Below are 108,071 nucleotides of genomic sequence, written 5' to 3' on the forward strand. Positions count from 1 at the left end.
TAAGTAATGGTAGAATATGTTTGTAATCTGAATTGAAAAGATATAGGCTTTATAATGCAGTCATAAATACATCTGAGGATCAGGACTACAAGAGGTGAAAATTCATCTTGGGAAACAATAACTCCAAAAAGGATACAGTGTAACCCAAATTGAGTCTGACACCTTTTCAGGTTGACCTTTTCCAGATCTTCCTGACTCCAGGAATTTGTGTCTTTAATGTGACTAAAATGCAAGCCAGCTGTATTGTGCTTTTTATTTCCTATCTAACAAGTATTTTCCAGAGACCACTGCACCATGCCAACTGATACTGTTTTAAGACTTAGTTTTTTACCTACTTATGCCTCCTCAATGAGAGAAGAGGGACATCATAACATCCTATTACCTGATTCCTTACAGTCTGTTATTTCTGTCTTCTAGAACACAGTTTATCTTAACACATTGCAATGGACTAACTTAGTGAAAGCTAGAGAGTGTCAGCTGCCCAAGTGTTCATGCCTAAGGCGTGCAGAGATGCTGCAGCGCTTTTTCATAACTATTGTGATTAAGACACACCTGAAGCAAAGTACCAGAGTGCATGTCTGTCTTGCATTCAGGGCACATGGAAATAGAATTCTATGAAAACCTGATGAAATTAGTCATTGCCAACCCAGTCAATTCAAGTAGCAAACTGTTACTTCTTAGCAGGTTGAACAAGACCATAGTGGTATATTCACACTGTTTTGTGATTATGGAATAACCAGCAGAAGCTCCAGAAACACTGTATAATCTCTCCATTACCAAGGAAATTGGTTCAGTCTTCCAGAATTAAAGCATGCTGATAGAAGACCACAAACTGGTATGAAGGTGGAATGCTACTGTAATAACAACATCAAGCAGCATGGTAGACTCCTCGTATAAAAAATAAACACATTAATAAGAGAACACTCTGGAGGATCCTTTGATGGGTTATTTAGGATGTTGTATCCATTACAGTATGGAATTATGTTAGGATACCATCACAAAACCAAATCCCATGTATGTACAATTACTGAACAATATTTGCAAAGCTAGTGGCAGGTGGTTTTCCTTATAGAAGGGCTGGAACACAACTGGATTCAACAACTATTCCTCCATTCAGTGGATATATGAATCTTTACTGAGGCTGAGGAAACTAGGGGTATCACATATATTTACAATGCCAGCACATTTACTGAGTCATGATATGCCAGAGCATGTGCTTGATATCACCATACAGGTTTCTAATGAGACTGAGATTTGCTTTGTAATCCTTTAAGGAGCCACTGTTCATTAAAAGCACATGCTTGATTGTACTTGAGTTGCTAGCAGAGCAATGCTGTTGGCTCATGGGCAGGCTTTGCATGACAATTTTATCTTTCAGTAAATTCCTGTGGCTTCTGTAAAAAGAGTGAAACTCAAGAGTTTTATTGGTTTGCCAGAGCAAAAAACTCATGGCTGAGCTTTGTAGAAATCCTCAGACTGAGTTGGACCTGTCATAAATTTACATAGTGATAGTTTTTGCTGCTTTTTAGTCCATGAGGTTGGGTAGACTCAGAAGGTGCTGTGACAGGTGCATATCTTAAATTTGTGGCTTCAGTTTACTCCATGAAAACCTGCATATTGTCAATTTTGTTGTAAAGATGAGATGGATAAACAACAAAGCAAAAAGGTGTGTACACGGGCCTCTCTGACACTGGAATAGGCATTCTGCCTTTCTAGACAGTAACTTACAGTGGTCAACAGAAGTTACCAAAGTGCAAGATAGCAGGCAGACAAGCTGACGAACTCCCCAAAGGTAAGGGATAAAGATTGTCCCAAGGACCAGTAGCAACAGTCAATGACTAGAAGTTACAGGAAAAAATAGATGCAAAGAAACCATATTATGTATTTTAACTCCAGGAATGCCATATAATGTTGCTCAATTGTCCAGCAGGATCACTGAAAGGGTCACAGTAGGCAAATTTCTTTTGTGACTTCAGATTGATTTTTTCCAACCAGCACAGCTAGATTTCCTTGTATTTGGAGAGTGATCTTGTGTGATTTAGTGTCCTCATTTAGGAAGAAACCTAGCAAAGAAAGGTATTGTTTCTATCTTTCTCCATCTTAGTGATATCTAAAATTTGCTCTCAAAAACCCTAAATGTATTAATAGGCCAAAGCTGCACTGACCAGCCTCACCTGAGACACTTCTACCTTCGCATTCTCTGTCCCTGGATCTAGGGACTCCCTTTAAATTGGGGCCTGGGCCTTCTGTCCCTGTGTGATCTATGGTATAGATGTACTTGCCTTAAGTTCCATCACAGCTTTGCTTCACCATGAGCTTCGTTATCCAGAGCCTGGCCTGCTTGTCTCACTTGGGCACTGTGGAACCAGTGGCTGGAGAATCTTGCACTGTACTAGCTTTTGTTACTGAGGTTTGGCTTCTCTCCCAAAGGGTGCAGACAGGCCCGAGTGTTCCTTGATGTTCTTCTGAATGAGGCCCTGAATAACTTGCTCTACCCTTGAAGTTCATCCTTAGTGTAAGAGGCTGCACTAAATGACCTCCAAAGGGTCTTCACACACTACTTCTTTCTGATTTTGTAAAAATGCCACCACTAGCCCACCACCAACTAGGTACAACAGAAGTTGCTTTTTAACAAAGAAGAAAAATAGAAGGAAACTAGAAAGCTTGGTAAAATAACTGTTGCCTCCAGCCTCTACTGCTCTCTCTTTTCTAATTTTGCCTCACTGTGTCAGTATTGTGTGGTATGGGGACATCATGAAACCTAGCTCCTGTAGTTTGCCATGTGATATAGGAAACATTAATAGAATATTAATAAAAACAGGTTCTAATTTTCCTGGTGATAAAACAGAATGAAAGTCATCTCTCGCTATGAAAAAGGCTAAGCCTGTGTTATGGTGCCTATAACAGCACTGCTGTCTTAGAACTCTGTGAGCTCTTATTTCTGCTCATTCCTGTTGCATTGTTCAAAATCACTTGCAGAATTTACTTTTCCATCCTTTCCCTCACTGTCCATTTGACATACCATTTCACTTACTCCTTGAGCTGAGAGGTTGTTGTGTGGAAAAGATGCCAAAACTGTGGAAATGCACCAAGTACACATAGTTGATTTTTCTGACTTGCACAGTCTGTGCCAGCTGGAGGAAATTTTATTAGTTACAGAAATTATAAAATAAACCACTTTTACTGACGAAAAAAGACTGGAAGGAAAACCTCTCTACACGCTGAAGCAGGGAAAAAAAATGTTTGCTTACACCAGCATGATTCACATACACCTGTTATCCTTCATCCTTGCTGAACCACGACTCTGAGGGAGGAAAAACTGAGGGAGGGAAAACATAATGAAAGTATTTAAAACAGTTGTATCTCTTGAAGTTGTTCTCTGACAAAATGAATGCTCTCTCCTCCTCTCAATGGCATCTGCTAGCAGACACAATTGAGATGACTTGCAACACAAGCACTGTCAGTTAATCATTGCCAAGATTTAAATGAATTGTGAAACTAGTTTCATAACACCAAATAAGTGAGGAAAACATAGAATCATATTAACAGAATGTAAAGAGTTCCTTAAAGAACAATACTTTGTCAAATGAGTGGCAGGTAAAAACACAAAGATGATACAATAGAAGTTAATATTATTTTTACTTTAATATGACTTTGCTTTAACTGTGTTTTATTATTCTGCTGACACAGAGTACTTGGCAGAAAAAAACCCAGCATAATCCAATTACAATGCTTTTCTTCCAAAGGGAAATTATACTCAACTCAATGCTAGTCCCTCTGCCCTGTGAGAGCCCACATCACTGAGCAGCCACACTGATATGCACTCCTTGGAAGAACGAGTTCTTTGCTGGACAGTATTATGTTTTCAGTAGAAAGGGTTGTTATTTTGGGACATGGCAGATAGCACAGTTGAATCCCTTTAAGTAATAAATATTTAGAATCTTCCTGGAGTATTCCAAATAGCATGTTATTATGCTAAAACTAGGCACTGCACCTTCTGTTTTTAATTAACTGACTGGTGACTGTTAATTCACATATTCTTTAATATGCCTGCTGAATGAGGACCCTCAGAGGACATGGGACAAACTAGGACCTTCTTTGCTTTATCTGAAGTGAAGTGAGTCTACACAAACAAGCTGATTCTGACCAATTACTTCTTAATAAAGAGAGCAAATATATTTCATGTATCAGGGAAGCTAGCCAACATAATGATATTGCAAACCAATAGAAAATTGCTAATCTTTCTGTAAACTATAATAGCTACAGTTACAGCTTCAAATCTGAATATTGACTAAAATTATGATATACTTTGTTATGCTGAAATACTAACTAGCATAACTTTATTGTCTTTGTAGAATTGTGTTCAACTAAGTAAGTATAAGAACTTGTATTAGATTTACTGTTTATTAAAAATCATAATTTTCACAATATTTGGGAATACATAATCTCCATGGATTTTTTTTTAAAATCATGCCTCAGTGTCTCCATACTGTTGTATACTATCACCCAGTAGAATATACTTGGACAGTACCTCTCAGAATAACCTGAGGAAGTAAAGCATGCTTAAATAGCAGCTTTCCAACTAAGAACCAAGGGAAACTTTTCACCCAGGTTTCAAGTAGTGAAGCAGCTGGTGGGGAAATGGCATCTTTTGGTGACCAAAGAACATAGGAACAAGAGCCAGATTTTAGATTTTTTTTTTTTTTAATTTAACTGTCTTTCAGTTAGACTCTACTGTGATGGATCCCAGGAAAACAGGTTAGATTGTGCCTGTTACATGGACTTTGATCACACTTACCTAAAGACTGTGTGCTGCAAGCTAACTGACTAAGAAATGCTAATTGATTTTAGAAAAAACTATCTACTATCTCTACAACAGCCTGTTCTCAGCTTTTCTTTAGAGATAAGCTCTCAACATCAGCTAGTTTTGCCTTATATAAATAAAGATTATGCTGTAATGCATAAGAAAGTCCTGATTTGAGTTGTAGCATCCTTAAAAGCATTACACTTTGAGCTGTCTTCTAAATGGAAATTTGGGAAACTGTATGAAAAGGCTGTGGGCTAAGAAAAGCCTTGTAACTCTTTGTGAAATATGACCTGGTTTGGAGCCAAGAAAATGGCCCCAGTCAAAAAAATGATGCATAATTTTGAACTAGGATGTGCTAACTTTCAGCTCATCACTCTGCTACATAAAAACACATACATCTGGAGAGAAAAAAAGTCTTAAGTCAATCCCACTCTAGATATTTTGTTGCCTGTAAGAATACATTTTTCCTTTCAATATTAAGGGCTTAAATATATAAAATTACTGTTACTGTAGACTTCATTACCTGATATATATGTATATAATTTATAAAGTGTGTAAAATATGTATATACATACTCTGATACATTAATCTAGCTATAATTCCTATAGGATTTGAATCAGGAGACTGGAATACCTCTTTAGTCAGAGACCATTGTTCATCCTGTCAAACCCAGGGAAACAAGCAAGTCGTATCAGAGAAAGGAGTCAGAAATTGCACAATTAGCTCAGAAATCCCCGTTTAAACACAAACATTGTGAAGAAGACATAGCCTTACAATGAGATAAAAGAGCATAGGTGAAATAAACTGTCCACAAGAAAGATTACATAGATTTAGACTGGGAGGAACCAATTGTCACAATATTATAGCATGTATTTGGGCTTGAATGGACAGAAATGAGTGACTTTTTCTCTAGCTGAGAGACTGGGAAGCCTGGAAAATGTAGGATTGGTCCAACTGAGGACAGAGAAAAAAGGGAGAAGAGTTGCACCTATACCTTTGTTCTGGTATTCCTGAAATGTGTAGATTCCATCATTTTTTTTATGACACTTTTGTAAGACCTTTGTCTACAGATTTTACACTGTTAAATTAGTGTGATATTAGCAGTAATAATAGCAGTTTAGGAGATAGTTCCCCTAACCTTAAAAACGTATGGGAACAGTAGCAAGTTAGAACATGCAAGAGGACTATGCCCAGTCTTAGAAGACCACCTAGAAATCCCCAAGCAAGCTCTGCCCCATGCAAAGATGCTAGACCTGTGAGTCCGACCAAGAGACCCTGTGTACCCTGACCCAAGATGCCAGGATGACCATGGCACTTCCTGGGGCAGCAAAATACAGGCCACATTGCACACTAAAAGGGAAAAACAGAAGAAGAACGCCTAATTTGGGAGAATGTATAGGTGGGGACCATGGGCATTTTCGTGCTGACTAAGAAGTTTGCAAGTTTCTTAGCAGACTACAAGCTGGGGTAGAGAGGGGCAGAGGCAGGGCAAACAGCATCCTACTATGGTCCTGCTGCTAACACCATTGCAAAAGTATAATATGGAACATATATCCCACTTCTCTACATACACTTTATATCATTACAAACATAGCACCTTCCTGCCTCTAGTTTCTTTTAGCATTGGTATGAAAACGCATGTCTTGTGTGCTGCTTTGGCTGGGATAGACTTCACTTTTTTCACAGTGTCTGATATAGGACTATGTTTTAGTTTTATGCTGAATACAGTGATGATAATAGAGATGTTTTTGTTATTGCTTAGCAGTGTTTACACAGAGCCAAGGCCTTTTCTGCTTTTTGTACTGCCCTGCTGGCAAGGCAGTTGAAAGTGCCCAGGAAACTGGGAGGAGGCACAGCCAGAACAGGTGACCCAAACTACCAAAGATATATTCCAGACCATATGACATCATGCTTGTTATATAATGTAGGGGGAGAAGGAGGAGAAGGGGGTGTTTAGAGTGATGATATTTGTCTTCCCAAGTAACTGTTACGCATGATGGGACCCTGCTCTCAGAAGATGGCTGAACACCTGCCTGATCTTGGGAAGCAGTGAATCAATTACTTGTTTTGTTTTGCTTGCGTATGTGACTTTTGCTTTCCCTATTAAACTGTCTTTATGCAGTTTAATAGGGAAACCCTATTAACCCTATGCAACTGATGAGTTTTCTAGCTTTTACCTGTCCAGTTGTCTCCCTGATCTCACTGGTGGGGGAGTGAGCGAGTGGCTGTGTGGGGCTTGGTTTCTGGCTGGAGTTAAGCCACAACAGTCCTTTTTGGCACCCATTGTGGGGCACAAAGTGCTTAAGATAATGACAGATTTGACTGGGATGTGCTAAATTGAATTTATAGCTATTAGTGCTGTTTAGCTGGTAATCAGCAAGCTCCTGTACTTGCCATGGAGCTCCCTTCCATGACTGTGTATTAGTCCAGTGCTCATTAATGGTTGTTCTTTGCTTTTGCTGCTTGCTGTATTGCTGTACTGCTTATCATCTCCCTGTATTGTTCCTGGGAACATTTTGATAACAACCCTGGTGAAGGGTCTGGGCTGGCAGATGGCCAGGGTGTTGTTGCTGTTTCTGTATTGCTGTACCGGACAGGTGGAATTCCAGTGTAAACTTAAGCTGAATGGGCTCTGACATGAAAAGTCCATGATGGAGCAGAGACCCGCCTGCAGCCCCTGTAGGATCCAATGCCTGAGCAGATGAATTCCTGAAGAAGGCTGTATCCCATGAGATGCTGTGATTGGAGCAGGTTTGCCTTGTGACCTCATGGGGGGCCCTGCTGGAGCAGTTTGTGAAGAACTGGAGCCTGTGCAAAGGCCCCGCACTGGAGAATTTCGAGGACTGTCTCCCATGGGTGCAGCCCCACACTGGAGCAGGGGCAGCACAGATTCCCTCACAACCCACAATGAAGACCACGGTGAAGCAGCTATCTCCTGCAGCCCATGCAGGACTGTGATGTGGACTGCACTAACGGTGGACACCAGTGGAACCCTTTGCTGTTAGCCAGGCTGAGCACAAGGGGAGGAATTCATTACGATGTTAAAAACCATAACCTGTCCCAAAATGACTAGAGATGGAGATTGTAATGGATATACCTTTAAATTCTTGTAAACTATGATTTGAATTGTGTGGTACAGGAATTAGTACAGCAGAAACCACCTGAGGCAATGGGGAAGAAACCTTACAGGAAGCAGTGACATGACCTGAGCTGGCTTTGGTGCCCAATAACAAGCAGCAAGAAATACAGCCAAAGCAATGGACTAGATGAACTCAACAGACATTCTGAACATATTTTATAGATATTTTGCAGGGGTGGTCTACAGACTAAGGGAATATCTCTGTATTGTATCAAAGAGTGGGAAGGGGAAGGTGGTTAATGAGGCTGTATGGAATAGTGTGGGACCTGAGTATGATGTAAATGGTACTAAGGCTTGGAAGCCCCACTTTTCTGCATGCACTTTACATCATCAAAAACATAGCACTTCCCTGCCTCTTGTTTCTTTTGACACAGGAATGAAGCACAGGTTTTGTTTATGTGACAGATCTATCCATAACACTTTTCGCTCTTCTAGCCTTTTTATCTTTGATGTTTTCCATGCAAACTTTGCATTTCTCATGAAAAAATCACAGCCAAATTAATAGTTTGCTTTTTAATAGCCAGGGCCTTATGCTTCTGCAAACAGAAATCAGTCTGCAGGTTCAGCGAGTTACTTTCACATTCACATCAGTTGCAGAGTCATGTGATAAGCACAGCTGGCAATATGTCTTTATAGACAGTTACCACCTGTAATACAAATATAGCACAAAAATTTCCTGCCCTAAGTAACTTTCTGACATCCCTAACCCTGTGATAATTGTGACCATGTGAAAGGAGAAAGGAGGTCTTGGGAGATATACAGTAATTGTTTGGGTTAAAAATACCCAGCACTTTTCCCCCACTATGATATGACATGCAGTGGGTCTTCAGGCAAGGAGATCTCTTGCTATGCACAGACCACTCCAATTTGTGAGGCAGTTCTTTTGCACAAATTAAAATATATACATCAGATCTCTCACTTCTGTAAGTCATGTGAGATTCTCAGCAAAACAAGGGTTATTGTTACTATTATTTAGCTCAATTTAAAAGTACCTCTTTTTGTTATGGTCAAAGTGGCAGATGGACTACAGTTCTGCATCCTATACCTCCAACTACTTTTATAATAATAATAGCCAAGAGGAAAACCTGATCAAAACCACAACTCACTTACTCTGTAGGAGAGGTACTGGTGCAGTCTAATATTCTCTCTGCTTACATATTGCTTAAATTAGTAGTGGAAGAATATGGAGGATTGTACATGTTAACAGCTTCAAGATGAGGCTGAACATAATCATCATTTTGAACAGTTGGCATGAGTGGTTAAAACATTTCATGTAATTCCAATAATGATATCTAAATGATAGCCTAAATTCACAAATCTGTATTCTTCTACATATTACCTAGCTCCAAACACTTGGATGTGCCATTAGCATTGCTGCACATCCTCCATGGATGTCTCATTAGCATTGCTGCACTTCCTCCATGGATGTCTCCTGCTCTACCTCCTCTGCTATATTTGGGTTTAAGAGTAACATTGAGCTTTTCAATACACCCTCAGAACAAGTGTGTGCTGCCAGTGGCCTCTCCTGGCAGACACAGTCATTGTAAACTTGTTCACAATGGGTATAGCCCCCTGTTCTATAAGGTGAGCACAGTATCCAGGGTGTTCCTTCCAGAACTCCTTTCCTAGAAGGACACATGTCCACTGCCCAGCAGACTCAGAAAAGCAGTTTACACTTGTGGGACTTATAGTTGCCATAAACAGTCTCTTGCAAGATGCTGATTTTTTTTAGCCTTAACTAATGAGCAATCTTTGTTGTAACAGCATTATATATTTTGCTGGCCCAAGAGTATTTGCAACACCAGCATTTTTATGCATTCTACCTCCCCCATAGCAACCATGATCTTCAGCTCTGCAAAACCCAAACAAAAGATAGTGTATTCTTTTTGGCACCCTTGGTTTTTCAGCTGTAAATGTGGTCTCTAGACTGCAACCCAGAGCCTGGGTCTTGCTGCTTCCACAGTAATTATGCTGTGATAATTAGCAATTATGGTCTAAGTACAGTCTTTATTTCATTCTTAGTCTTCTGTTTTTCATTTGAAACATCAAACAAAATCACAAGCTTCCAGCACAACTATTATTAGTCCTACAAGTTGTCATCTCCCCCACAGCTTTGTGTAAAGGATGCTTCCCCACAACCAACATTCTCAGAATGAAACTTGAAATTCACTTCATGGCTTTGGCTCATGTGGCCTTTCATGAAAAGCCCTTTGGGCTCAGACTGCTCACTCGTATCTCTTAAGGACTTCTGTAAAACATACAGCTCTCCTTCTGTGCCAGTCTGGCTTTTCAGGCCCAAAATGGCCCAGACCACTGCTGTAGCTGTGTAACTGTACTACATGTTTACTCAGTTTGCTACTCATGGCAGCAAAACTAAAGAATTTCTTAGGATTGCTAATTGAGTGCAAATGTCTGTTCTCTCATTCCAGTACTAAGAGTGAGGAATTTGTCCTGGGGTTCCCCTCCCTGTGTATTCAAACAATACTACTTGTCTTCTTTTCTGTTGCCCTGCAAATATCACAAGTCCAGCCACAATTATACTGTGCTCCACAACAAATGGAAAGTCATTAGGGCAATACAAAACATGAGCAGTCTTTTGAATTTGTTAATTCTAGCATTGGGCTCATCTGCATTGAAAACGGCACAAGCTGTTGAGCAACCACTGTGCCTGGCCTTAGACCTTGAATCTTAATAGATTAAAATCACATGGGGTTTATCAATAGCCAAAATACTACGTTACTATCTTTTGTAAGCAACGTTCTATAACCACAGGAACATATGAATGAAGATGTTTAGTGAAAGAAACTATCTCACAGAGATAACAGAGGATCCATTTTGTCAGCTCTGTCTTCTCTGCAAGAATAGCATGGAATTTGTATCGACAGTGAGAGGACAACTGATAATCAACCAGAATTCACTGGTCCCCCTAATACTCATTGGGTCTTGAGGATAAACAAAATTTGCCCTCAAAATGACTAATTTATTTTTTTTTCTGTTTCTTGATAGGTTGTAACTCCATGCTATTACCTGATACACTGTCCACCTTAAAAAGCAGGAAGTCTTTTGGTACTTGATTCAAGAAGCACTCTGTGCTTCTTCTGCGATAATCTGTCAGAACTCAGAGCCCAGTGTGAAATGAACTTCTAAAATCCCCTAAATTGTTAGTGTATCACATTCCCATCCACTCCTCTGTGATTTAGCTTACACTTTAAAGCAGGCCAGACTCTGGTTGAGTGTCCACCTCACATTTGTCAAAGGAGGGAGGTCTCACCAATGGTACTCATCAAAGTGTAACAAATATCATGTAAAGAATCTGGAGAAATAGATCATCCCGATCTCTCCCCTCTTCCATTGTCTACCATGCCAAACTTCATCTTTGGTGCAATCATGAACTCTAAGCATAGCTCACCTATATTTCTCTATTCATCAAAGTCTTCAGTCATTAGCTCATGCTTGCCTAAATCTCCTACTCTTATTTCAAGCAATTTTGTCCCTCAGTGTGCCACCAGAATGTGCCACACTTTCTGTCCACACTTTCCAAATGCCTGGGCCAGCTTAATTTGTTTTTAAAATACATTGTTGGTTGCTGTCCTGGCTGCAATATGCTCAGGAATACTACTGACTATGCATCACTTTCCTCACTTTGTCCTGCTCTTTTCTCATCACTGTGAGACTATTTCCTCCCAGAAACAGAAAAGTCTGATTTTCTGCCCTTTTAGCAAAAAATGCCAGAGCAACATTTTCTACATTCCATGTTACTACCTTCTCTGATACCTCATGAACTCCTGGGCTTCTGGAATGACAATGCCTTTGTTCCTGAGAACATACTCTATCCCTCCTGCTTTCTTACTCCCTTATCTCAGCCAAAACTGCTTTTTCCTGGCCATTTTATACCCTTAGACATATTCTGGGGAAACTAAGCTCAACAGTACCATGCATATGACTCCAGACCAGTTTCCAGTCACTCATCTACAGTAGTAGAGATGTATACTTCCTTCCTTCCTACCTTCTTATCTTCAAGCATAAAGAAATCAATCATCCCCATACCCTTCCAGTATTCTCCATCTTTCTGACAATCTGTATGACAAAAAGACTGCCAGGTATAAAAAAATCTTCCAGGAATTCTGGAATTAAAACCACCAGTCATGGCCCAAGTTCATGTCTTTTTCACTCTCTTGCCCAATCTGTTTTTCTAAAACAACCCCTGTCACAGATTCATACAGGCCCATACTCCCATTCTGCACCTGCAATGGCCAAACTTCCCACCTAGTAACAATCAGGGGAGTCCAATACCTATAGCAGGTAAAGAACATTACTGACATTACTGGTGGACTGAATTTGAACTGGACAACCAAAGAAGAATCAGTATATGATTAGAGCCAGTGTGCTATGGAGGAATTCCAAAATTGCACTCTTCGGCTGTGACATTAGTAGAAAAAAAGGGAAAGTCTTAGCTCTAAATGAGCATAGTTCTAAAGTAGTTTTTATTGATAGTAATTTCTTGCACATAATTATATTTTCAATTTATAGACCTGGATAATGTTTTGAAAAATATTTTACGTGGGAGCAGTTTTTAGTTTATATCATGTGAAGAGGAAAACATCTGTCACTACACTAATTGAAAATCCTTTTGCTTTTGAAAACAAGCCTTTTTATAACTTTTTATATATATCTATATCAAAAGTTACAAAAGATGTCCATTCCACAGAATAAATTGACCTTGCTTCAGTAAGCTTTTAATGACAGAAACTATTTGGCCATTAAAAGTATGTTTTTATTAAGGAATTAAATATCAGCTAACACTTAAAAGAATGCTTTATAGATCTCAGAATACCAAGAGCTCTCTCTTCAAGCTGTGTTTCTAAATTACATTCTTTGGTGCAAAAGAAATGTTATGAAGCACTAAAATAAGTTTTTCATTCTCTTAGAATGAACAAATCTTAAAATTTGCTGCTCTTATCGCTATCCCTGGAATTAACATTTGAACTTAATCATAATAGTTGGAATCTACAAACACTGTAGCAACTGAAAAATTACAGCCTTATCGTAACTGAGTTACTGCATTGCATATACAGCTTAGAAGGTCCCAGGAAAATATAAAAAATTGATTTCCATTCATTCACTCCTTTCTGTTCTATGAGAAGATATTTTACCCATAAATGTGTAAAAACTACTGAATGGTAAACATTAGAAGAGTACAAAAGCTGTATCAGAATAAACAACAAAAAAAGATTAGGAGCTATCAAATTTGGAACAAAACAACTGTCAAGGATCTATTAGCACTGAAGACTTCAATGTGACTGCACAATTACCTCTTTTATCAATTAAAACCAATCACAATATTTTTGAAAAAGAAAAATGTAGCACAGGTATTAGCATATTAATAGAACTGCTAATAATTTTTGGAGACTGCATGCTGCATTCAAAAAGGTGAATAAAAAGACTATGATGATAAAGAGAATCAACAGCCTGTTCAAAAGGGAACTCAGGGAGATCAAGACAACCCAGCAAAGACATGGAGAGAACTTTATTAATGCATCTCTACACACACCTTTGACAACTAACATAGTATGTAGAAAAAGAACTGCTAAAACTCAAGGACAAAATTTGAGTCAAAAGCATAGTTTCTTTAGCTTGGCCATGAATTGTAGAATCCTATTGGTTGTAAGAGACTTCAGGGAGGTGATGTAGTTCAATTTCCTGCTCCAAGAATGTCCAGTTAAAGAAGGTTGTTCAGGATCTCATACAGTTGAGTTCTTAATGTCTTCACAGAAAACAATTCTGTAGTATGTCTGAGTAAACTCATCCTGTATTTTACAACATTCCTAGTGGAACTGTGTATCAAAAATGCCTAATAAATTATCAAAAATACACCTTATATAAAAATTAATGATTTGATATTTCAATCCAATACCTGCACTGCATACTCCCATAGAATATAATTAAAATTGCAGAAGAGTTTAATTGAAGCTGCTGAACTGTCTTTCTTAAGCAATCACACTTAACTAGAAACTCTGGCACCTATTTATTCGATACCAACATACTGAATTTAACCATCAACCTGTGTCAGTACTTACCCCGAGTTGCTGCACTGACTGAAGATTTTAATTAATACTTCCTGAAACAGCATTTTTTAATAAGAGGTATCTAACTTACTGTGATACCAGTAAATTCTGAAAATTCCTTGAATTGCTTGTTAAAAAAAAGTTAAGCTGTTTAGGTGCCTTGAATGGACAGGATGTTCTTTCCTGACTATACTGTTTGATAGGTGACTATCCAGCATCCAACAGTTTTCACCACAGCTTTTATTTCCTAGAACTTAAATTTATAAGTGACGCTTCCTAGTTAAACACGTTAATTTACCCTAAATACACATTTTGAAAGACAGCCTTTTGACTAGCATATAAAAAGTGTTCTATTAAGGTAAACTTTTCTTTATATTGATGTTTTTAGTTTAGTTTCTTACACCTCTTTACAGGTAAAGCCCTCTAGTTCTCTGACTAGAATACATTTTCTACACTTTAAGGGAATAAATGTGAATGTAGTAAGATGATTGGATGCTGGAGAAAGCACACATTAGATCTATCAGAAAACCGAACCATTTACTAGGAGGCAGTTCCTAAACATTTCACAGAAAGTAAAGTTGAGACGGGCAAGCATAGCAGAGCTCGACAAAACAGACATATTTTGCCCCTATCCCTTTCACCGAAAAGGGCTCCAAAGAAGGCAACAGTACCTCACAGAGGCACCTAAACTGGTAAAAGGATTGCCTGAAATACCAGAAAGGTGATTTGCTTTGATCTGTGCTCTTTTTAAGATTCTTCCAGTGGTAAAAATAACTTACTGTTTTGAAAGAGATGTGAATTTCCCATAGAAGCTTTAAATCAGACACCCTGACTTAAAAACATAATAAAAATACAGTGCTTGAAACAGCAGCTCAATGGATAATACTAAGATTCCTAGGATCCTTCTGGGACCTTGATTCTTGCAGGACAGTATCAACATGGTCTCTCCACCTGCTCAAGACACTGCACTATTTCCTTCAAAAATCTTGAGATGACAAAGGCTAAGAATACCTGGTCTAAAGCTCATGAGTGTCCAAAACACAGCCTCTCTACATAAATGGCTCTAATGTTCTGGTTTACAGTTAAGTAGTAAGTATATGGACATAAAAATTTGCGCATCAAACATCTTAGGAATTCAGCATTTTAGTAAAGGATGAGAACAGCATTTTTTAAATGTGAAGGCTTCTGCTGGGAATTCTATATCGACAAAGGTTAAAATACTTGAAACGCAACATCTGAACAATAGTAACTATCTAAGCCCATTTCCAAACGTGGTAAAGTGAACGGAAAGTAAAACTGATTGTCTCTTCTGCTGCCATTTGAACACACTGACAAGAAAGATGTATTCAATCTCCCTCTAGTCCATGACAAACGTAACTGAAGTGCAAGCGGTTTTTTCAGCCAGAGATTTCCAGTTAACGGGTTTTCCAGTGCTGTACGCTTTCAATACGTCATCCTCATCCTGCAAAAATATTGTGAAATGAAAGTCCAAACTTACAGGCAATTGAAGCAGCAAGACAAAAGGTTTTAATCTGTCTTTCAAGACTCTTCAATCTCAGATCACTTTCTGAATTTCTATGAGCCATCTTGCACTTGCATTTCTCTCTGAAATATCAGGCCAGGCTTTTGCTGAAAATGCATGGACCTGGGTTAAAAGTTTCAGGAGGAGCCAGTTCAAATTATTTCAAACTTCTGATTTTCAGACTACTTGCTTTTTGAGTCTACCCATCACTTACTGAACTGTGATAGCAAAGTTTTTACATCATCCCTCCACCCCCCATATATTATCCTGAATTTGTTATATCTAATGCCCACAGGACTTTAAAATTACATTAGTTCTCACCTCCCCTTCCCCCACCTGCCTTACAGTCACCATTACAACTTAATAGTGAACAAACAACAATGAAGGGACCATAAGTTAAAATCACATATTTTATTGTCAAATAGCATTTAGGCTGACATAATAAAGGGTTTTTCATATAACCAAAATGTACATTTGTATCCAGAATTATCTCTCTTGTAGTTCTGAATCCTACGAAGGCAACATAGTCTCCATTTTCTGGGGAGCCCTCTTGACTTGCTTCATTCTCCACACCGCATTAATTTAAACATCACTTCAAATCCAGGAAATCACATACTTTACTTAAAAATTTGTGGAAAAGGAACTTCCCAAATGTCCACTTTAATCTTTACTTTTGTTTCTCTGTGATGTCTCAGTCTTCCAACTCTTGAATACCAAGATGAAGTTTGCAAACAATTCCAAAGCACTGAACTTTAAACTTAGATTTATTTTGGGTTTATAAAGAAAGTAATTTTACATCAGTAACTTGACAAAATCAAGTTAAATATAAATTTTTCAACAAATAACAAGTGTTGTAAAAAAACTTAACTTTGCTCATTTCGAGGCAGATACTGTAAAACCTGCCACAGAAACAGTGATCTTGAAGTCTACTTACGTATCTTATACAATTTTAGGTTAAACCCAAATATCGAATATTCAGAGCACTTCAAATATGTTAAACTATAGAGACAGGCAACAGCACAGCCCAAATGCCAAACTATCTATTTTAAACACAATTTTAAAAGCACTTCATGAAGTTGCATGAATTCCAACTGGTATCACATAACTCATTTCAAAAGATGCTTACTGAAAAGTACTTTCTTCAAATATATTTACAGGAAACAATATTATTCTTAGGGCTGTGGAAAATTGCTAGCATACTGAAGCAGAAGTCATAAGTTACAGTGATGTCACCATGATTTTTGCCACTGACTTCACTGATGCAAAGATTTCTTTTATCTACTTACTTTTCTATTAGATAAAAGGTGTAAACTCCAGCTCAGATTTAAAAAATAGCTATTTGAAAAGTATTTCACAAGGCACACGTGCAATATGAAGCTAAGGTATCACATATATCAAAACTCCAGCCTTTATTACTATTCCATATGAAAGTCAATGATACATTGCAGCAAAAGCAAAACAAAACAGAGAGAACAGCACCACTGTTAGCCTTTGCTGAATTCCTTCTTAAGGCTATGTAGCTGAGCTCCAGGGGAAAATCACTTTCATGGGAAAACATATGGTATCATATTTTTAACCAAGTTACTAAAACTCATTTTAAAAAAAGGATTTGGTACTTGTGAATTGTTTCATAACTACAGGTATGGCTCCAATAGCCATGATTTAGAGATGTGTAATAAACATATCTATAAAAATGTTTTAACATTCGTATAGTTAAGAGGCAAGTGACAAGAAGTATGACTTCTCAATATGAACCAATTCGGTAATAATTATTAATTTTGGCTCGAGAAACTGAGATTACCTCCATTTTCTTATTACAAGCAGTGGCAACTTGACTGCTCAAGTGTGTCTCATCAAAGCTCTGATTTTTATGCTAATGCCATAATCTGATAAAAATTTCACTAAACAGAGCTGAAAATAATGCTAGGAAAACCTTTTAGGTTTTAAGTTTCGAATCAGAGGTGCAATTGTGATGATTTTGGCTATACTCATGTGGAAGTGTGAATAGTTAGCAGGCTTCAGCTTTATTCTATTTATTATCAACTAAACCACTTTGATTTTCTGTAATGTTAGGTCTGCCTATAGTAAACCGTGTGTGCTCCAGTACACGTGCATCTGACTCAGTTCACTAGACATGTGTGCCAGCTCCTGTCTAGAACTTACCTCTGCAGCATAACCATATACATTCTTCCTAGAGATCTTATTAGCTTTAAGTCAGTGCTATATTAACATAGCTCTGAGTTTCAAAACCAGGAACAGCCTTTGTTTGGCCACACTAAGTCAGCACTTGTCTGCAAGTACTGGTACAGATACAGTCCTCACAAGGAAGGGATTGAAGAAATACATTCCTGGAAGTAATTTGTTTCTTCAGCTGAACTCAGCAGTACGCCTTGCAGAATCCAACTATAATTTGCTGAAGAAATTAAGGGCAATATAGGACATATTGATTTTTTTTTAATTTCTGTTCAAAAAGTATTAGACAAAAAAAGTAAAACAAATTTAAGTCACTACATAGAAATTAAAAGCCTGAACACTCTTGAAGGTACCTGTTTTACCTGAAACACTTCAAATGTTTAGTAACATTTAAGACTGCATTTTTAAAAATGTGAAATAAACTCCTACAAAAATATACAATAATAGCGTGCATTTTAATTTTCAAAACATTTTGGAGCACAGATATGGTTTGTGAGTTTTCTACTTATTCTTTCATGTTTTGTGAGCTGTTCAATTGAAGTGTAGCCATGGAATGCTTCATAGTTAAGGCTCAGGGTCATATGGTAACTCTAAGTGAATCTAAGCATGAGTAAATGCCTTCCATTTTTTGGCAATAAATCTCGCACTGCAACATAGTGAGCCCGTTTTTTGCGTCAGCCTCTCATGCTGTACAGGGGACTCACCTCTAGTATTACATGTAGCAGCCACAAGGAACAAGAAACAGAGTGCATCAGTGTCAGAGCTCCTAAAGCTATTAATACAAAAAACTTTCTCCTCAGGAGAACAGATATTACTCAAATTCAGAGCTGTACCACCTCTTCTGATCAGACCTACTATCTCCTCTCCCAGAGAGCTACTCACCTATCTTAAATCAAGATTTGGAAACAATTCACCATCATGAGACCACACCAGTGTCTTTCAGTGTTTAAACTGTCATCCCATTCTGTTAATGGCACTTCCCATAATTAGGCAAATGGTCTTCTAAATTTTGCAAGTATTATTCCAAATCCATAACATACTTAAACCAAACTTCACACACTCATCTTAAGCTTGCACAGGACAGAAAAAAAATATTAACTGCAATAAAACCACGCACAGAGCACCAAAATAATATATAAAGTCTGATTTTGTTCAAGGTCTTGGATAAAAAAGTAGTAGTGGGAGTAATCTCATGTTGTGGGGGTTGGTTTTGTTGTTGTTTGGTTTGTGTTTTTTCCTTTGTTTTTGCTTGTTTTTCTTTTTAAATACATCAAATTTGAGATAACTTAGGGTAAGTTTTAATTCCCCACCTTCCCGAAATACTGGTTCTTCAGATTCCAAAGTCTGTGCTCTTAATAGGCATTTATGTATATATTTATACTTAAATTTTAAATTTCTTTCCATGTAGAAGAGTAACTCAAATTCTCAAATTTACCACGATAACACAAAAGTAAATTAATAAAACATGAAAATACTTTAAGAATATCCCAACCAGTGTTTTTATCACAATTATTTCTAGTCCATTTTCTGTGAGATATGTCAAAATAAGTATTTGAGATTTATTGTTCTTAATATTCCAAAAATATATTTGCTTACCACCAGTTCTCTTACTTCAAAATCATGAATGAAATTACATTATTCTGACAGCACATTAGATACAAAATTGCACCAAACCCAGATTTAAAAAGCCATACTACTATTAGATATTATGCAGTTACATAAACTGTTGAAATGCTTAATGTTTTAAATTAGCATATCACTCTAACTTCAGATGTTAAATTATGGATATGTTGAACAACTGATCATTTGACAGATATTCAAAAAGCACCTCACACAATAACTAAGTATTTTCACCTCTAAGCTTCTGTATCATAATCAATGCAATTCTGATTCATCTGAATGATTCTACATCGATCACTTCAGTCCTGGACATCAAAGTAGTCAATTACTGGCTCTTCCTTTAACGGTTTGGATAAACCACTGTTTCCACTACTCCTGAAATTGTAAGAATATTAGATATTACATGCATGAAAAACAAGATACAAACTAAATTGAATCACAAACTCCTGTAATGTGTCAGTGTGCACATACACACTAAATCAGTCAATAGCATGCACTTCTAAATTAAGTGTTATATGAAGTATCTTAATGCTCCAGAAAGCCTTTGTTAACTGAATTTTGACAAAAACATATACTAGATTAAATTAATGTACATCAACATGTGTCTGAATTGATAAAATTCCTTTTGGGGTTTTACAAGAAAATGTAATTTACCAGTAACATTTATTACAAAAATTATACTGTACTGAAGATTAAATGTTAAAAGTGCCTTTTTAAAAGAATCAGCAGAAGAAACACTGTTAAAGTGAGCAGATGATCAAATCCACTTGCTTTCAAAAGCAAGAGTAACAAAAAATGTGGTCATAGCAAATCCAAACACTAAAGATTTTTTTCAGTAAGACAGCACGAGATCATCCAAAAGATTTTGTAGAAAAAAATTCTAAAAAATCTTTAAAGTTTCTAAAGAAACTTTACTTCTAATAATGAAAAAATAAATGGCTAAAGCCCTTTATTTTATTTTGCTACTTAACTCCTTGGCATTAATTAGGGTCACTGAGGACAGCAATGCCACAGAAGTGGAAGCAAAGAGTAACAACCTATTAGAAACTGACATTGAGTTACACCTTAAGAAATCCTTTCAGAAATGTGTTTTACTCTAGATGCTTAGCTCTGAAACAATTTAAATTTTCTCAGAACAGCCTACTTTGTATGCCAGCAGTACCTACTAACAGTAGTTACAGCAACATTAAGCAGTCCCTTTCTGCAAAAGGTACTTGAACCTGATTTCAGATGCTTATCTGGGAAAAATTTGGGAGGAAAACACTTCTGAAAGGTAAACCCAACCAAACAATACACCATCCATTAAAAAAAAAAAATCATAACTATGAGATAACTACAAGCATCTGAAGGTCATACAATGTAAAGACTGTCCTTTTAAGATTTTAAGACCATTCATCAAGATGTCTTATATATCCCATCTTCAGTAATTCTCATTATCTGACAAAAATTGGAGTTCACCTTTAATCAACTGTGTAGCTGTATCTACACAAGAAAAATACATTTAGTACCTGTCCAAATAATTTTATGCCAGTAAGACATTACTCTTGGTTAAAGGTAAAAAAAAACCAACCCCCAAACCTCCAAAATAGCACTCTCTTCCCAACTATCTAATATTTATTAAAAAAAAAATAAACTTCATAATATTTGTTATACTACTACCTCTATATCACACAGCCAATCCTACATTTTCTTATCACTTCATTTCAGGCTTATTTCTATGGAAAGAACATCTTAGTGAATGCTGCAAGCTCTAAAGCTGTGTGTGGGTTGGGAAAAAAGAAAAAAACAGGGCATATGAAATTGAAGCTCAGGAATAGGTTCCTTGGGGAACTCAGCACAAAATTGAAGAATACAGTTTTAAACCCAAATTCCTTACTTATCTGTTTGTTTGTAATGAGGAAGAGGAGGTGCAGGCCTGCTCTGCATTTCTTTATCTAGCACAGAAGTTAAGGTATTGCTTGGACAAACGGATTTCCCTCTAAAGAAATAAAAGAAAGATTATTTAGTGCAATAGGAAATCATACTCATTAAGAAGTTGGGAACGAATAATATTTTTAAGTGGCAGTTTTGGTGTCAGAGTTCACACTTGTAGTCTTAAATAATCTATTTAAATATTTAATTTTCCAAACATGTAGACCAACACTGCAAAAAGTGCATTTTCATTACCAAGAATCCATCCAGTATTCTAAATGTCTCCTCACTGCTGTCTATATAAGATGCAGAAGCAGCTTAGTAGATTTGAGCACTGGTAGTCAGATGCCTTTTCTGTATGTGAGGTCCACAACTCCCTTCTACTATGAAGTGCACTAAATGATCAACTGTTAAAATAGATAAACTGGAATACTTTAGGGTAACATATCTGTTCTTTCAAAGAACAAGATATGTATCAGAAGGAACAATTCAATAGCTTAACTTAGAACCATGAGAACACAGTTCACTGAATCTTTGCAACATTATCTAAAATTTTGGAAGCACCTTCTCAAATGCTGTCAGTAAATTGTGTTAAAGTTGTTCACCACAGCACTCTGCTAAGAGGCACTCTCTCAACAACACTGCCTCTTCCTTGTAAGCAGTTCCAGGTTAATCAGATCAGAAAAAAAAAAAATATGCATTAGAGTGGGGAAATTAAAAAATCAGCTTCTTCTGTTCTCTACACAAATTACAATCTATAGTGTGACTGTCATCACACAATGAAACGTCACACTTGTGCCTGTCCCATCTGCAGTGTAAGGGTCACCCCACGGCTATGGTTAGAGAGCAGTAGGTTCTCCAGTACAGGAGGAAAACGTACTTCAGCATGTATACTTATATGTTTTAGGCTGTGAATCACACTCAACTTCAGTTGTCAGTCTGTGCCCAAAGGCTGCGTTGGCTGGAGAAAGAAGGAGGATATATATATAAAAAAAAAAATAAAAATCCGGAAACAACCCCCAACACCCAGGAAAAAAAAAGTCCTGGAAAGATCACAGATATCAAAAAGGGCATCTAACTAAAAAAAATAAAACAAAAACCAAACCAAAACAAACAAAAATAATTACTGAACACACTGCATCTCTAATAGGTTGTGGAGATGTCTTAAAATTTCCTCGAAATTCATGAGCCACTTTCAATAGTGAGTTTGTCTTATTTCACTTGGATGATTTAACTGTAAGACTGAAAGAACTTCCACTGTTAGCATCTTTCCCACTCACAGTTTCTTCTTCATCTTCTCTGGGGGCAGATAAGATCAATTTTTTACCCTTCCTGCACTTTCTTCCAAATCCATGCAACTGGCATTTTCAGACCAAACTACTTCTTGTACACTACATTAAATTGCATTCCTGAACAGCTTTTATTGGTTATTAGCAAAGGGTTCCGCACTCAAGAGAGTTGCCAAGCATTGTAACAGGCTGCCCAGGGAAGTGGTTGAGTCACCACCCCTGGAGGTATTTAAAAGATGTGTAGATATGGTATTTAGAGACTTGGTTTAATGGCAGACTTGATAGCACCACTGGACTCAATGATCTCAAGGGTCTTTTCCCAATCTACATGATTCTATGTCAAACACTAAATACAGATGTGTCCTCCTTATTTACTTTATTAATGCATTTTTAAATATACTCCTCCAGATAGCGAGATTCTCTGTGCTTGCTAATTGCATTAAATTCCGACTCAATGGATACCAACACACACATCTTGTTTCTTTCAAAATTACGTACTGAATAGCAACAATGCTGCAAAGCAAGGGGTAGCATATTGTTATAATTCCAGAAATGTGCACATGTTGAGTTCCATGCTTTGTCACATACTTGGTAATTCATACTTTCTGCCCATTTCCCCAAGAGCTCTAAGCAGGTGAAATCTCACATCAGTACACAGATGAACACTAGTTCTATATCAGAGCTTTAAAAAAAATTAAATTTGAAAATAATTTAATTAATTTAATTTTAAATTAAATTTTAAATTAAAAAAAATATGTATTTTTCTTATTTCCATTATCTTCATCTTTTTTATTTCATAATGTCTTGCTTCTATCAGTCTGTATTTAAGGAAAAATTTTTGTAATATTGTGGCAACACAGGTTAAAAACTCCACAACATTTTCAAGGTAAGTCAAAAGTCCACTAAAATATTAAGTGGTGATTCCTGAACCCCTTTCAGTATTGTTTTAAACTGAGTACTGACAGTCTATTCCAATGAACTACAAAATCTTACAAACATAAGTCACCAATTAAAAAAGCATTCTCCCCAACAGTGAAAGATTTCATTATTTGGAAAAAATGTTACTTGTCACTGGCCATAATTTTTTCAAGGTTATATTACATTTATATGTATACTCTAACAACAAGTATATTACCGTCCTATCAGTTGGGAACAGCTAATTTTCCTCTCCTGTCTAAAATGGTTAGAGTCCTCTCCCCCTAGCTGACATATAAAGTCAAATGTTCACACTGCCATTTCAGTTACAACTCAACTGCAGAGCGAGTTCTACCTGGAAAAAGACAACAGAGGTAGATGGGAGGGTATTTTGTTGTCTTCTTCCATTTTTATCAACTGTGATATGCAAAAATATGGAAAGCAAATTGCCAGGAAGTAATTAAGCAAAAAAAAGAGGCAGGTTACAAAGGCCTTCAAAAACTGCAGTAAAGTGTCCTTATTCTAGAATATCAGACTAAATCTCACTTGTATAGTAAAAAATAAGATAAATGAGAGCTCTGAAATGCCAGAAACAGAACACTTAGAATACACGTGAAGTAATCTCTACTAATTAGCTAAAAAAAAAAAAAAAAAAAAAGAAAAAAAAAATCCTACTGAAAAAAAGAGAATGTTCCTACACTTCAAGAAAGGAAATCAGCAGTTCTGCTCTAAAGTTAATGTTCCCAGGATGTAGAGGGTTAATATAGAGAACTTCTGAAAAATTAGGAAGAATCAAAGCCTTGTGAAGAATCAGAGGTGACCCTGGAACCAAATTTGCTTTAGTCACATCAAGGTTTAGACCTTTTTTACCCTTGACAAAATTTAGCATCCCTCAAAAAAGAGCAAAAACCATAAGACATACCAGCAAGATGGTATGCCATGAAACCACAGATTTAGAGAGCATGGGGATTTAGAGACAAAAATCTATAAACTTACACTCCAGCAAAATTAACACCACTTTCTGTATACATTGGTGGCATATTGATTGGTTAAAGAAAAAAAAAAAAAGAGATGAAACAGTCACTCACATTTAGCCCATGTGGAAAAACCCCAAACAGCTGAATTCAACTAAACAAATGTACAATGGGGAAAAAACCTTTGATTAATTAATTACCAGAAATAAGAAAGAAAGCAGACCCTATCTAACCAGCTATGATTATCTATCATCAGTTGTGAAAGAGCTGTTGATATGAAAACAAAAGACTCTGCAAGTATTTTGGACATTTTGATATGAAAACTGCCATTTGTAATTTCATTAACTTATTCTTGAAGTAAGGAAAAGAAAAGCCAAGTGCCTGCCTGAAGCAACAAAGCTGAGATGACGCATTTTTAACAGCAGTACAGGGAAAAGCATGAACATAAACTATCTGCTCATTTTAAGGCAGTGCTAGTGCTGTCCGTTGTATAAAACTGAAATGTGGAAATCATGACTCAATTGATCTTCTTCAAGACTTCAAGCTCAATTTTTATAACTACAGGACAGATCAGCATTAAACTGTTTTGGTATGAACTACTACAAAATTCTTTGTCCACCAATCTGTCCAGACCTACTCCATGTAGTCTTGCAATAATGCACCACCATCTTTCAGATAGAGAAGACTTTTGTGAAAAACGTCTCTAAAAACTGGTAACAGTTGAGGTGGAAAAACAAAGCAAATGGCTCTTTAACAATCTCTTGATTGTTTAAACTTCATATATTCTACATCATATTCTCAGGGTAAAAAAATGTCAGCGTTTAAGGAAAAAACAGTAAGAAAAAAATGCAGCTTTCTTCTGAAGCAGAACTATTTTTAAAACCACCTTGGCTGGTGACTTTATAGCAGCATTTGTAATTAAATTGCTTTAAAATTCTTAGGAGTTGCAGATATTGAGAGGTATTGCCTTGCAAGAGGCCTTTGTGATTGCAAAAGGAGGTGGGGAGAAAGTTAGTTTTTGCCTCTTGGCAAAAAAAGAAGATAAAATTCTTAGACAGTTAAGGATGGAATAAAAGCTCTTAAAGAAACAAGAGTACCTTCAGGTAGTCAATAATTAAATGTGAATTTATTTTAGATACCAGAAAGGCTGCAGAGACAGTTAAGTAAAATGGATTTGTACCTAGAGTTCAAGTACTGAAACGTGCCCAGAAAAACTTAAAGTAGTCAAAGGATAATTTTATTTCCTCAGAACATACACTTTGCTTTCAACCCTGCTACTGGGATGTGCAGTATTTTCTTTCTGTGATGCACTGTCATGATCTAATAAGGAGGTTCCTTGTGGTTACAGGGGTTTAATTTCTTTAAGTCTTTGATCCTGCTGATCTTGCATAGTCTACATCTAGGTAACCATTTCCAAACCATTTTCAGACTGACCTCATTGAAAGGAAATAAAATCCTGCGTGAAAAAAATTAACACAGGACAACTATGGCAGCATGTGGCTTCCTCAATGAACACCATGTAGGTCCTTGTCAACTTCTTGAGAAGCCACCTTATTCATGAGGAAAACCTGAGCCTAATGTTCTTCCTGGAAGTAACAGGACAAGGATGGGTCTTACGGGGATGAATGCCCTCAAAACCACTTCTAGCATGTCTCGAGTCCATACTCCATAAGCTACTTAAACACTGGCCTCTACATAAAAACAAGCAGATACACCTTTAACAGGCTCTGGAATTCAGAGTTATTTCAAGAAGGAGGAAATTTTTACTCATATGAGTAAAGAAGTTCAAAAAATGCGCTAAGTACAGTGAAATGCAAGTGTGACTTCGAAAGGAAAGCTTTACCCTTCTCATAATAATAGTCTGGCTGTTACCTCTGAACCTAGTTCAGAAAGAAATCTGGTATTGGAACTGTTCAAAAGATGGTGATTGCAAAGATGACCAACAGGTAAGCAAAGAGAAAGGCACTTACAAGGATTCACTACAGGCCTTACACTTCAAATGACACCAGAACTGTAATTCAGATCAAGCTTAACAGTCAATACTGGGAATGATCTTCTTTGTGGTTATATATGGGCAATGCTGTACAGGACTGATTCTAATGTACCTAAATATGACCAGCTTTGACTGACGGAGGCAGAGGCTGAGGGCAAAGTTTGCCCGCCCTCTCTGGAATAGGAAGAAGCCTGGTTGGAGGAAGCTTTCTTAGCACCAAGGAGACTTTCTCACCTTTCTAACAGACATGCATAAGGATGTTACCATTTGAATGACACAATGGTGAAGTGTGAAGAGAAGGAATGGTCTTTTTGCCGGAATGGTTTTCATTTATTTATACATGAAAGAGTCCACGATAGAATCGAAAGGCATTGCTGAGACAGAATGAAACAAAAACATTTTGACTTTCTGGTGATTACTAGCGCTGGGAGTTGAAGAAGCCATTGTGAAATACTCAAAAATATCATCCTGGAACTTGAGTTATTACTCATGTGAGGCTACAACATTTTTTATATCATGAAGAAGTGGCAAATAAAAATAAAATTCAAAGAAGCTTTGGAATAATTAATTAAATTAAGAAATACTGCTATGTAGCTGAAGAATAGTCTCAGCAGACCACTCAAGTGTCTTTTAATAGTGGTAGCAATGAACTAGAAGCATGTGCATTCTGCACAGCATGCTATTCCCTGCAAAACATAAGAGAAGGAGCAAGTGTGCAATCTATCCTAAAGCCATACAGAGGATGGCCTACCATTCTCAAGCTGCAAAATATCCCTTTGCTTTTAAAGCATAATCATCTGCTCTGCTCCTTTTATCATCTCCACTAATCTCTCATCTGCCCCCCTATTTATTTTTTTAAATAAGCTTTTTCAAATATTTGAAATATCTCTGTTCATCTTCCTTTACTTGAAACAAAAAATATCTTTCATTGTAAGATCAAAGTAATGTTCCATCTGTCTTGGAAGAAATCAAGACTGTAGATAAGCTACCAAATAATGAACAAGTTCAAGAATAGCTTGTGACACTCCAAGAGCACGGAAGGTGAAAGATTTCTTACTACTGCAGTCAATATTTACAATTAAAAATAACTGGTTGTCAACTAATCACAATTTGACAGTGTTAAACTAAATATGTTGCTGGGTAAGGAGCACAATCAATGAAGTCCTGATACCAGAAGCTTTCCCATACTACGTCTCTAGTGCAATCAGCTTGGTTTTTTTCCTAGCTATATTCCCTTCATTTTCTTCTCTACTATGAACTGCCCTCTGTGAGTGTTCTCCAAAACATTTCATTTTTGCTAACAAACCTCTTCCATTTGTAGTAATTCCAGCTCCCTCTTTGTCCATTAACTAAAGAGGGAGTATACTCTGCAATAGGTTCATATAGATAGAGAAACATGTTACAATAACCAGATTTTTTCAAAGGTGGTATAAATTTAAGTATGATTTCTCAACCCTGCAATTAGTTTTCATAAAATTTTATTACATATATTATTTTTGGTATCTCTATCAAATCTAGTTGATGACAAAAAGTTACTGTTAGATGAATGGAAAACAATCTTGCAAAGTATTTTCTTAGTTTTATTATTTCTAATGGTGTTTTCTTCTCTGAAGATTTACTTCAGTAAATGAGCCCATGAAACTATCAATTCAAAAAGAGCTTTAAAATTTTTTCTGCTGGAAATTACTGCATTTTGCAAATTGCATTGTAAATAAACTCCTTCTGGTAAGTGATAAAAACACATCCAATTATTTAAACTATACTGTAAAAATTTGAAAACAATGAATTACATACTTCACTGCAGTGATAACAACATTGCGCTTTGGTTCGTTGTCATAGCTCACACTTTCAATGCCATAAACCTGAGCTAATTCATGGATGATTCTGCGGTGATCTCTGTTCATTGGTGGGTAACAATGACTCTTCTTTGTATGCTTGCCCTGAATTCAACAGAAGAGGTTAAGAAAGAAGAAAAAAAAAAAGGTGAAGTTTTCCTTCAGGAGAGCCAGGGGGAAGAGAATAATTTTAAAAAGTGTTACTACATCTAAAATTTTTCTGCCATGACAAAATCAATACCACAAATTCCTAAGACCTCAGTATTGACAGATATCTTATCTGAAAATATTCATTTAACTCCCCAAAATTAAATTGTATGTTCTCCGTTGTTTCCATCACCTCAAAGTATACACACACCCACACAAGGGTATCTTTCAAGTTTGAAATACAAATCCTGATTACAGTCATTCTACTTAGATCCCAAAAAACAATGCAAAGTTATTTTTATCAGAATTTGTATTTTTCAAAATAATCTGCTAAATTCACATCAGATCCATTTTTATTTTGCAGATTGGCTTCACAATGCACATACTGCAGATAGCAACAAAGATGTCAAATTTATCAATCACTTCCCTCTACCAAAGAAGCTATTTATCTGCAAGTTCCTCATGTAATGGCATCAGTAGATTCTTTATTAAATAAAACCCCAAAGTTCTAATCCATTAACAAAGACTGATAATGTTTGATTCAATACTGATTTTTATATCAACAGTAAAAGAACAAAGAAAAAAGCAGGGCCCTATGAGCCCATGTCCTTAACAGGTTGGATCAATTTGTAACAACAAATGCATGTAAGAATGAGTCACTCAGTGCTTCAGTATGCTTTCATGGATTCAGGATACTGCTTCGGCTTTTGCTTTCATTATCACCAGAGAAGTCTTCTGGGTCTCTGGGTCAACAGAAAGGATTCAAAGGAAAAACAAACTGCCTGTAGTAGAATAAGTCAGGGACTCCTAGAGAAATCTCATCCTATATAAGTTCCTAGAACTGCAGGCAGTGCATTTAAGGTCCTGAGAGACCAGGATGATATCCCAGTTCTCCATCACCTCTGAAAGATTGTAAGAACAGGGTAGGAACCCAATGACTAGAGAAAGGTCATTGTTGCAACTGTATACATACAAACAAAAAACCAAACAAACAAACCCAAGAACTACTGGCTGATTAGCTAAAATTCAAGTCTGTTTTTAGCTACATGAAGGAGAAAAGTCCCTGGGAATAATCAGTGTGGATTTACAAAAGGTCAGCCACTAAAATTAATGTAAAAACCACCACATGTAATGGAACAAGTCACCAGGAATACATTGCAGCTATCCTGAAAACAGAGGGTTAATATCTTAGATTATGATTAGATTATGAAATTGCTAAATTACAAATAGTAACTGGACCAGAAACTGTGGTCAACCATTTCCATAAATCTTCAGTGTAATCACACGTTAACAGAATATTATCTTTACTTTGCAATTAACAGTAATAAACTTCCCAGCTATTACAACACTTCCAGCACAGACACAAGAATTTGAAGAACTCTATAGATTCTGTACCTATTTATGATTACTAGTATGCTTGCTTTAGAAGTGGTGATGGTTCCATGCTCTGAAAAACATCACAGTTCTTGTTCCTAGGAAGACAGAGCTGGATATACATATCCTCTGTCTTTTCTGCTTATATATACCAACCATGAAAACTCTGCTATGCTAGATAGAGTACATACTGGTGAGTGTAGGGCAAGAGATGCTTATGAAGCAAGTAAAGTCATACATAATAAACAGAGCCAAATCACATTAGGAGTAAAACGTTTTAGTATCAAAATCCTTTTTATTTATCATTTATCCAGTTAAGCTGAAGTGAGCATCTCCAAAGGTAAAATGCAAAATAAAAAATTAAAAAGCAGAAGCAAAATGTGTAAGCCTAAGTAACAGTAATCAGTATGAAAGACCTAGTACTGATACAGGCAGAGCCACATGAACACTTGATAGATTAGCATGCAAAGTACTTTTAACACAAGTAAAGTTCTACATATAGAAACAAAGAAAACAAGCCACATACTTAGTCAGAGAAGTTTAGGAATCATAATGAACAAATAACCAAACACAGACTCAAGCATAAAGAGGACTTTAGGATCATGGCAGAAGAACAACTAAAACCAGTCTCCCTGCATAATGAATGCTGTGTTACACATATTAACTCAATCTTTAGCTACATAAATCTGTGGGTTGCAAGATAAAATGTGACTCTCGTAAGAGAGAAAAGAAAGCCTCCGAGTCTTTCTCAGAAATAAAAGAAATAAAAAGAAAAGTTATGCAAGAAGAACGGAGTACAAGAGCATGTTAACTTAACAGTGCATGGGAAATATTCCCTTTTACAACTCTATGCCACAATTTTGAAGGAAAAGAGAGTTGGAGCATGGCTTCCACACATGCTGTCACTTTAGTTTCAAGACAGGGTAGGAGGACACATGGAGCTATAGTCTGGTCAGCCTGCCCTGGGGTGACTTTATGATGCTTGTATCCCAAATTACCTTGTTTATGTTACATATTAAGTTCTGCACCTTTAAGACTGGCTCTGAGAGCAAAGCTGGGGGAAGAAGCACACAGTTTGTGTTGAAGAAAAACACTCACTCCCCCGCATCCTGCTCCTGGACTGTGGTGTCTGCAGCACGGACAGACAGCGGGACAGAGCTCTCTTTTACTTTTAGTTAGTTTTTAGTTAGCTGAGGCAGAGAAGTTCCCTGGACTTTTTTTTCCCTTTTTCTTGGATCTGTTCAAACCTGCTCTGGACTGAAAAAAACAGCCAAACGCTGGGAGCTCAAGCCTGTGGCCCATCAGGGCCTGGGCCTTGGCACTTTCCAGCGCCGGAAGGACTGATAAGAACCTGAGTGAGCCAAGCAGACCCATATAAAAAAGATTTTTTCTGGATTTGCCATTTCGTTAAACAGCGAGAAGTTCTATTGTTTAATATTATTTAATTTCTGTTAAATAAAGTGTTTTTTCCACTTTTCTCCAAGGAAATCCTTTTTCCCAAACCAGTTGGGGGAGGGGCCGCTTGAATTTGCTTTTCTGGGGAGACCCCCATTTAGAAGTTCTCTCCCTAATTTGCCCTAAACCAAGACACAGCCTCACCTCAATCCCTGGGAAATCTCCTCCCTTTTGAAATACAACTTCATTTCTGGGAGCTTTCTGGGAAATTCTCATACCTTTATGGAATAGCAATTCCCTACAGCCTGATGGGTAGGATGATACAGAAGTCACCCTTGAGACACTCAACTGTCATGTGGCCCTAAATGATTCATCCTGATCATAAAAGCTGGGTACACTGAGTCATTCTCCCCTTAGGTTGGACAGGGAAAAGACTGAGATGCAGTTTGTTTTCCTATTTTCCTTCTCTTCTGCAAGGTAGATGCTTCTTACCAGTCACTATTTGTCTGCTTTGTAGGATTGTTATTTAACAAATAGCTGGTTTGCAATGAAAACTAAAACATTGGAGATGCCCTCGAGCTTTCTGGTACTCTTGTATATTTTATTTTACTTGGTACTCTTGCAAATTTGATGTCACTAATTGCAAATTCAAGACCTCTGGTTGCCCCTTTTTAAATATAATTACATAGCTTGGTTTGATATTAGTATAAGCATATATTTGGTATATGCAATTACATATAGAAAGATATATGTGTACACACTTGTGTACATATGTGTGTGCGATAAAGGAAATGTATAAAGGAATATGTAAAATAGATAACCACAGGCAACACAACACTAGGCAAATTATTCTTAGCTAAAACAATATAGATAACAACTATTCTATGCATCTACTTCCAAGTGCTGGAGGGACCTGAGTATAATTAGCATAATCTGTACCCCAATGAACAAGAAATTGAGCACAGAGATCAACAGACAAACTAGAACTCCTGTTAATACTCAAGCAGTAAATATACAGGAGACTCAAGCAGTGTCAGGCCACTTGGAATGAACATAAATAAGTTGTAAGAATAAGTAGGAATGAGACAATGAAGGCCAAGGCCCATCTGGAATTACATCTGGCCAATTATGACATGGACAGAAAGAAGGGCTTCAAATACGTAAACAATAATAAAAGGAAAACTAAAGGTAATGTGGACCTATTACCAAACAGAAGCGGGGACCCTAGTAAGAGGACACAGAGAAGATGAGAGTATGTGAACACCTTCTTTGCACCAGTCTTCACTGACAAATCCTCAGGAGATGACTCAGGAGACCAGGGTAAAGGAATGTTGGAAGGAAGAGTTTCTGTTGGTCAATGACTAGGGTTAGAGAACACCTAGGCAAATTTGATATCTGCAAGTCCATGGGCCCTGACAGGATGCATCCATGAGTGCTGAGGGAGCTGGTGGACATCACAGTGAGGCTGCTTACAATCATTGAAAGGTCATGGTGGTCAGGAGAGGTGCATGAAAACTGAAAGAAAGCCAACATCACTCCAGTCTTTCTTAAAGGGCAGGAAGTACTCTGAGGAACTACAGGCCAGTCAGTCTGCCATGGCTTGATACTGGCCAAAAGCCAGGCAACCAGGAAAAGCCACTCACTCACCTTCCCCTGCTACAGCTGGGCAGAGGAGAGAAAATTTAACAAAGGGTTCATGAGTTAAGAGCCGGAAGCAAACACTCCAAGGGCAGAACAGGCTGAACTTAAGAGACAGAAGTGAATTTACTAGTAAGAAAATCAGAGCAGGATAATGAGAAGTAAAATTGGTGGTTTTTAAGGGCTTTTTTCCCCAACCACTCCCTCCTTCCCACCAACAGCCCAAGGCGACAGGGGGGTGAGGGTTTTGATCAATTCATCACCCAAGATTTTCTTCTGCTTGGCTCAGGGAGAGAAGTCATTCCCCTGTAAGACTGTGCAGTCCCTTTCCATGGAAGACAGTTCTCCACAAACTTCTCCAGCATGGTTCCAATCTCACAAGCAGCAGTCCTCACTGAACTGTTGCAATGTAAATTCCTACCAAGGGCAAACAGTCCATCCAAAACTGAGGTCACTCTTCCATGGGGTGCAGTCCTCCAAAGAGAGTCTGCTCCAGCCTGGGAGCAGGGGCCCTCTTATCTCCACCAGGTCTCCCAATGGATCACAGCCTCCTACAGGCATCTACCTGCTCCAGTGTGGGCACCTCCCACACAGGTTGCAGATGGACCTCTGCATCCCCCATGGAACTCCACAGGGTACAGGGCTGCCTGCTTCATCATGGTCATCACCATGGCCTGCAGAGGAATCTCAGCACCTGGAGAAGCTTGGCTCCTGCCCTTCCTTCTCCACTGACCTTGGTGTCTCCATGTCACATTAGCTGGAATTAAAACTGCGCCACCATCTTTGTTTTGATTTCTTCTTAAATAAGTTATCACAGAGGTATTACATTATTTCTAATTGGCCCAGCCTTGGCCAGTGGCCTGTTCATCTTCAGAGTCATCAGGGATTGGCTTTGCCAGACATGGTGAAATTTTCTAGCACCTTCTCAAAGAAGCCACCTCTGTGGCCCCCACCCCACCACTACCAAAAATCAGGCCATGCAAAACAAACACACAGTCTCACATCAATTTCTGGAAAGGTGGTGGGAATGGTTCATCCTCAAGATCATCGTGGGATGACAAGAAGGTGATCAGGATTTGTCCGTATGGATTCACCAAAGGAAAATCATGCATAACCAATGTGACTGTATGATAAAATAACAATCTATCCCCTGGATAGGTAAGGCAAGAGCACTAAATATTGTCTACCTGGACTTCAGGAAGATTTTTGACACTGTGTCCTGTGACATCCTCATAGGTTAACTCAGGAAGTGCAACCTGGATGAGTGGACAGTGAGGTGTACTGAGAACTTGCTGAACAGCAGAACTCAGAGAGTTGTGATCAGTGGCAGAGAGTCAAGTTGGAGGCCTGTAACTAGCAGTGTTCCCCAGTGGTCAGTACTGGCTCTAATATTGTTTTAACTTACTCATCAATGACTTGGATGAAGGGGCAGATACCTCCTCAGCAAGCTCACTGATGACCCAAAGCTGGGAGGAGTGGCTGACACCCTGGAGGGCTGTGCAGCCCTTCAAAAGGATCACAACAGGCATGAGGGATGGGCAGAAAGGAACCTTCTGAAATTCTTTAAAGGCAAGTACAGAGACCTGCACTCAGGGAAGAAGAACCTCATACACCAGTATAGGCTGACCTGCTGGAAAGCAGATCATCAGACAAGGATCTGTAGGTGTTGGTAGGCAACAAGCTGTCATGAGACATCATTGTGCCCTTGTGGCACAAGGCCAATGGCATGGTACGCTAGGAAGAGTGTGACCAGGAGGTCATGAGTGGTGATACTGCTCCTCTACTCAGCCCTTGTGAGGCTTCACCTGGAATTCTGTGTCCAGGGCTGGACGAGCACAAGAGAGGAATGGAGCTCCTGGAGCAAGTCCAGCAGAGGGCTACAAAGATGATAGGGGACTGGACTATCTCAGAAGGATAGGCCGAGAGAGTTGGACTTACTGTGGCTCAAGAAGAGATGACAAATACGATTTTTTTTATTATTATTTCTTTTGTCAATGAGTATCTGAAGAAAGAGTGTCAGGAGGATGGGGCCAGGCAACTTAATAGCTGGCCACATGTGCCTACCAACATGACAAGAGGCATTAAGCAGAAACTGATGCACAGGAAGTTCCACACAAACATAAGAACTTCTTTACTGTGCAGGTCACTGAGAACTAAAACAGATTGCCCAGAGAGGTTGTGGAGTCTCTCCCACTGGAGATATTACAGAACTGCCTGGATGCAATCCCATGCAATGCGCTCTAGAATTACCCTGCTTGAGCTGGGAGCTTGGACTGGAAGACCCAAGTGGGGCCCCTCTGGTAACCAGACATAGACTGACTCATTTTAGTCTTTCATTCTAATGATGGAAACAACGGGCAAGAACATTAGACAGATAGACAAGCACCAAGACTGTTTAAGAAACATTATCCATAATTTTTTGAAGGAATAAAGTTAAGCAACTGTCCTTAGGGCCTAAGGGGATCAAAATGATGCTTTTTACAGAAGGTTAGCTACTTCCTGAGCTAAGGGCAACTGAGGATAGTATAGTTTACGTGGTACTTTGAACCACATATATTGGGTCTTTCACGGAGAAGCACCAAGCTAACCTGACAGACATGAAGGTGGTATCACTGAAAAATACATGATTGTGTCTGTGGTATCAACCTCTCTAAGTACACTGGAGTCTCACAAACCCTGTAGCTGAATCCAGGTTTCTCATAGAAAAAGGACAACCTCATGCACTGGCAAATGTACGAAGGCATCAAAAAAATTGTGAGCAAGTTCCACTACAAGAATTAGAAGTACCCAGGCTTTCCTTCTCAAAGTCTGAATGTTTAAAACTCATATTTGACAACATTTTATTAATGGAGATCCAAAATTTGATGATAATCTATTGATGCATTAAACCCTAGCACTACTTGAATCCTTCAGCAAGGTTTGGCATCAGAATGGTCCTGAACTACTAGGTCTCCTAAGAATTCTGGTTTTTTTTTTAAAAATTGTGCACTATATTGGAACCCAAACAGATCTAGTGTCAGCTCATAACTATGAGTATTAATAAGGTTTAGTAATATCAAACTCCCACCAAATGAAACAAATTCCTAGAATCCATACAGAATATATGAATACTGACCTTATTCACAGCTTCCACAAGCATTCTCATTTCCTTCTCAATGTCACTGACAAATTTTATATCCTTCCTGCAAGAACAGCATTCTAGGTTAACAAGGCAAGAGACTGTACAAAGTTAAAATATCTTCACATTTTGTAATATTTTTCAACAAGAACAAAATTAAGGAACACAATTGACTGAAGCAGAAGTTTCAGTCACATTAAAAGAGTGTATCACTATCACAAAAATAATTATTTCCTCTTCAACAATTGGAACTGAAAATAAAATTCTATTACATGGTTCTACTGTCTGACAATACAATTCTACATTTTCAAATTAATAATGTAGATTTTTCAGTTGCCATTTTGGTGTTTTACTCATCATTAATTTACTTAATTACAATATATAATGAGACACAAAAAGGGGAATAGGGTAAACAAAGAGGAGTTCTTTCCCAAGACAAAATTCACTGATTTTGGTCTTCAGCTCACCTAGCATAACAAATTATTAAGATTGCAAGAAGCACTATAAAGCTACTTGCAAGCAAAAAAAAACATTCTTAGTGTGAAATACTAAGGATTTGTTTGAAGTATTTTTTTTTAACTAGCTTCATCACAGAACTTCCAGTCTTTCACTTAAGGGCAAACTTTGTGCTCTGCTCTTAAATATGCAGGTAAACTAACTTTAAAAGTAAGGTTCCTATTTGTTAGGCCACCATCCCCATGGGGAAAAAATGCTACCTGAAGGTTTCATGTCTCAAAGCTGGTTAGTAGTAAATAATTCTTCAAAAACCAGGCTATTCCATGACTATTCCATGTCAACACACTACCACTTCATGAATGATGTCAGAATTTAGTCAGTCAAGAAGTCCCTACCACAGATAGTTATGCTTGCTTTGGTAGATGACCTACCAAAATTCTGGATGAAATGGATGTATCATCAAAAGACCAAACAAACGGTCACAAACAAATGTGCAAAATGACAACAGTGAATAGCTTAGCTATCAACATCACTTGATCAGATCCAATGGACTTAGCCTATCCCAAGCCTTCCAGATTTAGCAAGAGTACAGACACTGCATCTATCTATGAGAATTCCTTGGTCTTCACCAGGAAAACTGGAAAAATGACTTGAACTGGATAGAGTTTTAAAAAAAGGGACCTCCAGACACCTATGGTGTGAAATACCATCAGCTCATGTGGTATGAGGCTTTGGAAAAAATATTACAGCAATAATTTCAAGTTCAAAAAACCCCCAATCCCCAAACAAAAACCCCAACTCAACAACAGAAAACCCAACCAACCCACTGATACCTTCAGGATCCAGAGGGTTAGAAAGCACATACTACACAGAATGTCAACTATGAACACCTGAATTTCAAGGTGATGATGGCAGGTAAAAAAAATTATCAATAATCCAATGAGAGGGTCCAGAAGCATCTAATATTTAAATGCATACTAAGGAACCAGGTAACACACTGGGGGATCCACTAAAAAAAAAGCCCTTCAGGAGCCTACAGAAGCAGAGATTTTCATAGTCCATACAGTGGGGTCCTGCACAGCCAGTGACAAAGTAAGACAATTCTCTTCCGTGCAGCTCCAGGTGGCTAGATACTCCAGATGTTCTGTCTTTCTCCAGTAGTTTTAATTGATCAAATAGCATCCTCATCATCATCAATGTCTAACTGCACATTGATACTTGTGCTGGTCTACCCTCCAACTTCATGTCAACAAATCAACCTAAGCATTTTCTCACTTTCTGTGTGTATTTCTGAAGCTTCTTAGAAAGGTCAGTGCTGAGGTGTTCAGCCAGTGGATCTGTACCTCCTCAACTGTGCTCAGTTGGTAGTCATATCCATGCTAGAAGATGGCTTCCCCTTTGCAGCAGAGTATCTCCTCAAGTAAAGCTATATGGTGGAGAGACTTCCTTGGACTCCTCATCTAATCCTGACAAACACCAGCAAGATTAGCATGCAGCAGTATTATCATGCTTTTTGTGCTACCCCCTTCTCTTGTCGCTGTCCTATGAAGGAGAGCTATTATCTTGACATGCTTACTTATCTTCTTCCTGTTACCTGGAGTTGTACTGCATTTTGGGAGCTTTAGGGTTCTGTAATTAAAGATTACACCTCAAAATCAGGAGTTCTTACAGCTTTTTCAAATTTTCTTCATTTTTAGGTATACATTTCTTTCAGCTCTTGCCAATGTATCAGCTACACAGATCAATTAATCACCTAAAGAAGATAATATGGCATTCTAGTAATGACTTTGGCAACTGCTACCTTCTTGAGGCAGTGACTCTGAATGCACAGGGAGGCATCTGTCATGTTTCTCAATCATTCTCAGATCCCATTTGTAAGATACACTCTGCAGAAAGCCACAAGCCCTGAACTCCTGCATTACTGATGTGCTCAAGTAAGAATAAATTTATCTGCCAGAAATTATTCAGAATTCTGAGCCACCTGAAAAACATACTGTAACAGATACAGTTTCTGGATCTTGCCATCTTGATGGAAATTCAAATCTTTTGCTAGACTACTGAGACAAAATATCATCAGGAGCAGTCAAGGAAGCAAATTCATAAAGACATAAATTCACAAATTGTAGTTCGCTGCTCTTGTAAAGAGAGCTATGTTACTATAAAGGGAAACTCATTTATCTTTAAAACTAGATAAATGAAATCCAGTAATTCAAAGTACAAAGTAACTGATTTGAAGACTAACAAAAACTTTTGCTTTAGCTATGAATCATTAAGAATAGCCTTGGTGAATTAGTTTATTCTAAATTACCAGTGCAAAGTGGCTGCAAACGAAACACAAGTAAAATCACTGAAAGAATGGGAGTGTGGAAGCATTAAGGCTACTTTTCAATGTATCTGTTCAACCATCTGCAGAACAGTGCGTGACCCTGGTCAGTTCTGTACATGAAAGATGAACACTGCACTATGTATAGTGGCTGGCAGAAAGATGAGATAGAATTGTACTGCAAAAAAACACAGTAGACTACACGCACAATGCAAAATTCACTATCTTATTGTACTAAAAGTGTGTGCTGTGTTTTCTGAAAAAGATAAAGCAAAACATATTCTACACACAACCAAGAGAATAGTCCTTATAAAATAGCACTTTTAAGTGCAAATACTAGTAAAACAGTAGCTCCACAATGAAAACATTCAGCTCCTATTTTGCAGTAGACTGATCAGCTGGAAGTAAAGAAGACATAACTTACTTTTAAATTCTAAACGGTTGCTTATGTAAAATTTCCACCTAACATACCAGCAAATCAAATAAAGGATTTCCAAGTAGCAAACATACTTACAAAACCATGAAATTTATGCTGCATTAGAATACTGGAGCAAGAACAAAACATACTAAGCTGTTCTAAAAAACTTAGACCTGGTAAAAACTAACGTCATTCCTACAAACACATAAAAGAGTAAAAACTCTCAGATGACACATCATCTAAGCATCTTTGAAAAAATGTGTCTGATTCCTGATTTACTAAAATATCGATATTGATCTAGTATCAATATCAACCTGTTAACAGATTGTTAAAGGTCTCTCTAACAGTTTAAAGTTAGAAAGCATATGTTTAATATTGGCACTGGGCAAGCATGGGGGTCATCCCCTTAATACGCACTGCAAGTTGACAAAAGATTCCAGTGTCTATTTATTTACAAAACTCTTGAATATCCAAAATACTAATACATACCAATAATGCTAACGCTTCCCATTCCCTGCTTCGTATTAAAATGCATGGTAATGAGTTTAAAAAGTCATTACACCTGCATGGTTGGTTCCCTAATTTGAGGAGGGGGTTGTTTTGACGAGGAGGGGCCGTCAAGAGACGAAGGAAAACCGCTCTCACTCTGACCTTTCTACCTTTACAATGGTTGACACTACAAATGACACTTGGCAGAACTCCAGTTTCCTCCCTTCGCGACTTTTAAAGGGGTTTCCAGATGTAAGGTCTGTGTTCTTCCTAGGCCTATTTACCAGTTTCTCTTTTTCTCATTAGAAGCACAGCTAAACAAACATACAATGACAAGTAATTTGTTACCTAAGTCTGGGATTCATTATCTCAAATCCTGCTTCTAACCTAATCATTAACTCTAATTCCAGCAAAGTCTATCTCTAGCTAAAACCTTTAACTTTTCTAAAATTTTCTAAGAAGTATTTACTGGTGCTAAGTTTTTGATATTATCTTGATTCCACATTGCCTCATTTTAGGATGCTTCAGTCTAGCAACCCTCTACGCAGTCACATTGGCATAGCCTTTGCTCTGCATGCAACATTTGATTAATTACATTTCTTTATTTTTAAAATAAAAGCAGTAACGAAAAAAAATAAATGAGACTGGTGGAAAGAACTGCAGGCTATGAGAGCATATTTCATTATTTAGCCATTATTTTTGCCATTATTTTGAAATGTCTATAAGGAGCACTGAGGTGGAAGTTGGTTCTGAGTAAAAGCAGTAGAGATGCAAGAAGCACAAGTACTGATTCACTGTGAGAATGGTGTAAAATGATGTTGCCATTCTAAATCTAGTCTGATTATAGAAAAAAGCAAAACCTGTCAGACACTTCTTACTTTTCAGGTTGTCATTTGGAAGGTCTTGAGAAGTGCACATCAACTCTTTTGCCTCAACTACCATCTACTACCAAGACAGCTATTTTTAGAAGAGTAAATAGAACTGTTCTGCATTGCTCATCTTGCTGTCAACATTTTTGACTTATGACACCTGCCATCATTAAAACACATACCTTGCATCTTCTTTTAAAAGGTCACTGTACTTTGGTCCAGAAGAACGGATATTAAAAGGATCAGAATTATCATCTATTTCAAGAGCTTCAGCAAGGCGCCTAAATTTGATGGTAGGAGGAAAAAAACCCAAAATATAACAAAAGCATAAGTGAACAATAAAAACCCCGATATAAATCGCCCCAACCTTCCACACATGTCATGGGTTACTAATGAAACAAATGAACAGCTTGCAAAAGATAGGGTCTGTATATTTGAAACTCCTCATTTAGAACTAGAATATTCTAGCAAGATTTCTGATCACTCAATATAGATCTTTATAACAGGAACCATCTCCACACATTTATCTTTTCTCTAGGTCATGCAGAAAATTTCTTCTCCACATAGCATTAACTTTCCAAACCTACACTACTTCTGTTTAAAAGAAAAAGGTAAGTTAATTTCTCACCTGTTCCTCTGAAGAGCTAAGCATTCTTCATCACATTGCAACCTGAATTATGAAAGAAAAATACAATTAGAATCACTGCTGCTACTCATACTTTTCAACCTGTAGCTTGTTGGTGTCATCACAGTCTAAAGAAGTAACAAGAGTGTGTGAGAGTATTTTATTGTATTAGAACAGACAGAGCTAAAAATAAACAAACAAGCAACTATCAAAGACCTTTGAGCACCCAATTCCTTCTCTAGATCTTGAACAGGAGCAGCAATTACCAAAGTCATATAGGAACTGAGGAAAAAAGCCTCTGAACTAGATGTTATATTGGTAAATTTTGCTAAGAAGGACTGGAAATCAGCAATGTCACTCCTATGAATCAGAAAAAATTATCAGTCAGGAAAAAGAAGAAAGTTAGACATGTCTATGGATGATTACGATGAACCATAAACATCAGTATTTCAACTGAACCCCTAATTTCTAGTGTCAGCAGTTAAGAATTTCAGTTTTCTGTCACATCTTTGAAAGGTATTTCATAATTTTATTTTGAGGAATTAAAACGTTGGAGGAGAATCAGGAGTGGCCCAGAATTTCAGTGGCAGTTACAAACTTTTTCCCCAGACTGTGTAAGTTAATTAATTTTCTTGATAATCGTTCCTTACATTAAAACAAATAAACAAACAAACAAAACCAACCCCCAAAACTACAGGATAAACTGGTTCAAACTGGTTTATTCAGAGGCATGTACCATCTTTGTAGACAAATAGTTCCAGGTTCCAGAACTTCTGGTGGCTTTTTTGAACGAGACATTAGAAAGCTAACATACTTGCACTCTTAAGATCAACACAGTACTATCTAAAGTCTTTTGCTTGAACAATTATTCTCTCCTCTACTAAAAGAGGAATGTAGCCAATTTATAGAAGCTACTCTAGGTCTGATCAAATTTGTCAAGAAAAATCCAAAGTTCTAATAAGAAATCTAAGCTAAAGTATAAAATGTCTGCAGACAGGACAGGAGAGTGAAACAAAGAAAGAAAATCCCTGCAGCTTGCAGAAAACATTCTGTTATTGTAAATGAATGAAGCAGATTTGTACATTACCTTGAAAATACTGGAGTTTGACAATAAACTAAAAATTTCAGACTAAACATTTTATGTACCACCATCTCTTTTCTCCCTGCCCCAATATTCAGTAGACAAGAAGAGAGAAGGCACAATACTTCCTCTTTCAGTCTTCGAATAAAGGCTACCTACCACAGTTAGGAAAGACATGTATAAGGAAAAGTCATCTCTGGTAAATTCAACTGTTCAAGGAAAGGGCAGTTTCTGCCCACACAGAAAGTTATGTGTTAGTGACTACAACACAATATCAGAAGTTCTTAAGTATGTGGGCACTAGCTATTGATACAGGAAGTCATGAAGCAACTACACAGGAAATGTCATTACTTTGACTTTACACAATATAAAGGAACATTAGATTTTAACACACATAATAGACTGATTCTGAAATAATTAAATTCAATATAAAAAAGAAGATATGATAATAGAAATAAACTAAAACCAGAGACTAGGGACTTCAAAGGCAAAGACTTTTTAAGTCCTTTTGTAAGTCAAGTTTCTGACAGAAGGATGTTGGAGAAAGTTGACAACTTCATAAAGAAATGATACCAAAAGTAAAAGGAAAAGCTATTTCAATCCTGAGGAATGCCAAGAAAACTTATGTCACAAAATTAAAATCAGGTTTGTGGTGTCAGCCAAGATGACAACACAAAAGTACCAATCAAACTGAAATACAAACATGAAAAATTAAAAAAAGGGTAATACAAAAATATTGTAAATAGTAAAATGATGACTAATATATCAATAATAATCGATATCAATAATCCAGAAAGGAACACTGTATTGCTGAAACAGAAGATAAAGTCTGTTGTCCTGTCTAGAAATCTGAAAAGAAATCCAGAGGAACTCCAATGAGTTGGCCAACTAGAAAAAAAACTAAAACCACAACTGTATTGTTCCACACTTAATTATAACAACCAACCATACAATGACAGAAAACTCATCCAACATGAAAACAAAACCACAAACCACCATGAAACTGCAAAATACTCTTTTAGCAGTATTGCTGAAATAGAATCAGGATGCATAGGGAGACTGTAATTCTTCCTATTACAGCTGGCATTTTTATCACCATATTAAAGTATTTTGCATGTCACCTATGCTTCAGGTACACACAAAGGCTTCAAATACGTTACTACATGTATCTACTTACCTGGCCTGCTTCATTTCTTTTTTCGTAATAAGCCTACTGATTTCCACTGAATCCCCAAGCTGGAGATCTGTTAGCTTAGTAGCTATAGATATAGCAGCTATTCTGAAAAAGAGAGTGGTAGATTTCATTTGAGGCAACACATAAACTTCTGAAAAGGTATACAAAGGTGCAGATTTAGCCTCTACATGCAAGAAGACAGACTGACTGCTTTCTCATTAGATTACAGAATGGAACTCTAGTTCTACATCCCCAAGTTTTAGTAGTCTAATCTAGGTATGTAAATCAAGAGTTTACTCTCATCTCCCTCAACTAGGAGTAACACTAACAAATGGACATGCTTCTCATGCAAGTTGAGATTATGCAAGGCAAATATTCTCCTCACTTGCTAATTATTCAAACTACAGCTGACTATACAGTTTTAATGATAATTTTATCTGATTCTTTGTTAATCATGTGCAACTAAATTCTGTAAAGTGAATTTATAATTTACTTAGATATTTACTTGAAAAATATAGTTACCACAATTAACAAGGAAAGGACAAAATGCCTACTGAGATCATTACTATTTTCTTTATAAAGATTCTTCCTAATTCCCTTCAATAACAAGTCTTCCCAGCCTCCTTTGCTTGCTAAAATTTGTATAACTAAAATATAAAGGAATTTCTTATGGAAATATCCTACAGAATTTTCAAACTCCTAAAAATGAAACATTTTATCCTCTTGAACTATCTTTCCTGGTACAGTTCCCTGGGACATTCTTTCACAAACATTCATTGACAAAGCCCAAATCTGTTTCATCATTTCTCTAAAATTTCTGAGAAAACTTGGATACTCCCCTAATTTGCTGACCTATACTTTGTTGCAGTTTTTTTGTTTATGGTTTTTGCTGTTGTTGTTTTGGTTTGGTGATAGGCAGGAAAAAAAGGCAAACTTATCTCCACAAAATCAGAATAATCTTTCAAGCAACCTGAACTGCTGAAGTTATCAAACCTAGCTGGCACGTTACTATCAGAAGTCAAGAGTGATTTGTAAGCACATGTGAACACATTTTAACTGATACGAACACTTGCTTTAAACAGAACAGTTTCTTTCCCGTCCTCTTGATTTGAGCTCTGATTAGAGAAATACATACATATTCACCTTACGCATGCAAGAACACTCACTGACTTCAAAGAACCATTTTCCTTGCATGAATATTTTTGCACTGCCTGAGCTATAAAACAGCAGAGGAATAATAGCCTTCAAAAATCTGGACTTGTATGTTATTTTCTGAACTTATCATTAATGACAAGCATTTGTCAATTTAAACTGGTATTTCAACGTTGAGCCAGTCTTCTGATTTGTATTCATAATGGTGAAAACACCAAAAATACCAAACTTCTGTACATGTATCTTGCATTCAACTTAGTATTGACTACAACCGTTCTTGATTTGTTTCTAAATATCAAATTTTCCTCCTTGTTTTCATTAGGTAATAAGTACCTAAGCTAAGCTATCTTCTGTCACTACTTGAATACAGACAGTGTTCAGCAGAAACCAAGCAACATACCCTATGCTGGACTAGGATAAAAAAAAGGGTCCTCAGATACCAGTTCTAAATAAAACCATCATGAAGAAAGACAGGAAGAATCTCAGACTTTGTCACCTATCAACTAGGATACAGAGCAGAACTCTGATCACATACCAACTCTCTAGACTAACTTATTTACCTCCTCTCAATAGTAGCCTCAGAATAAGATTTTTAAATTATAATTATTACTGTTTTGCTATATTAGTTTCAAAAGTTCCAAAGCCCTACTTTTCTTCTTTTCATTGTCCATTCCTTGCTCTCTCTCCTATGAGAGAGAAAAGTAAGTTTAGAAATAGGATGGAGACTGTTGCAATAGAGTTGGGTTTGCATTTTAAAACCCAAGATTTAGACGCCAAAGCTCTCCTGCCTAAATTTAGTTATTTCAGTATTACTTTAAATCGCTCTTTAGCATCCATCACCTACTGACTAGGTTCAATCACACATGATTAGAAACTTGGACAGCAAGTCACACATAGACTGCAATCACCTACGTGCAGAAGCCTGAATCTGGAATTGACAAATTTGTCTGTACTTAACTGCTCTGTGTCTGTAGAATAAAGCTCCGCATATGGCAGAGTTGAGCTTTGACACACCACCACAGTGAGACAACAGTAAAGAAAATAAATATGTTCTAATACAGCATAGCTGGTATGAAAGCTCAGGGAAGGAAATACCAAAACCACCATATGTCAAGGTTCAAAAAGACATGAAAAAGTTTGTGAACTAAATATGTTTAGTCAAGTCTGCAATTTAATCAAACTGCGAAGCAGTAAGTCCAGTAAGGAATTGAAAGAACTATTACCGTACCAACCTTTGATATGTATTGGATGCTTCTGAGCAAATCATACTCTCCTTTCTTCTTCCACACTCACACTGAAGATCAACCTGCCATATCACACAAGTAAGCAGCTTTTTAAAGTTTTGTCTTTTTATGGTCATGGAGGGATGTGAAGGATACAAATTTATTCATTTCAGAAGTCCCATTTTAGTGGAATAATGTCTAACTAAAAGTGATGGATAGTTTTATTTTTAAAAAAATCAGTATTTTAAGTTTGCAGAAAAAATGGCATGCTATCAATATACAAATGTCACAACTGTTACTGGCTGATAATTAAACCCTACAATTCACCTGTGACTTGGCACTGAACTTTCTTTGGGTGTCTAACCTTTGCAGAGCAGGATGTTGTTGGGCAGGGTGAAGAAGGATGACATGGAGCCATACACGGATGATTACAATATAGCCTTGGAATTATACATGGCTGTTTACACTCTTCATCTATAAGACATTCTCCTTTATGACAGATTCTTTTACATTTGTGCATTCCACATTTCAACATTTGATTGCAGCGAAGTCCACAGGAAATGTCAGTGAGATGACAAGGAATATTACTTCGCAGCTGAGAGAGGAAAGGTAGAAGATGACAACAGTAATAATTATCAACGGAAATCTCAAAGTGCTGTTACTGTTCACACCTTCATTTGGCACTGTCCATGTAAGAATTCTATTACTAAAAGATCTTAGGTCAAAGAATGAGTTTTGTTTTATACTATAATCCAATACAGCAGCTGCTTTGAATGCATATGGAACAAAAGATCTACCTCTCCAATTTAATCACAATAAATTCCAACTCCAGTAACATATTCCATTTCGAAGAAGACACAAACATCTAAGCCTACAGTCCTAAAAGATTGTTTGGTATTCAAAAATATTAGTTGTCCAGACTTACTTCATGCTTGCCCATACACCATTTCTGAGTGAGATAGGTACAGGGGGGACATTTCTCCTCACTGTGACATGAATGGTACACTGCAGTCACAGAAATACAAAAGTCGTAACAGTTTTATTAGCATACTTCAGTTGAATACATTAAAGGAGACAGTAAAGACTATTAAACATGAGTGTGTATTTCAAAACTACACAATTTATGGGAAGGATGATGCATTATAAAAGAATAATGTGTTCTTTAAAGATTATGATTCCAAGTGTTTAGGTGAATGTTCTCTATATAAATTAAATAGCAGGCAATTTTCTAACTTATGAGTAGGGTTATACTCCCAGGCAAAATTTGTCAGAAACTGATTGACCCATGCTTTTTATTTTGTGATCAGCCAATGTAATTCCAAGGAACACACTGTTCACTAGATTATCTTACCACTTCAATAGAGCACTTGATCTTTGGAATATAGCATTTAATGTGCTGTGACTAATAAGAAAAAATGCCAGTGCTTTCACCAGTGAGAATTACCACTAGTAGTATTCATTGCCAGTTTTAAGCTGGTTGGCTTTTAAGTGTAGACCCTTGGACATATATTTTCATATAAACCTATATGCACTTTTCTTCATTTGGATTAAAAGAACTCCAAAGTAAAAAAAAAAAAAACACAAAACCGACCACACAACAAAACCAACCAACCAAAAAAACCAAACAACAAAAATAAACCCCCATCAAAACTAAATGGCTTGACTTACCTGGATGATCACAGTCATGTGGCCTGGTGCATGTCTTTTTACACTCTGGTGGCTGAGTGCCACAGGGAACAGGGGGGTAAATCACAGATTCACCACAATAACAAGTTAACTCATCAAAACCTGCAAAAAGAAAAGTCAAATGTATCCTAATGGCTACATCTATTTGCATGTTTCCTCTGTGAGAAATCTTTACATAACGTGCAAATGTTTTACTCCAGCAGTGTTTTTTTAATATTAAGCCCTAATACTTGAAATTAGTGAATTAATTAGCTCTTGTGACTCCTACAAGAAAATATCCTATGATGACTTGTTTAGGAATTACGCTTTGCTTATAGAGTGGTTCTTTCACATGAATGTTTGAACCAGAGCAAGCAAAATGCTCATGTCAAGTTGAAAGCTTTGCTGTTCTACCTTTGACTTTAAAAAGGGGAGGTATCTCTTGAATTCCCTTCCAGAAGGCCCACCATTGAAATTTTGTGTTCCAAATTTCCCAACATTACTTTTTCAGACCAGTGTTTAGATTTTGTCATTTTGCCAAGCCCTGAATATAGCACTGTGAAGATTCCAAAGAAAATTACCAAAAGACAGCAAGTCTTCTTTATGGTATTTATTATTACATGGATCCTCATAAGCATCTTATGAATCTGTCCAAATAGTTCAAACCCAATTTTGTATGTTTTGGAGGTTCTCTGTCTCAGGCAGTACCCATTTTATTCGGAGTTCATTTTTTTTTTATCTTCTATGTGTGGGAAACAAACACAGATCTTACAGGATCTAAATCCTAGTAATAAACAAAGTAATAGAAGTAAGAGAAGTACTTACATAATATCACCCCAATGCAAACACTGCACAAAAATTAATACAATTCACTGCTTTTTTTCAGACGATAAAAAAACTGGCAGATTGACTAGAATGCAAACTACAGTTCAAACACATAAATGCTTAGAAAAACAGAACACTAAGAAAACATTTGACATCATACAAAAGGAGACCTGAGAACAAAAAGAGAAAATGATGGGTCTACAAACAAAGAAAGAGGTAGTGGATCAGGGAAAACAGCAGAAAATGGTGGAGAAAGTAAGAGAATAAAGGGGCAACAAAAATACAAACCAACACAATTTTAACCTGAAAAGAAGATGAGTGTGTTAAGGGACCTTCTGAATTCAGCAAGTTCTCTAACTCTAACTCCGGAATCACAGGAATTTTCCTTCCTAGTCTCCCAAAGCAAAACCTGTTGAACTCTGAACATCCAAATGTTCCTACTGTCCCACTTCTGTAGATACTGATGGCTGGTAGATCAATATGCAAGTCCAGCCTAGGGCAGGACTGAACACACATTCCAGAGAGACGAGGCACACAAACATACGTAGCAATAACATGACCAGATACACAGACTAACACAAAGCAAACTGAATAACAAGACTTAAGTAAAGAGGAATAGCAATAGCTAAAGTCCTCTTCCTTCTATTCAGCTCATCAGAACCAAAGCCTATTAGTGAAGACACACCCACACACCCATATATATACACAATTCACTCCAAATTCACATGCACACAACATTAATGAATCTGAAATACTAGCCCAGGCTCTGTCTAATATCCATGCCTGGACAGACTCCTTTCCCTGGCTGAAACCTTGAGCATTTCCAGAGGAAGATCTTCTCCAACTAGCTGTTCAACCCAGCTTTGAAGCAAGCTTGTTTGAAAATGGCATGCAACCCTCATCCTTCCATGTGCTGCCACCCAGATCAAGGGGTCCTTATAAATTAAGATCCCATTCTCTAGCTGTTCATACACAGGATACATCAATCTGGTCTCTCAGTTGCTAGCATAAAGACTATGTGCTCCAACGATGTGCAGCCAAGCCTCCAGCTGCTGGCACTCAAGAACTCTCACACACTGAACATGGAATGAGACTACACTAAAAGATATTAAATCTTAACTATGACAGGATAGACAGCAGACATGAGGTGCACACATCTCTGTCTCTATCAGTGATATAAGTAAGCTGACCAACAGCTTCAATTATGAAAATGGTGTCTTTTTATTTTGCCTTCACTCCATTAGTCCATGCATCCACCTTGATTCCTCCCAGATAATCTAACAAAATAATTTTTTCCCCATTAAAGTGACTTGAATGTGGCTGGATGCCCTGCACCCACTAAAGCTGCTCTATCACTCCCTTCCACAGACAGGAGAAAGAAAATATAATGACTTAAGGACCAGAAGAGGTCAGTCACCAAATACCATCATAGGTAAAACAGACTCAGCTTGGGGATACTGAGTTTATTTCTAATAAAATCAGAGCAGCATACTGAGAAGTAAAATATATCTTAACAACACTTTCCCCCCACCCCTCCCTCTTTCCAAGGCTCCATCTCCTGCCTGCAGTGGTGCAGGGGCCAGAGAATGGGGCAGTCGATCACACATTGTTCCTATTGCTTCTCAGGGAGAAGAGTCCTTCCCTGCTCCAGAGCTAGGTCCCTCCCATGGGGAGCTCTCCATGAACTTCTCCAAGCTGAGTCTGTCCCTCATGCAACTGTCCTCCACAAACTGCTCCAGTATAGGTCACTGTTCCAAAGGGTGCTGTCCTTCAGTCAAAGCCTGCTCCAATGTGGGCTCCCCCAGAGAGTCACAGGTCCTACCAGGAAACCTGCTTTAGTGCAAGCTCATCTCTCCACAGGTCTGCAGGTCCCTGCCAGGAGCTTGTTCCAGCACAGGACTCCCACCAGTTCTCAGCCTCTTTCAGGCATCCACCTGCTCCAGTGTGGGGCTCCTCTGTGGGCTGCAGGTGGACCTCTGTATCCCTGTTGACCTCCATGGGCTGTAGGGGCACAGCTGCTTCACCATGGTCTTCCCCAACAGTTGCTTTGCTTCAGCACCTAAGCACCTCCTCCCCCTCCTTTTTTACCGATCTTAAGTGATCAGTGCATAGTTGCCCCCTCTCCTCTCTGGAAGCAATTACATCTGTTCATTAACTAATTTTACTTCTTAAATATGTCATCTCAGAGGTGTTACTGTTATTCCTGATTGGCTTAACCTTGGCCAGTGGTGGATCCATCTTAGAACCAGATGGCATTGACTCTGCTGGACATTGGGGAAGCTTCTAGCAGCTTCGCACAGAAGCCAAATCTGTAGCCCCTTACTTTCAAAACCTGGATACAAACCCAGTGCAGCCATTGGCCCCTGTTCAGCTACATCTGTACCCAAATCTGCTATTTCTGCTGTTATTAGTATGGTTATACCAGCATCACACAACTACCAGAGCTCTGTTGGCCTTGAGAAATTCCACTCCCAAAAACCTCCCTATACCTCACTCCTTCACAATTACTTGTGGAGCTCACACATCTCTCATCCTTATGGGTGAGGAACAGATGAGAAGTTTCCTATCTGAAACTTATTTCAGCTTTTCCATGTTTTTTGAAATGTTCAGAAATTTCTCGAGTCTGGTTATTTTTTATTATCCGTTCCATCAGTTAAATCTCAGGCCAGATCCTACTCACTTGCCCATGTATCTTCAAGTACAGCAGTTAGTAAAAAGAAATGCAATTTTTGTCTAAGGAGACTAAATTACAACAAATTACAGCAAATAAGAATGCTAGGGAGAACAAAATGTTATGGGTTAGAAGAAAGAAGTAGAAAGCAAAAGTAGAAAAGTAGAAAAGATTCCTTCCCATCCTATGCTTCAAAGCTACCAATCTTCCTTAGTGCAGGAAGATGAAAGACTAGATACTCTGGAAGACCTGAATGTTAGACAGCTACACCAGTTGGTTGCCATTGATGAGAAATTATAAGTGAAGAATCTCATAATAAGAAATCCCTCATTTGCACTAATCAGGATAATGGGGACAGAGTGCAGAGAGGTCTGATACAAAGGGTACAAATACAGTATCTCAAAGCCTTTTTTTTAATTATTATTTCTTAAATGCACTGTCTCTAATGCTGACATTGTTTATTTTCCTCAAGAGATATATTCCTGTCTTGAGCTAGACTGTGTATGCATAAAGAGACCCTGGCACAGAAAGGGACTACGGCTATCAGCACTGAGGAAATTACACTGGGAAAGTAAAGTACTTGAGAAGCACACAGAGGTGTACATGCACTCTAGTATTGCATCATGATGTCAGTCCTCACCATTCCTAGCAAAAACAGCAGTGGAGATGAAAGCAGTGGCAAGAAATCCAATCTAATGAGTAGGTGAATGACTTAAAGCTGACCATACCATGGCATTTGATACCATGGCTGATACAAACCAGCTGCAAAGTGCTGGTGAGACAGGTGAATCACAGTCAAGAGTGGCCTTCTGACTGCTGAGAAGGACTCACCATCAACTACAGAGTCAGAATCATATTGAATCATACAATGTATGCCTCTGAAATCTCAACAAGCAGCATGCATGAAAACCAGGTAAGAAGTCTTTGAAGATACTGCTTAGTTGATTTACTTCTGGACACATTCAGAATGGGAAACTTCAGGGACACAGAGGTTTTAAGACAAATTACCATAAAAATCTGGTTCCTGAAGTAGGTAACTGCTTGTCCTGTATTCAGAAAAAATTCAGCAGGGAACACTAACCTCTAGATTGTATCACATTCAACAGTGAAGCAATTTACAATGGAGGCATCCCATTCAACAATGGAGGCAATCCTTAAGTCTCCTTTAATCTGAGAGTGAAATACAATCCTCAAAAATATTACAGCAATGTAGAGAAGTTTAATGACCTTAAATAGTAAGCCCAGAATTTAGGGAAGAAAAACAACTGCTGTGAAAAATCCATGCATTCTGACTCAACTAGACCAGAAGGTACTAACAGGACTTCTGAGACATTAAGATTACTATTTCGTTTGGTCAAGAGAAGTGTCTGGACACAGAAGTATGTATTTTTCTCATGAGAGATACAGTCAACAGACTCATCATATTCATAGGCTATTAAGACAGACTACAATGCTGTTTCAAGCACAGTGAGCTTCAGAGGCTCTAACACCTCTTTTACAGGATGCTTCCACGAAAAGCTGGTCTCCATAAAATGGAGGTCTTTGACCAAGTGCATGTAATATAGGAGAGACACATGTACTACTGCAGCTAAGGCACTTGGAGCTGTAAACAGTATCCTTACAATCTACATCACCTTTCTTCTTTTATCAGTGTGAAACAGATCACATTAACTGGGGAGAGTCAGATAAAGACATTAATGTATTCCTAGAACAAAAACAATTACGCATTTTTGCACATAACTCACTTGTTTGCCAGCATGTTTGACAACTTCCCCGATGACAGGGTTCTTCACATCTGTGAAGGCCACAGTTGAGTTTACGACCACAAACCAAAGAGCACTTATGTTCTGTGTCCTAAGAGACAGAAAAAAAAAAGCAGAGTTGAACTATAAACCATATTTTTTTTCTTTTTCTCTTTGAGGTTCCAATCTACTTCTAACAATAGATTGACAAAACTGTATAGGGCAAAAAATAGCTTAGGCCAAATTTATACAGTTTTTCTATCACTGTATGGATACATAAATTTGGAAGCAGATTCTATTAGGACTTCTGCTACAGACACGGCTACAAGGTTTATGCTTCTTCTATTAAGTAACACGCTTTCCCTCTGCATTCTCCCTGGAATCACTGCATTGACAAAAAGCACCTTTACACTGACTTAACTGTATTTAGGCTGAAATGTGGTTTTACATTTATAATAATACCTATAAAACAAAATTTGCAAAATAAATGTGCAGACAAACTTTTTGAGCACGACCAACACAGCAAATAGAAAATGAAGATGCACAGAAATGGAAAGACACAGAAGAAAAAAAGACTGTTAACACCACAACCAAAATCAAACACACATCATATCAAACAATTTTATAAAACCACTGGTAGACTTACCACACAGCAAACTTCATTACATTTGTGTCGTCCACATGATCTCTTCTTGTTGCATCGCTTGTCACACATGAATGTAATAGCAGCTATTAAAAAAAAAGAACAAAGCCCCCCAAAGTTCTAACTTTTAGGTCTTTGCATATGCTGAGAATAAAACTTGCAATCACAGGATTATGCTAAGGGTGTTGCAGGGCACGGTCTAGGAGAAACTAACACAGGGAAATCCAGCAAGCAAACATTTAAAATACTTTTTCTCCCTCACAATTATCCCCATGTGGGCACTTGCCTCTCTTTAAAGAAATCCTTATTCAAAAGGATTTTGGAAAGCAGAATACATTAAGCTAATTTATTTTCCCTTAACCATCACACCATAAACTCCACACAATAGAACAAAGAAAACAGGATATTCTGATACAGTGAAGTAACATGAACATCCAGTTTAAGACTGCTTAAATTTGTGGGGCAGTAAAAGCCAGCTAAAAACAACTACTGCTATATCCTCATTAAACTACTGCTAGCAAAGAACATCCTTATTACCATACACAGCCAACAAAAGGGAATCACTTCTGGATTCCGTAAGAGCCAAGTCTTCATAGACAAAAGCTCATATTAAAAAAATATGCATATTACTTCCTTATATATCTTGTAAACAAATACCTCAGTAGACAGAGGTCTAGATTTCACTGAGGGGAATTTTGAGATGTTACATCCAGAATACCAAGAAGCATCAAATGGGAACTCTCTGCCATGGTCAGATGCAAAGACCAGCTGCAAAGATCAGCGCCATCCAATGTGAAGCAGAATCAAAGCTTGTATTTCACCAGAAACATAGGCAATCTCAGAGCAAAACTATTACACTGAATCTGAGCTGTGCAAGTTGACCAAAAGTTACGATGGGGGAGCAGAAGGGGGATGGCAACCTATTGAACAGGGCAAGTGGCATAAGAAACTGTTCAAAATAAATCAGACATTGTCTGAAATCTTTGAACTCAAACGTGAAGAAGTCTTTCTTTATATAAAAGATGAATGAAAACTGAAGATGTTTATTTTAAACCTTTTCCCAAACACAGCAGCATGACCGGTACCACAAATGAGCAGCTGAAATAACCAACTTGGCATAGAAGTACGGATAAAAGATGCAGTACAGATCAGCTGTTTGCCAACTTTGTCAATCAAACCCCAAATTACTATGAGCTTTAATAATTTTTAAACAATTTTACATTACATATGTATCATAACCTTGTACCTTTATTTCTGAGAAGAGCACATGGGATTTCCTAGGAAACAAACAGGGAGCCATTAGATTAAAAGAGATGAAACAACTGAAAGATACTTATCTAGAAAACACTTGGCCACATGAAAGCAGCACACTCACCTTCCATGCGTATAACACATATGTATACAAAAGTGAAATAAAAACTGGAAAAACATATCCTCAAATCTTTTAATACAATATTTGTTCCTTAAAAATTCAATACCAATTAAAAAAAAAAAAAAAAGCAATTTTGTATTCTCCACTTAATTCATCAGAATTAAGTGTCACTGTAAACTGAGAGAATCAGACTTGTCCCAAGAAACCAGAAATCTGTGTAATGGAAACAAATAGAGGTCTCCCAGAGAATAGTGACAAAAATGCATAAATCTGTGCTTTGACCAACTGTCCCGAAACCGCAAGTCTGATGTAAGAGAGGAAGAAAGGAAGAAGCCAAATGTTATGATCTACGAAGTGATACGTGAAGACTTCAACATGAAAATAAAATGCGATGGACAAAAATAATGTTGACGTTTGAACCATTCACCACAACTTTATATTCTGAACTGTCATTTCTCAGTATCACATTTTGCATAACTGATTTAAATTATCACTGTAGTTCACTCTTTTTAAAGAAGCATCTTTCTGGTGTGTGAGAAACTTCAAAACTAAACCAAACACCTCACTACTTTATTTCAGGATTCAAAATGCAATCTAAAGCCTTCTATCCCATAACTACCTTCAGCAAACTTGTGAGAGAAAACTGTTTCAACCTCTAGCAAACTCTCAGTCATTTCTTTGCACCTACAGACTTATATATTCAAAAGCCATCTCCTCCTTGCAAATGATGCATAAGAGGTCAGAAAAGTCATCAAAGCTTCTGTGATGGTAGCCAAAAATTTCAAAGCTATGATTACAGAAAGCAGCATAGCTTCAAAATATAATAATTATTAAATAACAGCTGAGGATCTGCAGGATCACTATACAAATGTACAAAGAACAGGAAGCAGTAACAACATAGTCTACATAAACTTCTGCAAGGAGACTACACCCATATACTATAAAGTTTTAACTAGGCTGTCTTTCTTCTCTCAGTTTACTCTCGGCAACTCTACCAATTCCTTATGCTAAAAAAATACTCCAGAATAATATATGATTTTGCAGATTGTTTACACTAATAGAACTCTGCTCAAACTCTGCCAAAATACTTTAAAAATTGCCTTAATGGTAAAAAGCATGTTACCACTTCACAGTGTAAACTAGATGTCATCTATCAGTTAGTATACAACATGGGTTCTTGCAACTAAGGAGCACAGCACTTCTTTATGCTTTTTCAGCTCCTTTTTCTCCACAGCTTTAAAAAGCAGCAAAGATTACCTGCCTCTGTGGTTACACACTCACCTTTTTTTTGAAGCCACACCTACAATAAATATTTGATGTGTGAGAACATGGTCTACAGTCTCCTTCATGGCAAAGGCTTTCACATGTATGAATGAACTCTAGAAAAATGAAAATACAAATATTAAGAATAAAAAAAATTCTATGACCTGGAACTTCACATTTATTAGGATAAATATGGTCAATGATAGTAAGCTTATGCACAGCTGGGTTTTATGTCCTTATTTTAAAGCATTATTATGAATAATAGAGCCAGACTGCAGGCTCTGCAGTGGTTTTTACACTCATTTTGGTTAAAACTCAAAATCGCTAATAAAATATTTATTTCTTGAAATTAAATATTTATAGGCCACGTTTTGTTTTGAAAACTATTGATATCAAAGGATTAATCTAAGAATAAAGACTGTGTCCATGTACTTTTAAGAAAGAAACAGATGTGCCCTGCTTCCAGAACAAGGGAAGATTAAGGGAAGATAAAGGGACTGGGTGAGTGTGTATCTCTGGCTTGTGAATGCAATCACAGCCAAAATAAGACCATAAAAAGACTGAACCAGGAGGAGAGTTTTATGGTAATGAGCCATTATAATATGTATAAGATTTCTGTGAACTGTGAAGCATATGTATGTAATTAAGGTATATAAGCAACGTGCTTGCAGAGAATCAGAATACACACTAGATGAAGCTATCCCCCCTGCAGCTGGTGCCGCAGTGAAGAATGCCTGCTTCTTAATGCTGCACTGGTGTTAAGGAGTTCTATTCACCTGACTTTCGGTGACACTATGAGGTGCTTCAAATACTCTGATACAGAAATTTCTAATTACCATAGCTACCACAAGAAAGAGGTTTGCCACATGTTTTTCCACACGATGGGATAGGATCTGTGCAAATTTTACGTTCAACACATCCTAGTTCCAGTAACTTGCTGAGAGGAGTCTGACCACAGGGACAACGATACACAACTTGTGGAAGTCGTGGACAGAGCTGGCAAGGCTGAGGATGGCATACTTGCTTACAGTTGTGCCTCCCACAATTTAATTTTCTGGAAAAAAATTCAAGAAACAAAAGAGAAAACAAGAAAAAAATTAAAAGGGGAATTATCTAAGAGTATCACAATAAGTCATTGTGAATAGAAAAAAACCCTCTCTTTTTAAAAGCCCAAGTTATAGTGACCTTACTTGCCACATATATTCTGACATGAGAAACTCCCAAAACCGTCAGAGAATTCTTCCTTTGACCCACACAACACTTCTTTAAAGTTGCTTCCACAGTAACACACTAAAAGAAAGCAATATTTCACAGAAGACAACATAAGAGAATATCATGACAAAATATCTCCAGCAAATATAAAAGGAGTGAAAAATTGTTGGTCAGTTTTTAGAAGGATAAAGAAGTTGCTCCTCTTTAGATTTATTTCACCAATGAAAGTTTTTTGTCCTACAGAAGTCAGAATTCCAGCATTATTTGTTTTGATAAAGTGGTACTATTTGCACAAGAAATTAATTTATTAAAGCAGTATACATTACCTTAAGTTAATTATTACCTTGAAAGTTTAGAAAATTAACTTGCAATTTTCTGTATAAACTGTTCTATAAAGTTATTTATATACTGGCATACCTACTCAGTCAATTTAATTTTCATTCAAGACTAAATTTAGAAAATTTTAATAGAAATCATGAGAAGCTTGTTGAAATGTGCTTTCCTATACCTTTTTCTATTTTCTTCCATGTACTATGTAATTAATTCTTATAATTAAAATAAAAAAGATTCAGTAGGATCAGAGGACAATTCAGGTAAGAAAGGATTAGTTAATCCAAACCCTTACCTAAAGCACAGTCAGCAATGAGATCAGACCACATAATTCAAGTGTTTTATTCAGTTGGTCTTGAAAACCCCAAGAAAAGAGGTTTCCCTTACAGCTAGTAAGACAATTTAAGCTGATTGTCTCTCATCCTTCACATATGCATAGCCTGTCTCTGTCTTCTTAAATTACTTGCTAGCTACTGAAAAGTAACTACACAGCCCTCTCAAGCTGAGGAAGTCCAGTATCACCAGCCTGTCCTAATAAGGCACATGCCCCAACAGCCTAATCATCGTGGCAGGATTCTAACAATAGATTCTGATTGTGTTAAATAAAAACTGGCACTTACCTCTTGGTACTGACCTTTCCCCCACTCTTGTTTTCATTGTATAGGGTGGATTTCTGTAAAGGACTTCAGTACTTACCTTGTTGTACTGTTAACTGGCAAGGTGAACATTTTCCTGCATGGCACACTTGAGTACAGCTGTGCTTTCCACAGTTTAAAGTATTTCCACATACATTAGAACAATGAATTTTTGTTGACTGGCCACAGCGAACTGAATGACTGTAGAGAAATGACACCACAGCCTGTCAGCTACCTTGATATCTATACAGTATTTAATAAAAAGAGAAATACATTTTCAATAAAATGCCAAAATCTTCAAAAGGCAGCATAATTTATTAATGCAAGTTTTAGGAAATAACACCCCTAGTTTTTCCCTTGCTTCCCCTCTTCCACCTCACTAAAGTAAAACACCTATGAGAGTAATTAGTCTACAGAATTTCTCCTGAAGAAAACGGGGGGAAACAATGCAAGGTGAGGTGACACTAAAACTTGAACCTAATCTATTAACTCATATATGCATTGTCAGAAAAGCAGATATTTCCAATATAGACATCTTTCTGAAGACTTAAACAATCCTAAATTCATTTAAGACAATGAAGACAAGGACAGGGCCTTAACAGTGGGTCAGATATCTACGAAAATAACTGAGTTTTTAATTAAACTGTCCAAAAATGGGACAAAATCAATTCTTCTATTTTTTTTCAACCCTGGGAGGCTCATACAATGGCTGTAAAACTCAAAATAGTAGTTTCAAAACATCCTAAAGCTGGTGATGCCATGCCATATACCCTGTATGCTTATACACTACATATGAGATGTACTGCTTCTTTTGAAGCAGGTTTTAAGTATCAAATGTGCTATTACAAAAAATCAGCAATCTGGTGAAGTAGCTGACATCTGGAAGAAAAAAAAAAGATGCTGCATCTATTACACTTTTAAATTAAAGGAGTCAGAAAACCAACAAAACAAAATCCTAACCAAAAAAAAACCAACCCCCGTAAACAATAAAAGGAGGTAATATTACTATGGAAGATAAAATTCAGTAATCTGCAAGCAACCCATTTTTCTGCTGAAGACAAAGTGCTTTTATCTACAAGTACCTTCACAGAAATTGCAGTACCTTCTTCTGAAAAATTAAGATTGTGCAGTATTAGATTCAAACTCTGAGAAATAATTGTAAAAATCTGAAAATGAAATCTTGCTCTGAAACACTGAAATCAGTTTATATTTGTTTTGGTTCTGTAAACAAGCTCAGGCAAACAATTTATTACACAGAATCAGTTGCAGGTAACTAGAAAAAGGGATTCTAAAAACTCAGGCCAACTGATTAGGAGAGACCATGCATAATATAGGCAGTACCATACTGCTACGGCAATGACACTATATGCACCAAACATGCAAGGAAAAGAGAGCTTTCAAGTCTGGAATACACTATAGACATCTCTGTACAGTTTGTGAGAAAAGTAGATTATTTTTGAATTATTATTTCTGAAATTAAGTAATTTAAGACCTCATTTCATTCATATACAAAAGATGTGAACCTACTTCTACCAAATTTTCTGAGTCTTCTAGCAAATAAAATGAATAAATACTAGTGTGAGATTTAAAAATCAAATCCGAATCAACTCACAGACTGCTCAGACAATTCAGCTACATGTATCATAAATTTACAAGTCTTTTTTGTTATTTTTAGTTTATTTCTTGAAAATTTTAAAGTAACTGCATTTTTTCAAAATATAAAATTCTCCAAATCATTTTAACCCTAAATAAAAGTTTCAGGTCAGATTAAACTTTGTTCAGCATATTTTTAATAAATTATAAGAAAGAAAAAAGTGAGTATATAAAATTTAAAACTGTTCTTTTCTTTATTTATAATAACTAAACTTTTGTTTGCATAGCAGAATCATTCTTACCTTGTCTGTCCACATTCACATGTTTTTGTCACAAAGGCTGGGCACGAAGGGCAAGGTCCTGGGTGGCACAGACTTAGAAGTAAGTCAAAAAAGCAAAGTTAACTTTACATTTATTACACTCCCAGAGGCACAATCCACCATGACCCAACCTCAGTGCATTATCAGAACATTATACAGGACTCCCACACTCACTCCTGCAAGGTGTGAAAGCAGTCTTAACACAAGCAAAAAGTATTTGATTATTACAATTGCATCAGTCTCAAAGACAACTAATGTTGAAGGAAAAACTGTACTCCTACTGCTGTCAAAACAACAGTACTACTAACAAATCAACTCTGCTACTGACACATTTGTTATTTTGCATTTCACCAGCAAACATGCATCAAATCAATTGTGTTCATCATTGGTAACACCCAAAACAATCATCTTATGTCCAAACCATTAACATATTTATTTCTTCAGTGATCTTAAACACAACAGAGATAGAAACTTCTCTATTAATTTCTTCTTTTGAGCTGGTGGTTTTATCTTTGAACACAGCATTTCTAGTGCCACCAGTAAGAGGTGTTGCTCCTCTTCCTGTAAGGTAACATATGGGAGACACAGCAAGTCTACCTCAGTTTTCTTCTTACCATCAATGGCGATTTCCTGTGAGTGTCATCAATTCCATCCTTTACATATCAGATCTTACCTCCTACTTCAAGAAACACTAGATGTTCCCTATCTGCATGTAAGACCTTAGTTGGGTACAGACAAGCCCAGGTTTGTGAAATTATACTTAATTATCTTGTCTACACTCTTCTGTAGCCAGCTCCCAGTTCCCTTCACTTGCAAAAACAGCAGCTCTCATTTGGAGCAATTATTGGCCAGGACTGACCAGCACACACATCCTAGCCGAAAGAAAAAGAAAAAACCAAAAAACATCAGAAAGTCCCATAAACACAGACTACCTAGTTACATGGTAACTACTAAATTCCTCAAGGATAGTAACCATACAAGTACTAACTCGTACACCAGTTACTAGTCATACTCAGTATAATTGAGTCACCCCTACAGCTTGTCAAGAGTGGTATGGCTTCCTTTCTTCCTCTACCACTCCTCCCAGTTGACAATAAGGCCTAATCTATTACTCAGTCTATGCCAGCCCTAACAGTAAAGCCAAGCAATTACACAATAAACCAATTCAAAACAATGAAAAATCCCCCATCACATAAAACAAATCCAAAAAACAAATAACCAAAACCACCATAGCCCTCTGCCTTTTGACAGGTCGGTTTTATGACACGGTGAAGAGTTGAAAAAGCACCAAAGCAGGCACAAGGAAAGGGAGAAAAAAAGAAAAACTGTATGGATACACAGTAAAGCAGGAAGAAAGCAAAACCACTGAATTAATTAAAACTGTACTGTGGAACTTCAGACAATGAGAATTAAAAAGCATTCTGCAACATACAAGAAAACCTATCGTAGAAGCAAACCTCTTGTAAAAGGACTGCACCATATATTTCACTGTCTTGACTTCAACTGACTTCAATTCTTATAGATCCATGTAGGATTCTAAAGGCTGCATGCTGACTTATGAATTTAGGAATCAGATTAAAGTAGACATAAATTCAAAATACAGGTCATAACCTGGAAAAGTGAGAAGACATCATCTTCAGAAGTCTTGTCATGTTAAGTTTTTTACCTGATGTATTGTTTCTCTCAACATTCTCATGTAGAAGCAATGCTAAGATTTCTTCCATAACCCCACTCCTAGAACACTTTCTGATGATACACATCACACATATGTGTGATACACATATCACACAACAACCATTTATATTGATCATAAATATTTTAAAGTTATAAATACCAGCAACAGTAGACTGCAGTTTTATAGTAAGTTTCCTTTTGTTAGAACAGTACCAACAGTTAATTTTCAGACATCTCAAAGTCTTGACAATGTGTGTTTCTGAGACCGCTTTCTGACTTCCTGTTAATACGAACAAGGAAATTCCAGTAATGCAAAAACTAATGTTTTGAAAGAAAACTTCTGACTTTTGAAATACGTATTCTTTATGCATCTCTACAGATACACATGCAAAAGTTTCTGGTACAATTTAATTTAGGCAGAAGCTACAATATGGCCACAGTTCTAGGATATACTTGATCCATACAACAACAATTGAAATTCAAATTTCATTCAGCACAGAGACGTGCACCGGAAGTGCAGAAAATTCTCCTTAGATGATAAAGATGGATGATACCTTTAGAGTTTTACTCCTGGTTTAGGGGATTAAGCAAAAAGCTAAGTTAAATGATTTGACAGTGTTGCAAACTAAACTCAAAAAGACAGGCTGAAATCATCAGTATTAACTTCTGTTTGGTGAATGCAGAAGTTTTTTTCAACTGAAACTTCATTATCTATCATTAGCATAGAAGATTATTCTGCAGTTTACTGCTGCTGCTCTAGAGAACTGGTGTGCAAGAAAAGTTGTGAAGATAGATACATCTAAACTGAAGAAAAATTAAACTTCCATTTGCTGGACAGTGAAAACACTAGATACTGTAACAGAGCAAAAAAGAGACTTCTACTGCTGAAGAAAAGATTACAGCACCAAAGATCTATGAAGGAAGTCCATCTACTAAAATTTAAATAGAAAATTGCATTTACTGTCTTTGTAAGACCTCTTTCAAATGCTCTCAAGGGCTTGCATAGTTCCAGTTGGCAGGGAGAATCTGAGAGTCTTAAAAGAAGTTTTGCTTTGTCATGAAGTTTATTATCAGGAACATTTTATTGAAGGTTAAGCTAAATGTTTCTTTGATGTAGAACCTAACACTGCAAAAGCAATTTCAGTGTTTTTAAACTAAAAATGTGAAGGGAACTCACCTTGAGAAGCGCTATACATGTCACAGCACAACATTCCCGTTTCAAACAGCTGCTTGCCTGTTCCTCAGCTCTGCCAAATTGGCTCTTTATATAAATGGTTACCATTTCAACAAATCTGAGTAAATACTAGATTTATTACTAAATCATTTTATGTGCTCAGACTTGAACAGCAGGCTTACTTCCAGATGGTTCCTTAGCACTGTGTGGCTAACACCATTAGTATTATTTAGCTAAAAATAGATGACTAAGAGCTTATGTTCACTGTTTAATACCAAACCACCTTCTTTAGAAACTTTCACATAATCTTGTGCAGTTGTCTGCAAGAAATGTATCATTTTAAGACATTTTCCCAACTGACATGAATAGAGGCTTGGTTGTAGGGTATTTTAGGGGAAAACCCGCCCAGCCAACCCTGGGCTCTGGCCAAGCCCTGGCCCTGGCTGGCCAGGAAGTGTGCCATCAGATTCAGATGTTTCTGTGCTAAAAACATAATCAAGTCACTCTGACTCGCTGATATGGGCCTATAAAAGCTGGACCCACTTTTAGGGCAAATTTGGAGACCTCACCTACAGGTGGACTCACCACGTAGGATTTTCCAAATCGTGGGGAAGGGCTCTCCAGGTCCTCACTGCAAAATGGGGCTTCCCAGCAATTGCAGACGCTGGATGATGGTAAAGTATTTAGGCAATTGGTGATGTGTTGATCCTTCTCAATCACTATCCTTTCTCACATATAGTAATGACTAGGTGCGCTACCTTGCTTATTTTTGCTTGTTGCTAAAACCAAGCATGTAGTTTTATTAAATGTATAATTTTACTTTTGTGTTACCTTAATATTCATTGTAAAATAAGAAGACCATTCTTCCCGTTGATGTCTATGTGCTTTAAATCACCCCCATCAATTGGCAGACCACCAGTGTAAATTACCTTTACTAATTTTCACCGAAGTGGGGTGTTGTGTTGAAAAGGAAAAACAAAACCATTTTTAAGATATCTGCAAACAGATATCAGGTATCAGAAACAGTTCTGGTTCAAACCTTATCACTTTATGGCAACATGTGAGAGGAGGGGAAAATGGCACACAGGAAATCCACAATCCAAATAAATAAATGCTTGCAAGAAAAAGTTCTGAGACCATCTAAACTTAAGCAAGAATCATGAAAAAAATTCCTGCCCCAAGTGGCGACATCTAACCTTGAGCACTCTCTTCAAGAAAATCTCTGCCCAGACATAGATGCTCAGATAATCCAGACTTATCATCTGCATTAAAATAATAAAGCTCTGCATTTTTAACTCCACCGCTGATACAGCAAGAGGGAACAAAGTTTCTACTTGCTTTTTGATACAGCAGATGATGGCTGCCTGTGTCCTCACAAACACCAAAGATTCCCATATGGGAGAAAGAAGTGTCCAAAATATACTGAGCCATGTCCAAAACTGAGTAACACTTATAATGAAAATGCATTCCCCTCCAGTTCACTATCATAAGTTGGAGACTGTCAAGAACATCTATTATCTTGATCTGCATGCCTACCGCTGCCTTACCTCCAGGCCCGGATGATCTCATCGTTCACATGAAACATAAAGATGAATGGTAACATTTTTAAATATGCTACAACTGGCCAAAAACTGGAACTCAATTTTCACAGCTTTTATGCAGATCAGACTTTAAGAGACTAAGAATTTGTAGTGCCCCCAACATCATAATATTAGTCACTACTCTTCAGAAAGAAGAAAGAAAAGAATTTCTCAGAAAAGAATGCCAAAGACTCAGCCTCTGCTGTAGACTAGAACAGGAAAGAAGAGAACAACATCTGCTTCCAAGCCCTCAAGGAAAGCTTTTCAGGCAACAAATTGCACTTAGGGAGTTCTCAAAGTGATTAAGAAGTCTGCTTATTTCTGACAAAAAACAAAAGACACGTCCACGAACACATGCCTCTCCTGAGATGGAGGCCTACAGCTGGTCTCAAAGAGAATCAGTGTTCTGTTCAGGGTTACAGCTACACCAAGTGTAGTCTGAAAGTTGATCGGATCTAGCATGATTCTATAAATTCAGAAAACAGCTATGATACTTACATGAAATAAAATGCAAATCTGTGTGCATAAATACATGATGCATAAATATAAATTAAATCTAATATCAAAAAGAAATCTAATATAACATTTTCATGTATGGGAAAGAAGTATTAAAGAATTATTCTGACATTCAATAAAATGTTGAAATATATTTCAAACAGAACACATTAAATACGAAGTTCAGAGTAAAGTTCTAGTAAAGTTCCAAGCTTTAGCAAATCTTGGAAAAAGTGCCAGACAACAATCTATTTGTTGGAATGGCTGAAGTTTTTGAGTCTGTACCAAGAGAAGAAATAACTGCTTCAATTAAAAATTTCCAAACCCAGAAATATGAATAAATGTTAAGGACCAACTTCCATGGGAATTGAAGCTAGATACAATAGGAACAACATATAATTTATGTTTCTGACTAACAAGCATATTTATACATTGAAAATGATCATATAATTAATTGTGTTAATCTTAGCAATGCTACTATGCTACTAAAAAAAAAATCCAATGTAAAACATCCAGAATTGAAAACAGAGGTGCTCTCCTTTGCATCTCTACTAATGCATTTATACTAATAAAATGGTAGCAAAATCAACCTGAATTACATATACTGATTAAAATCTTCAGAGGGATTCTGGTTAAACTATCTGATGGTCTCAACAAATAAATACAAATGCCCTTTTATCCTCAGCAGTTTACAAGCCAAAAAAAAAATGACACAAAGGTAAGAAGTGGTCTCTCAATTTAAGCAAGTAGCATGAATCTCAAATTAAGATATTCAAACACTTTTACATGAATAACAGCACCTAAAAAAATCTGGTGGACCACTGGACATGCTCAGAGTTACCTTCAGACACTACAATATATTTCTCTACTTCAATGAAAATTCTTGAAACTAAGTCAGACAGCTGGTTCAGTTCCTAAAACATGACAGAAATGTTGCTACAACTATTGTACACCTCCTGATCATGCTCTTGTGAGAACTCACTTTAGACATACCAACACAAATAGCCATCAGGCTTTTCATTTCTTTCAGGCTTCTGCCGAACTATAAACCTCTATAGGTTCCAAGTTTCTAAGCATATCCTGGAGTCAAAAAATAAGCAAATACAGTCTTCAGAAATTTTTTCTAAATAATTTCAATGTTTGTATAATAAACCTTTACTTACATGTTACAGAGATGTGGACAGTCCAAACATTGCCTCCTCTTTCCACAAAGTTCCCCACAGCTATGTGGGATTTCATTTCTATTCCATTCAGGATTGTGCACCTTACCTAAACCATGTGAAAGACAAAAAGGTATTTATTGCTTTGAATAGCAGACTGCCTTTGTGAAAAATATCATACCAAAGAGAAAATGTGGCATTTTAAATACTGGCAAGTAGTCTTCTTTGAAAAAAATTATTACAAAAACATTTATGTTTTTCTGTATTGATACATACTCAACCTCTTTAAAAGAATTTACCATTGGAATAGCAAGCTCCAGAATATTCTTTCCTCTGTACTCTCAATCAGAAGGCATACAGGTAGCTGATAAATTAAATTAAACTGATAAAATACATGAAAACTAAAAGCCCCCTGTAGTTGGTCAGGCTGCACAGTAGCTAAGAAAACTGAAGGGTGAAACTCCCTTGCTGTCTCAATGCAGCAGGGAGGAAAAAAAAAAAGTAACAAAGTAAAAAGATAACAATCCTTCAAAGAAGTAAGATCTACCAGGTATGGAGATGGAGAATAGGGAATTAAATGAGTGGGCAAGTTATGAAAGTCACTTCTATAAAAAGAAGCAGACTCTACATTAATCTAAATATTAAAGGTTCATGAATTTTGATGAATGAAGCAGAAGTCTTAAACAAGAAGTATGTTAGCTTCAGTTATTCTGTATTTCAGAGGAGCACTAAACCATATTTTTATTAATCTGAGATATTATCAACAGATCTTATAGCTCTAAGTGCATGAGATGGTCATCAGGGTTAAGGTTAATTGCCATCATGAACACTCTCTTGGCTCTCTACAAGAGAAGAATTAAATTAACAGTGAAGCAACTGAGCCAATGTTACAACTTTGAGTTGTGACAATCAAAAGCAGGAGGAAAATGTACTTTTGGCGACATAGTTACATAATTTTAATTTTTTTAATATACCTTTGTGTTGGAGTCTGAGATACAGACTGTGTGCCCTTGCTTTTAATATTTAGTTCCAGGATTCAAAGAAACACTGAATTTCATATAATATGAAATTCATGTGCATGTTTTCATGGTGATACATGAAAACAAATGTTAAAGTTAGATAGGAAATGTGTAAATGTGTAGATTAGAAAGTTTCTTAAATCACTGGGTGAAAAAGTAGTTTAGAGAGCCGAAGACAAGATGGAGGATTTAGGGTGTTGTCTCTTGTCCTTCTTCTTTCTTCTTCATGTTCTTCTCCTAGGGGTGTTTGGGTAGTAGTAGCTGATTGGGTAGAAAATGTCACAGTGCAGCACACAGGTGTTGGGTCATTGGGTCACTAAGAAAAATAGCTTAGTTGGCATCTGTTAATTGGGTAAATGGACATATAAAAGACCTTGAAGAAGATCTTTGTTAGCCATTTTACCCCTTTTCTATCATAGCGCACACAGCTCCTTGTACCTTGTAATGCTGATAAGAAAAAATAAACAACTGAGACCGAACAAGAGAAAAAACCGCCTCCCTCTCATCAATCTTCAGTTCAAAGGGAAAAAGAACCCAAATCAAAAAGTCCATAAACAGACACCTTTGTACATTCTACCAGTTTTAAGTCAGGAAAATATGAATAAATGCTACAGACAGCATTTATTCACCTGAGTTTCAATTAAACAAATTGAATACCTGGGAAAGTCCTAAAAATCTGAAGCTTCAGAAGAAAAATAAGCTAGGAATTTCCTCATGGGTGAAAGGATGGTAAAAAAATAAAAATCCTACTTAACCATTCTCAGCACATAGTTAGTACTTGGCATCAAATAGAAGGCATCTTTGCAAAAGTGACTGATGATGTCCAAATTACATCTAATTAATGTAAAATTATCTACAGAAGATTAAACTCTTATGTTACGACATGGTGCTCTTTGAGTAATAATTCTGCAGACAATTTAAGGTTCTTACTGCAGATCTCCTAAACCATGAAACTGCCTTTAGACTCAGAAGAATTTCTTCCCTATCTATCAGACAGAAGTCTGTCTTAAAAAGGTCTAATTTTCATTCATGGTCAGTTCATTCTGACTGAATTATTTTCCCTAATAACTGAATTATTACCCCTATATTTCTAAGATTTCACACATTGTTATATAAAAACTCTGTCTTAACTGCATTTCACTGTTTGTAACTGATTCACTGACACATTTAGATAAAAAGATAGAACTCTCCTATTTTAGAAAATCTAGCTTCTTAAGGGGAAGTTTATGGACACAGCTTCTGTCTCAACTTCAGAACACTGTTTTCTAGAAAGTGAGGTGAAAGTTTCCAGTGATGCAGATTTAAGGAAAAGAAAACTATGTAAAAACAATACAGATCACAGAAGTATAGATTCCAAACAAAACTTATTCACTTCTGTGCAATTAAGTACCATAATTCATTTCTCCTTTTTGTTTTGTATTTATGGCATGGTGAGTGTTGTACTCATGCCATTTACCTTTTTTATTAAATCCATATCTACACAGAGGTCTGAAAAGTGCAAATATTTTTTCCTACTGAAGCTCCATGTGTTCCTGAGCAACATAAATCATGAAATTGCTAAATCAATTTAAAGGTTTAGGTAGTTGTATCCTTGAATTGTGTATTATTTTGGTGTAACTTGCCACGAAGACAGACATAACACATGCAGGTTATTCCATTCCTTCAACAGAAGGAAAGCTCAAAAGATAACAGCCAAAATCTATCATTAGTCCATAAAAATCACTATTTTTTACACAATGATATGGAAATATTTACCACTTGGGACTTAGTATTTTCTCTTTCTTTTTAAAGCAGCATATGTATGATTTTCTGTGCAGCCACCTTCCAGAGTCAATGAAATTTTTAAAAATTGAGCTTTAGGCATGTAAGCAAACGAGCACCAATAACAAAATCCGTATTAACAAAAAAGAATCAAAATGACAAAACTGTTTTTCTTTCCAAAAGTGAGAAACTCACCACAAAAACAAGTGTAAGTTTTAGGAACCTGCACAGAAGCATTCTGACAAGCTGGACATCTCCAACCGCTATTGCCATCTGTAGATAAAGAAAAGATAAAAAGGACTTGAAGTAAATAAAAGACGAATCTGCAAGCCTAGAATAAGTTGTTCTACTTTGTTTCTTACCACAGATGCAAATAAATTAATATTTCCACTTACTCAGAACTGGTGAGAAAACACATTAATAAAAATAAATTTGATACAGTATTGACATCAACAGATTCATGGTATCTCATTTCAACAAGCTACAACATTTTATTAAAGCAAAGCCAGATTTTAAACTTCCAATTTTTCTATTATCATATACCCTAAGACATACAGCTAGAATATAGACAGTCTTCATCATATCTAAAGCTGTGAGGAAAATAAAGTCTTAAGAGAGGGAAACTGGTGAGGAAAATATCACACAAAGCACCACCTGTACTTTCTTTTCACTATTCTCACATGAATTTATGTGTTTTGTAGAAGATCAATTTAGTGTTGCCTCACATTCAGAATAAACCACTGTTATATAAACCAGAATAACCTAATTTATTAATTTACAGTTGATAATAGCTAGATATTGACTAGGACATTATTCTTCAAGTTGTTATTTTATTAAATAGTAGTTTTCTTGTTTCTATGTTTCAGGACAGTGCTGGTTAGCAGTAAAGAAAGAATGGTAAAGTGGAAGAAAAGCAACATTAGTGAAGACTTTTCCCCAATTCAGTACACATCTTGCTATTAGGAATATGAAACTGAGAGCACTACCGACCACAAAAAGGGTCATAGACAAGAGAGATACATTTTGTATCTATATATAGATATTAAAAAGAAAAAAAATTATTAACACTTTCTCTCTTAACTTAATCAGTTCAGTGCTGATAAAATTAATAAAACTTTGATTTTAGAACTATTCTTCACTATTAAGAAATCTGACCAAGATTCACGATAATTTCATGTTACAAAAGCAGAAGGGATTGTAGACAGGAAACTCTACTTATGACAAGACAACTGCAGTGCAACAAGAGGCACACCTCGGTTCACCTTCAACTGGGTTGAACAACTTATGTTACCTATCATAATGTACAATGGAAATTATTTTCACAAATTGAAATTATCCAAATTATAGACTGCCTTGACAGTGTAGAAATGCAAACCTAATGCATGCCTGCTCTTTGTAACACTTCATGCCTATTCATACCCCTCTTTATCCTGGCTCATATTACTGTGCCACCAAGATTGCTGCAGAGATCTGTATGATTATGGGCTGAGCAGCTCCAGGACAGTGGCACAAGGCATATACTCTCACATTCATGGTCAAGACCAATCTGCATTTCCTGACTGTGACTTTTTTTTCTTTTGACTGCTAGAAACCGAAGGATCTCAGAAGAAGCAACTCAGGGAGAAGTGTTGAAAGTTACAGGCAAAAACTGACAGTAGACAACTAAGAGGCGTATTTGCTGACAAAACTCGAAGTACTTTATGTGGCTCCTCCTAAAGCCAGCATACTAAATACTACAGGATTCCTTATGAGATTACAGTATAGCACAGTACATTATACTTAACTGCTGCACTAACAATTTCATTCTGATTCCATGTTATGTTTTCAAAAGCTGTGAAGGTAAGTGTACCCTGAGAGCTTCAGGAGGCCAGCAGAAGACCTCTCCTATCAACAACTCCCCAGGACCTGGATGCCTATTCCCCTACATTCAACGGTTTCTCTAGAGTATATGGAAGGTCCCCAAAAAACAGGAACCTATTAAAAAAGGCTTGCAAGATATATTTTCTTCTTCATCGTCATTGATTATCTTTGTTCAAAGCACATTAATATATGTTTACCCAAAAGGGACATGCATGGTTGCCTTCCTCCAAAATTAGAAGTAATAAAAGTCTTACTCCAGGATTCAGGTGCAATTGCAGTAGTATAGAATGATGGTAGGATGACTCCTGACATACACATTTGTAAGAAGTGGTCCTGTAAGCACTCCTTACAAATTCTGATTACTAAGTAAAGTGAGAATGAGGATGATCCTACAGAAAGAACATTCCACTTTCACAAATTTTCTCATGAAAAAAATGAAGCAGGCAGAACTCCAACCAAAAGCACCAAAAGGACAGTTGTCTAATCAGAATCAAGACACCTCACTCCCTTTTACTAGAGATTGTTTTAGTAATTGCTATCCTCTTCCTTCTGGGATAAAAAGATTCCTTATTTGAAACTACTTATTATGACTGCTGAAACTCAGAAGTTTAGAAGTGCTGTGTTAGAGACCAGCACTGGACTGGTACAGATCTGGTACACTTGGAAGCAGAGCCCAAGGGTAGAATAGAAAGAAATACTTCAAATATCTCCAATCCTTCCAATCAAAATGAAAACACCAGTAAAACTATCTTGTCTATAAAGAAGGGACAAAATTATTTAAATGTTTGTTCTATCCATTTAAGGGCACAAGTTAAACACCACTCAGACATCAGTTTTTAAAAGTAGAAGGAAGGGGACAAGCAATAACAATTTCCCCTTTATAAACAAAGGTCTTGTGTGAAGTGCAGGTATTTTTGTCAGATTGACCTTAGATATGCGATACCTTAAAGTCAAATTCCTTCAAGACATAATTTAAAATGTTAGTGAAATGCTTGCTTCCTCCTTACAGGAAAGAATCTTTACACATGATGGCAAAGTGATGCCCAGTAAAGCTCCTCCTCCTTACCAGGATATCTCTAAGACAGAATAAACATCCATTCTCTAGTCCTGAGTGCTGCTGACAGTCTACACTGTAGAAATAAAGATGGGAAAAATGTGTGTTAATGTCTTCACAAATGACTCAATCTGGAAGAACAGGTGTGAGGGTCATTGCAAACATCAAGGTGCCCAAGTTTGCTGCAGAGCCAAGCAAAGCTTGAACTTACGAACTTTGGGGGAAAATGCACAGGCTTAATAGACTTATGAATATTAGTTTCTCCACCTAGGATGGGCTTACAGCTAGTTTTAATGGTCATACAGTGTGTGATGGGGGTAGGGGAGGAGTATACATGTTCAAGGGGGAATATTTAGTAGGCAGTTTGGGAAGTCTTTACCTTCCTAGCACCTCAACGCAACGGGGAAAGGAGAAGGCAACATGCAGCTGGGAGTTTAGGATAAAAGGAGGCTGCATCCTCCAAAAATGCAAGAGACCCCATAGGGGCATGGCCTAGTGGTCTCTCTCCCTTCATTTGAATAAAGTTGTGTGACTCCTCTGTCTCCTTTATGGACACTGTCTTTTCACAGCATGACTTTCAGCACAGCAGGGAGTCAAGCAAAACACCCACTGGCTCCCTGCAGCTGTCCACTGAGAAGGGGGGCTTCAGCACGGTGTGGAGAGTATGACTGCTACAGGGTCCTGTGAATGGGAGGACTGGGAAGGTTCCTTAACACAGCACAGAGCAAGCAGACCAAGAAGAGAATAATGCCTTATGACTCCCCACAGATAATCAGGCGACTTTCACTTGCCTTGGCCAAACCAGCTGTCATTTTTCAGATGACTGTCAAGACAATAGAAGGCAAAGAAGTCTCTGAGGGAAGACATCTTCAATATAGCCTGAGAAGAGAGACACTGTAGAGTGTGAGAAGGCTTTGTTACAGTAACCTAGTTCTAGGACTAGTTTCTGGAACCTAGAAATCTAGACCTAAGACAGTTCACTGCATCTTCCCATCCAAGTATATAAAGCCCTAAGTACATATTATCACACTGACATGGTAATCCAGAATAACTCACTTTCCTTTTCAAGTGCACCCACCTGTGCATCAATGCCAATCTGACGGCCTACTGTGCATCTCAAAATTCAGACTATAATACCTGCATTACATCAGTGAGTTTGGTATAGGCAAAACATACACACAATGTGTTAGTAAACACAAATTATAAAGGAGAGCTGTACGCTCCTCTTTTTCACTTCCAATAAGCATTCTATTGCATAGTGTCACAATATTTAATTAGTGTTGGTGTCCCAGGGCTCCTAGCCTTGCTTTCATTAATGCCAAAGCTTCCCCCTGCTGAGCATTGTGCCTTGTCCCCAAACTATCCATACCTACTTTTCTCTCATAACAGACACAAGTCACTATTGTTCTGGAAGATGGAACTATATGAGATCCCCATGAGGGATGTTATCTACTTCATCCGAGTATTCAAGATTTCTCTGATCACAAAACATTGTGACAAATTATGCACACACACACAGTTTCAGCCTTCTACTATGAATTACACAGCTTAAGAACTGCTGCAAGTCCCTATATAGAGGGCCATTCTCACTGAAACACTGTTGGAGGCTGGGTTTTTTCCTTTTCTTTCTCTCATGGAATTTTGTTTCTAAGAGAAAATAACAGCTGGTACTTAAGAGAGACAAAAGAAATGGCCAAGATGGGGGAAGGGTTCAGCTGGCTATTCTCTTACCTGAGGGGCTTCCTCTTGGGAAGGGCAGAGATACTTCGAGATTTTGGCTGGGGGCTGAGGGGCTTGCTTTAGCCCCTAGCTCTCTCACTCTTGGCATCTGAAGAGGACAGCTGAGCTGCTGCTTACCATGGGGAGAATTCACTGCCACTGCAGCACCCAGCCCTGCACTGCTTCTTCCTTACTGTGGGTGAACCTTTGCTCATAGGAGAAGCAATTGAACTGGGAACTTATTAACACACGATCTGATTAGAAAGGACCCACACCAGGAAAATCCAGGACCCTTACCCTCTCCCCCTTCCTGGAGAGTGGATCTCCCTTGATTGGAGTGGCAGCTTCTAAGGAGAAATCAACCTGCCTCTGTGCAGCCCCACTGTTTTCTGCTGCTGCCTTGGGCTTTTGTGCTACACTATAACCCAGCACCCCCTGTCCACACAACCCCTGCAGCCCCTGAGAAGTTTTCTGTTGCATGTTGTTGTTTGCCACCAGTGATTGTACTCTTGCTTCTGCCATCCCAGCTGCAGCTCCGAGGTTCCCGCTATAGTCCATTTCACCATCCAGCCTGCCCATCATTACCACACCAGGGAAATGCAGCCGGGCCCGCGCCACAGCGCCCCCTGCCGGCGCGGGGGAATCATCGCACCCGCCCTGCCTGGCCGGGAGCCACCAGCGCCCCCTGACGGCTGTGCCCGGAACTGCACCGGAGGGGAAAGTGCCTGCGGCCCAGAGAAGGCGTCACTGGGCTTGTGGTGCTGCTTCTTCTGCTGCCCTTGTGGCTGTTTGTCTGCCTTGTTATACAGATATATTCTAGTAAACAGCTGTTACTCCTTTTCCTATATCTTTACCTGAAAGCCCCTTAATTTCAAAGCTATAATGACTCAGAGGGAAGTAGATCATATTTTCCATTCCAAAGGAGGTTCCCTCCCTCCTTGGCAGACACCTGTCTTTCAAACCAAGACACATTTAGTTGCTGCCAAAACATAAAACGAACATTCAAAACTCATCTTATTAGCAAAAGATGCTGGAAGTGAAACATGCCAGTGAAAAGTTTGGCTGAATTAGCTAAGATTTTCTGGAATTCATTATAACACTTGCAGAATCAAAGGAAATAGTTTTCAAAAATACAAAAAATAACATTTTTCTCCCCTTTCCAAAACCCAGCAAATTATGGAGTTGGGTAGATTACAGTGACCCATTTCTCCTACAGCAGACATTAATAACTGCCAGGATTCTAGTGAATTCCTCATTATCCAAAGCCTGAAATACAGAACATATACTGAAACAACCTATGATAAAACAAATACACTCTGAAGCACAAAATCTATACAAGATAGAGTAGCAGAGCCTTGCAGGTCAAGAAATACGCACCAATGTCTTGCAGTTTGGTATCAGTTCTACTGAGGCCGCAACCTTTAACTTCAGTTAATGATTAGTTCCAGTTCTTGCATATGCCGAATATAGTAACATATTTAGTCCACAAATTCTTATAGGAAAAGCAAATGGCCCAAAATGTTGCTATTTTAAATGTTTTCATCTTTCAAGCATCTAAGGTTACTGTCTTTAAAGATAAAAGCCCCCTTTAAGCAAGGAGCTACTCTGTTGTCAAGGAGTAAGCTGTTCCAGGGAGAAAAATCAACCCAAAAAAGGTGAGTCACTCAACAGTCATGCTCAGTTGGCTTATAAAATTTGCCAATAGTTTGTTTTTTAACCTCCTGAGCATGTTTCTACATTTCTCCCATGTGTCCCCCTAAGGGTAAAGTAGTACCTCAAGCCCCTTTGAAATAAGCTTGCCAAGTGAGAACTGGGGCTCACCACCAGCCCTACCCAGAAGTCTGACTATGCATCTTCTGTAAGAACTTTGCAACCAATCCTTTCTGCAGGAGGTTTACAGTCTGTTAAGAACTTCTGTCAAACATTTGGAACCAGGTGACATTGCAATTCCTGTCTGCCCAGAGAGATACAGGAAGACACACAAAAAATGGCAAGCACTGAACAAGCAGGGTACAGAAAAAACATAAAACCTACTTCAGGTTTATCATCTTTGGAGTGTGTCTACACCACTCAACTGAACTGAGCAGTAGCTGCAAGTCAGCCTTAGTTTACATCAAAGGATTCAAAGGTCATAACATACTGGCTTTATGAGTTTCAAAAAGTGGTATAATACAAGAGATCTGAAATGGTTTAAGCTGATGACAAAGGCTGAAGCTTTCTGTTTTCTCTGAATTCCCCTACATTGGACGGCATGAGGGATGGATTTTGGGAGTATTTTATCCAAGGAAACAAACTAAAAAGTGGTTGAGTAAAAGCAGACAACTAATACATCAAGTGCATCTTCTGCTGGACTGCTCAGCAAAACACAGATGAGAGAGGAGACATTTCTTGGTGTGTAAAAACACGGCCACAGAGTTTTGCATCCTGATTCACTGATTTCATTGAATGATCTTATGTATCCAAATCTGGAAACCAGGTTTAGCTAGAGCACTGGAAAGAATCGAGTTATAAGGATTATATAAGGCATACACAGAACCAAAAAAAAACCAACTGATTTAAAACTTGTTTACAGCTTACTGCTTGTAGTAAATCATTTGCACCTTATGGCTAAATTTTCCCTTAAACAAGCTGTTTAAGTTTGTTTAACTAAAGAAACTATGAACTAAAGGAGAAACCGCAGTTAAGCAGTGGCTATTACAGAGGCAGGGAAGATGGGTTTTTTACGCCAATTTCTCTCCTGCAACACTGTGGAGGCCAGTAAACCAGCTGGGATTAAGTTTACCACACTCCCCTGGAGGGACAACCCTAAAGCAACAAACCCCATGGTCATGGAAGAACCATAAAGCCTCCCCCAGAATACACTGTTGCTGTATGTTAATTTTATGTATCCCACTGGCCCTTCCCCTTTGTTCTGTCGCTGTGCTCTCATCTTATTCATTCTGATGTTCTGCCTAACCCCTCACTATCCCTATATAAACCCCTGCTCTCTCTGCCTGAGGATTTCTTCGTACCTTGACCCCTTTCACAGTAGGAGCTCAATAAAGACCTTCCATGGAACCCCATACGAAGACTCTGTCCCTTCCTTCTGCATTGCTTGTGGCTGAAATCACCCAAGAACTGAAATCACTCAGCAGGAACAAGACATGCCTGTGCAGCCAGGACATCTTTTTGAAGACGCTTCTCTGGGAAGGTCATGGCACTCTACCACCTCCACCCACCATGACACACCGCAAGCCACCACCATGCAGCTGCAAAACTCTGAACTTGGAACCTTTGTTCAGAAAATTTTTCCAGCCACATCCAGACACATACACTCAAATCCCGTTTGACACTGCCAGACTCCCAGAACCTTCTAGAAAGATGACTGTATATACCCAGAATTCCTCCTGGACAAAGTACTGGAGTGTTTACTGGAAGAATCAGGGTTATAAACCCCCCAAATTTTGATGCCTATTCATGCTTCCATCTCCAATGGACTCGGACTGCATATTGCGACCACGGATCGTGACAATTCCCCCCAGCCACATCACTGAAGCCATGGGTGGTGACAGATCTCTCTTTTCCTCTGTTTTTCAAATTTTCCTCTCTTGGGGTGATCATACACTTCAGAATGGCTACAATACCCCTTCTCAAATCCATTTTCTACTTAAGGTTTCAAAGCAGCTCTAATAAAATTTGTTGCTGTATCACTTACTTACTGTTGTTTCGCTTTAATCTACCCCCAGGGATCCCTTTAACAACAAACTTGGCTGTCTTGCCTCGGAGGTGGGTCACAGCATTATCTTAAACAGTATTTCTAGATAGTTTTCACTACATAAGCAACACATGAATTTGGCTATTTTATATAATTGAGAATATGTTATATACATTATACATACAATATTTATACATAATATAGAATATCTATAAAATGCATATTTGAGAAAATACCAACCTTCAGCTTGTGAAGCTGGTGATCGTGCCCACTTCTTGATGCAATTCAGGTGGAATACATGGTAACAATTCTGACAGCTCCACACTGGCGCTACTATTCGGACCACCTCACAGCATACCATGCACTCATACTTCTCAGTGGTCAGCTGTTCAATCAACGACCCTGCAAAAAAATATATTACTCATGTTTAAAAGAACAGCTAGCTGAGAAATGAAACTCAGATTAAATTCCAAGATTTCATTTAAATTATAGCAAAACTTATTTTACCTCTGTGGCTATAAATAAGGTACTAGTTTATACCTGGAAGATTCCAGTTTGATACTTTTTTTTTGATATGCATTTTTTTAGCCTCAGAGCAGGAAGAAGGAGTATAAGATTCCTATTGAAGTGGCAATGCAAATTCCACTTCGACAAATAGCAGTTACGCTGATCTTACGAATTAATAGTTTTATCACTAGCAGAAGTTTGAGATTTTACTCATCACTTCATATGGGAAATTCATCTTTGCATGCACTTGAAACCAAAAAGATGAAAGCCCTTAAATACAGAAATCTCTGCTAAAATTACAGTTAATTTCCATCCTTAAGTATTCCCAGGAGATGACACAACAAATATTAACAGCAAAGGACCTGGATTATGGGAATAAGCCCTTTATAAAATGAGTGCTTTAGGAGTGGCATTACTGGGAACAACAGTCAAAGGACAGGGTCTTTTGAGCCATATTAACAAATGTGAAAATTTGTTAATAAAATTTGCTTTGAAAATAAAGCAAGAACCCACATTAAAGTCAAAACAGCCTGATGTGCAACCATAAGAAAGGCACCACATAAAGCTTAGTTTCTGTCAGATTAATTCTCACCTATCAAGGTAAGACTATCAAATGTGCCTTAGAAATCCACAGGATTTTGAAATATATTAACTACAAGTGTACAGTGTAAAAATGTACCATTTTAAGATTGTGCCAATACAAGTGTCAGAGACTGAAATGTTATGGTTTATGGCTTAAACATTTTCATGAAGGACTTTTGTCTATTATAGCAAATTGCATAACAAAAACTGCATGGAAGACCACTGCACCCTGAATGGGGTCTCTGCACTGAGGCCCTCAACTGTGAGTTAAACTGCCTAAGGGACAGAGATAAGAAAAGTAACATTGCTGTTCAAAGCAGCTGGGAAATGATGGTTAAGACTGGAAGAGCAAGCATCCATGGCAGGGATATTCAGAAGTTTTGGAGGCTCTAGCCCCAGGTTTATCTGCTACCAGACTTGCACAGATCCCGACATCAAACAGGACCAGAAGAGGTTTTGGATGTGCGGCATAGCCTCTAGTCTGACGCAGTGAACACCCATCCACTGCTGTGCAGCCTTGCCCAACTGCAGGGCCCCCCATCCGGGAAAGCCACATCTACCAGACAACCATGTGACTGACAGCAGAAGGGATGCCATGGCCCATCAAAGGCCCACTCCAAGGGGTCCCCAGACCCTGCATCAGAGAGCACTGCACGTGATGCAACACGATGCAACGGATCCACAGTCTTGCAGGTGACAATGTCAAATCTGCCCCCTCAGGAGAGGCACCTGGGCATTCTCACCTGGCCCATGATTAATCCACTGGATTCTATACATTTCAGCAGGGGACCCTCACCATCAAGACCAGAGGGAGGGGAACAACAAGATGTCACTGGAACCCATGGAGGGGTGATATGTTTCTACTTAGTCTGTCTCTGTCACTCTCCCTGTTCTTTCCTCCTGGCCCCTTTTTTTTTATTTCTTTATTTCTTTTCTCTTTCTTTCTCTTTGTCTCTTTTCCTATTAAGTAAAATATATAATTTTTTTAATAATATCTAACCTCATTTGTGTTTTAATCTCATTTTTGGGAATATTCAAACCTAAGTACGTTCAGCTTTATTCACAGAGAATGCCCTTCGCTCCTCTGTGATTAGACCAGATCACAACAAGGAAAGTTCAAATTCATAATGAAGGAAATACAAAGAAAAAAAAAAGTTTAAAAAAATAGAAAAAAATTACTGTCAATTCAAAATCTGCTTGTACCACATGTGACTGCAAGCAAGCCCATGGCTTGCAAGTGTTAACACTGTGCCCTCCTCAATACAATTTTCAAGTTTCTAGCCCTCCTCCATGAAGCCTCACAACATTTAGGACTAACAGTCATTTCTACTTGTTATCCCATAATTATTATCTGCTGTAAAGGAAGATCCTCATATAAAACACCTCTTTTCTCCCCAAGACTAAACCTATACCATGCTCAGAAACTGTAGGTGTCCCAGAAATAGTTAAAAACCCACAATCCTAGTTCCCTGAAAACAGTGGCAGACAGTGTTTCCAAAAGAGCTCCCAAATAAAGCACACAAATAAAGTTCTATTTTGGTGGGAGAAGTTCCTTAAGTTCCCTCAGAAAGACTCTTATCTTCCTGCTTATTGCTTGTGATGTTTTCCATTTAACAATAATGCTGGGAAAAAGACTGATGTATCTTCAATTTTATGATTCAAATAGAACCCAGGAGCAGGACATTTAATTTATTTAGGTTAGAGAAGATCAAGAAAAATCTTGATCCTCCTAAGAGAAGAAAATTTCCAACTAGACATATCTTATGCTTCCTGATTATGCTATTACTTTCTCAGCTGTGAAATAGGAAATACTAAGAAGGAAAGTCTACAATAGATTTGATATCACAGTTAAGATAACTGGAACTAGTCTACCCATCTCTATCATTCTGTGCCGCAGAAGATAAGGTTGATATGCTTTGTAAAAAACCAAATAAATAAAATTCTTGGTGTTTCTCTGTTGCTTCTGAACATTTAGGCCTCTTAACACTTAGTGCTTAAGCTTATGCAAAACAGTAAGACTAAGCTACCTAAGTTGTTGAAACAGAAACCAGTATGATAGCACTGAAGAGATTCAGCTGATTTCCATTTAATGTTTTCAGTCACTAATGGTATGTGTCAGCATAAAATTCATTCAGACAGCCAAAAACTGGGTCTGGTTCACACTGTCAACAGCATATGTTTCTATTCTCAAACTTCCAAAAATAGTATCCAGATACTGCCTCTATTTCTAATTACCTTTTGAGGTGGCAGCTAATGCTTTTTGTCTTTGTTATATATTCTCTGTATTCTTCACACAGATATTTGGAGCTCTGTAGCCTATTACTGCATTCATAGCTAGTTTTCCCAGTACTTTTCCCTGCCCTGGCAGGCAGAAAGACAAAACACATTCCAAGACCCCTATGCTATCTTGGTTTTCCTTAGAAACAAAGCTTGAAAAACAGCTCTTCGAGATACATCTTCATCAACAAGGTTCAGTTCCATCTGAAGGGGAAGGATTTAGAAGCGGCTTGAACTAGGGGTGAATTGCATCACCACTTGTGCTCCTAATTGGTGATTTTTGTTGATTGTGCTAATTTACTAAACTTATAAAACTATATGCACCCCTGGGGCTGGCTTTTGTGGCATTTTCCATATTTGCCCCTGGAGGCCTCCAGTAAAGACCAGTTTTTATATTACCTCCTATACTAATAATATCTCAGAAGCATGTGCTGTTTCATTTATAGGTTCTCTAAGGCACCAAGGTGCAGAAAAAAAGCACATAAAATTCAGTTATGAATAGAATACTGTTTCTCTGTCTGGCATTCTCCTACTTTTACATAAAACATGTGAAGACCTATTCTGCAAGTCAGTTTCAGCATAGCCCTTCTCAAGCCCCATTGCTTAGAATGCTCAGAATTTTACTCCCACAACATACACATTTTAATATGGTACCTGACTAGGTCATCATTTGCAGTTTGGTATCAAAAGAGAAAAAAACTTTAAACAAAATCTGTCCTTCTCTAGTAAACTTACAGAATTTGTTCCCACTAAGAACCATGCATTTACATTTAATTCTACCCTCTGAAACCAATACCAATTTAATGTGAAATAATAAGCCTCTTCAGGTACTCAAGGCAGGAGCTGAAGACTCTTTAAATTATTCAAGATCATATCTTTCATATAGGAATCCAGGACAGTCTCAAAAACTTACCTGTATGAGTTTCTTTGTTTTTTGGTACGTCACTTTGCTTTTTCCAGTACTGGGTCCAGCTGAAATGAAGTGAAGGTACTTGATCCCCCTTTAGCAGAAACTTTCTTCCATTGAACCTGAGAGACTCAGACAACTGATGTCTGGTTTCACTGGCCAAGTTATCATCATTTTTGTGAGCAACAAGTTCTTTCTTCCTTTCATTTTTATCTTTTGGAGTATATGCAACAGAAGACTTCTTACCTACTTTTGTATTTTTACTATGGTGAGAATCATGTCTTTTCTGACACTCCTTCTCTACTGGGGGCTTATTCCACACAGGCTTCCGGGGATATCTTTTGTTTACGTTATTGTAACCTTTTTGCTCGTCCCCACTTCCAAAAGGCGCATCACAGAATGCCTTTCCAACAGATGATTCTGAAGAGTCAGACTGTGTCAAATCCAAAGATGGAAAATTTTCAAACAGCTCTGCTTTCTGTTTAGAGCTCACTCGCTTTTCACGGTCGTGTATCTGCTTTCCCTTTTCCCTGAAACCTCTGCCAGATGTATGCATCAGATGTGTCTTCTTTGGCTTTGCCCCTCTGCTATCCGCATTAGGTACCTCCCTATCGCTCTCTGAGGAGAGAAAATCACTGTATCCTCTAGGAGGTGCTCTTCTACCAGGTACTAGTGCAGCATCTGAAATTCCTGGACCTGCAGAAGCATCAGTAGTACTTTGCCTTATCTTATTTCTAGCACATGTGCTATCATTTCTTAATCTGTGCAATCTCTGGCTTTGCAAACTGCGATTCTTCAAACTTTTACTGTTACCAAAATATTGGTGGAAGTCTTCAGAATTCCCATATTGAGTTTCTGGATTACAAAAGCCACGATGCTTTGTGGAAGAGCTTTCATAATCTGTACCTCTTTCAGAAGACAGATTAGGGTTTGGTAAATTACTTCTACTCTGATTACTGTTAGAGTCTTTTCTATCTTTATTTACCCAGTTTATATCTGTAGGTTGTCTTTCTCCAGGAATGGAATCAGCAGCATCAGGACTGAAATTTAATGTACCTAAAAAATAAATTAAAAAAATACAAATTCATGAAACTTAAGCAGTAAATACTTCTTTTCAACCAAATTACCATGCATGCAGAGGTCCAGAAGTTCAATGAATCCCACACTTGATGGAACAACTGCAAACAAGGGTCCAGAAACTAGAACTGAATCATACAGTGCTTTGTAGAAGCCTTCTTGTCCTGTCATCTTTACAGAAGGACTGTGATGACACAGAGTTAAGAATATCAAAAAAAAAAGGTGAAGGAAAACTTTTGAAGCAGTACAAGATATTCAAGTGTGATAATGAGTGTTTAATATCTAAATTTTTTCCTAGCATGTTTACATACATACAAGAACCTGGAAAAAAGGGGTCCTTTAAATAGAGTGTCTACATCTGAGTTTTGAATATTATACAAAACTTTGAATATAAACTAAAAGTATCAGTAGCAAATACCTGCATTAACTCTGATTACCCTGTTCTACAAACAGACATATTAAATGGCACAGGGCAGCAGTGTAAAATTATTTTTTCTGAGGCTATCAACATGAACCATGCTTCTACTTCAGAGGTCTTCTTTAATTTCAATGTCTCTATATAAAAGAAAGAGAAATCCTATGTTGCTCAATTTCCTGTAACATTGTGACAGTAGTGCCTGCCTGAAACAGAAATTAGGTGAGTATCGGGGATAGTTTAATTGGCTGTGGCATGTTGATTAAATCTTACACAGTAATGTAAAAAAAAAGTAGCTTATAAAATCACATGGAGGTAGTGCCCATTTTACTGGTTGGGTAGGTTACCTCACATGGTAGGGCAGAGTGCAGTTTATTCCAATTCAAACAAAATAATCAAGTACTTAGGCCATGACTTAGGCCAAGAGACTCTCCAAAAGGCTAATGCAATCTAGGTTCCTGAACTACCTACTACTTTTTCAATAAAGATTGTGGAAATTAACATTTTGAAGGGAAAAATAAACCAGAACACTTCAAGGCACTAACATACTCTTTTTTTTTTTTTTTCCATGAATTTGATTTGCTTTCAAGTGAAAGAAGTTTATCATAAAACTCTAGGAATGGTCACAGCTGCAATGTGAAAGCTGGCAGCCAAAGGAAAAAATGTAACATATGGCTTTGTGGAAGTGAAACTTTAACCTTAATAAAAATTAAGAAATTAAAATTACATTTTACGATATTTTAACCACATAGCCTAATTAATACTTTCATTTTTAAAGAGAAGTTGAAATTACTTTGTGTTTTTTTGTCTTAGCAAAAACTGTATTATATATTATTTATATAATATATATACTATAATTCAATATTATCTCTATTTACTATATCCATATAAATTAACATTACAATGTTACATCACAAAATAGTATATATTATTAATATAGTATATTATATATTATTATATGCCACTCAATACAGCATTATATGTTATATATAAACTAGATACAAATGGCAATTACAAATAGTTTGGGGTTCTTTAAGCTGAAATACTAACCTGATTTTGAGAGAACAGAATGAGAAGACCAGACAGAAGTCTGGTCTTGAAAAGACTGAGTTAAGAATCAGTCGTAACTCAGGCAAAAGATAAGTAGAGATGCAGGGGCTGATCTCTTCTTCTCGGTACCCAGTGCCAGCACATGTGGGAACGGTTCAAAGCTGTGACCCCCAGGGGGTGGAGACTAGGGGCAGGGAGGTGTTCAGACTTGACATGAGGGGACACTTCTTTGCCAAGAGTGTGCTCAAAACCTTTAACAGGCCTTCCAGAAGGGTGGTCAATACCCCCTGTCTGCTAGTCTCCAAGAGGCAACTGGACACTCTTAATACGCTTCACCTTTTGGTCAGCCCTGAAGTGGTCAGGTCTGGATTCAATGACCATTGCAGGTCCCTTCCAGCTGAACTATTCTTTCATTAGGACTGCAGACCCTACTAGGTACCAACATTAGGCTTATAAATTTCAGAGAATCTGAACCGCAAGCATCTTCCCTAGAAACATTCTATTTTTCTCAGCATATGTATCCTGTGCAAAGAACTGACAATATTGTTGTTTTAAAGTCTATTTTATTTTCTACAGCTACGCTTACTTTCTGTTCTCCCAGGGTTTTGCCAGTTTTTTTTTCTATCACTAAAAAAGAGCAGTACAATTATAAAGTATGGTTCTTTTACACTATGATGTTAACAGCACTCATTCAGTATAGACTACTTAAGTTCCACACATTTTGATTTGAAAACAGAATGCAATCCTGTAATTACAGAATGCAATCCTATGATTACATGTAAAGCTTATTTGAAACAACACATTTTATTAGCTGTTTAAAGTTTTCTTTTGTATACTCTAAAGTCTGATGTATAGCTAAAGATTAATAAAAACAGGTTTTGCAAAACCCACACAGCTTGCCTCTAAAAAGCATATTCTATTTTTAAAGACCACTCTTTTCTTTGGTTATGAGATGTGGTATATGAAACAAATGAAGGAATTACAGTCAGATTGACCTTTGAGCATGGCCTCCAAGAAATCTAACCAGGATTTGAAATGTAACTGTTGAAGTAATATTTTCAATGCACTTTTCAAATAATCTATTAAATCTGCAGAAAAAAATATGAACTGGGATTCAGATATTTATTCCCAAATATTAATAATTCGTTAGCACTTTTTAAATCAGTAAGATACCTATTCTTGCTGTCAGCTTCTGCATAATGAAGAAAATTCCAGAGTGGTAAATTCTACTAAAACTGATTTCTGTCTGCCAAGACAAGAAACTGCAAAATAAATGTACAAATGTAATAATTAAGTAGCTATCACTGGGTGAAATTGTCTCTGACATGCTTAAACATACATAAACAAAAATTCAAAGCAAAAGGGATGCCCCAAAGCTAAAGTCCAGCCTGTATTTTTATAAAATAAACACAGGATAACACAGTACCTTTGGAAAAAGCTTCTATATTGTCTCACCTCTGTGCCTGGAAACATCATGGAACAGATCCTCCTAGAAATTATGCTAAGGTACATGAAGGACAGGAGGTGATTTGCCAGCACAGCTTCACCAAGGACAAGTCCCACCCAAACAACCTAATGGCCTTCTATAATGGAGTGACTAAATAAGTGGACAAGGGAAGGGCTACAGATATTATTTATCTGGACTTCAGTGAGGACTTTAATATGGTCTTCCCCAAGATCCTGCTCTCTCAGAGAAATGGGTGGACTATTAGGCAGACAAGAAATTGGCTAGAAAGTCACATCCAGAGTAGTGGTCAACAGCTCAGATGGACATCCATGACAAGTGGTGTCCCTCAAGGGTCTGTATTGCAACCATTGCTGTTTAATACCTTCATTAATTATACATAGTGGAAGAGATACATTGTACCCCTGGCAAACTTGCAGATGCTACCAAACTGAGCAGCGCAACTGACACACCTGAAGGATGGGATGCCATCCTGAGGGATCTGGACAAGCTCAAGAAGAGGCCCACAGCAATCTCATGAGGTTCAACAAGACCAAGGGCAAAGAAAGCACTGCACCTGGGTCAGGGCAACCCCCAGTATCAATAGAGGCTCGTGGATGAACAGATCAAGAATGGCCCTGCTGAGAAGGACCTGGAGAATGAGAGGCAGACATGACCTGACAACACATGTTCACAGCCCCAAAGTCCAACTTTTTCCTGGGCGGCATCAAAAGAAATGTGGCCAGCAGGTCAAATGAGTTGATTCATCCCCTCTACTCTGCTCTGAGTACTCTGCACCTGGAGTGCCGCATCCAGCTATGAGTCCCTAGCACATGAAGTACATCAACTAGTTGAATTGAAGCAAGTGTGGAAGAGGCCACCAAGATGGCTGGAAGGATGGAGCATATCTCCTGTGAGGAAAGGCTAAGAGACTTGGATTTGTTCAACCTGGAGAAGAGGCTCCAAGGTGACCTAACAGCAACTTTCAAGTGCCTGAAGGGAGCCCACAAGAAAAAGGGATAGTGACTTTTTATAAAGGCATGTAGTGACAGGACAAGGGGGTCTGGCTTCAAAATGGGAGAGGAGAGATTTAGGTCAGATATGAAGAAGAAACTCTTTACTGTGACAGTGGTAAGGCACTGGAACAGGTTGCCCAAGGCAGTGGTCACATCCTTGGAAGTGTTCAAGGCCACACAGGATAGGGCTCTGAACAAGCAGGTGTAGTGGAAGATGTCCCTGCCCTTCAGAGGGGAGCTGAAACTAGATGACTTTTAAGATCCCTTCTAGCCCAAGCCAACCTGTGGTTCTATGATTTTAAAATTCCTAGGAACTTTGGTTTGAATTAGAATGAAGCCCATGAAAATCATATGGTTTCATGCCTGTTCTGCCCTAACATTAAACCCCTTCAACATTAAGTGTTGACAGAGCCAGAATGCCCTGGGCTTCAGAAAGACAATTTGATGACACATTTAAAAATATGAAGCAAATTAATAAGCACTCATCTCATTTTAACAAGTATAAGCTCATCTTCAAAAACAGAGTTTATACTTGGGAACAGTACAGCCAATAGCTTAGGTACTTTTTTTATGAATACATTAAGAATGACATTTGAAAGTGCCACTTAAAGACATTATGTCTAAGTGACATATTTTAGAACAGTTTCATGGTTTCAGGAAGCTATAAATCAATTAGATTTTAAAGAACCATTAAATAATGTACTTTCATTAGTATGAAGTCGATAATCAGAAACAAATATAAGAGAGAAAAAAATATATTGACAAAGTTAATGTGAAAAAAATATAATACAGTCCACAGAACAGCCCCTTAGGCATCAGAGTTAGTACTTATTTATTCTTAAATTAATTCAGCTTTATCTCCCAGACCAGAAGAACTGATTTCCTTCTGAAGTTTCCTATCAATACAAAACTGGAATGAAACAAACAATACTGAATATTACCATTGTTTCTGAATGGAGTTCAGACATCTTTTAACTGACTGCTTTTAATTAAATACCCATAAATTCAGCCAAAAATAGTGCCTTGCACTGTGTGCAAAAATAGCTTCTTCAGTGCTGTGTGCTTGGCTCCACAATGCAAAAGGATATAAAAATATCAGGTGTCCAAAGGAGGACAACAAAGATGGTATAAGGACTAAATTACATGAGGAGGAGCTGAAAATACTAGCTTTGTTGAGCTTGGAGGAGACTGAAGGGTCTCCTTCAAGGGAGAAAGGGAGACCTTTTTGCTGCCTACAGTTTTCTCACGAGGGGAAGGGGAGAGGCAGTTGCTGATTTCTTCTCCCCAGTGGCCAGTGATAGGATGTCAAGGAAAGCTTAAAGTTTGGTCACAGAGAGGTCAGATTGGATAATATCAGGAAAAAAACTTTAATTAAAGGGTGCTCAAGTACTGGAAAAAGCTTTACAGGAAAGTGGTCATGACTCCAAACTTTTCAGTATTCAAGAACTGTTTTAATAATGCACTTAGATATCTGATTTAATTTTTAGATTGCCCTGTGTGATGTCAAGCATTTGACTCAATGACTCTTGTGAGTCCCATTCCAATCAGAATATTCTGTTAATAGTTGTTCTATTTACATACTGCCCTTCACCTATAAGAGAAAGCTAATTTCAGGATGGATGTCTTTAGTTTTAAAGCAATTCAAATAACCTATTCTTTCACCTAAAGATAGATGACAGTAGAATGTGCACACAACAATCTATTTGTGTCAGCATTACATATATCCAGACAAGAGATGACTCAGTCAACTGCACACGAAGCGCAAGTTACATGGAAGACACTCCCTGCAGCTCTTAAAATGCCTCTATTAAACAGTACAACAATCCAAAAAAACAAAAGCAAAACCCCAAAAATGAACAAACAGAAAAAACAAACATAAAATGAATGGTGCATTATGGAAATCTGACACTTTCCCCATAGCACTGGAAGCTTTAAACCAGACTACCAAGTTTATATTTTCTGTCTTCTCTTATCACTTTATACATTCACCTACAGCATCTTATTTTCAAGATCACACAGATTCAGGATCAAAATGTTGAATTTCTTCCTAAACAGGAGTTACATTGTTTCAAGTTTAATGACACAAGCAAGTGCAACCCATTTCCAGGCAAAACAATCTGCATGCCCAAAACTCATCATTTATTTCAATTCACAGTCTTAGATCATGCCATAAAAGATATGCTCCCTTCCTACAACTCTTGACGAAAATTATTAGAGACTAACATGCAAAATCAGCTTATTCACAGAATAACAGAATGGCTCATTTTGAGACTTATAAATCTTCTAGTCCAAAAATCCTGCCCAAAATAGGTCAGTTGCCCATAACTGTAACCACCGGGATTTTGAGTATCTCCAAGGACAGAGAGGCCATAACCTGAGTAACCTATTCCAGTGTTATTACCATTCTCACAGTAAGAAGGCTTTTTCTTGTGTTCAGCTGGAATTTTGTGTGTTTTGTACCTGTGACCTCTTTCCTTTAATTTAATGCCACTAAGAAGAATCTGGTTCCATATTCCTTATTCCCACCCTTTCAGATTTTGTACACAGCACTAAGATCACTCTGAGATCTCTTAAGACTACACAGTTCCAGCTGTCTCTACCTCTCCTCATGTGAGGGATGCTCCAATTCCTTAAACATCTTAATGACCCTTTGCTGGACTCACTCCAGGGGCGGCCTCATCTCACCTTTTCTGCAAAGCTATTTTCCAGCTAGTTAGTCCCCTGTGTATATTGGTGCACAGTGTGGTGTTACTGTCTTTTTGTGCTATTGTCCAGTTTCATGTCCAATTCAGGGCATCCACACTTCAAATGGAACTTTAAAGTTTTAGCCAGCCCATTTCAAGAGGATATGGGGAGAGAACCTGAAAATAGGATTTTGTCATAAGTAGTTTCATCATCTTAACAAAAGGACCTACTACAGAATGGATTTTACATATGTAAAACAAATACATTCAAAGTTTTCACTTTTCTCTTCCTCCTTACAGTAGGCTACTCAATGCTTTATAGCAATTCCCTGATTATCTTCAGCTTAATGATGCATTGTACCATGTATAACACCCAGCTGTCCTTATGATGGAAAAAAAAAATGAAACTACATTCAACAGCAATTACAGCAACTGATGGGAAAAATCCATTAACAGCTATTAAATACAATACACTCATCCCTTCTAGGTGCACAGGGACCTAAACTAGAGAGAAGCATCAATGTGAACAATTATTATACAATTGCCTTGCTTCTTATAGTCTTTCTTTTTGTCTTTTATAGTAATTTCCTGGGTCTCAATAATTCTTCGCTATTGACAAAATATCCTGGATGGGCAGCAGATCTGCACTGACCCAAAACTGTCACTCTTTGACCCCCTGTTCTACTCTGAGAGCAGAAACATCTTTCAATTTTAAGCTTTCAAAATCAGACATCTGCTCTATCCATGAAGTTGCAGTGCAAAACCCAGTTTCCACTCTAATTCTGCACAGGTACAACTCAAAACTTACCTATGAGATTTTTCTTGAGAGCACAGTAAGTATTACCACAAAAAATGAACCAACCCCAGAACTTAATCCCAAGTAACAATATCTGTGTTATTTTAAGTATTATAAGGCATTCTACTGCCTTATAATATACTTCTATTATAAGTAGAAACGGTGTCCCATCCAGACTAATCTACAGCTTTACAGTAAAGCATTTTTTAGCCCAATATACCTAAGACTCTTTATTCCAATACATATATACTATACAAAATATTTCACAATCAGAGTTGACCTGCAGACTAGCAGCATGAGAGATAGACAAGAAGAAATTTGACTGCAGCAGCTTTACTGAAGCTAGGTCTCTCCTCTCAGTACCATGCCCCAGACCATTTCACTTCTGTCAAGGCAGTTTGTGGACCCATTCTCATAGCAACAAAAAATGAACTCAAATAACTTCTCCATCATGATAGCCAGGCTACCAAGAACAGGGGATGCTATTAAGGGCATTGGCTGTTGATAATCTGAATTAACATCAGCATGCTGCAAAAGTAGAAAATGATACTTTCTTCTACACCCAAAACACAAAAGCCCAGGATTCCCCCTGACAGAAACCAAACAAATCTGTGAACAATAAAATTAGTCAGCTCATCAATTGACCTCAATGTGACATTGATTACTGGAGAAGGTCTACCTGGACCACAATAAAATTAAGCAACAAGATGGAAAAACTAAGTAAAATTAATTACTCTCAGCAACAGTGTTATTTCTAGATACATACTCGTGACAAAATTACATAAGGATTCTTGTATTCTTAAGTACCCGGAATACAGGACAAATAATTAAATGCAAGGCTGAAATACCGCTATTGAAAGGTTTCCTCCCCACTCCTCAGCAACCACAACCAATAAAGCTAAAGTTAATCTGAACTCACATCATACAAGTAAGCAGGGCACAACAAAAGAGAAAGTGCTTTCTTGCATGTTGCCCTCAACCCCTGTCCAGGCCGTGTCCCTAAGATGCTCTCCATCCGTGAGCCCCTGCCAAGATCCCTCTGAGCACGCAGCACCTGCTCTAAGCAGTAACCTCCTGCACGTCCAAGACTTCTACTCAGAGAACCTTCTGAGATCCCTCAAAAAGCTGCGATTTTACTGCAGCCCGTGGGCCTGAGACGTTGTCACTGTCACTGCTCTATGCGGGCAGCCTGAAACCTGTGTTTCAAGGACATGGGTGGGCAGGGAGCAGACAGGCTTTCCATTAACCAAGCTCTTCTCTATGTATTTTCTCTAGCGGTACCAGAAACCTTACATTCGTTTGTCACATACCAGGAGTAAGCACGCTCCTCCTCGGTAAAAGTTCTTCCTACGGGGCCCTGCGGCACCGGCGAGCCCGGCCATTTTGGGCGCCACAGGCGCCTCCAAGTCGCGGCGGGCAGAGGCGGGGCAGCCGCAACAGGTGGTGCCGCAGCCCGCACAAGCCAGCGGCCGGCGGCGACCCCTGGGCGCCACTTTCTGCCCACTAGTATCGCTAGGGAGCCGTGACTGCTCCTGCCCTTCACTGCGCCCACCCAATCCTGCGGTGCCCCTCCGCAGTCCCCCTCCCCCAGCGCGGCAGCCACGCTCACCTGAGCCGGGCCGCGCCTCCGCCATGCCAGCGCTGGCCCCACTCCGCGGCCCGGCGTCCCCGCTGCCGCGCACGCGCAGGCGCCACCAGTTGAGCCTTCTGCCTCCGCGCGCAGCCGCACCGCAGCCCCCAGCGGAAGGGCGGAGCCGAGCGCGAGGCGGGAGGGGCGGGGCCGGGGGCGGGCGCAGCGCGGGCGCGGCCCCTGAGGGCGGCGGGGGGTTGGGTCGCGTAGCGCTGCGAATCCGGCAGCGCTGCTTTTCCTGCGGCCGGAAAGAACTGGCAGTGGGAAAACTCATTTGATAGTGCAAAGGGGGAAGAAGGGAAGACTGACAGCGAGAAAGAAATGCTAGCTCTGGCAGTAAATTGACCTTTGGTTTGGTAATCGGCTTGCCTCCAGCATTTCAGAGCCCGGCTGAGCGGGCCAAGAGCAGGAGGGTGGGTACAGGACAGCTCGGCTCTCTGTCTCAATAAATAAAAGAGGTGCTTTCTCTAGGCACAGGGTAGAAAGCAGGGAAGGAGGTAGCAGAGACATAAAAAACCTCCACACAAGTATTCTCATACTACAGCTGGTGCTGCAGACGAATCTTGTGCTCCAGCTACAAATATTCCACAGAACTGCATGATTCGTCATACTGCGGGTTTCAGCACCAGTGTTTAACTATTTTATGATTCACACCTTCCTGCAGAGGTTTGCAGTGCCATGGTTACAGTACATCTGCTGAACAGCTCAGAGGCCTTACAGAGCTGCTGATTTTTACCGAGACTGCAGAGAAAGTTCATAGTTCCACAACATCAGCAACTCTGAAGAAAGACACCTCGGGAGCACTGCTGCGCACAGCCTGTCTGCGTTTTGACCTCCGCACCACACCCTCCTACTGAAATTCTCCGTTCAAAGTTCCACCTGCTGCTTAGTACCACTGTTCATAGTGGTCAAAGTTCATGGCTTTAGAGTCCTTGAAGAACTTGTGGGTTATTGCAGAAACACTAGCTACTGAAATGTCCCCCAGACTCCTGCCATTGCTGCAAAGGAAACTTGCAAACCAGTATGGCAACAGCCTTATGAACATGCTACATGGTTTGCCATGCATTTTGGGTGTATTTGAAGTGCTTTGCTGTATGCAAACACGGTGATCGTCTACGGTTACAAAGAAAGGTATGTGTCAGTGGCATCCTTTCAGAGATGGTGTATGCATTTTCCTGTTGCTGTCAAGAAACTTGCATTAGTCCTCTAGTTCCCATAGACTTCTCTGTCACTACTGTAAAGATGTGGCCATAATATTCACGTAGAACTACTACAAAATTTCAACACTGCTTTTCATAAATACCACAGCACTACAGTACACAGTGCACTTCAGTATGCACATTCTTTTTTTGTTATAACCAGGTGTTGTGGTTTTAAACTAGTAACAAAAATTACTTATTTTTTGTTGTGAGATATGGATTAAAATAAGAGCAAAACAGGCTTAAAACTTAAAAGGAATAAAGACATAGTTTAGTTTATTAACAAACTAAATAACAAATAACAAATAATAAACTAATAACAAATATTAATAGTTTATTAACAAACTATTAGAATAAGAATACTAAAATAAACTTCCAGAAAACTCCCATCAGTCACCAGTAGCTTCAACTTCCCCTTTTTTTACTCGGTCTTAAATGTGAAGCTACCCCATGACACCAGGAAACCAGTCACTGCCTGGAAAGCACTAAGGAGATTTTTCTGTATTTTTCTGCTGCAGAATTGCTAATGGTTAAATCTATACAGGTTTTCCTTTGTTCTCCCTTCTCCTTTTTTATCTGAACAGCTTGCTTTTTTCCCCTTTCCTGTCTTAAATTTGCATTGGGTCCATTCCAGCCATTCCTGATAGCCTAACTTAACTGCCCAGCATTTCTCTACAAGCGTCTGCTCTTATTTTCTTCTTTAGTTTGGCCAAAATAGCCCTTAATCTTTTCTTCATAATTTCTTCTTTTCACTTCAGGGATAGAGAAAAGGATCTCCCTACCATATCATAAACTCTCTCTTAAAACATATATTTTGTTTCTAATTTGCCATGCTTGAATATTTATCTTTGATCTTTTTGCCATTTATCACTCATTTCTTTGCTCAGTGGCTGCTTCTTTTCATCTGAATAGTATGGATGTAGCAGGGACAGCTGCTCCATGTGGAAGACAGAACTAGGAGCTGAGTCAATAAATTCAATACCTGAGCAAGAAGAGCAAAGCTGGTTCACCAACAGCCCAGGCAACAGGCCAGGTTGGCATGCAAGCCTGTAGTGACAGGGCAGCTCAAGACAGAAGTCAAGACAGTGAGTAAAAGTCAGAGAGGTTAGGCACAAGCATACCTGCAACATAGTTCAGGCAGAAAGAAAGAGAGCAGGGGTTTTAAAGCAGTGAGGGAAAGAACAAGGGACAGGCATCCTTTGAAGTTGGTGTGAGCTCATCCAGACAAATGCTCGGGATGTCAGGAGAAGGGAGAGATGTACTCGGGGCTCTTACAGTCGTCTCTCCTACATGCAGCAGGGATGACAATAAACAGCCTTGCCTTTCAGGGGAGAGGGGGGACACAAGGCAGGGAAGCAGAAGGACGAAAAACCCTAGCCTAGGTCTGTGTCAGTGTGCATGCTAAGGAGGACAAATCTCTAATAGAAACACACTCACTCCTGAGCTGTCATCATGGTATAGTCATTTCTAAAAACCAGTCAGTTCACGGTGAGGTCAGTGACTGCTCACTACATGCCTTGACATGAGGTCAGCAAGGCTGTCATGATGAGGAGATTCTGGTGAGGTGGATGAAATGGACTACAGCCAATAAACAACAAGTCTATATATTCAGCATGTGTCTCCTGCACACACATAATACCCTTTTTACAAACTATTCCCTGGAGTTCCTGATTTTTAAAGAGTCTGTTCCTAGGTGTTTCCAAATGCCATTGGGGTTACAATCCCTGCAGCCAAGAGCAGTAGTTAATTACAGTACTGGGTACACCTCCAGAAGGCAGGGGAGAAGTTATAAGGTGCTGCAGGCACAGTCAATTGCAGCACACAGCGATGCTCTTTCTCCTTTGTTCTTTCCTTCCTTACATAAAGCCCTTATGGACAAGCAAAAAAAAAAAAAAAAAAAAAAAAAAGTCATCCACCAATATGTGCTTGCATTTTAAAAAATGCCTGTTGCTGGGAACAGCTTTTTAGATGCATCCTTCCAAAAGCTAAATTTGGGCATAAAATTGAAAATAGAATCCAAACTTGTGACAGATAAAAAGTAAACCACACCATAAGACAGTCTAAAAGAATTTGAGGAACAACTTGCATAAGGAATTAAATCTAATAATAATCCCCTTTCAAACACTTCAGGCATTGGCTGTCTGCCCAACAGACTGCAGTACCAGGAAAACTGAAAGAAATTTGAAAGAGCATACAAAAAAAATAACAGAAAATCTAAATTAATTCTTTACATCTGTGTTCACTACAGCAGAGATGGATGAGATTCCCAAGCCAGCTCTTCTTTTTTATGTGGGGACTTACTAGGGGTTATGTCTTGAAAGATTCCATATGTAACATATAGGGTATGGAACATACAGGCAAACTTAATAATAAATCACAAAGACCAGACAGTATATAACCAGCAATTCTAAAAGAATTCAAGAGTGAACTACAAACTGTCCTGAAAAACCTCTAGTACAAAACTGATTTGGTAGCAGAAGGCAGCTACAGCTGACTCTTGAAGGCTGATTTTAAAAGAATGCCATAAGAAATCTAGAAAAGTACAGTCCTGATGTGCATAGCAGGAAATTTATTGGAAACTGTAAAATAGATTAGAATTGGCAAGCATATGCATAAAGATATTATAACAGAGATGAGTCATAAGGGCTTTTATAAAGGGAAGAACTGCCTCACAATTTCACAATCCTAATGACATACTTATTAGTCCCTCATAGCTAAGGGAGATAGATCCTAGAATACTGACCATGGATTTCTGGAAGGAATTTGGAGAGGTCAGTCATCAAAAGCTCTTAAAAGTTACGCTGCCAAGTAAGCAGGGGTAAATAACTGAATGAAAGACAGGAAATAAGACAGTAAATAGCCCTTTTTTTTCTGGATCCACAGGAAGAGGAGGTAATCCATAGATTACAAGGAAGTGTTTTGGAACCTGATCTGTGCAACATATTTCTCAAGGACCTGGAAATGGCACTGTCAGAGTCTTCTGACAGTGCAGGGTTATTTAGGGAAATATAGGCAATGGCAGGCTGAGAAGAACTGCAAACAGAAGAATCTTTGAGTACTGGATATATGTGCAAAAAGATGGGATTTAGGGAGGGTCACTATAAAGCAGGGCATGTGGGAAGAAACTATTCCACCTTCACATTTAAAATGAAGAGCCTTGAATTGTTACAAGTCAGGTAGTTAGTTATATGAAAATACCTTACCTATGCTCAGTAGTGTAAAAATGAAGAAACTCAAATTATTAAACTTTGCTAAGATAGGAGTAAAGAATAAGTAGAGATAACACCACAACAGTGATTGATAAATGTTATACACAAACTTGGGTCCTTCTTCTCAGAGAACACAGAAACAGGGAAAGGACTTTGAGAGGTGACTTAGAATTAAGGATCATTTGGAGTCTTGGCCAGGAAGCAGTGACAGAGAGTAAAATGTAAAAATAAAAGAAGTTAAACTGCACTTAAACAACCAAACATGTTTGAAGCTGAAAACCATAATGGTAGGGTACTAATAACATGGTACTACTAACAGAATGGCCAGTTTGGTTTGAGAAATCTGAGTGTCTGTAAAAAGACAGTGGCCCAGATGGGAGTTTCAGACATGACTTTTCAGATGTTGAAATTCTGTAGCCACTTCTGATTTCTGATTTTCACAAGCTGATCCTGCCTTTGCTCATGGTGTCCTAGATGCTAACTGTGTTTTTCCTGCTTATGGAAGACAAGTTTTGAAGTCCTGTCATGGAGTTACTTTACCTTTAAGAAAGTTAAAGTTGCTGGGGACTGCTGGGAGTCTTTTCTCCTGACCAATTATCGGTCATTGCTGAGAATTGACAGCAGTTTTAGCCATTGAAAAGTGAGATCAACTTGTGAACCCCACCTTAAAGTGTACAACCAGAAGTCTGTGGTTCTCTTTGTTTTCTGGCTGTGAAAGGTGAGCAGGGCTTCGGCTTCTCGCTCTGCCGGGCCACGTGTGGCCGGGCGGGGGTCGGGCCGGGCCCGCCGCGTCTCTCGTCTCCCGGCCGGGAGATGAGGCTTGCCCCGGGCCAGGTCGGGCTGGGCCGGGCCCGGCCCGATCTCTGGCTCGGCTGCAGGTTTTGCTGTAACTACATTCACTAGAAAACTGCCGAGTGAAGAAGGAGAGGGGCTCTAGGCCTGCTGCAAGCAGAGACGGAGACCACGCTCTAAAGCAGCTATGAAGAACTTTCCATCGCAGACAGCTCCAGCTCCTGTTCAGCAGAGATCACCGAACCATCTACAAAAGCTTGGGCAAGATTTTAACTTTTTCTTATCCAGATGAGACTTGCGGATTAATCTTTTTATCCAGAGAGAGAAAAAGAGAGTGATCAACATGAAAAGAGACTTTATAAACTACTAGTGGCAAGAAAGAAAAGAAACTTCAAGAAAGGTAGAGAATTAAGAAGATGCTTTAATTAAGCTGAAATATCTTTCTGTTAAAACTATGGAGATGGACAATGAAGTCCTGAAAAGAACTCCTTTAATTCATGATAGTGTATGGGGAGGAACAGAGTGTTCAAAGTGTAAATTTGAGTAAAAAGCAGGTAATTGTGGTATAGTGAAGTGCTGGGAGATTTGAAGCCTTGAGAGGCAATGAGAAAACTGTTTTCTAGTGAAGCGCACAGAAACAGATGAAAAATACTTTTTGCCTTTGACTAACTTATCCTTAAAAATGCTATCCCCAAACTCATGACCCATAACACATTTCAGAGTGATGTGAAATGGGAGGAGTGAGCTTTGATAACAGCAGCTCTGAGCAGCTGATATCAAAGAGACAGAAAACTATAACAAAATAGCTTTCTTGTGAGAAACTCCATAAATTAACAGAAAGGAACTTCTGTTTCTCTACAGAAACTGAGAAAAACACTATAGAAAGAATTAGGACTGTTTAAACCATCAAAATTATAAAGTTGTTGTCTCTGTTATCATGTGAACAAAAGAATGGTGAGCAGTGAGAAATGAAAAGGTTTTTCCTAAAGGTTTATTCTGGTGTTCTTATTCTTGTAGTTTGTCAATAAACTTTCTTTACTCCTTTTAAGTTTTATGCCTAGTTTGCTCTTATTTTAATCCATATCTCACAGCAAGAAATAAATAATTCTTTTTTTTCCCCTTTTTGTTAATTACTGGTTCAAAACCACGACAAGTCCCCACATAGGTCTTTCACCCAGTCAAAAATAGGTGGCCTAGAGCAACTGTTCCTTTCTGCACATTGCTGAGATAACAGACCAGTCCAACACAGCTCCAAAGAGCTTGCACCTTGGTTTGAAGGCTTCAGCAAGCAGCAGCTCTGCTGTCCAAGGAGGAAGAAATAAGCAGGTCCCCCTACAGGCCTAAGTAGGTGATGAAAGCTGTCTGGTTTGTGTCCAGAAAACTCCCCAGTCTTCCCATTTATGAGACTCTCTGGTAGTGACACTCCCAGTGGCAGAGACCTTAACTCTTAGGACTGAAGCCCATTTAGAGTGAGCTCCAGTGAGCTGAAGGTAGTCCCACTTGACAGACCCCACTCACATGCAGTCAGACCAGGTTCCCTTCTCAGTTTATCCCAGGTTTTCCACAACAGAATCTCAGATGTTGAGTTCCAAAAAGGAATTTATTCACAGCACAGTAACACAGAAAAATGTTATCCAAAAGGTCAGCATTTCACAGCCTCTTGTATCAGGCTCTTTGTATCAGAGCTCACTCCGCATCTCAATTTGCAGCTAGCAAACTGGGCTACGTGGACCAGATGTATTTCTCAACATTTTGGAAAGCAGCAAATGAGGTAGAAATGTGCTTCACCCAGAGACAGCACATTGTGTTACCAGAAACTAAGCATAGATCACCAGTCTGCAGTAGTCTTTGAGCAAGTATCATTTTAGTGTGGTATCCATAGGGAGGTAAGGAAAGGGAGATGTGCATGGCATACTAGGCATACTGGGAAGACCTCCAGGTACATAGGACCAAAGATTTTTATGCTAAAGGACTCCTGGCAGCCCACTTCTGTTATGATCCAGTTATTAAAATTATTAGAGGGATGTCTGTGCTTGAATTAAGGTGCAAATGAGACCATATGCTGAAGTCAATAATATGGATTTTATTTAACAGTAAATGTGAGGGGGGGAGAGAGAGAAAGAAATAGAAGAGTGGGGGAGGGAAAGAGAGTGACAGAGAAGACAGATTAAGTAAAAAATATCACCACCCCCTGTATCCCAATGGTGTCCCACTGATCCTCTTCTTCTGGTCTTCTTGGTGGTGAGGGTCCTGCAAAACAGAGTTCAATGGATTAATATACATTTGGGCTAGATGGGAATGCCCAGCTACCTCCTCTGGGAGCAGGGGGCAAGTTTGGTACTGTCTCTAGCAGCAGATCTGTTGCATCTCTGGATCTGTTGCATCAGTTTGCATAGCATGCAGTCCTCTGGTGCAAAGCCTGAGGAATGAGCCTGGGGGGCTCTTTCAGCTCTAATAATTTATGGCACCTCCTCAGCTGCCTCTTATATGAGTGTCCTATGTAGATGGGGCCTTTCCAGGAGGTGGGGGAGTTTACTGAGCCAGTTTGTGTACGGAAGGATGAATGTTAACTTTCCCTGACTAGAGGTTATGCCACGGACCCAAAACTCTTCTCCTCCCAACTTTGGTTGGGGTGGAGAGTATGCAAACCTGGCCTCAGGAAACAGGTTTGTGGGCTGTTACCTCTGCACCCCAAACCCAGCCAGAGCTGATTTTTAGGACAGCTGCTGGGTTTGGCTTTCTTTGTTCTTCTCCCTCAGCCTTGTTACTTCTTCCTAGACCTGAGATAATTGGATAATAGTGTGAAAAACAACGTTCACTTTCCTGTTAAATTTTAGAAAGTTTAATAAAAAGACGATAGGAGACAAAGACAATAGAGCAAAGGGTTAAAAATGGCCAAGTGCTTTGGCACTCTGCCAAGTGCACACCTGCTGTTTTGGAAACACTCTTTATATATAATTTCCATTGTATCAGCCTGTTGCATATTCATATGTATATGCAAATATTAATATTCATATGCAAATAATTATGCATATTCAAACTTTTCCAAGATCTCAGAAAATGCATGGCCACTCCTTGGGTCTGCCTTTTCAGAGCATGTGGCTTATCTTCATTATCACCTTCAGTTTGAGTCTTGTTCTCTCCACGGACACTAGGCATTGATAATCGGCATGTCATCAGTGGGATCCCCATCACATGTTCACTGGATGTTATCTCAGCCAAGCAGATAGTACAAGTATACTATAATCAGCTATTACCACTATGTCTAATTTTTGCTAATAGTAGAAATAAAAACTGTATCTATACAGCAAAGCCATTTTGATATTGTACATATAACATTCATCTTAATATTTGCGAAAAGACAATATTATCTTATCTCAAGTTCACTTTAGGTGGTTTAACTCCCAGTCCAAACTTCCAGTCAAGAAAAATATTCAGGGAGGGGTAGTCTTAGGTGGTGGCAGCTCCTTTATATAGTTTTGCCATAATGGCCTTTGAAACAGTATTTAAGCCATTAACCATAACATTTCAGTCTGTTGCAACTTCTGATTTGCTTGCAGCAGGCAACCTATTTTGGGTGGAGAATTTACCAATAAACTATATCTTGTCTCAAAGTTTCTGAACATCCATAGTTCTGCCTGGAAAATCTGAATGAGTAGTAGTGTGTGCTACTGAGATCCCCAGTAAGAACAAAACGCATCTCCAATGTCCATGCAAAATCCAACATATTTGGCTTACCATGTATATATTTTTCAGAGCTACACTTCTAACCAGCACACAAGGCATTTGCTCCATTGCATCTGTCACATATACAGTTGACATGTGGTGGATCTAGCAAAGAGTAGTCACATCCCTGTGATTTTTAGTCAACTTGTCCTGCTTTATGTGATTTCAAGGAAAAGAATGCAAGAGGATTCTACCAATGTTGTGTCACAGAATTTACTGCAATAATGGTGAACATTTTTTTTCAAGAAAGATCTTAAAGTTTAATCATGAGGGATTATAAATAGATCATTGTAACCAGTACTCCGTCCTTCCTTTATCATTTAAACCACATGAAATAATTCAATGTATGCTGTAAAGGAGGACCATGCCAGATAATTTACCATTTGGATGTTCTCCCAATACTGAGAACAGGCACTTAGAATGACACTTCAGAAATTACACATAAAAAAATCTTTGGTGTCATGGTAACAGAATGAAGAACCAAAGCCCCTCTCAGAGTTATTTTCATAATCAAAAGAAAGTGTACCTCTAAATTAGCAATGATGAGTGGCAATAGAGCTGCTTTCCAATATCTGATAAATCAGAGAGAAAAAGAAAATAAGATGTAAAAAAGAGGTATTGCGGTATTGAAGAAATATGCACAGAACAGTCAGAAAATATGGTAAAGAAGGAGAAAGTTTGAGGAGGGAGATACAAATATATCATTGGCACCATGAACTAGATGTTGACTCACCCAGATTCCTGCACAATGTCCATGAGACTATAGGAAACATAAGCTTTTGTGTGTCCTGTAGTACACTTGCCTGAAAAAACTCCCATATATTTATTTTCAGCCCTCTGAATACTATGCACTGATAACCCAGTAGATGAGTTCAACTGCTGTGTCTGGATTTTTCTTATACTAAAGCAAAAATCCAAAAGAGCAGGTGAAAATTGAACAGAAAGGAAAAAATTAGAATATTCTTTGTCAAGTTCCTTTACTGTCAATTTATGTAATAGAAACTCATAATTCTGCAGAATGTGTGTGTGTATGTTTGTGTTTGTGTGTGTGTACATACCTGTATAAAGAGGGAGGGAGAGAGAGAGAAAGAGAGAGAAATAAAATAGGAAAATATTTGTTTATACCAGATAGCCAAAGGTAAATAACTCTACTATGACTAACTGCAAGTGATCATAGGGCTGGCAGCCCAGTTAAACAGGATTTCTTAAGGGTCAACACTGAGGCTGACACTATTTAACCTTATCACCAATGGCCTGGAAAAGGGGACAGAAGGACCCTGAGCAAGTTGGCATGTGACACAAAACTGCAGAGAGCACATGATGTACAGTGGCAGGCCTGTCATTCACATTGACCTTGACAAGTGAGAGGAATGGTCCATTAAGTGGTCAATATACAAGGAGAGGCTGATCTAACTGGGTTTATCCAGCCAAGAAAAGAGAATACTAAATCTGATTGCTGTTGTTATAAATGCAAAGGCAAATTCAGGTTAAAAAAGAGAAATTTATTATAAAACAATAAAGAACAAACAACGAGGAAAAACCACAATAAAATGGGCAGCGCAGCGCTGGGTGGACAGGGTCTATACCAAAGGTATAGGTGTTCCCAAATCCAGGCTTGAGGGTTTTCTGGTCTGGGTTTTTATAGGGATTTTGTGTCCTGAGGCCAAATTCCAAGCAGGCACCATTCACCAAAGGTCCTTGATTGTTGGATGAATGGATTTCCTGGCATTGGAGAATAGAGTTAGTAAATGTCTGGGCAGAGTCTCCTCATATGTAAAGAGGTTTTTAATGTTCCCAGATTTCAATTTTGTTTTGGGCCATCAGAAGGAGTGGTGGGATCCGGGTTGGAGCCGATGGATATCTCGGCTGGGCTTTTCCCTTTGTCCAGTCTGATTGCTTCCCCAACAGCAGTCTGCCAGGTGGGGTGTTTGGGTCTGGTGATGAATATCTCCTCAGAGCTCGTTCCTTTGTCAGCCTGATTGCTTCCCCAACAGCGGTCTGCAGGGCGTGTTCAGGTCCAGCGATGGATATCTCTTAGATGGGCGCAGGCTAGCATTGTTTTTTCCTGAATGGGAATTCGCAACTAGATCTGGGGAAGGACTTTTTGCCACACTGTTTTATTTTATATTATTACAAATATATTTAATTTGACCTTTACGAATTTTTATACATAAGTTTATCTATTACAGTGTCTTCAACTATCTAAGTTGTTTTGTAGAGAAGAATGAGCCAAGCCGTTCTCTGAGGTGCACAACAAGAAGCAACAGACTGGAACAACAACAACAGAAATTTTGACTGGGGAGGATAAAAGATTCTTCACTCTTAGAATAGTTAAGCAGATTGGCCAGTTGTCGCTCTATTGGGAACTTCGAGAAGAACAACACAGACTTTCTTGTGAGTTGAACAGGAGAGTTCTTTCTCTCCCTCTCTAGGTTTATTACTTCAGATAATTTTTTATAGACTGATACATGAAAGTGCAGAAAAGTAAAACTCTTATTGGTTAGTAAACTAACACATCACCATCATTGGTCAGTGGGGTACACCATCCCTCGACCTTCTCTTGCAAGAAAACAAGAAACTGACAAACAGCACCTGCAAGGCTGTCATCTGTCTCTGAGGATTGTTTTAATTCCTCCTTATGATTTCCCAGGCCACTTTCTCAGGCAAGACTGAGAAAGTTATGCAGCCTGCTATTCCACAGGCACTGTGCTCCCTGCTTCATAGCTAGCATCCATAGCCAGTGTCCTGCATAACCCAAAATGTTATTGTGTTCTATGTCTAGCTGTGCTATGTCACCTGACCAAAATTGTTACTGTCTCTTTAAGAGTTTATGTCCAGAAACGGAACCACAGAGGTGTCTCAGTTTAGATACAAATTTAGGTGAGAACACTCTGGAATGAGTTGTCTCCTATAAAAGGGTTCCAAGAATCCCTTTCCACCAATATGAAAGGAATTAGAGGGAGGTGTCTTTACAAACAAACTGTGGGCCTGCTGGTACATAAAGCCAGATACTGATAGAAGAAAGAAGCAATGGTAGGAACCATAACTTCCATAGGAATTCCACTAATTGACACAGCCTATTGCTGGGGAGGGGAGGGGGATGCACATGAGAAGGGAGTCTCTATTATGCAGTTTAGGAAGTCTGTACCTCTCAAATACCTCAGCCAACTGGGAAAGAGAGAGGGACATGTGACTGGGAAATTAGGTTAAAAAGGAGGCTGCATCCTCAAGCAATTTGAGACACCCCAAGGGAATAGCCCCATGGCCTCTCCCTTTACTCAAATAAAGTTATAGGACACATCTGTCTCCTTTTTGACATAAACCACTAATATTGTGGATTTATTTTCCTGATAAATAGAAAATGTATAGTAGTGGATGAAAATGAAAAAGCAAAAAAAAAAAACAGTTTCTTGGCAAACAGAATGCCCACAAGGCACAGTAAAAATAGTAAATTAAATGATAGATATTAAACTGCCAGACCTTGCCCCCCCCCCCCCCCAAACTGTGAGAAGCAAAGTTCACTCCTCAGTTGAAATGTAAAGAAAATTGAATAAGAGACAATAGGGAACAAAGTCAAGAAAGGAACAGTGCTGGGTGCTTAGCTGCAGCCAGAGGTACGCCAGTCAACACAGCAACACCCCTTATATACCCTGGGTGTTGCATCAGCTAAATATATATTCATAAATGATCATACATATTCAACCTTTTTAACATAGTTCCTCCTCTGTCCCTCCCCTTCAGGTCTAGTGCAGTCATCTTTGTTGTGGTCATCTGCTACTTTTCGATACTTTTAACAGGCCTCAATTCTTTCATTGGTTAAATGTTAACATTACAACTCCCAAGCAACATTTGTGTCACAACACAACATTAGGATTAAAAGAACTCTAAGCTTCAGTAAAACTTCTATTACAAAGGTCAACATTATGAGACACATAATATTCACTCTAACAATTGTGAAAGCCAACACTGTAATATATTTATCGTCGCACTGTATTAGGAGCAGCAATAGTGACAACACAGACTCTCAGGCTTAGTTGCAAAGAGAGCTCTTTTTATTCTTCCAGACATTCTTTTAGTTCTGAGAAGGTCTGAAAAGGTAAAACTTTCATTGATCATCAAAACGAACACAACACCATCATTGGGCAGTTGGGAACAACACCCCTAGATTGTTTCTTGCAAGAAAACAACAAGGAGACAAACAACACCTGCAAAGGTTGTTTTCCTTCTCTAAGGACTGCTTGAGTTCCCCCTCACAGTTTCTCATGCCACACTTTCTCAGGCCAGTGTGAGAAAGTTATGTGGCTTTGTTTCATGCATAGTCTCTTGCATTTAGCATCTGCAATTTATCACACACACACACAAAAAAAAAAAAAAAAAAAAAACCCACTCAAAATTTCCAAGAAAAAAGTACTGGCTCAAGCCACATGGTAGAAGATGGCACCAGCTTCTCTCCCAACAAAATAAACCAAACAGGAGCTTCATGCTGTAGTTCAGGCTAACAGAGAAAAATATAGTGACTCGCTGGCATTGATCTCTTCCCACAGCAGATGAAGCAGGTGGACTAGAGTCCACCTAGAGGAAGCAGGGGAGCTGATGCCACAGGGCTGGAGCCCCCAGGCAATTCCAGCACACCTCATCTGCCACCAGAACTGCTTCATAAGCTCTTACCTTCCTGTTTTTTTTCCAGGGGAAAGTTGACCTAAGCAGGGATTGTCCACCATCTTTGTCTCTCAGGCTGCATGGTTGTCTTCAGAGGGCACCATTCTGGGGAGAGGGTTTGTCTGTCATTTCTGCTTTTGTCTCTCAGACCACAAGGTCATTTTTGGAGGGCACCATCTTGGGGGAGAGGGGAGTACATGAGAGTCAGCAACTTTGTATCTAGTGAATATCACTGTTATTTTTGCCTGCTGCCATTTAATTTTTTAGTAAACTTATTCTTTCACTTGTATCTTCTTACATCCGTGTCTCCTATTGGTGAAAAGGGGAGTAGTTAAAACTAAAAAGGGAGGTACCTTGGAGTGTTTGCCCTTTAAATTGTCTTAAGACAGCCAGAGAGATGGTAGGATCTATGCCCTTGAAGACATTGTAATAAATTATGTGTAAATAAAAATTCGTAAGAGATATAAATAAGATGTATATGTTGAAATAATAAAAAACCAAAGATGTGTATGTGAAAAAAGAAAGAAACCTTCCTCCCAAACCTGGCTGGGAGCTCTCCTCTGAAAGAAAAAGGATTGTAGCCAACACCCAGATAACAAACATTAACTCGGAAAATAGGCAGGATGGGAGCCATCAAGGATAACAAAAGGACTAGCTCCGGACCTGACCAACGTCTCTGCAGACCTTGATTGTGAAACAATCAAAGTCGACAAAGATGGGCCTCAGAAAAGTATCTGCAGCTAGTCCTGGATCGCCCACCTGCCAGACCAGTGTTGGAGATACAATCACTGGGAACAAAGGGGGAGACTCCGCCGAGATTCCCATCGGCACCAACCCCGGATCACATCACTCCATCCTTGATAACCCAAAATTAAAATACATACAGAGTCTCTTTGCATATGAGGAGACTCTGTCCGGACACAAGTTAGGTCTATTCTTCCAAGCCAGGAAATCTATTCACCGAGCAATCAAGAACACTTGGTGAATGGAGCCTGCTTGGAATTTTTAGCCTGAGGACTCAAAAATCCTATAAAACTCCAATCCCGAGAGCGCTCAGACATGGATTTGGGAACCCTACACCTCGGGTGTAGACCCTGTCCACCCAGCGCTGCGCTGACCATTTTTATTGTGGTTTTTCTCTCTGTTTTTTTCTATGTTGTTTATTAATAAATTTCTCTTTTGATTTTATCCCAAATTTGCCTTTGCATTTATAACAACATGATACCTGGGCAACAAGAGAATGTTGCCCCATCACCATCCCCAGTTTGCCCCCTCCTCCTTTCCTTCTCGATGCCTAGGCAACGAGATAATGCTTGAAGTATGCAAAAAGCAGTAGCTCTGCAAAAAGAAGTAGTTAGTTTGAAACAGGGTATGTGAGTAAAGCATTTTTTAAGAAATCAGCAAATTTATCAGAACAAGCTAACTGCAAAAAGCTAACTACTAGCTATTTGAGCAAGCAACCCTATGGAGCATGTGCAGAAACAAAGGTGGAAAGTTCAAGCCAGAGGAAGACTTCTGAGCCTTCATCCAAAATAACCTCCAGGAGGCTGACAACCACCTCGTGCAGAAATGGGCACATGTCCTACAAGGGTTTACATGGTCATGTAATTAGAAAACATGTTACAACATGAAGGTTAGGAAAACATAATGTACACATTAAGTTAAAGAATATAAAAGCTTGGACTCTGTGAAGAACGCACAAGTGAATTTGTGGTGGATCTATCCCCCTCACTCCTGGCATGGAATAAATAAATACCTGCTCTATAGGCCCTACACTATGGAGTACTCTTTTCTTGCCTAATTTTCAGGCATCAGATGTAAAAAACTGCCTGGGCAAGACCTTAAGCAACCTTATCTAACTTGTAGTTAAATTCACTTTGAGCAGGTTGAACTTTCAGGAGTCCCTTGAAAGCTATGTTTTTTTCCTATGGTCCTGTTATATTTTAAATATGAAAATTATATTACGCTTGTCTGTTAATGTCTAAATAAAATAGCTGTTTCAAGTCTGTCTTAAATTAGTTGCTTCCTTGCCATTATTGCATTGCAGAGTATTATGGATAGGAAGCAAGAAAAAGTGACACTTGTAATTCCATCCTGATATGTTGTTGTCTTCTTAGCAAGAGGAGTGGGGATTCTATATGTCTATAACATGTTATAAATGCAATGGCAAAATAAGGTTAATAAAAAGTGATTTATTATAAAACAATTTCAAGCACCAGCGACGAGAGAAAAAACCACAATAAATAGATCAGCGCAGCGCCGGGTGGACAGGGGTCTGTACCCAGAGGTACCGAGTTCCCAAATGCACACTGTAGGTACTGCAGTTCGGGGTTCTTATAGGGGTTTTCGTATCCTGGGGCAAAATCCGGAGTAAGCACCGTCTAACAAAAGTGTTTGAATAGACTTTCCATTGAATAGATCCATTGAGCTGAGTCAATGGTCGGTGGAGCAGAGTTCTTTCACATGCGAGAGGCTCTGAGTGTCCTTCGATTGCATTTCCCAGAATGGAGTGTCCAGTTTGGGTGCGGGAGCAGATGGATATCTCGACGGAGCAGAGTCCCTTTTACATGCGAAATGGCTCCGAGTGTTTTCTGATTGCACCTACCGGGGTGGAGTGGCCAGTTTGGGTTTGGAGGAGATGGATATCTCTACCGGGCCACTCTCATTGTCTGGTTTGATGGCTCATGTCCTGCTCTTTGTTTGCTGTCGATCATTACTGCCCGACTTGGGAAGGAATCTCTGGATTATTTTACATTTTGTATCTTTACAGTATTACAAATATAACATATAATTCTTTTATTCTCTTTCACGAATTTTTATCCAATGTTATATTTATCACAAACACATATATAACACATATATTCTATATGTGTTTCCATGTTAGAGGTGTAAAGT

General features: G+C 38.3%; 1 protein-coding gene across 4 annotated transcripts; it reads right to left on the minus strand.

Annotated features, from left to right (window-relative positions):
* Positions 1-15,929: 15,929 nt before the first annotated feature.
* Positions 15,930-91,692, minus strand: NFX1 (nuclear transcription factor, X-box binding 1). Of its 4 annotated transcripts, XM_058831762.1 has the most exons (24): positions 91,571-91,692; positions 81,486-82,535; positions 77,447-77,608; positions 69,075-69,152; positions 66,103-66,208; positions 59,999-60,070; positions 58,165-58,304; positions 57,117-57,216; positions 56,763-56,980; positions 55,945-56,042; positions 54,538-54,568; positions 53,295-53,377; positions 52,652-52,760; positions 47,414-47,533; positions 46,671-46,750; positions 46,110-46,340; positions 45,755-45,828; positions 43,374-43,475; positions 41,119-41,160; positions 40,673-40,771; positions 35,933-35,999; positions 28,223-28,368; positions 21,223-21,324; positions 15,930-19,721 (listed from the first exon to the last, which is right to left on the minus strand). In XM_058831762.1, the coding sequence occupies exons 1-24, from the start codon at positions 91,593-91,595 to the stop codon at positions 19,646-19,648; spliced, it is 3,411 nt and encodes a 1,136-aa protein (XP_058687745.1). In that variant the 5' UTR covers positions 91,596-91,692; the 3' UTR covers positions 15,930-19,645. The 4 variants fall into 4 exon arrangements, 3 of the variants coding, with proteins under 3 accessions (XP_058687745.1, XP_058687746.1, XP_058687747.1); XR_009276856.1 differs by lacking the exon at positions 28,223-28,368; XM_058831763.1 differs by lacking the exon at positions 21,223-21,324.
* Between the last annotated feature and the right edge of the window lie 16,379 nt (positions 91,693-108,071).

This window comes from Poecile atricapillus, chromosome 2 (assembly GCF_030490865.1).
Source record: "Poecile atricapillus isolate bPoeAtr1 chromosome 2, bPoeAtr1.hap1, whole genome shotgun sequence".
In the NCBI taxonomy this organism is placed as follows: Eukaryota; Metazoa; Chordata; class Aves; order Passeriformes; family Paridae; genus Poecile; species Poecile atricapillus.

What these genes read in the sequence shown, in the direction of transcription:
- NFX1 (XM_058831762.1), bottom strand. Translation starts at nt 91,595, where the DNA reads ATGGCGGAGGCGCGGCCCGGCTCAG. An exon ending in TCTTTCTTGTGGTAGCTATG is followed by an intron (nt 56,043 to 56,762) that starts GTAATTAGAAAT and finishes TCATTTTTCTAG; the next exon opens with AGTTCATTCATACATGTGAA. An exon ending in GTTGTTATCACTGCAGTGAA is followed by an intron (nt 21,325 to 28,222) that starts GTATGTAATTCA and finishes TTATTTCTTTAG; the next exon opens with AGGGAAATCCGTTTGTCCAA.